The 144,179-nt window shown below is 42.5% G+C and overlaps 3 protein-coding genes and 1 long non-coding RNA gene across 13 annotated transcripts in view; 3 read left to right on the top strand and 1 right to left on the bottom strand.

Moving 5' to 3' along the window:
• Cacna1c (calcium voltage-gated channel subunit alpha1 C) overlaps nt 1–29,015 on the top strand; it is a 541,159-nt gene extending 512,144 nt beyond the window's left edge. For all 8 annotated transcript variants that reach the window (XM_036181728.1, XM_036181732.1, XM_036181730.1 and 5 more), the window contains 11 exons: nt 266–362; nt 2,369–2,471; nt 9,212–9,313; nt 10,418–10,545; nt 10,987–11,121; nt 12,604–12,950; nt 15,519–15,644; nt 18,332–18,435; nt 19,120–19,223; nt 21,500–21,832; nt 23,848–29,015. In XM_036181728.1, the coding sequence (XP_036037621.1) occupies nt 266–362; nt 2,369–2,471; nt 9,212–9,313; nt 10,418–10,545; nt 10,987–11,121; nt 12,604–12,950; nt 15,519–15,644; nt 18,332–18,435; nt 19,120–19,223; nt 21,500–21,832; nt 23,848–24,150 (1,882 nt within the window). In that variant the 3' untranslated portion in view covers nt 24,151–29,015. The remainder of the gene's footprint in view (nt 1–265; nt 363–2,368; nt 2,472–9,211; nt 9,314–10,417; nt 10,546–10,986; nt 11,122–12,603; nt 12,951–15,518; nt 15,645–18,331; nt 18,436–19,119; nt 19,224–21,499; nt 21,833–23,847) is intronic.
• Nucleotides 29,016–51,687: 22,672 nt separating this feature from the next.
• LOC118580890 lies at nt 51,688–57,885 on the bottom strand. Its single transcript, XR_004944570.1, has 3 exons — nt 57,397–57,885; nt 55,743–55,828; nt 51,688–51,829 (listed from the first exon to the last, which is right to left on the bottom strand). It is a non-coding gene; the product is annotated as an uncharacterized LOC118580890 (long non-coding RNA).
• Nucleotides 57,886–58,007: 122 nt separating this feature from the next.
• Nucleotides 58,008–123,050, top strand: LOC118579785 (ankyrin repeat domain-containing protein 26-like). The gene is made up of 34 exons (XM_036181463.1): nt 58,008–58,455; nt 63,852–63,966; nt 64,124–64,297; nt 67,290–67,396; nt 68,470–68,531; nt 70,679–70,712; nt 72,588–72,660; nt 75,530–75,590; nt 75,684–75,835; nt 76,250–76,451; nt 76,708–76,769; nt 78,745–78,838; nt 81,076–81,174; nt 81,740–81,768; nt 81,890–81,962; nt 84,037–84,107; nt 85,821–85,975; nt 89,564–89,713; nt 92,649–92,679; nt 92,942–93,083; nt 95,121–95,334; nt 100,701–100,884; nt 101,717–101,854; nt 102,938–103,894; nt 106,429–106,581; nt 109,757–109,827; nt 110,414–110,507; nt 113,679–113,791; nt 114,797–114,926; nt 116,215–116,505; nt 117,114–117,328; nt 118,581–118,809; nt 119,485–119,530; nt 121,296–123,050. The coding sequence occupies exons 1-34, from the start codon at nt 58,211–58,213 to the stop codon at nt 121,427–121,429; spliced, it is 5,100 nt and encodes a 1,699-aa protein (XP_036037356.1). The 5' UTR covers nt 58,008–58,210; the 3' UTR covers nt 121,430–123,050.
• Nucleotides 123,051–131,633: 8,583 nt separating this feature from the next.
• Nucleotides 131,634–144,179, top strand: part of LOC118580652 (zinc finger protein 25-like) — a 22,291-nt gene continuing 9,745 nt past the window's right edge. Inside the window, exons 1-3 of one of the 3 annotated variants that reach the window (XM_036182550.1) lie at nt 131,818–132,373; nt 133,019–133,447; nt 133,538–133,639. In XM_036182550.1, the coding sequence (XP_036038443.1) occupies nt 133,625–133,639 (15 nt within the window). In that variant the 5' untranslated portion in view covers nt 131,818–132,373; nt 133,019–133,447; nt 133,538–133,624. Of the gene's footprint in view, nt 131,798–131,817; nt 132,374–133,018; nt 133,448–133,537; nt 133,640–144,179 lie in introns of those variants that run through there. The other 2 variants (XM_036182548.1, XM_036182549.1) reach the window with 2 other exon arrangements.

The following is a 144,179-nucleotide window of genomic DNA, read 5'->3' as shown; positions in this document are numbered from 1 at the left end:
GTCAACTGAGCAACAAATGCATACTGGGATTTAATTGCACTTCCGGAATCCCATCTACCTGGAGCACAACACTAACAAACTTCTTCTGTGATGAAAACTGTAACATGTGTCCTGGGTTTGCAGTGATATCATGTATCTGTGCACTGCTCAGGGCTTTGGGCAACCCTGTGGGGAATGCCCCTACATCTGGCCCCACCCCAATACATGAGTCCTGGACTTCTGATCGCCTTTCCTTCTCTCCTTCCTTCTCTCCTTCCTTCTCTAGGGGTCGGATCAAACATTTGGATGTGGTGACCCTCCTCCGTCGAATTCAGCCCCCCTTGGGTTTTGGGAAATTGTGTCCTCACCGTGTGGCCTGCAAAGTAAGAAATGACCTGGGTTCCTTGGGAGGAAAGGACAAATATGGAATGCTAGATAGCTGTTTGTCTTTATGATTATTAAGGGAATAAAGACATTTTAGGTATTTAAAGAAACAAATGTGAGCCAGATTCTATTTTAAGGGCCCTTCCATATCTAAAGTCCCAAGTCTATAAAAGAACAACATCACAGTGAATGTCTTCTGTCCCAGTGAGGGGAACAGACATCCTATCTGAATAAAAGATTTATTCAGCCCCCCTCAGGCTGCACAGCCCAGATATCAGTGACCCTCCTCACCTAGGGTGATGGGTTAGAACTTTGACCTGAAGTCTAGAACTGTTAGAGAGCCCACAAGTGATGTTTCATCAACTAAATACAAACTATTAAACTACAAAATACCCAGACAAGGATCTGCCATTTTTATCAAATTCCTAAGTGAATCTATGATCCAAAACAGGCTAGGACAAACACATTGGGCTCTGATAAACACAGCCTCTGCCTGACCTCGAGAGTAGGGACCCTTAAAACCTGCTCTAGATCCTGCCATGTGGCCCAGTAACTGCTGAGAAGTACCCCCTCATTCAGTCACCATCCCACCCCCATCCTCCCCATGTGTGCTTCCAGAAAGAATCCTGATGAGCTCAGAAAGAGCTGGACAAAGCTATGGCAGAGAGCCGGGCCATACAGAGGAAGAAACATGAACAGCCAATGATTGAACTCCTCAGATAATCTATGCATGGACAACAGAGTTTAGGAAGCCTGTAACTTTTATTTATGCTCTGTGGTAGTCAGATCCCCCTCATCAGTACCCTCACTTTATTCCAAAAAGAACTTCAGGAGATTTCCAGTGATCCTGGAAACATGAGAAATGGGAACCTCCTGTCATTCTGCTTTCTGGTACGGTGACAAATACCTGAGTTGCTCAGCCTGTGAACAAGTTGCTTTTGGCTCACAGTTTTGGGGGCTTCAGTCTGTAATCTCTCAGACCTGTGCTTTGGGTCTGCGGCAGCTTTGGAATGTCGCAGTTGTGGAAGGGGTCCGCTCACCTCAGGGCCTCTTTACCTCAGAAGCAGAGAGGGGGAAAGAGAGGCAAAGATCTCAATACCCTCCTCAAGGGCATGGTTTCCTGTAGCCTCTTCCTACTAAGCCCCGCCCCACCTCCTGAAGGGTCCACCACTTCCCACGAGTGCTGAGGCTGGAAACTGAGCCTTTATGGCATGGCCTTGGGGTGACACTTCAGATTCAAGCTGTAAGAAGTAGCAATCAAATGTAAGAGCAAACAGCCCAGTGGGAACTGGAGTGTACAGGTCATAACCTCTACATGGGCCTGTTAGGGCCAAGAGCCAGGACTGAAGCTTTCTAACTTGGTGTCTACAAGATTCAAAATGATGCATTCACTCAGGAGAAGTACAACCCTTGGCAAAATACGCCCAGGAAGACACCATTAGTCTGAGGGGTGACATCACTGACAGTGGGCATCATAGCGCTCTTTCTTCTGATGGCCTGTGTGTGCTGCTGGCTCGCCAAGGGAGGATAAGACCAAGGAAGCATGTTTTGGGGGTGGAGCGCAACAAAACCCTGTTTGGGAGAGTGAATTTGGGATCAGGACTAAAGTAGAGATAAATGTGTCTATGTGCAGAGAAAGGATACTCTGTCCCCATGCAGCTGCCTCGTAGTGCTGCTCTTTGGAGTTAGATAATTCTGTCGGTAGGTGAGAAGCTGTTCTTGCTGCTCTTAGAGAGCGTAACTGTGTCTGTAGTCCCAGCACAGGGCAGGAAAGAGCCCTTGTGAAAGCAAGGGTCTAAGGAAGGTGGAGACCCAGGAGCACTTACCACAAAGCCTAGTTGCTCCCTGGAAAAGCTTTGAAAACACTGTGGTGACCACATTGGCAAACCCTCCCATTCCCAACAGCACCCATCCAGGTTTCTAGGACCCTTCCTGCCACAGTGGTTGTGCAGAGCCTCTAAGAACCGCCTGTCCTTGTCACTGATTTAGTCTCCTTTTCCTGCAGCGCCTGGTGTCCATGAACATGCCTCTGAACAGCGATGGGACGGTCATGTTCAATGCTACCCTGTTTGCCCTAGTCAGAACGGCCCTGAGGATCAAAACAGAAGGTAATGGCTCTAGACCACTGGTGGGAGGTGCCGAGGAAGGTCCAGCATCCCCACCGGAAAGATGTTTCTGCCTACCCAGCATCAGTGCAGAATAACATGGACAGCCTGCATCACACTTACATTTTCATTGGTTCTTAAATGCGCCCCCCTTGCCATAGCTTATTTATTTTGAACTTTTCTTTTCCATCAAACCCTAGAAATTGCCCTGGTAGCCTCCTGAGCACTGAATGTTTAATGCAAAACACAGAAGAGGTGGTTGTTACACAGAGCAGGACAAACCCCATACCGATGGACTTGTATTAGCAACAGGCATGTCTCCCAAATATTCAGTTTTCTTTTGAAGTTAAAAGGACCTGTGTTGGGAAGGTGACAGTGACAAGCAGTAATTGCGGTAAAGAGAGGTCATTGCCTGCAGTTACTAAGGGTTACGATCCCATGTGTGCTACACTGCTCAGGCTGTACCCCCTCAGTCTGCTCACAATAGAGGGGCCAAGAGCTGCCCTGTGGGTTAGAAGCGGTCCTGGTGAAGGCATCTGTTGTCATGTCACTGAGAAGTACTTTGAACTGCTCTGGGAAAGGCTTCGTGAACACACCCCAGAAGATGCTGCAGCTCTCCAAGACCCACCTGAAGTGCCTCTTAAGAGTGTGGTCAGAGAACAGGCCTCAGAACCATAAGCTGCTGGAAAGGCTAACTCTGGGCACATGCTGAATCTGTGACTCCACATGTCAGGGTTGGGAACCTACATTTAGAGATAGCTGCATAGACTTCTCATGTATGAACTAAAGTTTGACACCATGAGTATGACCTGAGAGTCCCAGGCTTCCAGCCAGTGTCCTTGGTGCGGTAGAAGGGCACTGGGCATCAAACACGACAGGGCACAGCATGTGTGTAACTACTTGCTTCATTTTCCACATTGTGAAATAATGAGAGTCGGTAGCATCTGGCATTTACTTCACAGAGTCTCCCAGAGAGGTGCCTTCTTTAGTTGAGTTCTTCCAGAGAGTAACAGACATGAGAGAACCAAGAACCTATCCTGCAAGAGACAGGGCAGGATTTGCAAAATAAAAAATGGATCAAATTCTCCCAGTAAACTAAAAAGAAAGGAAAGGGAAAAAATGCCATTAGTAGTTAGTGCAAAACTCAAATCTATAAATAGGCCTGATGAGAGAGAATTCTATACACACTTAATGAATATGTGTACATAGCAGACAGAACTGGAGGAATGTCTGCTGACAATATTATTAATATTGAATATCACTGTGTAATGGAGCCTTCTTTCAACTCTGGCCTTTCCAAATTTTCTATAGTAAATATTATTTCCTTTCTCTTCCAAGGAAAGGGCTTCTTTTTCCAAGGAGAAGAGACAGAATGACTACTAGAAGGGATGTGTTGTGATACGTAAAGCTTACTATAAATTAATAATGCAGGTCTTGGCTCCAGGAAGGACTAAAAAGCACTTGTGCATGGAAGCCAAAGTTTAGCGGGGCTGAAGATGCACTGCGCAGGCAAACCAGATCTCAGTGAAATAATGCCAGCACCTGAGGGGCTGCCAGACACTCCATCACAGAGTACCGCTGTTAGCAAATGGGAATTCCTGGGGAGAGAAGCCAGCCAGTGGACATACAGTTAATTAAGAATTAAAGATAAACTCTTAAATATGAAGGCTCTTGGGAATAGTCACCACGGGCATTTAATTCTCCAGTATTCAAGGCTAAGCTTTCATCCAAAACAGGCCTTCTATGAACTTGTTACATAAGACCAGAGTCAACACCACACTCAGACAAGAAATGGGGGAAAACACCAGCATTTATCGCAATAAGACAGATCAGTCTTTACTGGCCCTTCAGGCTGTTGTAAAAAGTGGAGGTAACTAGGAAAAAAAATTAACATGTACCTTGAGAACCAGAAACCTCATCTCAAGCAAAGTACCAAGCTGAATAAGATTTTCTATTAGAACACTAAAGGAAAAAGATATTAAATTTAAATTAGGGCTTGGAGTATAGCTCGGTGGCAGAAAAGGTTCCTATCATGCACAAGGTCCAAGATTCAGACCCCAGCACTGAAAACAGAATAATACAAATAAAATATATACAATAAGAAAGAATTATTGGTGAAATTCCACAGTTACATTGGGTTGTTATTGGAATAAATGAAGGCCTAAAAATGTGTAGGATCCTTTGGAATATACATTTGTTCTGTAGGTCTGACTAAATGATCACAAATTTGGTTCCTCTCACAATTTAAGAGAGGAACCATCCAAAGTAAGATGTTAGCAGGCTGGTTCTTTCTGGAGGCCTTGGGGGAGAATGGGTTCCACGTCTCTCTCTGGCTTTGGGTGGTCTCAAGTACCTCGCTCCATCAGTCAGTCTCTACCACTCTTCACAGTATGACCTAGTCTGTGTGCCTCTGGTCTTTTCTTCTTGCCTTGATGTCACCAATCACATTGGATAGGTGGTCTATCCTAACACATCATGACTTTACTAGTTACCTCTGTGAAGACCCTGTTTCTAAATATCTTAGTTAGGGTTTCTACTGCTGTAAAGATACACCATGACCACAGCAACTCTTAAAAAGGAAAACATTTAATTGGAGTGGCTTACAGATCAGAGGTTCAGTCCATTATCATCATGGTGGGACATGACAGCATGCAGGCAGACATGGTTCTGGAGAAGGAGCTGAGAATTCTACATCTTGATCCAAAGGTAACAAGAAATGGGCCAAGTATCACACTGAGCAAAGTTGGAGCAAAGGAGACCTCAACATCCACCCCCACAGTGACATACATCCTCCAACAAGGCCACACCTACTAATAGTCCCACTCCCTATGAACTTATGGGGGCCAATAACATTCAAACTACCACATTCCACTCCCTGGCCCCCATAAGCTTGTAACCATATCATAATGCAAAATACATTTAGTCCAACTTCAAAAGTCTCCATAGTATAATCATAGTCTCAACAATGTTTTAAAGTTCAAAGTCTCTTCTGAGAGTCATGCATTCTCTTAACTATAATCCCCTATAAAAATAAAAAAAAAAATAGATCACATTACTTCCAACATAATGACACAGGATATACATTACCATTCCAAAACATAGGGAAGAGAGCATAGTGAGGAAATACTGGACCAAAACAAGACCAAAAACCAGCTGGGAAAACTCCAAACTTTGCATCTCTATGTCAGATGTCAAAGTGCTCTTCAGATCTCCAATTTCTTTCAGTTTTGTTGACTGCAACACACTTCTTTCTCTTGGGCTGGTACCACTCCCTGTTAGCAGCTTTCCTCAGCAGGTATCCCACAACTCTGGCATCTCTAATATTTGGGGTCTCCAGGGAAATCTTCCATCTTCACACAGTGGCCTCTCTAGGCCTCCATTTAGGGACACCCCTGGTCTCAGTGGCTTTTTTTAGTTGCTCCTTGACTCTAAAGCCAGAACTGTGTGGCTGAAGCTGCCAAGTTCTGCTGCTTATGTGGGCTGGAACATGGTCCCCTTGTTCAATTACATCTTCATCAGCTTTCTGTTTTCCATGGTTTCCTTCACTGCCTAAACTTGGCTATTCTGGAACTTGGTCTGTAGACCAGGCTGGCCTCAAACTTAGAGATCCACCAGCCTCTGCCTTCTGAGTACTGGCATTAAAGGCGTATACCACCACACCTGGATCTAAGCTTTTCTTTAATTTCTTTTTGTGAATTGGAAACTTAGCTGGGTGGAATCTTGCCCTGAGGTCACCACTCCCTTTATTCCATTACTTAATCTGTTTGTCTTCTTGAACTTAAGACTTGGTTCCATTCTACTTCCTGGTGCTCTTTTTCTTTTCAAATTGTACATTTTATATTTTTACTTTCTCAGCTTGTTCCTTTTCATTATAAATCTTCATTAGAGTTAACACTAATAACCACATTACTGAATCTATACTAAGCTGTTTTGAGATTTCCTCTGCCAGGGGAATTAATCCAAAACTCTTTAATTTAGCTGCAGGCAGACATTTTGGACAAGGGCAAAAAACCACCACATTCTTCACCAAAATATCACAAGAACAATCTTTAGCCAACATACTAAAATTCTTCTCCTCTAAAACCTCTTGAGCCAGGCCCCACAGTTAATCAAACTTTATTCAGCACCACTGTCTTCCATGCTCCCACTAGGATGACCCACTAAGTAGTACTTCAAGCATTCAGCTGCTTTTCTAGTCCACAATCCCAATGTCTGTATTCCCTTAAACAAAAGCATGGTCAGGCCTATCACAACAATACCCCACTCCCAGTACCAACTTCTGTCTTAGCTAGGGTTTCTATTGCTGTGAGAGACACCATGACTACAGCAACTCTTACAAAGAAAACATTTAATTGAGGTGATGGCTTAAAGTTCCAGAAGTTCAGTCCACTAATATCATGGTGCGACATGGTGGCCTGAAGGTAGATGTGGTGCTGGAGAAGAAGCTGAGAATTCTACATCTTGATCTGTGGGCAACAGGAAGTGAACTGAGTGTCACACTGAGTGAAGCTTGAGCAAAGGAGACCTCAAAGCCCGCCCCACAGTGACACACTTCCTCCAACAAGGCCACACCTCCTAATAGTGTCACTCCCTATGAGATTATGAGGGCCAGTTACACTCAAACTACCACACTCAGTAAATTCACCTTCTGAGTTTTCAAGTAGACATGAGACTGTGGGTACTTCTTTCAACACAATATAAAAGATAAGTTCATTTGCACAGGATTCTTTCACTGCATGTGTCAGAAACCACTAAGTCCAGAATGGTGGTACATACCTGTAATCCCAGCATTTGAAAGCCCATGGCAGGAAGATTATGTGTTTGAGGCAAATTAGGGATACATAATAAGCTCTTGTTTCAGAAAACAAACAAAAAAGAAGCTATGAACAACCTCCAGTGAAGGGAACTGAAAGCATGTTGGACTGCCCACAAGTCCAACAAAGCCCAGGACTGGCTTTAGCTTCAGTTTAAATTTGATGCTCAACATGTTCAGGAGCCATCACTCACTCCTCATGAGTGCCTCTGCTTGCTCCCATGAACCAATCCAGAGCTGGGTTTGAACTCAGGCAGTCTGACCCTGTAGCTCATGCTGTTCGCCGTCACTTTCCATATGATAAATGTTACTTCCAGCCATATCCTCTTCCCAGTGCTATGAAGCAAACCCCATAAACTTCATAGCTTCAAAGAGCACCCAGTTAGTAGCTCACAGTTCTATCAGAAGTCCAGCTATGGAGAAGTGGGGCAATCTGCTTAGGAACTTCCAAGGTCAAACTCAGTACACTAATTAAGCCAGGGGAAGATGCCACCCCCAGGCACATTTGGACTGTGACTGAAATTCTTCTCCCACTACTGTTGGTATGTGGTCCCTCCTTCCCTGCTAGCTCCCAGTCAGCTGGGGATGACTCTTAGCCGCCAGAGACTGCTACCTTTGCTCAGTACACAGTATTCATTCATCTGGGCCTGTCAGGGCCCATGTGTCCTACTTACTCTTCTGCTCCCAGCCAGAGAAGATACTAGACTTCTTTTAAAATAATCTTTTTAGTGCATACACAGTGAACAAAGTAGAGTTATATATACATATGAATTCTGGACTTTAATTGGGCCGCTGTGGTTAGGTCATAGGCATCATTTCCCTTTGGTCAGGTTGTAGGTGCTGTGACATAATCCATGAGAGGAATACCATGTATCATATTCTCACTCCATGGGATTTCACAGTGCATGCACACTGGTAGTGAAGGGCAGGTATCCTTGGGAGGACCCTAGAACCCTACCTAGCACATCCCCTCTTGCAATTGCTTTTTAGCTTTGCTTCCCCACTAGTGTGAGACTATTGTCTCAGGCAGCATGTATCTAATGAAGTCCAAACTACCAGAGCAGAAGCCTTCAGGTTTCTGCCTCCACTGTTAGATTTTTCCACTTCCTTCCCTGGGGGACTCAGCAGAGATCCTTTGGACACATATGTGCCCCCTGTGTTGTGTATGTGTGCAGGAGGACTGTATCATCCTTCCCACAAAACCTCTCCATTTCCTGCAGCTGCACAAGGAGGTTGTCACAGTTACTATTACCGTGAAGAGACACCATGATCACAGCAACTCTTATAAAGAAAACATCTCATTGAGGGTGGCTTGCTTACAGTTTCAGAGGTTCAGTCCATTATGATCATGATGGGGAGCATGATGGTGTGCAGGCGGACAGACATGGTGCTGGAGCAGAGAGTACTACATTTGCAGGCAACAGTTAGTCCACTGACTGTCACACTGAGTGAAGCTTGAGAAAAAGACCTCAAAGCCTACCCGCACAGTGACACGCTTCCTCCAACAAGGCCACACCTCCTAATAGTGTCACTCCCTTTGGGGGCCATTTTCTTTCAAACAGCCACAGAGATCATTGTGAAATGTCAGCCTCAGGATCAGCTTGGATGCTGCCCAGCAGGGCAGACAGTGTCGGGGCTGAGACATGAGTGTCTGCAGGCACCATCAGGCTCTTTAGCACTAACCAAAATGGAACGTGGCTTTTGTTCAGGGGGACTTTCAGCTAGCTTGCAATGGAGCCAGAAAGGAAGGAGAATGACAATAGACAGGGCAAGAGAGGACAGTCACAAGGAAAGAAAGTAAAAAGAGAGGGAAGGGGGAGTGGAGTGAACTAGGAACTATGAAGACTGAGGAGCAGAACAGCAGGGAAGCAGAATGTGATGACTCAGGGTGACTTGTAGGAAGTCTTCAGTCTGCATTGTTTTCTATCAGGGAACCTAGAACAAGCCAATGAGGAGCTGCGGGCCATCATCAAGAAAATCTGGAAGAGGACCAGCATGAAGCTGTTGGACCAGGTGGTGCCCCCTGCAGGTGGTGAGTGTTCCCTGCATTCCCAGACCAGGGCTACTGGCCCAGCCAGTAGGATTTCTCTGCCTTCCTGTCCTCCAGCTGTGCTATCATTGGCAGTGCAGACACAGCCTTTGAGACTACCATACTTGAGTCCACCGTGCTTCTGGATCCTTCTTTCCCTGGACCCTTCTGTGGGCTCAGGGGACCTACTTGGCTATCATGTTCCACACAAGCTTGGATGCGAGCTGTCCAGTTGGAAACTTGCTGTAACCCCACATTCACACGTGGGAACAGGCAAGCCTTTCCATGCTTAAGGGTTTGCCAGAACTTTCGTGGGAGCGCTACAATATATGGGTATAGATTTACCCATAAGCCCCCAGGCTGACTGCTCTAGATTTGCTCTAGAGCTCTCAAGGAAAGTTGCCTGAAGTTTATCACATCTTTTTAAAAGCTCATCTTTTCCCTAGAGCTAAGCAGGGCTCATAGGGGCTCAGAGACTGAAGTGACCATCAGGGAGCCTGTATGGGTCTGAGTTAGTTCCTCTACATATATGTTATGGTTGTGTGGCTTGTTTTCTTGTTGGGCTCCTAACTGTGGGGTTAGGGGCTGTCTCTGACTCTTTTGCCTGCTCTTGGGACCTTTATCCTCCTTCTGGCTTGCCTCATCCAGCCTTAATATGAGGGGATGTATCTAGTCTTATTGTAACATGTATGCCGTGTTCAGCTGATATCCCTGGGAGGCCTGCCCTTTTCTGAAGGGAATGGAGGAGGAGTGGGTCTGGGAGAAAGAGGAGGTGAGGAATAAGGACTGGGAGGAATGGAGGGAGAGGAAACTGAGGTTGAGATGTAATATATGGGCAAAGAATAAATTTTGAAAAAAAAAAAGGATAAGAACATGCTTGCTTATTCTGGAAAAGAACTCAAGAAACTGGTGATGTGATGAGCTGTCACATTTCTGATATTCCTGATAAGCAGACAGGAATATGGTGAGTTTTTAACTGTGTGCCTTTTTACATGTTTTCTTTTGTACTAAAAAATTAAAGCTAATATGTTAAAGAAGTTTTAGGTGCTGAAAAAAATCAAGGAGTTCTGGTGGAATCACTCATCCTGTCCTCTCTGTGTGCCATAGATGATGAGGTCACAGTAGGCAAGTTCTATGCCACCTTCCTGATCCAAGAGTACTTCCGAAAATTCAAGAAGCGGAAAGAGCAGGGGCTGGTGGGCAAGCCTTCGCAGAGGAATGCACTGTCCCTGCAGGTGAGGGGCTGGAGAGAGGTACCCACACACAAAGGTCCCGGTCACCTCCCCCTGACCCTAACCAGGGTCCAAGTCTTGCTACCTGCCTAGGGGCCAGGGCTCACCCCAAGAAAGCTCATAAGCACTCCGAATCTTCCTGAAGGTAGCTATGAGAGGGCAGGGCTCTTCCTCTCCTGCATTCTTGCCCTCATACTTCGCTCAGCCATCCTGCCAGCTTCCCCAGCCCCCAGTCCTCTTACAACATCTGCTTGTGAGACAGCAGATTCTTGGTGGTCCTGTAATATGCTTTCATGTCTCCTAGGGTGGTTGGGGTGGGGGATTTTCCAAAGAAGCCCATCTCCTGGAAGAGCAGCAGAGAGACAGGGGTTTGTGGGGGGAGCAACTGGGTCCTGGCTGACTAAACATCAGTAGAAAGTCTTCATGCATCCCTCTGGGTTCCAGGCTGGCTTAAGAACGTTGCATGACATTGGGCCTGAGATCCGACGAGCCATCTCTGGGGATCTTACCGCTGAGGAAGAGTTAGACAAGGCTATGAAGGAAGCAGTATCTGCTGCCTCTGAAGATGACATCTTCAGGGTAAGTGCCATGACTAGTGTCTTCACAAAGTTCAGTTTGGAACGATGCTGCTGCTGCTGCGCTAAATTGGTGTTTGCCTGATCTCTCTGAGGGGTGCCATATTCCTCCTAATCAGCTGTCTCCTGATTCCCTACCTCCTTTCCAAGCCAACTCCATGCCATGCCATCCTCCAAGGACACAGCAGCTCAAAATACAGCCAGCTCTCAGAGAACAGGGGGAGCCTGTTTCTGTAAAGAAATTTTGCTAAAGAAGTTTCTCATCAGAAGGTGTGGAGTAGAACTCCTGGGCCACTTCTAGTCTGAAAACTGTTTTATTCACAAGTATTTGAATATCTGGCATATCTAAGTAAAAATACAAACTTCTGGCTTTTGTTGGAGAAAAAAATCAGGTTAAGTGGCCAAATTAGGTGTGGGTTCTTATGTGGTAGCTGGACAAGCAGTGGTTGCCTCATTAAGGTGGAACATGTGATATCTAAGTCACAGTGATACCCTCTAGGCCTCCTCCTCTTCTTTTCCTGGAGTAATATTAAGGCAGTGGGAAAAATCACACACTGCTGTGCCATACGCCTGCAGTCTCCCATCTGGAGCCCTCACTTCTGCTTCTGGCCAATCCCAGTCTCCAGGTCTGGCTCCCAGGCTGTAACACACAGAGAGAGCCAAGCCTAGCCCACCCTGCCATGACCAGCCTTGTATCCCATCCTTACTGCCATCATTGAGATATCCATCAGTGAATGGCCTCAGAGATACAGAACCATGGTAACACCACCCTTACAAGACCTAGACGTCAAGGCCTGTCACCAGGACCCAAGGACCTTCAGATATCAAATTAGACAAGCCTTGCAAACCACTATTCCCCCTGCCCCAACCACTACTCCCCCATCCCTCGCTCCAGGAAAAAGAAGGAATAGTGGAGAGAAATACTTGTTCCTGACTTTGAATCTCAAAGAACCCCTACAGGAAAGGAAGCCATGATATAATCGATATAGTAGACGCTTCGCTCTTAGTTTCAATTTGACCCATACAGCTTGTCGTTCCACGAGCCGCTTATATGTCCACTAAGACAATCTGGTTCACATCTTCCATTCCTTCTTCCCACCCCTCGGCACTCACAGCAAGCTCCACCAAGCTAAGCAGCTGGTTTCTGTGAAGGGCTGCCATCTTGGACTGTCCTTGAAACCCAGCCTCAGTCTTTGATGCTCTTTTGTGAACAAACGTCCAGGGAGGCGTCTAGAGCAGCAACCTCCTGCCTGCCCAGGCCCATGAGGGATGCCTGTCCTGGTGCTACATGTAGGGGAATTGTGGAACTTTGAGCATCTAAGTCCCTCCCTCTCCCATGTGCCCAGAGTGCGTGCCTCTCTGGAGGGCAAGATGGCTTCCCACGGCCTATACTTCTTAACCGCTGCCATGCAAGGAGTGGGGAGGGGTGTAGAGAAGGAGGAGGGAAGAGAAGCCTTCTCCACCTACCCCTCTGTCTTATCCACAGAGGGCTGGAGGCCTGTTTGGCAACCATGTCAGCTACTACCAAAGTGACAGCAACTTCCCTCAGACCTTCACTACCCAGCGGCCCCTGCACATCAACAAGACAGGAAACAACCAAGGTGACACCGAGTCGCCATCCCACGAGAAGCTGGTGGACTCCACTTTCACTCCCAGCAGCTACTCATCCACGGGCTCCAATGCCAACATTAACAATGCCAACAACACTGCCCTTGGCCGCTTCCCCCATCCCACTGGCTACTCCAGCACAGTCAGCACTGTGGAGGGCCACGGGCCTCCCTTGTCCCCTGCTGTCCGGGTACAGGAGGCAGCATGGAAGCTCAGCTCTAAGAGGTAAGCAGGAGGGTAGGCCTGAGCATGAGGGTTTGCGCACCCTAGCCAGTGGACACCGGGAAAGACAGACTTAGACCCTGCAGCCTTCTGAGCAGCCTCCAGTCTCCAGTGGAGGCTGCTGCCCTGAACTGGAGGTTGGAGCCAGCCTGCCACCCACATCTGCTCCTGTTGACACATGACAATGACAGTGAGGACGGTGCTCTGTTTCCTAGGTGTCTCCCAAGATGCCTTACCAATGACAGTCCTTATCCCTCTCATCCCTCCTCGGGGTGTTGACCTGTGACCCTCCAAGATGTGTGACTTGGGCCTGTACCACACAACCCAGCCCCTGCCCTTTCCCAAATCCCTAAGCCTGGCTTTTCACCTCATTGAGATTGGCCAGTGTGTCCACCTCTGTAGCAGTAGTGCAGAATAGGTCCTGGGGTCTTGACCATGTCTCCCACCCCGGCTCACCATTCCCCACCTTGCCTGTGCTGTAGGACACACTACTATGAGATACAGTATGGTGGGTGCTATAACTGCTCTAGGCCTTAAGGAAGCATGCCCTGGGCTTTTGCAGGCCCCCTCTTTATCTGTGTCATAGCTGTAGGCTCCTGAGGAGAGGACTTCCTCTGTGTCTTGTTCATCACTTTTAACTGGTTGCCCTTCCAGTCCACAGGTTCTTAGTGCGACAGTCCTTTTTCTTGCCCTCTGACCTAGAATACAAGCAAGAATTTCAGGCATCTCTTCTGAATCCCAAGTGTCCTGATTCACGGAGCAACATACCTGCTCACTGGTTTTCACACAGTCCCATTTCCAGGTGGCTATATGCAAGTCTCCATGGCACGTGCATTTGAAGCATGTTACCATGGCATCCATCCTGCCTACTGTATACTCCGGGACTCCAGCTGCTTTAACCACCCCACAGCAGTGCTGGCTGAGCCCTAGGACCCAGGGAGTGAGTGCTGGCTCCACCTAGGAGGTTATTAAGATGAAGCGGTTGTCCCATGCCTGTTCTGGTGGCCCTACCCTTTTCTGTAACACTACACTTGTCCCCCACCTTTGAGAACTCAGCCCTAGGACTAGCTCTGGTACCTGCTATGCCTTGTGAAAACCTCTGCCTGTCTTTTGTAACTTTCATTTTATTTGGGGTTTTTCTTTGACAGTTTCATATACATGTGGAATATATTTTCATCACATTCACCCCCATCGCCTCTCTTATCTCCTTCTACTCCACGGTCTCCTTCCTACTTCTTTGCCTTTCTTTTTTATGTGGCCCACTGAGTTTAGTTAGGGTTGCTTAGATAAGGACAGGTGGAAGGTGGCACACTGAAGGTGAGCCCCCATTCTCCTCCCCTCAGCCAACAGCTCCTCATGGAGGGGTGGAACCTCCTGAGCCCTGCCCCCTCCATGATGGCGTGTTGATAGGCCCAGTCTTGGGAGAAGGCAGCAAACAGTGGAATCCTCCAGCTCTCCCCAGACGTTCCTTGAGCCTCGGAAGGAGTGACACAGAAGACTTGTTTAGGACTGAGCTCTCAACAATAAATTAGCCTCAGCACTTGGACCACATATGAGTCTCTGCTGCTCACAGCTAAAAGAAGCATCTCTGACCGAGGCTGAGTGGAGCACTGATCTATGGGTACAAACTTGAATACTTAGAAGGCATTTTGACAGCATGTCCATGTAGTAAACAACAGTAGGAGGTCCCTGTAGGCCTAGGGCTCTGGCACGCTGGGTCCATGAGAACAGAACTGCAGGAAAGTGAACACACACAGGAAGTGGAAGAACACTTGACCAGAGCTTGAGAAGAAATGACTGAATGGGCAGGAGGCCCTGTCCCAGAAGGGACAGCATTCTACTCAAAGGCACATCCAGGTATGGCGGGTTCTTTGGCTCAGGAAGTAGCCAGGCTCAGCACAGACTTGGGCTTATTCTGCCTGCTGAGAACAAGCCAATGTGAAGTTTCTTCCCCGTGCCTTCACTCAGGGTCAGAACAAAGGCATATAGAATATGATTCCAGGGACTTGTCAGCTGTCCACCACAGCCTGTGGTGCCCTGTATTGATTGTACAGTCCAGGACAATGCTTCAAAACCAAGTCTTCCCCACTTGTCTTTGTGTGGGGTACATGTGCTCATGTGTGCGTGTGTTTACAGTCCAGAGCCTGAGGTCAGATGTCTTCCTCAATTACTCTCTGCTGAGACAGGATCTCATTGAACTTGGAGCTTACCCATTCATCTAGTTGTGTGGGCGCTAGGGACTGCACTCAGGTAATGGTGCTGGTGTGGCGATCACTTTACCAATGAAGCCTCTGGGTCAGGCAGGGAATGTGTTAGTCTAGTGTTACAGAGGAGAAACCTGAGGCATGGGGTGAGCTCAAGGTCTTGGACCAGAGTAAGTGACTTGGGGGCAGATTCAGACCTCCTTGAATCTCCCACGCAGAGAGATCCCTGACACAGCCTGTGGCATCTCTGGCTTCCTCACGAGCCGTGGGACTGTGTCTCTGCCTGTGCCCCGTGTCGTCTCCCTTGCTGGGGAAGAGGCAGGAGGGCTGGAGGAAACTGATGCCTTTCTCCTCTCTGGATGTGCAGGTGCCACTCCCGAGAGAGCCAGGGGGCCTCGGTGAGTCAAGAGATGTTTCCTGGTGAGACCTGCAGTGTGAGGATGAGCGAAGACACTGAGTACTGCAGTGAGCCCAGCCTGCTCTCCACAGAGATGTAAGCCCGGGCCACCCTGAGTGTAGGAAAGGGTGGGGACTCGGGAGCGGTACTGAGACCCCTCCTCTGGGCCAGGAATGGCGTATCAGTAACACCTGCCCAGGATTCCCTCTGCAGCTTGGGTTGCCCCATGACCAAACACTTCCGGGAAACCTTTAAATATCGATTCTTAAATGATGTGATCAATAATAGGTGCATTTCTTAGTGTGAGTCAGCAGACATATATGATGTTTAAATAAACTTGTTATGGAGCAGCTTCTTTTAAGTATGCCCTGAAGAGGCACAATTGGCACGATCCACTGTGTGTCTGTAATGTCCAGCTGGTAAGAAGAACCAGTATTCTTTTCCGTTCTTTCTTTCTTTCTTTCTTTCTTTCTTTCTTGTTCTTTTGAGACAAAGTCTTTCTTGTAGCCCTGGCTGTCTTGGAATTCACTCTGTAGACCAGGCTGGCCTCAGACTCACAGAGATCTGCCTGCCTCTGTCTCCCAAGTGCTGGGATTAAAGGCGTGCGCCACCACTGCCCGGCTAAGACCAGTGCTTTTAAAAGTTGGGTCAACATATATTTTATGAACAACTAGAAAGAAGGACCTCGAAGGTGCCAAACACGAAGTAATGTAAAAAGATGGGAACGTTCACTACATACTGTCCACACCTGTTGAACTAACACAGTGCACCTGATACATACAAGTCAGCAAACTTTACTGTTTAAGGAAATGGACATTAACTACCCAGACTTAGTCACTACATGTTATCTACATATGCCAAATGGTCACGCCATGCTTCATAAATACGCAGTTAAGTTAATAATAATTGATACTAATAGATAAAACAGAAGAACAGCAGAAGACAACAGGAAGTTATTGCAAAAGTAAACATTGTTTATGAAGTGTGTGCTTAAGTATGTGCCTCTCTAGGCTCCTGGTAAAATGTCTATGACTACTGCAGACACCCTTCACTTCCTTGAAAGTGCTTTGGTATGCCCCAGCCTCTCGGGCCCTTCAAGTTAACAGAGGCCCAAAGATTCTTATTGAATATTTGCCTAACTCCGAAGAAGCCGGAGTTGAATCCAGGAGATTTTACTAACTAGTTAGGAAGCTAAGAGATCCCGGACCAGGGAGAAAGCGTGGACCTTTCTAACCAACTGCCCACAAAGTGGTACCAGTGCCGAGGGGACAGACGTGCAGACCAAGTCCAGCAGCAGCATAGCTGGAGTTGTGAGTTGTGTACCGGGCCAAGCAGAAGTCAGGTCTGCAGGAGTGGAGAGAACCGAGGAAAAGGAAAATGTCCTGGGGAGGGCTTAGCTAATGAGGGATGGAAGCAGGCTTGGCAGCATACGAGTCTGAGAGTCTCATGTCCCAAACTCCCCTGCACATACATACATTCTTGTTTGCAGGGGTGGAGTCAGAGGCAAGAGGCTGCACAGTGTCAGCCTTCCAGCATAGCTCAGTGGTAGGTTGCTTTCTTGGCATACTCATGGTCCTGTGTTCCATCCTCAGCGCTGCAAGAAAACAAAAATGTAAACTTAATGAAAGGGTATTAGTGGTAGCAGTCCGTGATCTGATCCACACCACTGAGGGCTGGAATACAACTGTGCTTCTCAGACTGAAGACTGATCGATGGAGGGTCATGAAGTTACTTTAGTGGGTAATAGCCAGCAGCCATTGGAAAAAATAAAACCGACTATGGCAGTATAGAAATAATGAGAGAATGGAGCATACAAAGAGTGGCGTGTCTCATGTGGCTAGGTCTGTCTATGATACTGGGGATATGTATAAAAATTTGTCGTTGTGAGGCACCATCAAAAAGTCTGGAAGTCATCAACTAGAGGTCCTTAGGCAGTTGTTCTCAACCTGTGGGTCACAACCCCTTTGGGATTCGCCTAAGACCATTGGAAAACACAGATCTTTATATTAGGATTTGTAAAAGTAGCAAAATTACAGTTTTGAAATGGCAATGAAAATAATGTTATGGTTGGGGATCATCACAACATGAGGAACTGTATTAAAGGGTCTCAGCCATAGGAAGGTTGGGAACCACTGCCCACATTGCTGCTACTGCCCTGCTGTCTGCTGACTGGATGATTGCAGGATCACTACAGGCAGTGGCTTATGTGCTTTTGATAGTGAAAGATAGTCACACGGGGAAGAATTGGAAGGGTAGAGGATCTTAGGGTAGCATTGAGAACGGCCCTAGTGAACAGCATAGACCTACTATGTAAGGACAGGCAGGCACCTAAGGTACTTACTTCTAAGAGAATGTTATGGGCCTAGAATTCTTCTTCCAACTTTCTGTATACCCAAGAGAGCCTCCACTGGCTGAAATCAGAAATGCAAGGCTCGGAGATAGGATAGAAGCCCAATGTTCGAGTACTTGGCTAACATGCACGAGGCCTTGAATTCCAATCCTCAGCCCAGCAGAAAAAAACAAACAAAAAAAAATCAACTACAAGCCTCCTGCACTGGATATATATCAAGATCCGGGCCCCCTAACAAGCAGGCCTATGAAACAAGTCTGATGCCTGAGAGCAGGCACAGGTTTCTTAGCACACTCTGCTACCTGCTCCCCACACCTATAGTACAGATGCACAGATGAGCATTGCCTTCACTAAGGAAAGCGGAAACTGCTTTCTGAGGATAGCAGCTGTCCTGATGGGTGGCGCCTCATGTGCTAAGGGTTCTCTGTTCCAGACTCTCCTACCAGGATGATGAAAACCGACAGTTGACATCTCCAGAGGAGAAGAGGGAGATCCAGCAGTCTCCAAAGAGGAGTTTCCTTCGCTCTGCCTCGCTAGGTAAATTCATACCTTGTTCTGCAGATATAGACGTTAATCACCTCTAAGATGGCAAACCAAGCGACAACTGAGAAACTGTTTGGGCCTTGCTTAGGCAGCCTCTAGAGAGGGGCTGGTAGGCATGCAAAGTGACAAGATGGCTCTCCAAAGACAGAGTTTGTTGGGACGGGACTTAGACATTGGCTACTCAGATGCCTCGGAGATAAGCTGAGGCATAAAAAGGGCTGGGGACCGATAGCACTGACCCTCGTGCCTCACCCGAGAACAAGCCTTCTTTCAGTCCCCGGCCAGTCGCTGTAATAAAACACATGAGATGACCAGCTTCAAAACAAGACAGATGAATTTGAGCTCACAGGTTTGGAAGCTTGGTTCATGACTTTTGGGCCTATGGCAAGGTGGTGCATCATAGTGGAAATGTGCCCTTTGCCTCCTGGCCAGGAATGTTAAGGAGGGAAAGAGCCCAGTGTCCCATGATCTCTTTCAAAGACACATCACCAAAGGGGAAAACTTCCCACAAGGCTCCACCTTTTAAACATTCAGCCAGCCTTTCGCCTGTACCAAACTGGGGACTAAGCCTTTCTACATAGCCCTTGGTAGACACTGTGGATCTCAGCTGTGGCAGAGGTGTCACAGGCTGGTGCCATCACCTGTACCCTTATTCTGGTTCTTCTGCTGCTTTTGCAGGTCGAAGGGCCTCCTTCCACCTGGAATGTCTGAAGAGACAGAAGGATCAAGGGGGAGACATCTCTCAGAAGACAGCCGTGCCCTGGCATCTGGTTCATCACCAGGTATTGACACCTGTGGACAGGCCACAAGCCACACCTCCCAAGGATGTTGGCAAATCCCTTCTGTCTCCCTTTCTGAGACCTCAGTGCATAAGCCCCCCAGGGAGGGCCATCCACTTCTCTGAAGACGCCACAGTCTGTGGCACTGCAAGGCAGGTCCCCGTGACACCCTGGTGAGGATTCCTTTCCTGATTCTAACTGGAAGCTTCAGGGCTCTCGGGCTTTCTCCTTACAGTGTGCAGATATCCCTCCCCACGCACTGCTTTATGCTGCATGCTCTAAAGCAGATCCAGCCAGGCCTAGGGCGTGATGGGACCTGGGAGCTGAACTTCACAGCTATCTGTCTGTCCACTGCAGTGCAGAAATGATAGCAGCACCTGCCAACAGCCTGATGAAGAGCAGGGAATGCTGGGCATGATGGTCATGATTTTAATCACAGCACTCGAGAGACTAAGGAAGAGGATGGAGCGTTTAAGACTAGGCTGAACAGGAAAAAAAAAAAAAAAGGAGGGAATGATGGTCTCCAAGGAGAAAAGGCCTGGAAGACTAATTAGATAAAATCTATCCTAGCCAGGCGGTGGTGGCGCACGCCTGTAATCCCAGCACTCAGGAGGCAGAGGCAGGTGGATCTCTGTGAGTTCGAGGCCAGCCTGGTTTACAAAGCTAGTCCAGGACAGTTTCCAAAGCTACAGAGAGAAACCCTGTCTCGAAAAACAAAAAAAACAAAAAACAAAAAAAAAAAAATCAATCCTAGCATAGCGCAGCTAAGAAAGTGAAAACATCAGCATCACACTCACTCTTGGTAACTTAGAACAAGTAGAAACTTCAGGCTACAGCCGATACATTGCCTGCAGCAAATGGGGATCTAAACCTGAGCTCCCCAGTTTACCTTTGTAATTACAAACTCCCTTTGGGGCCTGTGCTTTCTCTCTCTCTCTCTCTCTGTCTGTCTCTCTGTCTGTCTCTCTCTCTGTCTCTCTCTCTCTCTTTCTCTCTCTCTGTGTGTGTATGTGTGTGTGTGTGTGTGTGTGTGTGTGTATGTGTGTGTGTGTGTGTTTGCATATTTGTATACATGTATATCTGTGTTAGTACATGTATGCATATGTTTATGTATGTGGGCACATGAGTACAAATGTGTTTTTAAAAATTGATACAACGCCGGGCGGTGGTGGCACACGCCTGTAATCCCAGCACTTGGGAGGCAGAGGCAGGTGGATCTCTGTGAGTTTGAGGCCAGGCTGGTCTACAGAGCTAGTCCAGGACAGACTCAAAAGCTACAGAGAAACCCTGTCTCAAAAAACCTAAAAAAATAAAAACTGATACAACTTCAGCACAAAAGCCAAAGCACAGTCTAAATAGGGATTGTTGTCATGGACTTTCCAACATAATGAAAATAGCTTCTTGCTTCCCTTAGATTTCCAGGTACCCAATATCTGGGGGGCTCTTGTGAGCTGGGGAGACAAAAAGCAGCATGTAGGGACACTGTGTGTTCTGTTTAAAAGGGTTTCTCCAAATGGTTTCGTCCATCTGTCCTCATGCCCAGAGGTGGGAAATGAGGTTTCTCTTTGTATCATTATGCCGCCTCCAACCTGCTCTCTGTCTCCCGGAGATGACCCCTCCCACCACAGTGTCAACAAACATATCATACTTGAGCAGTGGACAATGCTCAGAGTCACAGTGACATTGGGAACGCAGGGTCATCCTAAGTATTTTCTGGAGCATTTGGGGGTAGAGAAAGCAGACCTGGAAATTGTTAATCATGATACAGAAGCCAAAACACTCTGCTTGAGATTGACAGGGCATAATCAGTGGGTCTATTTCATTGTAAAAGTTAAAATAATGACTACTGATTTTGTCTAGATCTTTATGATAGACACTATACCTCAAAAGCCTTATTTCACTTAACGTCACACTGGTCTATAGGTCGGTGCACAGAGAGGGCACTGGCGAATCCTGGCTCTGTGGAGGACACGTCATCATTGTCCTCTCTGTTCTAATGGGAAGACCAGAATGACTGAATCCAGATAACCCAGAAGGCAGAGCCAGTCCCAACAGTGGATGATTCAGAGTGTGCTCAATTGTAAGATCCTGGAACTAGAAGGAAATGCTCGTTAAAATATTTCCGGATATTATTGAATCTTACACCAGGTCTCAGTGAGGTAGACAGGATTTGGGCTTTGAGAATTCTAGGCAGAACTCACTGTTAAATATTAATTTCAAAGTTACTCAGAAGGCAGAGGGCTGAACCCTCCTGGTAACTCCTTTTCTTATGTCCACAGGCATTGGCAGTGGCAGGTTTGAGCCCCCTCCTGCAGAGAAGCCATTCTCCTACCACAGTCCCCAAGCCATGCCCCACAGCCCCTGTCACTCCAGGCAGCCGGGGCAGGCCCCTACAGCCCATCCCCACCCTACGGCTGGAGGGGGCTGAGTCCAGCGAGAAACTCAACAGCAGCTTCCCGTCCATCCACTGCAGCTCCTGGTCTGAGACCACTGCCTGTAGTGGGGGCAGCAGCATGGCCCGGAGAGCCCGGCCTGTCTCCCTCACGGTGCCCAGCCAGGCTGGAGCTCCAGGGAGACAGTTCCATGGCAGCGCCAGCAGCCTGGTGGAAGCGGTATGTGAATTCAAACTCCTGGGGAGGGAGAGGCCCCAGAAAACAGGAGACTTTTGTACAGAGAAGGAAGCCTGGCTCCTTCCCAAGGAGACTGGGTGTCAAGGGTTTAAACTAGAGAAATGCTGAAGGAAGACCTGGCCTGCAGACTATCCAAGATGATAACCGTTGGCTATGATGAACAGGGAGAAAGCCGTTAGTAAAGTGTGGGCCAGTGAACCCCAAGGAAAGTTCTGCTGCATCCCAGAGTTCACATGTGCTGGGGCTTGTTCCTACAAAGCGGGCCAGGGTTCGCTGTGCTCAATTCTGACTGCTCAGAAGAACAGCTCCCCAGAGCTTTGCAGGCTTGCCAAGGGAAACTGGCATTTCCAATCTTCCAGTGATTCTAACACGCGAGTGTCCAAGTTTAAGAGGGCACTTTTTCTCCTCGGCTTCTGTTCCTCCTTTAGAGAGATTTTAGAGTCGCTAGTCCTCTGCCCCCGAGGAGCGTGTGTTCCAACCCTAGTGTTAGAGTCGGCGCTGAAACCAGAAGCTTCACTCCAATATCGGGTCACACAGAAACAGTTTATTTTATACGTGCGCACGGGTCAATCAGTCAAGCTTAGGACTGAAGACCCCGAAGCTCAAGCTCGCAGGCTTGTTATAGGGCAGTTTCACATGGGTTGGGGAGTGGGGTCGCTCAGAGTTCAGCCATCCGGCTTGTTTTTCCAAGAGCTGTGAGCTAGCTTTACAACGTGGAAGCCTTCTATACGAGCTAAGCAGGAATATTTTTCCACTAAGCAGAAATACATTTCTCTACTGGGATAGAGCCTAAAATGGAGCCTTTACACTAGCACCACATTTTAGGGGCCTTTGACAAGCTGAAGCAAACCCCGAAGACTGTGGCGAGGTCCTTAGAAACCATCTCCCAGGAGAACTGGTAGAGAGAAGGCCTTGCCAACAGTAAGAGGACGGGAAAGGAGCCAGCCGCCATCACTGGACATGCCTAGCAGAGGTGGCATCTGTCCTGTGGTCTGACGGACCGGAGAGTAGAGTTCAGTTAAGTAACTGGTCATTTCCAACTCTGAAACACCAATTCTTCACTCAAGCCTGGTTGTCCTTTACTCATCTCAAAAATCTCTGAGAATCTTACTAGGTGCAGAGACTATAGGCGTAGTGAGACATCTGGGGAAATGGATTTCAGCTCTCATGAGCTCCCACTGTGGTGGCGAGGACAAACAGATTAAAAAGTAAGCATAATGTGGCTGGAATAGGCAGGGTATCGGCATAAAAGTCAGGCAAGGTAAGGAGAGAATGATTCTCAGGCAGACGAGGAGGAACGGATGCGTGGGAGAAAAAGAGACCGCCCTGACTCGGCCACATTCTCCTACCCCTTGGCTCAGAGACTTAGGAAACTTCCTTCTGACTAGTCACTAAAGCAACTAGGAGAAAGGGTGGACCCGTGATGGTCCCCTAGGGCTCTCTCAAACAAAAGCAGAGCACCTGTCCGCTACAAGGAGCCCTGGGGCTGCAAACAGCTGGCCAGGGGTGGGAGACAATGCTTAAACAAATGAAAGCAAAGGCTTCCCAGAAAGAGCAACAGAAAAGATGTCTTGGTGGCCAGAGAGGAGAAAACGAAAAGATCTGCCCGTGAAAAGGCAGAGCAGAGTCCACAGCCCCTCTGCAAGTTTCTTCTCATTTGGTGATATGATGGTGTTTGAATCCTCCAACCAAAGCGCTCACCTCTGGTCTGCGCATGCCCTTTGGTCCATACTCCATCTCTGCTTTCCTGTGAGTGTCCCTTGTAGCACACAACTACAGACACGTGAATATGCATACACACCCCACACACGCTCACACTTATGTACACACTCACACACACGCGCGCACACACACACACATCTTTACACACATACCCACATGCAAATGTTATGTGCACACAGATGCTCTGCTTCGCAGCAGCCTGTGACATCATCCTTGGGGAGCTTGGAACTCCGGTGACCTCGCCCCTCTGTCTTCTTTTTGCCCCTCCTTTTCAGGTCTTAATTTCAGAAGGACTGGGACAGTTTGCTCAAGATCCCAAGTTCATCGAGGTCACCACCCAGGAGCTGGCTGACGCCTGTGACATGACAATAGAGGAGATGGAGAATGCAGCAGACAACATCCTCAGTGGGGGCGCCCAGCAGAGCCCCAACGGCACCCTCTTACCTTTCGTGAACTGCAGGGACCCGGGGCAGGACAGGGCTGTGGTCGCAGAGGACGAGAGCTGCGCATACGCCCTGGGGCGAGGCCGGAGCGAGGAGGCGCTCCCGGACAGCAGGGCCTACGTCAGCAACCTGTAGTCCACAGGGCTGGCGAGACGCGGGTGTTTTTTATTCGTTTCAATGTTCCTAATGGGTTCGTTTCAGAAGTGCCTCACTGTTCTCGTGACCTGGAGGTAACCGGAACAGCGTCTTCATTCACTGCTGTCGGGACAAGCCTCAGAGCTGGGCGGTCTGTGGAGTCGGCTTTTCAGGGGAGAAGGCCAAGGCCGTGGTGCAGGGCTCCAGCGCCTTCCCGGGGGCAGCACCGCCCAAAGGACCCCACCCCACCCCTAAGCAAAAGGGTGTTTTCCCCTTGCTTGTATAAACAGTCATTTGCACACGTTCTGTCTGAGCCTGGCCGTCTCTATGGAGTAGGGACCCAGGGATCTATGGCGGGAGTAGGCCAGCGCCCCGGGTAGGGGCCGGGAGGTGACTGCAAGGTTCCCAGCAGTGTGGGTCTGGTCCCTTTCGGGACCCTTCCTCTGCAGGAGCCGAGGTGCAGGTGGCAGGAGCCAGTGCAGACCACACCACCTGCCCTCAGCTAGCCAGGCCAGGGGGCGCAGGCTGCTGCCTAGTAATCTTGGTTCCATGGTTTGATGGTTCTTGTTAGCATGTTTCGGTTTTCTGGGTTTTCGTTTCTTTATTATTGTTTATTTGTTGTGCTTCCCCACGGGGAAGGGAGGAAGAAGAGCATCTACAGTTGCGCAGCCTCACTCACTGTTTCCACATTTGGGTTATTTAAGTCGGATTTGGTTTTATTATATTCTTTAAATGGTGCGGTTTTCTCCCCCACCCCTCTTTTTCTACCCATGAAGCGAGGGCTCAATATCACCACAGGAAGGTTTACCTGCTCTGTGGATGCCCAGTAACTTGTTAAAATTTCCTTAAGTAACAGCACCTTTTCCCCTTTTCTTTCTGGTTCCGTTGAGCTTCACAATCTGCAGGTAGCAGGCTGTTTAGATAAGGGTTGCGCGCATGGGCGGTTAGGATGGGCTCCTTTCTTAGCTGGGCGTGTGGCTAGGTTCAAGAGAGAGGATGTATGAGAGCATCTGTGTGTCACACGTGTGTCCATAGTGGGTCGTCTGTGCGTGTTGTGCACCCACATGGTGCGTGCGCACCCCCTCCACCCTACCCCCACCCCCGCACAAAAGTCCGTAGATCCCGGTTCCGGTTTGACTGCAGGGAGTTCTGAATCTGGGGCGATTAGAAAGCAAAAAACAAATCACTGTCTCCGCTTCTGCTTCTGAAACGAGAATCGGTAACGGCATTTCCTGTCCCACGAGATATGCAAAAGCAATGCAATAATATCCATTTTAAAATACGATTGTGAGTTGTGTCAGCATTAAAATTCTATTTTAAAAAACACAAAATTTAAGGGAAAAAACTCAAGAAGACATTTTGCTTCGATATATTCTGTGTAATGTTTTATTGCATTGATAATGTTTCTGTTGAAGAAACTGTTATACTTGAATTCAGGTCAGTTTCAGTATTTTTCAAATATTTTTTTAAAACTGAATTGCAATTGTGCCAAGCAAATATAATGACTTAAGTTTGTTTTAAAATTCACTTCTTGTATATTTTGCTGCATGTAAAGTAAATCATTTTGTATTTGGAGTGTGACAAGCTTTACCTTCGAACTCTTAAGTGCTTTTTCTACATGTGGTTGGGGAGGAGATGGTTTTCTTTCATTTGCAAAGTGAACAAAGGTATCCCCTGAGTCAGTCCTCTGCTCTCTAAGGGCAGGTCTGGGAGGTACCATTTTGCATATCTTGTATTTTGTTCCCATTTCCCTTGATCTTTCCAAAACCGGGTGGTAAGACAGTCCATGCCACATCTTGCTTTGCGAGATCAGGACATATTTCATCCAGGTCTTCACTTGCTGCCTTCTGCCATTCTCTGTGGATACTTACTTGTCCAAGATGCCCCCATGGAGAGGTGGCTGGCTTTCCCAAGCACTCCGAAGTGAGAGGATGGGGTGATAGTCAGCCTGGGGCGGCGGTAGGCCAGATTCATCTTTGATTTACCCAAATACAGATTGTCATAGCTGTGGCTAGAGAACGGTGATTGGATGGAACTGTGGTCCTTCTAGAAACCACTTGTCCACTCCTTCTTCCAAAGCAGGAAGGCAGAGAAGCAGGGGATCTTGACGAGGGCGGGGCATCAGGATTCAATAGGGATGAAAGGAGCAGATTGTGTGGGCCTTTCATTGAGGCTCATCTGTGTCTGCCTTCAGCAACTCTCACAGTTAGTACCAGGTCCTTTGATTGTATCGGAACAAGAACGGTTGAAAAAGAAGGGGTCTGGGGAAAGTAAGACCCAACCCTTCACCCAGAACTTACCCACGTACAGAATAGCTTCCGGTCCCAGTGGCCTTCCAGCCTATTTTGGAGACTATGTGAGAATCTTCTAGAAATTCCAGCAAGGATCTTTCATGAAAATGCAGAGAGAGGTCCCCAGTGTCCACAGGTTAACCAGAGTCTAAAAACAGCGTTTCTCCTTGGACTTCCACGTGCCGATAACCCAGCATCCTTTGCAGTACCCATCAGGGCTTCTAGATGAGAGGATTAGATGGCATCCTTTGTCTTGTTTCTGCAAAGTTCTGCAACTGTGTTGATGTGACTATAGTGACTATAGAGAGGGGAGCCCTTCTGACGGGCTCTCTGGTTCTTGCATACATCTGACCCCTAGGGAAATGTGGTGTTTCCATTGCTCCTACACACAGACATGCATACTCAGTTTCCCTGTGCTGCCTTGTTTTCCTTTGGAAGCTTTGGTCTGCATTGCCAGATTCTACTGACCAGTGACATAAGCTATGGACCAAGCTCCTGCAGCCCCTGCCAGGACTCTGCCCAGTGTGGTGCCCCAATCCCCACTTCACCAGTCATACCCACAGGCTGCCTTCTCCTTTATGGCCAAGAAGACCAGAGCAGTCTTTCACTCATACGCTGCACCCTGAAAGAATGGCGTCATCAGGGACAATGGGCCCCTTGCCCTTTGTTGCTAGGAGGAACAGAGGTTCAGTGGACAAGGGGTTTTTCATGCTTGGCTTCATGACTACCTGAGTATGATTGACACACACTGCCTCTCTCCAGGTCAGAGGGGATCAGTGAGTAAGAAAGCCAGTGAACATCTACACCAGACTGTCTACTCTCCACCCAGCAGGGAATTTTCCCAATGACTGTTTTGAACATAACTACCAGACCCTCTGCAATCCTGACAGTCCCTGAATGGCAGGCAAATTAGTCCACGGCTAGGGACCAAAGGGCCATGAAGGAGTGTAGGCCATGTGTTTTCATCTGTCCTATGATTAGCTCTGTCTCTTTTATTTCTGATCTTTTTATGTGTGAAGCTATATTACAGACAAAATCCAGTTAGTTCCTTTCTGCCTGGTCCTAGAAGGCTCTTCATATCTTCAGGTTAAGAGAGAGACTTTCCTAGACCTTGTTTGATTTGTAAATGTCTTCCCTGTTAGTTGTGGCTCCCATCTTTCTTAACCTGGCTGGGAATCCAAGGCCCAACTCTGTTGTTTACCTTCCTCTGGTGCCCTGGTTCCAAATTCTGGGTACTGTGAAACGAAGGTCTGTGTTCCTTTCTCATAGCTCTCAACCATCTGGAGCTCAAGACACCCTAAGTGAACACAGTAGGCAACCCTTCCTTTGCCAAAACCAGCACATTTCTGCAAACACTCTGGAAGTCAGGAGAAGCAAAGTGGCTGTTGTACCGAGGCCAGGAGACACACTCCAACGCTCCTAAAGACAGGCCAAGAGAGCAAGGATCCAGACCAAACATGGAGTCAAAATGGTACTCAGGGTTTTTAGCCTTCTCATAGCACATTTCAAATGTCGCCAAGGGGATGGATGGCCCCTCCATCCTAGGATCTTGAGTAACTGAAATGCCCTCATTTAGGAGCTAGAAACAATTGAGCAAGGACCTGAGGAAGGATTGTCTGGCTTTCAGAAGAGCTACTCAAAGCCCAGGAAAGCCAAAACCTGCTGTAAATGTCCTGGCTGATTCTGTTCCTCAACAAAGCCCTGACTTTGAACTAGAGGGATGTAGGGGTGAGGAAAGGGCTCATCCTGACCCCATCTGTGTCATTTCGTCATATGGAAAGCAGCTTCTGTCTTGTCCAGCCTTCGGAAAGGCTGGTGGCTCCGTAATCTGCTTTGGAAGTTGTGAAACATAAATACCTACCCTAGGTGTTTTTCCAGCTAAATCAACCTAGCTAGCGCGATATGGTTCTTACATGACCCTGTGAGGTCCCTTCACTGCATCTGGCCAAAGATTTTGCCGATGGGAAAGTCGTTGGGGGAGGTTGGGTCTCACTCACCAGAGTCCATGTTCTAGAACAGCTGCTATGGGGAGAGGCGTCCTGGAAGGGTGTGAGGGGAAAAGCACGTACCTACGTACCTACAATGGATGTCAGTAACAGGCACCTTCCCCTCCTTTACCATTTCACTCCTCCTCATCTTCCTCTTCCTCCTCTCCTCCTCCTCTACAAGCCCAGTGAAGGGACCTTGTTAGGGAAGCAGTTGAATACCACACACACACACACACACACACACACACACACCCTAAGGCACAAGTGCTGAGGTGATGGCTACTTAGTGATTTTTCCACAGAAAAGGACGACTGTGGTAGGCATGTTCAACCTGTTCAATCTGTGGCTATGTGTCCCAGAACAGCTATGACCTTGGCCCAGCACATTTGTAGATGATGTCCTATTATAGGGAAAAACACTGGACATCTTAAAGAGGAAGAAACTAGAACAGTTTCCAAAGGTAGAAATGATGACAGTTTTATTCATCTACAGTGAGGAACTGCTACCATCCTTAAACTCTCCCTTTTCCTCCAACATCTTAAGAGGTTTGTTCCATATAGAATGTGATTAAAAAAAAAAAAAAAAACCTGGCCTTCCTGCTAACCTATCTCCGAAAGGGAGTTGGAGAATGTAGCTGGTCAAGCATTGCAAATCAATTCAATACTGAGAGTAAAGTCTGAATTAAGATTTTCCTGCTACATTTCTCTTAGGTCTCTGCTAGCAATAAGGAAGGCAAGTCCAGGAAAGTGCAATGAAAATGTGAAATGTCACATTACCAGAGCCAAACTGTCTCAGATGTTCACTGCTTTAGAGGTGTACCCCCTCATCCCCATGGGAAATTCTGTGCACCCCAATTTTCCAGAATCTTAAGTAATTTGATGTATAAAGGTTACAGAACGGGTGACATGCCACTTACTCCAGCATAAATGAGTCAATCAGTGCATATTATTTTAAAACTTCCCTCATGGACCACTCAACAGGGTCACTGGGGAGGCTGAGGATACAGGAAATCAGAGGGCTATTTCTGTTTTCTTTTCCTTTCTAGGGGAGCAATGTGAAGGTACTGGGGGCTGAGCCAAGGGCCTTCCTTGTGCATGCTGGGCAAACACTTTAGCTTTTCTTTTGAGACAGTCTCTGCCTCCTAAGACTTCCCAGCATGGAGAACTACAGCAGAATTGAAAGCAGGGGAGAACCCTTGGGAATTGAGGACAGGTGATGTGTAAGCACGCAATCCCTGCAGAAGGCCCCTTAGAAGGCATCACAGTGACCCACAAGCTATGGACACTTTTCTGTTCGCCATACAGCACACATCCACACCTGCATCCCATCCCCCGGACTTTAAATGCACCTCTCAGCCTTCCTACCAGACCATGCAGCCATCTGTCTGCCCTGCTCAGACACATGCTATTTGCTCACTGCCCTGAACAAAGCCTGGATAACAGGGAAACATCTGGGTTTACACACCTCTGCAATGAGAGCAGTTAAGAACAAGCTGTGGGGATAGAAGTCATTGAGAAATAGGGTGGCAGATCTCCAGGAGTGAATGCCGCAATGTCTGCCTCTCTCATAATACTGCAATTCTACTTTAATCTGCCAGTGTTGCTAAGGAAAACTTCCCTCCATGTAAAGGGTCCACATAAAGCCGCTCCTACCCCCAACTCTCCATGTGTCTACTCAGTCCACTTTTATGTCCCCGAGAAAGCCTGTGTCATGTGCCATGCCTGTTCCCAGAGAGGCATGGAAAGATGAGCAGGCTTCTGTGTCACTCATATACACCTGCATATCCTACACCTGCCCCTCCAGGCTCCACGACACCACAGTCTGACTGTTGTAAATATTGTTGTACAGTTTGTAATCATCAAACAATACTGCTGTCAATGGCCCTGCCTGCTGCGCCTTCTCTCCGTCGAGTAAGGCCAGGGAATCTAGAAGGGAAAACCTTCAAGGAGAGCTTCAGGGTCCATCTCTGTGTGAGACGCTACTGTATATTCCTGTAAGATTGCATTTTTATCTAAGGAATGATGTTATTTAAAAAACAAACAAAAACGCAAAAAAGAATTGCAAATAAATTTCTTAACAATGTCGATCTTGGTTTAATCAGTATCTCCCCTGTTCCACACTTCTGCTTTTCCCCTGTTCCTACGGGTCACAGAAATAGATTTAACCCTCACTTGCATTGGATCCTTCAAAGCAGGGGAAGAGAGGGGGTGTGACTCCAGCATATCCCTAACTTTGTGACCACAGTGCATCTCACATAGATGTTCTTCCATCTATGAAAGGGTCAACAAAAATGATCAAAGGGAATAAGGAGGCAGAAGAGAAAGGAAATGGTTACCTCAGAAAATCGAAGTACCGTCCCCTAAATAATTGAGTTCAGATAAAGGTGGGGGGGGGGATATACTAGGGAAGAGGAGAGAAAGCAGGATGTGCAGTGCGTTGCAACCATCAAATGCAATGTTCTGTGGTTACCATGACTATGTAAACTGGCTCACACAAAGCTTCCAGAATAATCCCCAGGAAAAACAGAATTGTTGCAGGGATTCCAGGAGGCAGGGGAAGCAGCGAGGAAACCTGTCTCCTGCCTAGAGAAGGACTGCTCTGCTGGACTCTGGCTTCTTGTAACTCCTGTGGAGCTTGGAGTCTGTTGATACCTTGGAATCCCAGTAGAGGAATGCCTGAACAGCCACCTTAACTCTGGCAAGTTCAGCTTTTAGCCCAGCAGCAGCCACATGCCCTACCCAGCGTGGCGCAGCATCTGAACCTTCCTCCAGAGCATCTGACATGGAGCGTATGGGGACCACAGCAGATGGAAAAGCAAATCGTCCTGAACATCAAAGACCTGTACTCAGTGGAGATTGCTGCTTCTAATCACGGAAGTGCAAGCACAGACGCAGGAAGTCATTATTGTACCCCCATCACTGAAAGCTGTTTCCCCATCCATCTGAAGTGACTTCCTAGATTTAAAGGGCCAGTAGTAACCTCTTCCATCCCTCTTTCCCCCTTGTCTCCTTTTGGAAACTAGACATTAAAGCTAATACAGCCAAAAGCAAATATTTAGATGAAGAACATTAGAAAGTTATTGACCATATCCAGGAAAAGCTTGGCCTCAGGAAATATGCGAGAAAGCCTAAGCTCATACATTGTACTCATCAAAACTGATCCTGGATATGGAGCTTACCCTTCTTCCTTATAGGCTCATAATCCCAGCACTCAAGGAAGCTGGGCAGTAGAGTGACCATGAGTTTGAGGCTAGCCTGGTCTACATCATGAGTTCCACCCCAGCCTGTGCTACAGAGAGACCTTGCCTAAAAACAAAAACAAAAGCAAACCACAGGAGGAAAGAAAGCCACCAAGCAAACCAGGCCCCACAAAGAAAGAGCAACCATAAGAAATGTGGAGGAGGGGACATCTGACTTCCAGAGTTACCACATTTTTAGATTCAACTGTTCATTTTGCAACAAGAAATCACAAAGCATACAAAGAAATGGCATTTATGACTCATTAAAAAGAAAAAATCAATAGACCATCTCTGAGTAAGATCTGGAAAAACTACTGAACAAAGGTTACTCTCTTTTATAATGACATTTGTCTGGGGAGGCAGGGTATACAGTGCCATGGTATACATGTGGAGGTTAGAGGGCAATTTTCAGGAACCAGTTCCCTCCTTCCAGGGCTCCAACTTTCTTGATGATCTCCAAACTAAAGAAAAATGTAGAGGAAGTCAAGGAAATGGTATACAAATAGGATGGCAAGTTTGTAATCCTAGTGGAGGAACTGGGAGAGACAAGAGGGCTCCAGGGCTTGCTGACCAGCTAGCCTAACTCAGCTCCAGGGGTCAGTGAGACACACACACACACACACACACACGCACGCACGCACGCACGCACGCACGCACGTGCACACAAACACACAGAGGGTGCTATATGACATAGCAAATGAACAGCAAATTAACAGTAGTTTGTCCTAAAGAATAATTATTTTTAAATGAAATGAATTAAAATTTCCAATTCAAAGACAGAGATTGGCAGAACAGTTTGGGTTTTTGCTTTGTTTCAGAAACAAGCCAACTTTATACTGTCTCACTGAAGTATCTTCAAAAGCTTAGTCTTAAGGCTCTGGTCTTGAGAGAAATCACATGATTCTTCCAATAGATACAGAGAAGGTTTTGACAAAGCTTATCATGCAGACATGATAAAGGGCTTGGAAAAATTAAGAATAGGTAGAACATACCATAGTTCAAGAAGTGAAAGATCAATCAAGAAGGGGAAAGATATAAAAGGGATAAAATTAGGAAGGAAGGAGTTGAATTATCCTTATTCACAAATGACATGATTCTGTACTTAAAAGACCCTACAAGCTCCACCAGAAATCTTTTAGCTTTAATAAATAGTTTCAGGAAATTTGGAGAATACAAAACTCAGTAGCATTCACATATGCTAAAAACAAATTGAAAAACATTCCAACCCCCAGGCCTGGTGGTACACAGCTTTGATCTCATCACTCGAGGCAGAAGCCAGCATGATCTACAAAGTGAGTTCCAGGACAGGGCTACTCAGAGACAGCCCCTCCCCAAACACACACACACACACACACACACACACACACACACACACACACACACACCATTCCACTCACAATAGCCCCCTGCAAAATAAAGCACCAAGGAGTAATCCTTGTGGCTGACAGGTAAATCCATTTAAAATGAAAACCTGAAGACACTAAAAGGAGAAACTGAAGAAGATACCAGATATTGAAAAGAAACTGCTTGTACTCCCCAACTGGCAGACTTTATACCCTGAAATGGCTATATTACCAAAAGCAATCTGTAGATTCAGTCAAGTTGCCAATTACAATGACATTCTTCATAGAACTTGGAAAAACAATCCAAAATTTCATATGAAAACACAAAATACCACAAACAGTCAAAGCAATCCTTAGAAGAAAGAACACAATTTGGTGTGGTGGTGGTGGTACACAGCTTTAATCCCAGCACTCAGAAGGCAGAGGCAGGCAGATCTCTGTGAGTTTGAGGCCAGCCCAGTCTACAGAGATCCAGGACAGGACCCCATAGAGAGACTCTGTCTCAAAAATAAATAAATAAATAAATAAATAAATAAATAAATAAATAAATAAATAAGCCATTCAAGAAATGGTGCTGCAAAACTGGTATCCATTTGCAGAAAAATGAAGTTGGTTCCCTTCACAAAAATAATTTAAAATCTGAAACTACTAAAGAAAAACAGACAATACACTCCAAAAATAGATATAAGCAGGAACTTTCTAAACAAGATTCTGCATAGGAAATAGCACCAAGACCTGACAATTGGAATCACGTGAAATAAAAAGTTTCTATATAGCAAAGGGAACTATTAGCAGACTGAATAGACAGTCCATGAGTGAGAGAAAATCTTTTTCAGACAGAGGGTTAATATGCAGAATATACAAAGAATTTCAAAAATTAAACACCCCCCCCCAAAAAACCGCCAAAGCTGCTGATGAATAAATATATTAGTGAAATGAACAGACAGTTCTCTAATGCAGAAACACAAACAGCGAATAAGATTTTGCTTCAAAAAAAAATATTTTGGCTGGTGTTTTATTTTGTTCTCTTTTTTTTTTTGGCTGTGAGACCAGATCTATATAGCCCCGGCTGGCATGGAACTTACCACAGTCAGTCTGCCTCTGCCTCTTGTACCAACTGCTGGGAGTAAAGGTGTAAGTCACCACACCTGCTGCACATAAATTTTTTATGTGCATTGGTGTTGTGCCCTGGGTATTGGGTCCCCTGGAACTGGAGTTACAGACAGTTGAGAGCTGCTGTATGGGTGCTGGGGATTGAACCTGGGTCCTCTGAAAGAACAGCCATCACTCCAGCCCCACAGATAGATATTTTTAAAGTGTACAACATCCTTAGCCATCCAGGAAATGCAAATTAAACTATTTTGGAATTCCATCCCCAAACCTAACAGGAAAAAAAATGCTGATTTGGAGGTAGGGAAAGATGACCACTTAATCTCTGCTGGTGGCAGTGTAAACTCATACAGCCACTGTGGAGGTGTGGTTCTCCTTCTTCCTTGGGATTGTTGGCCACTGGTCCAGGAGGGTGGAGGCAGCAGACGTGGGGAACAGGGTTTGGATGGCTGTGGATACAACTGAGAGAGCCTTCCAGGAGAAGGCTTAGTGAGACAACTCAATTTCATTCCGGAGTTTAGGAAGTATACAGAATTTGGAAGCCTGGGGACAAACCCTAATTTGCATTAAGTGGCATGCTCCTATCATACGGCTTCTATCATTAGTGGAAGCATGGCCCTGTCAAAATGGCGAGAGCATTAACTTAATTATCATGTGGGCATCAGGGGAAGAGTGTGTGCAGCGAACTATGTCAGGGGTCATATAAGTCAGACATCCCAGCCTAGAGATATCCTCCGAATAAGGGCAGTTAGAGAGCAGGAAGCCTTGCTGGGGAGGGAGTCCTTCATGTTTCCAAGCTTGGAGAGAGCTGCCAGGCCACAGACTGCAACATCTGACCAACAAGGCCTCCCAACACACAAGTTTCTCAAAAAATTAAAAACAGACTTCCATCTGATCCAGCTATATCTCTCCTGGACATGTACTGAAATGAGTCTGTCCTACTATACAGATACTTGCACGTTCCTGTTTATTGTTACACTATTCACAATAAAAAAGGAAATGAAATCAGCCTAAATGCCCATCTACAGAGGAGTAGATAATGAAAATGTGCTACATATACACACAATAGAATTTTATTCAACTGAAAAGAAAAATAAAATTATAAAAATTTCAATGAAATGGATGGATCTGGAAAGGCTTTTTTTTTTTCAATTTTCTTTATTAAGAAATTTTCTACTCACTCCACATACCACCCACAGATCCACCCTCCTCCCACCCCCCAGCCCTCTCTCCCAAGCCACCTCAAATGTGGGATTTCCTCACATCCCCAAAAACAAGGTCTCCCATGGGGAGTCAGCAGAGCACGGCACACTGAGCCTAGGCAGGTCCAAGCCCCTTCCCACTGCACCAAGGCTGTGCAAGGTGTCACACCACAGGCACCGGGTTCCCTAAAGCCTGCTCATAGACCAGGAACAGATCCCAATCCCCCTGCCTGGGTGCTCCCCAAACGGTTCAAGCCAAACAACCGTCTTCCGTATCTAGAGGGCCTAGTCCAGTCCCATGGGGGCTCCACAGCCACCAGTCCACAGTTCATGGGCTGGATCTGGAAAGTCTTATATTAACTATTCAAAAAGACAACAACAACAACAACAACAACACCCCCCCCGCAACGTGTTCTGTCTGTGCAGGTCCTAGCCCAGTCCTAATGCTTCAGCCCTTTAATAAAGTTCTTCATGTTGTGGTGAATCCCCCAACCATAAAATTATTTTCATTGCTACTTCATAACTGTAAATCGCTGCTGTTATGAATTGTAATGTAATAGCTGTGTTTTCGGATGGTTTTAGGTGACCCCTGGGAAAGGGTCATCCAACCCCAGGTTGAGAACCACTGTCCTAGCCTGTAAGGTCTGTTATACATGTGTAAGGAGGAGGGTGAGTGCAGGTATAGGTATGAATCTAGTAAGGAGGGGATGCAGGAGAAAAGAGGGGTCTTGCAGAGTGTGCAACAGGAAATACGTGAGCGGAAAGCAGAAAGGAGGCCGCTGGGGCTGTGTGGTGAGGGAAGAGAAGAGGGATGGGGAGACTATGGGATGGGAGAATCGGCAGAAACAAATGAAGCCTACAGTTGTGTATACTGATTTTAACATTTTCAGCTGGGCATGGTGGTGCACACCTTTAATCCCAGCACTTAGAAGGCAAAAGCACACAGATCTCTGTGAGTTCGAGGCCAGCCTGGTCTACATAGTAAGTAGTTCCTGGACAACCAGAGTTACATAGTGAGACCCTGTCTCAAAAAAAGAAAAAAAAAAAAAAAAGATAAGATGATAAATGAAACCAAACTGTTTCTCTGAGGACATCAGTGAAATTTAAAAACTTTAAACTACACCAACTATAAAGAGTTATGGGGAGGAATGGAGGGGAATCTGACCAAAATGCATTTTGTGAATATATGAAATTCTCAAAGAATTATTGAAAATACTATATTATTAAGACAAACTACCATGATATAATAAAAAGCCTTGCACAAAAAGCCCATAGTGAGCATCACACACTCAATGGCGAAAGATGAATGCTTTCCTCTGAGATCAGGAGCAAGGCAAGGATGCCCACTTCTGCCATGTCTATTCAAAACAGTACTGTGAGTTCTGGGCAAAAAAAAAAAAAAAAAAAGCACCAAGTAGCAAAGTATGACGTAAAATCATCTCTTTTCACTCACGGGATATGTAGGAACACTTAAAGATTCCATACACAAAGAAAGCTAGACTAATAAATGAGTTTAGCAAAATAGCAGAAAACAAAACACACAAAACTCAGTTGTATTTCTTTGTTTCCTTGGTGTTGGGAATAGAAATTCACAGCTTTCTACATACCAGGCAAATTCTGGACCACAGAACTACATCCCTGCGCTAGGTACATTTCTACACACTAACAATGAACAATATGGAAATGAAATTATGGAAGCAGTTCCATCAATGATAGTATCAAAAAGAATGAAATACTTAGGAATTAATTTAACCCGGGGGGTTAAAAAATAAACTTATACAAGAGAAACTACAAAGTATTTCCAAATGAAAAGGCATAATAAGAAGAAACACATTTCATATTCATAGATGAGATGTCAAAACTACTCAAAGCAGTCATAAAATTTCATACAGTTCCTATCAAACTCTCAATCATGCTTTCTGCCAAAATAGAAAATCCACTCTAAAATTCATAGGAAACTACAGAGGAATCCAAATATTCAACACAATCCTGAAAAATAAGGGCAAAGCTGGAGCCTTATGCTCTCTTACTTCAAAACCTAGAAAACATTAAGGTTGTAGAATACTAGGTTAAACACAGACATAAGGATGGTACTGGCTGGTTTTGTGTCAACCTGACACAAGCTGGAGTCATCAGAGGAAGGAGCCTCAGTTGAGGAAATGTCTCCACGAGATCCAGCTGTAAGGCATTTTCTCAATGAGTGATCAATGGGGGAGGCCCCATCTCATTGGGGTGGAGCCATCCCTGGGCTGCTGGTCCTGGATTCTATAAGAAAGCAAGCTGAGCAAGTGATGGGAAGCAAGCCAATAAGCAGCACCTCTCCAAGGCCGCTGTATCAATCAGTTCCTGTGTAGGGACCTGGCCCCCCAATTTGGGTAGCTGTTGCCTTGCTTGCTGACCCTAACCAGATGTCCTCCCTATGCTGATTCCCTGCGGGTTTCCTTCTTACGGAATGCTCACAGGAGGTCCTTTGTTCATGTATCCTGCATGTAGTGTAACCAGCTTAGATGCAAGAATGTTGAACACTCGGTAGTGAACTTCTGCCCTCCGGGGTTCCTCCATTGTACTGTAAGCCTGTATTTAAGGTTTCCTCCCTCTTTCAAAAAGCATTGGCATCCTGCTGGCACAAATGACCCGCTGTCTCTTGTCTCTGTTTTACCCGGATCCACAGCCCCTCGCTCGGACCTTGCTCAGACATGGAGTGATAGCTACCACTACACTCCTGCCTCCATGCTCTAGCCTGCTTGAATTCCTGCCCTGACTTCCTTCAGTGATGAACAGCAACGCTGAAGTGTAAGCCAAATAAACCCTTTGTGGTGGATAGCCGTTGTGTCAATGACCTTGAAACACCACCCCTAGAGATGCTGCAAGTAACTGCTCCATCTGCCTATGACCTTGAAGTACATGCCCCTGGGGCGTGGCCTCATGGACCCTTAAGACCTGAGGTGCATATAGGCAGCTCTCTTCTCTTGCTGGTGGTTTTGGAGACTGGACTGAGTTAGGTGGCCAGAACAGTGTTCCAGTACCTGCAACTTTTCTGTTATATACATTGAATTTTTCCCCTAATAAATTCCTTTACCCATTAAACAGACTCTGTGGATTTCTCATTGTAATAGGTTACATAATGCTTAATTAACCTTGAATTTTCTCAGTGCTGATGAGAAAGGGACAATAGCTGTGGAGAGACATTGAACAACAAAAAAACTCCTGAACTAAACCAACTGGTTTACTTCAAAGATGTGTTGACCTCGGAATGGAAACCAGGATATGTCCTACATTGGGGAAGGGGTTTTGCTTTTGTTTCTGCAGAAGAAAAGCTATGGATACCAACAAAATTAATAAAAATTTGATTTGAACAGGAGAAACCCCCTGATGAGGAGAAGTGATAGCTCATCCACCAATGTGACAACCCTACAAGGTGTAAGAAAAACTCAACAAAGGTTGGGGCAGGGTTCTGTTTTTTATCTTTCCAGGATAATAGAAATACTCATCTTCAAGAAATCATAAGGCCTTGGACATCTACTATAGTCAGAAGGTTTCTCTGGTTCTGCCCAGCCCTGTGGTTCCACAGCTGCTTATAAGATAATCACTCAGAGGCTTAATATTATTTATGAACTGCATGGTATATGGCAGGCCTCTTGCTAGCTAACTCTTATATCTTAAATTAACCCATTTCTATTAATCTATGTTTTGCCACATGTTCCAGGGCTTACTGGTCTGCTAGTATGTTGTTCCTTGGGCAGCAGGCTGGCATCTCTCCTCAGACTTGGCCTTTCTCTTTCCTGTCTCTCTCCTTGGATTTCTTACCTGCTTCTAAGCTACCTTGCCATAGGCCAAAGCAGCTTATTTATTAACCAATGGGAACAATGTATTTTCACAGCATACAGAAAGACATCTCCCAGCAGTCACCTAGATGTCTACAACAGAAAAAAAGGACCTATTGGTACCAATATACTCTATGGTGTAATATCTCGTTGCCTAACACCAATATCTCTTTAACTCTAGATTAGTTATGGTCCTGATTCAATTATAAATCAATCTGTCTTTGGAGTTGGAATATGGCTATCTCCTTCTCTAAACTCAAGCATATTGCTAAAAGAAAAAATAGAAGATTCTATCTCATATTGGATATGAGACAAAAGAAAACCAATAACCTAGGAACCATTGTTGTCAAGATTCTATTTCTTTCTACACTATTCCTTGCTTTCTGGGAATCCTTTCTGGATTCATCATAAATACAAACTTCCCATTTTGATACTAATAATGTTCAAGTTTTCTACAATGAAAAAGAATCCTTTTCAATAGCAATCTCTGAAGTTTCCAGAAGGAAGATAGGGCCCCACAACAACAACTCTAACCAATCCAGAATGATGCCATTATACCTAAAAATATTACTCAATGATCAGCTTTGGACTGAAAATTCTCCAGGACAGTTTCAAGATGAGATGGTCCATCATACCACACTTCTAGTTGGAATCTCAGACAACCTTACCCATTACTCTGAGACTGGCTGCAGACTCTATGGCTAGCCCTATTGAGATTTAACTATCTGAGCTTTCTTACACGACCCCACAGAGATACCATCACCCCCTAAACAGTAGGAAGCAGTTCTAAAAAAAATGACACCCCCCCAAAGGTTTCATTTTTCTCAGTATTATGGATAGATGGTTATAGGGTTGGGGATGGAACAATAAAATTTAGACTCAATATTCTCTTTAAGGAAAAAAGGGGGGAATGGATAGGTATAATATATTAAGGTAGATTATTGTATATACTAGTAAACTAATTTAGTAAAATATCAGCCTTAGATATGGATTCTTGTATATTGATACAAATGTAAACCATTTTTATATTCCCATTTAAGATCATTTGTATCTTACCTTTACAAATACAAAACTGTATTTTTTTGTATTGTACACATGTTCCCACTCCTGTTTGAAATATTTTGTGCATTGATATAAATGTAAAATTATATTTGTCATACTATATGTATGTTCTATTTCTGTTTACAATATTTTGTATATTGATATATATTAAGGATATTGTTGTCATATTGCATATTGCAGTATACATTTCTAACTCTGATTAAGATAGTTTTGTATATTGTCACAAGTTCAAGGTCATTGTCCTACGACTGTCCATCTGTTTATAGACTGTTTCTATAATGTGAAGCCTTAGTCTTGGAGTTATTTAGGATGGTAAGAATTACAGGTTAATAGCCGTCTATACTTGTCATCTTTATAGTCACATTAGCTAGGTTTTCTAGATATGCAGAAATATGTCAGGTGGATAGGTAATCTTCAAACACTTCATAGACCTAGAGAATATGGCATTTAAATGTATTATTAACTTAGATTGCTATTGACATGAGACATGATTGCTCCTGGTTGCACTGATTTACTCCCAAGAAAATCTTCTAAGACATTCCATTTGGAAGTTTGTCTTTTACTTGGCACAAAATAGCCTACTGGGCAAAGAACTACCCTTGCCTCAACTTCTGACATTATGCACACTGACTTTTCTGGACTAGCAAGACACAAGAAAAAGTGACTACTGAACCTTGCCAAGACAAGGTAAGATGGTCTTTCAAAATTCCTGCTTCTGAAAATGGTCTGTCAGATATTCTAGGCCTGTAGCCAAATTGGGTACCCCAACAATGCTGAGAAACTATAGGTGGCTGTCCAGGATGCCAGCTGTGTCTGTCTATTCTCACCAGAATTTTGGAAATTGTTTGCTTGCATTTTCCATTTTCTCAGGCATTATTATTTTTCTTCTTGAGTCTTTGATGGAGTTTAAGACTAGATAGTTACAGTTACAATGGTCTCATATCTTAGCTAGAATATATTAAGATTAATAATTCAGATTCCTCAGGATAGTAGCTTTTGGAATGATCTCTGTAACACACCATTTACCTATGTTCTGGACATCTCTGGATTTTAGAATGTATCTCTTGTTTGATGTTGTTCTTGCTGGTTATAATTCTATTTTTGTTTAGGTTATTACTTTTCCCCCTCTCCTGAACAATACTTGATAATCGTTCCTATTGTATCTAGTTTTGTATTAGGTTAGAACCTTCTTATTTAGACAAAAGGGGGAGATGTACTGGATACCCCTAGCGATGCAGCAGGTAACTGTTCCACCTGCCTATGACCTTGAAGTACATGCCCCTGAGGCGTGGCCTCATGGATCCTTAAGACCTGAGATGCTCGTAGGCAGCTCTCTTCTCTCACGGGTGGTTTGGAGTCAGAACTGAGTCAGGTGGCTGGAACAGCATTCCAGAACCTGTGACTATTTTGTTATATACAGTGAGTTTTTCCCCTAATAAATTCCTTTACCCATTAAACAGGCTCCATGGATTTCTTGTTATAACCCTTTCCTTCCCAACTTGCTTTTTAGTCATGGTGTTTCATCACAGCAACAGAAATTCTAACTAAGACATAGACCAATGGGGTGGTATAGAGATCCCAGAAATAATCCCTTATACAGATGTTAAGTCATCTTTGAGGAAGACTGAAGACCGTTCATTGTATGAAAGGTCATTGTTTTCAACCGATAGATCTTAGAAAATCAGATGTCCATGTGGAAAAGAATGAAGTTATATCCTTATCTAATACAACATACAAAAATGAATCAAGAGCATAAATGTAAGAGCTAAAATTATAAAATATTTTAGAATTAAATATAAGGAAATGTAATTACGGCAGTGGATTAGGCAATGATTCTTTCTGATATGACACCAAATGAACAGATAAAAAAATAAAAGATAGCCTAATCATTGGACTCCAAGAAAGCTTAAAACAAAGGTGCCTTGCCAGGTGTGGGGGTTCCTGTCTGTGATTCCAGCGTTCAGAAGACTGGGGGAGCAGGATTCCAGGACTAAAGCTAGAGGGATACATGTGAGATCTTGCCTAAAAAAATTTAAAAGGAAGCCTAGCGAGTGGAAGGAAATATTTGTAAGTCATATATTTGGCAAGTAATTAATAAGCTGAGCAGTGTTGGTGCTCGCCTGTAATCCCAGCATTTGGGAGGCAGAGGCAGACAGATTTCTGAGTTTGAGGTCAATCTGGGCTATAGAAAGTTCCAGGACAGCCAAGGCTACACAGGAGAAACCCTGTCTCAAAAACAACAACAACAACAACAACAAGATATGTGATTAATATTCAGAATGTGGAGGGAGCTAATATTCACCAACCCAAAATCAAATAACTGACAGCAGTGTTAAAAATTGGCAAACAACTTGTGTAAATTTTTTCCCCCAAATTTGTGTGTGTTTCCAATACGCACAAAAGAAAATAATCCAAATTTACTAATCATTTTTGAAAAGACAACCTAAAGTCACCTATTAGGATGGCTAGAAGGCGGCAGTGGAGGAGGAACAGAAGGAGGCGTGTTGACTGGGACAGAGAGGAGCTGTGGCGCATGCGCACTGTTGAAGGGTTGTGAACCGGTGCAACCGCAGTGGAAAAATGATAGTTTCTCAAGCCGTTACACACAAAAACTCCATGTGACCAACTGATTCTATTTCTAGACACATCCAAATAATTGAAAGTAGATTCTCAGTTGTTCCTAACAGCTAAAACAAGGAAGAAACCCAAGTGCCCGACAACAGAGGAATGGAAGCATAAAATCCAGTGCCTGTGTAAAGCATCCCATCGTATGGCCTTAGAAAGAAAGGGCATTCTGACACGGGCTGCAGAACTGAAGAACCTCGAGGATCTGAGGCTAAGTGAAGCAAGCTGTCATTAGACACACCTTACGGTTCCACTTACATGCCATACTTCGTCAGAGGCAGACGATGATGGTTGCCAGGAGCTGAGGGGAAGGCCAGGGGAGGATTTCTGTTGACAGGTATGAAGGTTTGGTTTTGTGAGCTGTGGATTTCTGGACAAGACCATGGTGATGGTTGTAAAGACTATGAGTGTATTAAAAACTATTGAACTATCTGACTAAAAATTGTTGAAGTTGTTGATGTGATGCTGTGACTATTTAACCACAGTCTAATAAATATGTGTGAAATAATTTGAATATAATTATAACTATGGGAGAAACTATCCATTCTTCCTATTGACCATGGAGACCATTTTGGGAATTTTTACAGGTATCAGCCAATGGCCTTCTCTCCAACAGAACCTTCTCAACCTTCCCCACTGCCCAGACCAATCTCAGTAATAAACACTTTCAGGGGCAAAAAAAAAAAAAGGAGCAGGGATTTGACTTTGTCTAAATTTGTGGCTTGCCTCTGCAACAGGCACAATAGAGGTAAGCTCAACAGGCCCCAACCTATAGGATCACCACATGTAGGTGGAGAACCATCAGCTGTAAGTAGTTGCAAGTTGCCAGTAAGCATTCAAATTACTAAAGTTTTAGGTGTATTTTTTATTCAGATAAAATAGATGAAATTACTCAGTTGTGTTTTGTGTGTGCCCTCCTGAGTGGGTTAAGAAGGAGAAGTAAAACTCGTGGCAGAAGTTAAGTATAACCTGTGGAAGTGAGTCACTGAAGTGAAGGTCACCCACCTTGCATGCAGGGCCACTCTTCTCTATAATGGGTGTTAGACATGTATAGACAGCCACCTGCTCCTATATGACCTCTACTTCTGCCCAGGTCTCCCCATATACACCAGTGGTTACTGATCTGACTGATAAGAGTATTCATTACTGGCTGGGCAGTGGTGGCACATGCCTGTAATCCCAGCACTCGGGAGGCAGAGGCAGGCGAATCTCTGTGAGTTCGAGGCCAGCCTGGTCTCCAAAGTGAGTTCTAGGAAAGGTGCAAAGCTACACAGAGAAACCCTGTCTCGAAAAACAAAACAAAAAAAAAAAAAAAGAAGTATTCACTACAAATTAGGCCACATTTACTAGTGGGCAGGATTGCCATGTAGCAAACAGTCAGTGTATGTATATGGCATAAGAAATTCTTTCATACCATTTCTCTCCTCCATTTAGGAAGATGAAAGAAACATTCTCTCCACATATGTATTCCTATCCTGCATTTCTTCCTATTATTATCATATGGATTCCATATCATTGCCCTATGGGGACTGAGCTCAGCAGTGTCTCCATGCCTTCCTCCTCGCAGGCACACGTGCTCAAGAACTGATGCTGTAAAGAGTGGCAAGGTTAGCTGGGTGGTGGTGACACACACCTTTAATCCCAGCACTTGGGAGGCAGAGGCAGGCAGATCTCTGTGAGTTCCAGGCCAGCCTGGTATATAGAGTGAGTTCTAGGATAGCCAGGGCTACCGAGAGAAACCCTATCTAGAAAAACCAAAATAAATAAATATTTTTAAAAATGGCAAGTAGAAGACCATTAACCATCCAGCCTTTATAAAATCCTATGTTGTATATTATTGGGATATATCTCATAATAAAATTATATTTATATTTATAGTTGGCCATAATCGCATGTATATGGTTTCCCATGGAATCCCACAGGAAGGCAAGGAAGGCAAGACTTGACTTTTTAAGAAGCTTCAGTATATCAGTATCCTGCATAGTCCCATCAGCTATGCTGACTGCTTCAATGATATTCACTGACACACGCTGTAACATGATGCTGGAGTCAGAACACGTTGTTAACATAGTCGTGTGTGATTACCTGTGTGGCATGGTTCTGGGTACTCAACACAGCATCTCCTCCTAGAGCTGACCATACAATTGCAGCACATGTGTCTTCTTCATTTAACATAAAGTAGTGTTCTCAAAACCTGGCTCCTGAAGCACCTAGCAAAACAACCTGGGATTCCAAACTGATGTGTGACAGATGTTTCCTGAGGAGACAAAACACACACATCTACTCATTCCAGATGGGTGCTCATGGATACCATCAAAGTCCTCCTTGGTGAACCAATGACTTTATTGGAGTCCTTACATGAACATGGGTTAGGAGCTTACATACAGGAGCAAATGTGAGTCTAAGACAACTGCATCACCAAAGCCCATCTAGCATGGGTGACACCTCACAAAAGCTAGGAACCTGGATCCCACTGCACAGCCTGCAGGCTACTCAAAGGGGTTGGAAAGTTCCGGGTACCTCCGCTGCTCGGTGCCTCTTCCAGGCAACAGGCTGGTCTTTGTTCTAGGCAGTTCAGCTGGTCTCTGCTTCTTTCAGGCTGCTTGGTTGATCTCAGGCTGGGCTTTCTGAGAACCTTCACTGCTTGGCTTAGCTGAGGCTTCTTTGCAGCTTGGCTCGTGTGAGAGTGACTCTGAGCAGTCTTTTCTGTCTGTGTGCACTTGGGGAGGGAAGGGCTAGCGAAGTTTGCCAGTTTCCGGAACTTTTGAGTTGTTTGCTTCCTGTTTTATTGAGCTTCCCTGTGAGATGGAACGATCAGTCTACTAGTAAACAGCTGCACAACAGGGACCGGGTGAGGTGGTAGATGCCTGAAATTCTAGCATTCAGGAGACACAATTGCCCCATAAGTTTAATAACAACCTGGGCTACCAAGTGAGACCCTATTAACAAAACAACAACAAACCCATACCACTCCTGCTTCCTCTATACCTGCGTACCCACGTCTGCTGACTTTACTTCTTAGTAGATGATTCCCACAAACATGTGTTTTAGACAAGTTGCTAGGCAGTTCTTCTATAGAAAATGTTGGGAAACATTAGCATTGGACTTTGATTCCTGATAAAATGCAAAGGTCAATAGGACAGAAAACAACGTTTCTGTCACTCCATCGAATAATAGAGGATCTGAGGGTATAATAAAAAAAAATTTGAGGGAAAAATCAGTGGATAGCGAGACAAAAGTTGTCAACACCTGGGAGAGAGATTGATAAAGGAAGACAAGTGTGGCAAAGGGTGCAGGGGATTGGGGAGTGGCTGGGGAAGATGGCCACAGGCATCATGGGGCAAGCCTAGACAGTGTTTCACCTATCTAGAAATTTTCATTCGGCTATGGAATCAGGGAAATAAGCCATCAAACATAGGTGATTTGGCCTCTACTCTCAAAGAAATCAGAGATGGATGGTGTGACCTTCTGCATGTGGCTGCTGTTAGGGTTTAAGCAGCAGAAGATACGTTGGTGGATTCGAGCCAAGGAATCCCACACAGTCATGTCAAGGCATATTTCACATGAGAGGTTTGTTGGGGAGGAGGATATGCAGAGGCGCTGCCTCTGAGCGAGGGTGGATGGGGAAAGAGGCTGGAAAGAGAAGGCACGGGCTTTTTATAAGGGATAGCACTCGCACAAAGGGAGAACTCGTGGCTATGAGGGAAATAAGTCAAATTTTGCAGCTGATGATGATGTGGTCTACCGTGCATAGGTTACTGGAAGTGGGCTTAGGGGTGGGGTTTTCCAGCAGCTGCAATCTTGAGCATCTTACTGGGAACATGAAGGACCTCCTTGAAGGGCTTCATGGTCTTCAGGATGGTACAGTTGTCAATGTGACTCCTACCTTGTCCTCCAGGGCACCTACTGTAAGGGTTTTTCTGGTTCAAGGGCATCTTGGCAGTCAGGAGCCAAGGAATACCACAAAGTCACACCATGCAACAAACCTCACACGAAAGAGATATATTGGGAAGAGAGAGAGTGGCATCTGCCTCTGCTGAACAGAGACAGCAAAGGGTTGGGTGGAGGGAAGGGCTTGTATAGGTCTTTTAGAGCCTGTACAGTGAGCTAATGGCAAAGTACAGCACAGCAGGAAGTGTTGTTTGGCTGTTAATGCTGAATAATGGGGGGGGGTATTTCCAAATCTCAGGAGCTCTGAGTCATGCCAGGGGCAGGGTGTTTTTTCCTTGGCTCTAGTCTTGGGCTTGGGCTCAGGTCAGGGGCAAGGTGTTCTTCCCTGGCCCCCTTTCCCTACATCTATGCCAAAGGAGTGTCATCCCCGCTACAGGAATTACACTAATGTGTAGGGACTTGACAATATGAAGTAGAAGGAAATAGTTGCAGATATTAGGGGTTCAGAAAAGATTCCAATACATTCCTGTACTTCAGCATTATTCAAACATGACTATGACATGCTAGGACATGGTGTCACTTGCAGGCATTCTACCTAGTACTCTTGAAGTGTCAAGAAGGTTTTCAAGAAAAAGAGGTCATACTATGTGCAGAGTGCATGCTCCACCTGGGGTGGCCATATAATGTGTTATCTTAAGGTTGAACTTCTTCCTTCTTTTCTTTCTTCCTTTCTTTTGAAACAAGTTCTGAAAATGTGTCCCTGTGATGCAAGCCTTTAATCCCAGCATGCAGGAGGCAGAGGCAGGTGGATCTCTGTAAGTTTGAGGCCAGCCTGGTCTACAGAGTGAGTTACAGAATAGGCTCCAAAGCTACACAGAGAAACCCTGTCTTGAAAAAGAGTACCTAGGCCCTTGGTGGCCCCAGATCAACTGAAACTTTTGAATAGAATGACCTGAATGAAAAACCACAGAATGAAGCCTGGGGAAGATGGAGTGAGTGTAGCTTAACTAGCATTTGGCAGTTAGGAACCTCCCTTGACTCTACTTTGGTCCCATGAAGTCGTGTATTCACATGACTTACAGACTGGCCTTTTAAAATAAGTCAGATGTCATCATACCCTTCCCTTCTCTGTCCCTTCACACTTGGATCACAGTTGAGTTTGGGCCACCAATGTGTAATGCCTTGTGTGAGTTGATGCTGTCTATTTCTCTGTCTTTCAGACCTCACTTGCCATGTTCCCTGCCCCACCCACTTCCAGCTACACACCAAATGTATTCATTCAAGCTATTTATCGGTTAATGTTTTCTCTTAGCTCCCAGCATGCCATTTTACCTTGCTTCACAATGCAGAGCTCGACCTCCTAATTACTTCTTCTCTGTCAGCCAGCTTGTTGTCTGTTAGTAGCAGTACTGTCAATAGAAGTCAATAAAAGGACACTGTAGGGCTGTTTCAGAATATTGTGACTTCCTTTCCAACTTGGGTGGGCCTTGGTGTCATGATCTGAATCAGCAGAAGTAAGCGTCCGGAATGACAAGGTGTCAAGTGAGAGGATGAGAGATAAGAAATAAAGAAGACAAAAATCAATAGCTTGGACCAGGAGATCTCTCATAAGCTGATGACTTATGCCAAGCAAGTTATTAAGAAGTACAGCCTCATGTATACTGTTTTCAGGAGGAAAATGGCCAAGGTCAGCAAAGAGCTAAGTCAAACAATGTTGGCAAAGAGGACACAGGATACCTAGCCACAGCTACCTAAGAGTCGATAACCACAGCCCAAGGGGAAGAGTCGGGTCTCCTAAAACCACAGCCTTGACTTCTATGAAGAATCACTGGCTCCAATCCTACACTAAACCTGCTAAGTCCATTCCTGGACAAGGACACAGAACCGAGCTTCCCTTTGTCCTTTCATCAAGGCCTGTAGGAAAGCCTTGGGTTGCTCTGGGTCACCACAGTGTCAGGCTCTCAGTCATGCCCAACTCAGTTGCTCCAATGGATCAGTTCCAGCCCATAGTGTCTGCAGCATCCCCCTCCACCTAGCGCTGGGCCACGCTCCCAGGCAGGAGTCTTTCCCCCTGGCAGACTGTGTGAAGGGTCCTTCACAACTCCAGATTCCATCTGAAGCCATTCTGCCCCAGAGACAATAGCTGAATTTTGCATTCACTACTTCTGATTTGATAGTTAAGACCTTCTCATGTCATACTTCTTTACATTAAAAAAAAAATTCCTGTTCAAATTTCTAGCATGTTTTTGTTGTTGTTGTTGTTTCCAGATTAGTCCTGGATACACAGTTGGCAGTAGACGTGGTCTCTGGAGATGGGCTCTCATCAGTTGGATTTAGTAGTGCTCAGTCCTGTGTTCAGGCTTGAGGGCATTGCTACGGTTGTTGCCAGTGGAACTACATGTTGGCATTACATACATTCCACTCCAAATGGTTAAATCACCACCTGTACCTGGTTTTGATAAAGTGCTAACTGAAGCAATTTCCTGGGGGAGCCAAAGGACTGCTTGGTTGCCATGGTAACAGTGCTGCAACAAGCCTGCAGCATGTAATTGAATGTGCTGAGTGCAGTGTAGCACTTCAAGAAATCAAAAGAAACACTCAGTTTACAGTATGATAATCAGAGGGTTCCATGGCAGCCCTAATAGAATTTCACTTCTGGTAACCACAAGGCCACTGTTGTTGAAAATCAAACACAAAATCAACTATGCAATCGGCTGGATGAGGTAGCAGTTGGCTTCATGACCTTTACAAGTTTTTCATGCAGAAGCAAGACAGGGTCTTGATTGGGAAACAAATGAGACCCTGATGCCTGGGATTGGGAAACCTGGACTTCCTTTCCTGGAAAGTGCTCTGATAATGTCTGGGTCAGAAGCCTAAGGAAAGAGGCACCCATAATTACTTTCTCTTGCCCTAACTAACCCGCAGCTTGAATCAAACCTCAGTGTACTTCAAAACTTCAGATGCACAGTCTGGCCAGGAGGGCACATTTTAATCAGTACAATTATTGCAAGGCTTTTTAAAATATGTATTGGCAGAAACATAAGGAATGTGGGTATGATTCTTAAGGAGTGAGACCCAGGAAAGTAGGAAATCACACTATATCACAGCAAGCTCATTTATATGGAGTGCTAACTAGAGATTCTACGTCTAAAATATGTAGCTGGGTGTGCCTGCCTGACTCTTGTATTCAATAGCCTTTTTTTATTCAGTGGGGATAAGATGCCAGGGTTTCCAAGGCATGTGGAGAAAGGAATCCAGATGTTTAGAAAGAAAGGGACATGGAGTCCAGGCCACATTACCAGGAAGGCCTAGCAGGCTCTCTCTTCACTAAGGTATTGAAAGGCACATAGATAAAGGAACATCCACAGCTGTTAGGAGTCTGTGGCTGTTTTCTTAGTATCGACACTTGGGAAAATACAAAGGAGGTGGGGGAAGAAGAGTCTGGCAGATTAAAACTGAACTCTGATGCAGACTCAGCCAACTGCTGGGGTTAAGGCATTATAAATAACCAGTTTCCTCACTGAGCATGCAATGTTTTTCTTTTTCTTATCAGAAATAGATGCTGATGACTGCTGATTAAAAATTACTGGAGCAAGTGTGAGAGCCAAAGTTACATTTTAAGTTGTAATTACTATGCCTAAGAAATCCATGAAATAGCTGGGTGGTGGTAGCACACAATTTAATCCCAGCACTTGGGAGGCAGAGCCAGGCAGATCTCTGTAAGTTCGAGGCTAGCATGGGCTACCAAGTGAACTCCAGGAAAAGGTGCAAAGCTACACAGGGAAACCCTGTCTCAAAAAACCAAAAAAGAAAAAAGAAATCTATGAAACAACAATGCCTCTGATCCGCAAGCCCCTTGACCAAGGACAGATACTTCCTGAAACGCTGGAGGCCATTGTTGGTGGGAGATAACAAGCCACATGTTTTCACTCCCCTAGACAAGTTTGTTTGACCTATCTGCACCAGATGTGCTTGATCACATGTGGGCGGGAGGTTTGTAGGGCGGGAGGTTTGTAGGCCGGGAATATGTCAGGATGTATACTTGCCCCGGATTGGACATGATGGGAAATGCAGTGAATTATGGTTTTCCTTCTTAAGTCCTTGCCATACTTGATTCTGGGTCATTTCCCAGGAACCTGGGTGATGTGGGATGTCCCTCTGCGTGCTGTGAATATGTGTTGCTCTCATTGGTTGATAAATAAAGCCGCATGGCAAGGAACAGTAGAGCCAGGTGGGAAATCCAAGCAGAAATACAGGAGAAAAAGGGTGGAGTCAGGAGATGTCATCCAGCCCCCAAGGAGCAACATGACAGCAGACTGGTAATGCCATGACCATATGCTAATAATTAGATTACTAGAAATGGGTTAATTTAAATGTAAGAGCTAACTAGTAATAGCCTGAGCCATTGGGCAAACATTTATAAGTAATATAAGCCTCTGGATAATTATTTGAGAACAGCTATGGGACCAGGCAGGACAGAAAACATCCTCTGTTTATATCTGGGTATGGACCCAGCCAGAGCCCATCCACCTGGCCAGTATGTAATTAAAGCGTGCTTCAAATTTGGCTTTAAACTGTGGTAGTGGTCCTATTCTCAATCAGTGGGATTAACACAAGAATTTTATGATATGATGGTAACTCCCAACTATCTGTGACTCCACTTGCAGAGGAATATATATATGTGTGTGTGTGTGTGTGTGTGTGTGTGTGTGTGTGTGTGTGTGTATCATTAATGCACATAAACAAATAGAGAAATTTATGATATGCATGTCCATAACTAATTTTAAAGTCTTCTATATTATTCATTCTTAAAAATTGGATAGAAACAGTTTGACTACTACTTGAAGGAAATTCTTTCTAAACTTGCCATCATGGTCTATTCCCTCTTTCATAAATAAAACTTCTTACCTTATTTTCAGAGCTTTGATATGTAAAATTTGATAAAGAGAAACTTGTGGTTTTTAAAGAAAAGAAGATACATCTTCAGTTTTTCAACTCCAGAAATCCCTCATGAGAGCACACAGATCAGGGATAAAGATGTGTCTTTCATTTCCTTGAGTTCTGGGAGCCATGCAGTACTGGAAGTAGCAAGAGACTCCGAGCTTCTGAAAAATGGGCACATTTTTCTGAAGATGCAACCCCAGTAAATTTAGTGAGTCATCCCTCCCCCAAATAACCAACTGTGCAGGACAACACCAAACCTTAAATTCTAATACTTCTTGTCAAAGCAGAAGAGAAGCAGTGGAATGCTACTCCACTACAGGACTATAACAGATCACAGTATTCAAGAAGTAAGCAAAAAGTTATGAAACACCCCAGTCTTAAAAATATCATTGAGGGGGCTGGAGAGATGGCACAGTGGTTAAGAACATTGGTTGCTTTTCCAGAGGCCAGGGTTTGATTCCCAGCACCCACATGGTACCTCACACCTACATGTAACTCCAATACCAGGGGAATTCAACATCCTCTTTTGGCTTCCACAGACACCAAGCACACATGTGGTGCAGACATACATGTAGGCAAAACATCCATACACATGCAGTTAACACTGATAAAATTAACAGAAACCATTAACACTGAAAAATTACATCTGTGAGAAAAATATGAAAAACTGATTGAAAATAAAATGAAATAAATTGCTATGAATATTAATAAAGGGAAAGGTATCAAGTGAAATTATAATATTTACAAGAAGAAACAAAAAATAACTACAAATAGGGAAGGGATTTAATGAAAACGATTCTAAGAGAATGTGGCAATTGACTTAAGGTCTAAGAGAAAGGACTGTATTTCAATGAAATTTAATGCAAATTAAAATAACTCATGTCAAATTCGAGTAGACAAAATGTATTTAAAACATAGCTACAGGGCATGCTTTCATGCTGATACTCTAGTTAGCTTTCTGTTTCTGTGACGATTTGATTTTAACTGCATCCTGGTTCTTCCTTCTCAGAATAAGGAAGTATGTAACCTTCTTTTTTTTTTTCTTTAAGTGTTGGCATTTTTAAAGATTGTGGGACTTTTAAAAGTTGGAGTGTGTCTTATATTGTAACGTTAACATTAGATCTCAGCGACAATAAATGAAAAGGGATTAGATTCACGTGATGTGTTCATATCAAAGTTGACAAAGGAGTGGATGTCACAGTTTTGCCAATTTGACACAAACCTAGAAATAAAAGGGTAGAGGAAATCTCAATTGAAGGATTACCTCCATCAGACTGGTCTTTGGACATGTCTATGGGGACATTTTCTTGCTTGTTGGTTGATGTGGGAGGGTGCAGCCCAATGCAAATGGCGTCACCCCTGGGCAGATGGTCCTGGGTTGTATAAGAAAGCAGGCTGAGCAAGCCATGAGGGTTAAGCCAGTAAGCAGCACTCCTCCATGGTTTCTGCTTCAGCTCCTGCCTCTAGGTTCCTGCCTTGAGTTCCACCTGTGGCTTCCCTAGATAATGGACTCCAACCTGAAAGCTGAATAAACTCTTTCCTCCCAAGTTGCAATTGGTCATAGTGTTTCATGATAGCAAGAGAAACTCTAAGACACAAGTGTAACAAATACCATATCTAAAAAAAATAGACATTACTTTTTATTGTTTTTTGAGACAGGGTTTCTCGGTGCAGTTTCGGTGCCTGTCCTGGAGACCAGGCTAGCCTCAAACTCACAGAGATCCGCCAGCCTCTGCCTCCCAAGTGCTGGGATTAAAGGCATGAGCCCCCACCACCTGACTTAGACATCACTTTTAAATGGCAAAACACAAATAATATTTCATTTAAAATCAGGAAACAAAAGCTTGACAATTATCCTAATTAAGGTACAAAATTAAGTAAATATAAATAATTTTAATTTATTTAAGTAGTATTTAAGTTTATTAAGTAAGGACATTAATAGCATATACAGTTGAAGAATTTGTAAAACTACTAATTTTTTTTTTTGTTTGTTTTTGAGGCAGGGTTTCTCTGTGTAGCTCTGGCTGTCCTGGAATTTGATCTGTAGACCAGGCTGACCTCAAACTCACAAATCCTCCTGCTTCTGCCTCCCGAGTGCTGGGATTAAAGGCATGTGCCACCACGACCTGGCAAAACTACTACTCTTAATTATGCAATTTTTCACTTAGAAAACTCAAGACTACTATAGAAATTATCATAAAATTCTTAATTTACAATGTGATATAGGTAAAAGATAAAATTAATAGTTTTATTCATGTTAGTAAAATTTCTCAGAAAAGGCAATCAAGGGCTGGTGAGATGACTCAGTGGGTGAAGGCACTTGCTGCTAAGCCTCATGATCTGAGTTCACAAAATAAAGAAATAAATTTGATAAAATTGGGCAGCTTCTTTAACAATGGTAAAAACAACACCTAGAAGAAATAAAAGTATAAAAACACAAATTGGGTTGTGGATTTAGCTCAGTGGTAGAGCGCTTGCTTGGCAAGCACAAGGCCCTGGGTTCGATCCTCAACTCAAAAGAAAAAAAAAAAAACCACAAATCAAGGTCTCAACAAAGAGAAATTGCTCCTGGAGAATAAGACTTGGTGGCTTGAAAAAATATATATTTTGGGGACTGTGGATGTTGCTGAGTTGGTAGAGTGCTTGTCCTGGGTTCCACCTCCAACATAACATAAGCTGGACATTATAATTCGTGCCCATAATCCTAGCACTGGGAAGGCACAGGCAGGAGGATCACAAGTTCAAGGTCTTTCTCAGTTGCATAGCTAATTAAATGGCCAACCTGGAGTAGGAGACTCTACCTAACAACAACAAGAACAAAAGTGATAATTGTACTTCAATACAAATTTAATAACTAGAAAACTAGTCTATTATTTTAAATCACTTTTGAGAATTTCATATTGTACTGTATTACATCATTTTTGCCTCTTCCCTCCTCCCTCCAATTCCTCCCATGTCCCCCTCACTGTTCCAAATTCATGACCTTGTCTACTTTAATTATTAATTATTGTTACATACACACATGCATGTATATGCATATATATGTCCTGCTGAGTTCATTTGGTGCTGCTTGTATTTAGAGCTAACCCCTTGAGATTAGATAAGCTATCAGGGTTTGTTCCTGAAAGAGACTGATTCTTCCTGTCTCAGCAGCCATTAATTTTAATTGCCTATAGCTGTTCATCTAGGAGTGGGGCCTTGTGGGATTTAACCTATCCCATTGGCTTATCAATTAGTGGTGTCACTATGCAGTTCTTGTCTAGACTACCTGTAGTAGGAATCTTAATTGGTCTTAATAAAAACCCTGAGTCAGATATCAGGGTGAAAGCTGAAAGATCAGAGAAGCAGAGCAGCCAGCCACTAGAGAGACTTCTTACCTCTACTGAATCCTCACCCTGAAAGGTACCTGAGCTCCTGTCTCCTCCCTACTTATATTCCTCTCTCTGCCCAGCCATATCACTTCCTGTCTCCACCTCCCTAGTGCTGGGATCAAAGGTGTGTGCCACCACTGCCTGGCCTCTGTGGTTAACTAGTGGCTTAGCTCTGCACTCTGATCTTCAGGCAAGTCCTATTTGTTAGATCACAAACAAAATGTCACCACAACTACCTTGATGAGATTTTAGGGGTGAAGCTTCCCTCTCATATACAGAGGACATTAGCAGCAGGTGTGCTGGTCCCCTTGTTCTAACAATCATTCCAGCCCCTCTTCCAAGCTGTTCTCTGAGACTTAATTGTAGGGATTTTGTTGTCGATGTATCAGTTGGGGGTTGGGTACCCCATGGTCTTCTATTACCACTTTCCTTAACTAGTATTATTTCTAACTTAAACTTAATTTCATATTTGAAATTTATTTTTGTTTTGTGTGTATGAATGTTTTGTTCTCATGTATGTCTGTGCAGTGCCCATGGAAGACAGAAGAGGGCACAAGGTCCCTGGAAATGGTATTACAGACCATTGCTAGCCATCATCATGTGGGTTCTGAGAAATGAATGTGAGTCCTCTGGAAGAGCAGACAGTGCTCTTATTTGCTGAGCCATATCTCTACCCCCCTCTACCTGAATTCTAAATACTTACCCTTATACTCATAGATGAGTGTAGCTCTCACTTCTCAGAGAAAGCTTCTTTGTGCAGCACATGGAGGATATTACAGAGATCCACAACTGGTCATAAAACAGAGAACAAGTAGCAGACAGTAAAAGATTCAGAGCAAAGCCCAGAGAAGTAAAATAGAGTAATAGAAGGCAGGAGCAGTGGTTTACACCCATACCACCAACATTCCAGAGCAAAGGCAGGAGAATCGCTGTAGGTTCAAGGACAGTTCAGGCTAGAGTGAGACTCTCCTTCCCCCACACCCCCATACACACACCCACACACACACACACACACACACACACACACACACTACTGCAAAAGACAAGTAGTAATAGAACTTTGTTGTGTGATATTTTGATTGCATTCTGGCAAATGAAGCTTTCTTGGAGTCAGAGGGTGGAGCTAGCCACTAGCTGACTATAGAGATTTAGAGGACTGTAGACAGAGAGGAGACAGGAAGGGGTAAGACAGGGTTGAGACCACCTCACCCCTTTTGGATGGAGGAACAGGAGAGGTAGAAACAATGGAAGTTCTTCCCAGTTCTCTGGTCTTTCAGGTTCTTACCCCAACATTTGACTTGTGATTTTTTATTGATAAAGATTAGATTAATGCTTCAGAACTTATTTCAATTTTTATTACAAAAAATAAATCCACAATAGTCAAATCATTATGAACAGAGTACAGCATGTAAAATAGATCCATACCATGTAGTAAAATTCCTAGAAAGAGGCAGTGACCACAAGACTGACTGATCAGAACTACAGCAGTGGAGTTTTGAATGTTGCAAATCTGGAGCCAAATTATGTTGAGACATCTTATTCTCCTGAGCATGTGACCTAACCTCTTTGTTACCATTAGGCAGACTCTTTGGGATGTTCAAAGTTCAGACTCCTAGTTTCCATCAATCAAAAGGGTTAAGAAATCCACCAAAAGGCACCTGAAGAGTATAACAAAGTCACTATCACCTCCAATATTGCTAAAAATCCTACCAATCTGATGTACCCACCAATGTATTTGAAAAGTATATAGATTTGTTGTTCTGTTTCTATACAACTTCTTAAAATTGGAACATGGAATGGAATTTGGGACAACCTGAACCTGTGTTCCTGGGACATGGGTGGCCATATTTGGCTCTAGAATAAATGGTATTTTATTCCCTTTGTCTTAGTTAATGTTTCTACTGCTGGGATGAAACATCATGACCAAAAAATAAGTTGGGGAGAAAAAGGTTTATTTGGCTTATGCTTCCATATGGCTGTTCATCACCGAAGAAGTCAGCACAGGAAGTCAAACAGGCCAGGAACCTAGAGGCCGGAACTGATGCAGAGTCCACGGAGGTGTGCTGCTTGCTTACTGGCTTGCTCAGCCTGCTTTCTTATAGAAGGTAGGACCACCAGTGCAGGGAAGGCACCACCCACCCTGGGCTGAGCCCTCCTCCATCAATCACTAATTACGAAAATGCCGTGTATTACGGAAGCATTTTCTCCACTGAGGTTCTCTCCCTTACAATAGTGTCAAGTTGTCCTAGAATAGCCAGCACACCCTCCGAGGTGAACTGTGTTTCTGACAAAATGATTAAGAATTTCAACCGTCAAAGCAGATACTTTGTCTGGGAAAACTATTCACTACAAATTACCTTTTCCAAGTCCAAAACCAAAACTTAAGGTCACATTGCTTCATTCAGGCCCCAGATGCAGACATTTTTACCTTCCATCAACTTGTATAACTCATACACTGTCTTCAGGCAATGAAACACAACCATTTATTCACGAATTCCCAAACCACTCAACGGGTTGGTTTGACAGAAATCTCTTCCCTTCATCTTCCACGCCACAACCCCATCCACGCTGCCTCTAGTTTGGCCTAGGTCGAGTTAAAGGAGTCGCCTGCCTAGAGGCCAATAAGTTTGCTCCCCGAGGATTATAACTGCCATCGAAATCCAAGGCCAAAGCTAAGCAGGGAAGCAGGCTCCCAGCTGCTCTAGAAGGCTCTGGGCTCGTCTGCAGGCACCGGAAAAGCTGGAGGTCCTGGAATGCTGGGTGATCGCCCTGAAGCCGCAGCTGTCCCGCGCCCTACACTAGCTGAAGGTGACTTGCACCGCCAGGGAGGAGACCTCTAGCCAAAGCCCAGGGTTACTGATGCGGATTGGCAGCTACTTGACCTCCGGGAACAGCAGAGAGGGCGGAGCCTAGCCCTGCGCATGCGTGCTGGGCACCATTTCCTGCCGGGCCTGTGTGCGCACGCGCCGGGGACTAGAAGACGCGGGTTGCTAGTTTGCAGCTTTGCTTGGTGATTATTGTGCTTTAAAACCCTGCCGAGCCATGCAGCGACTTTGCTGTTGGAACTCCGTGAAACTAGGCAGGCTTTTCAGTAGGCGATAGGGCTGCGTTGTGGAGGCAGCCGACGCCACGCCGGGGAGAAGGTGCCTGTGAGGGCCGGACCCTCTTGCCATGAAGAAGATTTTTGGCTTCAGGAGCAAGGGCCCATCGCCTTTAGGCCCCTCTGCCCGCCCGCGGAACAACTGCGTGGGCTTTGGGCGTGAGAGTGCAGGCGGCTCCCACATGCCCAAGTACCACATTCACGACAAGGATATGGGCAAGATCCACAAGGCTGCCAGCGTGGGTGATGTAGCCAAAGTACAGCACATCCTTATCCTTGGGAAAAGTGGCGTGAACGATAGAGATAAGAAGGACAGGTAATAAGTAGGGCCCGCGAGCTAGCCGGGCGGGACGTGGCCGGTCGGGGAGCACGCACCTTGTCTGGCTTCGGGGCTGGAAAGCAGGGCTTTCTCCAAGGAAACTTGACTTCCCACCTTGCACCTGGATGCCTAAGCCTTGGTGGGGTCTAGAGCGCGCACTTGTATGAGTAGCAAAGACAGCAACAGGAAAACACTCCAGCTGGAGTAAGCTCCACTTACAGTCCCCTTTATTAGCTATGTAAAGCGAGTTAACTAAACAATTAAAAAAATTTTTTTTGCACACATTTAAAAACGTTTTACATTGTAAAAATACATAATGGGAGAAATATTTCTGTTCAAGGTTAAAAATTCTTCCAGTAACATCCAATAATATATTAACGTACACCTGTGTAAATGTGTTTTCTGCTGTATTTTGAAGTAGGAAAATAGTTCTATGTTCTTGAGTAGAAGATTGATAATTCCCAGAATGTGAACAAAGTATCCTTATCACTTTTACATAAACCGAGTAAGAATATCACGTTTTAACAATTCTGAGTTTCTCGTGCTGCTTTTGATTTTGTGATGACACTGGGAAAAACCTTTCTAAAGTATAAAAACATGAGTTTTCACAACCAGTCATTTACCAGCAGCCAAGAGACCCATCAGTGAGCAGAGCAGAAATGAAAACCCAGAAGTACCCAATCAAATATATGTAAGAATTTAGATATTGATTCTGGTAACACCCCTGTCAATAGGAAACTTGGCCTTCAGGAATGAAATGCTTTTTAACTTGTCTGGAGAAAACTAGCTACAGGTTTATGTCACTAAACTAAATTCCTGATAGATTTTAATTTAGTCATTAAAAAATGAGAAAAGGCCGGGCAATGGTGGCCCTCGCCTTTAATCCCGGCACTCAGGAAGCAGAGGCAGGCTTGGCCTATAGAGTGAGTTCAAAGAAAGGCTCAGAGCTACCCAGAGAGTCCCTGTCTTGAACCCCTTCCCCCCAATGAGAAAAGGATCAAAACAAATAAGACTAAGAATGACTACACAAGCACTGTCATGTATGTGTGTGTATGTGTTGGGGACTGAATGCAGGTCATGGTGTATGCTCAGGATACATTCTACCATTGAGCTTTTTAAAAGCCTAAAATGAACCATTCTCAGGACCTGGCTAAGCAAAAGCGAGGATAAAGCAACTCTATACTTGCACAGTATTCACAATACATATATATATGAATATCACATAAAAACCATCTTCATTTTACAGAGAATTTTTTAAGTTAATGCAGAAAACCTTGAATCTAAACTATTATTATTATTATATTTAGTTACTTGTGTATTGCTGGGGATCAAACACATAGCCTTGGAAATGCCAGGCAAGTTCTCTGGGATTGAACTGGATCCCTAGCCCCTGAACTCTTAATTTGCATAAAGTTTTTCTTTATTTGTAGATTCATAAGTAATCTATGGACAGTAGAACAATATTTCGTGTCTGTTGTAAGAGCAGGAAATAAGTTGAAAGAGAAATGAAAGGGCACTTTTCAGGGCCTCCCTCAGGATGGTGAACAGTGTGACTTCCGATGCTGAAGCGTACATTGCTTAAGACTTTTCAAACAGACAAGTTGGTAGTAAGTCTACCACACGTTAAATATGTTTCTGTCTCTAAATATATTTAGGAAATAATGAGGCAATTTCTCTTTCTTGGCACTGCTTAAAATAGCAGTGTATTAAGAAGAAGCTAGAAAATGTATTTTATAAATAAATTGCAGTCCATCCATAGGATGGAATACAGGACCACTGAAGGTAGTGTAGATGCAGATATGGATTAACATGGAAAGATGGTATATCAAGTAAGGAGAGGTTATACACATATGTGGTTATGATTATACATATACACAAAGTATGATCTATCTTAGCCATAATATATTTAAAATGTGATAAAAATAAAGAATAAAGTTACTGATTTTTTTTTAGATTATAGTATAATTACATCATTTCCCCCTCCCTTTCCTCTGACCAAATGCTCCCATATAGCCCTACTTGCTCTACTTCAAACTCATGACCTTCTTTTTCATTAATTGTTACATGCACATTTGTATATGTACATACATATGTACTTCTGAATATAACCTGCTCAGTCTGTGTAATGTTACTCTCATGTATGTTTTCAGGGCTGACCATTTGATATTGGATAACCAGTCCATGTACTCCTCCTTGGGAAGACCCCTTCTCCCGCTCTTTGCTTTCCGTGGTTGCCTGTAGTTCTTTGTGTAGAGTTGAAACCTCACAGGCATTTCCCATCCACTTTGACATGTCCATTGGTGTTGTCCTTGTTCAGTTCACATTTGGCCAGTCATGTCGGTGAGATTGAGTATAACTTATGACATTTCTAGGAGACACACTCTCACAGTAATCTCCCTGTCCTCAATTCTTAAATCTTTTTACCTGTCTTCTGCAATGATCCTGAGCCTTGGGTGAAACAGTTGTTTTGTAGATGTATCCACTGGGGCTGGACTCCACAGCTCTGCAGCTTGGCTGGTTGTGGTTTTCTGTAATGGTCTGTTGCAAAGAGAAGTCTCCTTCATGGGAGGTGAGGACTATACTTACCTGTGGGTGTAAGGACAGATAGTTAGGATGTAGTTAGGGGCTGTGCTGGTTTAGTAAAGTGGTGGTTGTAGGGTCTTCTCCAAGATCCATGACTTCACTAGTCCTGGGTAGTTTTCTAGATTTCCAGGCATGCTTTCCTTCTTGTTGAATGGGCCTTAAATCCAATTAGGGTACTGTTGGTTACCATGAAGGTATGCGTGCCACTACTGAACTGTTCCATGCTTGTTGTTGTGGTCCACAGGCACCATAACTGGGTAGGACTGTTGGTTGCTTCCCTCCTTTGGAAGCTTGTATGACTCCTTCTGGGACCATAAAAGGTAGTCCTCAGGGAGGAGATATTCAGGTCAGTTCCAGCTCAGGAGCCTCTGTGCCCTATGACTGAAGTGCATGGTGTTTTCAGCAATGGGAACTTAACATTCTGCCTCTGTGGGCAACCAAACATTACTAATTTTTTGTTGTTGTTGTTGTTTACACTACTATTTTTTTTTATGTTGATTTGTATCCTGATCTTTTTTTTTTCTGTGTGTGTGGGTTGGGAGTGGGAAGCTTCTACTTTCTTGGTATGTCTGCTTCTATCCTTTAGTTTGTGTGGCTTTATCAGTGAGATGTGTTTCCTTTAGAACACAGTTGCTTTTTAGTCCAACCAATAAGACTCTATGTAGTGTTATTGTGGGGTTTGCTGGTTTCTGTGGTCTCCTCCACCCCACCCCACTGGTTCAACTATGGTTGGTTCTTTTGTATTCATGGTGTAGAGGTTTGATGGTGTACTGTTAGTCCTCTGCCAGCCCCTAATTCTCATTTGTTTATCTGCTCCTGTCATGAACCATGTGTTATGGTTGTCCTTCCTCCTTGTGTGTAAAATCCGTCCTGCTGGCATGATGGTTCTGAATTCCTTTAGTTTGTGCTTGTCTTAGAAGCTCCTTATTCCTGCCTTGGATTTTAAAAGACTAACCTTGCTGGATATAGTAATCCTTGTTGGCAGTTGTTTGCTTTACTGGCTTAGGCTATGTGGTGCCACATTTTCCTGGCTGTTAGGGTTTCTGCTGAGAAGTCTTGATGTTATTCTTTGGAGATTGGTTTGGTGTGAGGGTGTCAAATCCCCTAGAACAGGAGTTACAGACAGTTGTGAGCTGCCATGTGGGTGTTGGGAACCCTCTGGAAGACCAACCAATCCTCATAACCGCTGAGCCATCTCTCCAGCCCCTTGCCTTTTGACTCTATTGTGAGCCTAAATTGAGACTCTAAATGTTTCATATACTTGGATGTCCTTAAATTTGGGAAAATTTCAGCCATACTTTCATTGACCTTTGTTTTTTGTTTTACATTTTTAGTTTGTATCTTTAGCACCTTAAATTAAATTGTATTTGATTTCTTAATTATGGCATAGTTAATGAAAGTTGTGATCATGGTTTTTCTTTTTCTTTTATTGGTAAGTACCAGTAAAGTGGTGTCCTTGACCTCGGGTCAGTCTCTGACATTCTTCTGTGTGTTGTCGTCTGTTGGTATTTTCCACTGTGGATTTTATTTAATTTGTTTCAATATCTTTGCATGATTTATTATCCATATTGTTGTTTTTTTCACCTCCTGTTTTGAATTATTTCATTTATCTGCTCGTTTGAACATTCTTAAACCATTCATCGTTTTACAAGCTGGACTTTTGAGTTCTTTACCTGGCATTCAGCCGCTCGAGCTTCTTAGTTTGTAGAGGAATCATTGTCTTGTCTCTTCATAGTGCCTGTGTTTTTAAGTTACACGTCTGTTGTGATACATGCCTCCTCTGGTTTGAGTTGGGAGTCTTGCTGAGCAGCTTTCTCTTGAGGGCTCAGTCCCAACCAAGTACTGCTCAGTAAGGCTACAAGCAGCCATCGCCACCAGTCACCAAAATAGCGCAACCCTATTTTAGCTGGTGTTGTATTGAGCTGAAGCCGGGTCTGGTCAGTTGTCTGTTTTAGTACGCTGTGCACAGAAGGCAGGGTCACCGGCTTCTGTGTCCCTCACAGCCCTTGCTGACTGCTGCCTTCGTGTGTCAGTGTGGCCATGTGGAAACCTCTCCCACTTCATGCCCATCTCCAAGTCTGCTACCCAGACCCTGTGGCTTCATGTCCTCAGGCTCCCTGAGGTTGTAATTGCTTCTTGTTTTCAGATAACTAGAGTAGCCCAGTCTCAAATAATCAGCCCACACTCAGGATGGAACCTGGCTGTATCACTTGAAGAAATGGGAAGCAACAAAATACATTTTTTCCTTCAGTGCTGGCCTGTCACCTTGGAGTAGTCACTGTCTTTCCTCTCTCCCCATTCCCAGACTGTCATTCTGTGTGTGTGTGTGTGTGTGTGTGTGTGTGTGTGTGGTCTCCATGCATGCATGCATGCCATGCTGTGCACGTGGAGGTCAGATGACAAGTTTCAAGATTTTAACATGAGATTTGGGGAGTGTACTCAGGTCGTGAAGCTCTTGTGGAAAATGCCTTTGTCCATTTCATGGATGAGAAAATGAGGCAGAGAAAGGCCAAGTGATGGCTTATGAGTAGCAGACCTTAAATTTAGAGTGTTGATATCCAAGTCAAGCTAAATCCAGAGGCTATACTTCTTTGCAAATTGGCTGCTCTGGGCTAGGAACTAATGGCTTATTTGGCTTGAGTCTCAGGGCTTCATTGCAGCACCACACACACCATCCAGTAGGTTGTCCATGAATGTTCTGCTGCCAGAAGAAAGAGGAGACATTACATACTGTTTGGTGTTTACATTACAGGAAATACGTTTTTGGATGATGTTCTGTGATTTGCTAAAGAACACTCTCGTTCTCACAGAACTGCTCTCCATCTTGCCTGTGCTTATGGCCATCCAGAAGTGGTGACTGTCCTAGTGGAGAGAAAATGTGACATCGATGCCCGCGACGGCGAGAACAGCACAGCTCTCATTAAGGTACATAGTGACCAGTGGTTCAGACTGAGATGGATTTGCCTTAACTGCTTAGGCGAAAAGAAATCTCTTTCATTGAAATGTAGTAATAATGAATTCTAAACTGTGCTTCCTTTGAACTCCTAAACTGATTATCTGTTTCTTGATGCACTAACGACAGGCCGTGCAGTGCCAGGAAGAAGAATGTGCGGCTATACTGCTGGAGCATGGTGCTGATCCAAACGTGGCGGACAGCAGTGGTAACACTGCCTTGCACTATGCTGTCCACAGTGAGAACACCTCCCTAACAGCCAAGCTGCTGGCCCACAGTGCAAACATAGAAGCCAAAAACAAGGTATAATACCGACTTTATTTCCTAACAACCACAGTACATTCACCAGTGACATATTGCAATGGTTGTTCTTGTCACCATGATCGGATTGAGAGAACACACTTGTGTGTATTTTTGTGAGGGTATTTTCAGAAATGATTAGATCATGAGGACTCTGGATCTAATCAGTGTTTTAACCCATTGGTGGAATCTAAGGTTGAATGTAATTGCCCCTTAAAGGTACGTTCATTGTGATAAAAAGAATCCGTACGTCAGTATCAGAAACTCATGGGTTAAACCATTGCCTTATTTTCTTTTTATTACATTTATTTATTTGTGGCTGTAGGATGCGTGTGTGTGTGTGTGTGTGTGTGTGTGTGTGTGTGTGTGTCACAGCAGACATGTGGAGATCAGAGGACAACTTTAGGGAATTGCTTCTCTCCTTCCGCCGAATGGGTCTCTGGGTTGAACTTGGGTTGACAGGCTTGGCAGTGAGAACCATTACCTGCTGACCCATCTCCCTCACCCACCCCCCTGCACCCATTCACCCAATTGCATTTTTAAAAGGATTCCTTTTTACCCTTTTAGAAAAATTAGATGTGTTAGGGGCTCTAGAGATGGCGCAGTGGTTAAGTGCACTCGTTGCCTTACCTAGGACCCGAGTTCTGTTCCCAGCACCCACACAGTGGCTCACAATCATCTGTAACTCCTATTCCAGGGACCCAACACCTCTTACTCCTTGTGTTTAACTGCTCTTGCATCTAGGTTATTCTTCTTCTCCTGAGACTGTGCAGTGCATCATTAGGTTGTTTGTTTGAGAGCACTCACTCAAAGCTGTAACGCTCCTCTTGGGGCCTCCTTCAGTGTGTCCCAGAGGTTCTGGTGAGGTGTCTGTCCTTTTTCATCTGATTCTCGGAACTTAAAATCCCCCTGCCCCAATTTCTCCAATCACCAGATATTTGTGTAGTTTCCTTGCCTTTGATTGCTACTTCTACTTCCCTATGATCATACAAGGAATTGTTTTGGTTCTTTTTTACTGTTAGACTTGATTTGTGGTCTAGACTGTGGCATGTTTTAGAGAAATTTGCGTAGGCTTCTTCGAAGAATGTGGATTCCATATCTGTTGAGGGACATACTCTGTAGAATAGTTAAGTGCATTTGAGCTGTGGTGTACTTGAACTCGGGAGTTTCCTTCTTGACCTTTGGTTTGAGTGAACTATCTGAAGATTAGAGCAGGGTGCTGAAGTCACCCACTGTTACTGTATTAAGAGCTGACCTTTCATGATCATTGTAATTTGTTAGTTTTTCTGTTTTCAGACGCTGTCTGTCCTCTCATTTGTCATCTCTTAACCTTACGGTGGGTCTGCTGCTCTGCCGCTTTGGACACCACAGCTCTCCTGCTCATCTGTTCCTCTGGTGGAACTCGGGAGCCCATTTTCTTTTCCCACTGTGGGATCAGGTCGAGAGGCGTGTACGGCAAGTGCTTTACCCACTGAGCCATCTTGCCGGCCTCCTGTAAGGATCTTTTGTAGTGGTGGCCTGACTGTTGAGAATTGCCTCAGTGTGTGCTTGTCGTGAGGTGTTCTTATTTCTCAGTCAGTTATAAATGATAGCCCTGCTGGGTAGAGCAGTCTAGTTAGCAATGCCTTACTGTCAGGGCTTGAAATAACTGTTCCCTGTGTGCACACAGCTCTCCTGGCTTAAGATTACCGATGACCATCTGACGTGTTTGCCTTTTGAGTCCATTGGTGTTTTTCCCACACCACTTTTCCTATTGTTTGTGCTCTTTGTGTTTTGACGTCTTCACTGTTCTCTGCCATGGGGCGGGTCTTCTCTGTCATGTCATTGGTGCCTCTTGGTTGGGGAGCCTTCTTTTTTTACACTTATGCTTTTTGTTGCTATTATAATTTCATTGGACAGGTTTCCCTTGCCGTTAGGTTGTCTCAGGACCTTTGTCTACCCCACTAGTTTGTAAGCATTACGTTTGTATTGGTGATTTATATTTTGTCTAAGAGTAAAAGCAAAAACCAAAAACCTGGGTTTCAGTTAAAATATACTAGAGTGAAAACAAATGAAAAACAATAGATGTGAACAGGTATCCAGGATCTTCAAAAGCAAGAACTCTCCCTCCTGTGCTTCCCAACAGAAACAGCATTCCTTCATTTTATAAGAGAAAACCCACAGACCCACTCTCACCCACAGTCATTTCCCAGACCCAACTGTTTCTTTTTGTTTGTTTGTTTTGTTTTTGTTTTTTTGAGACAGGGTTTCTCTGTGTAGCGCCTTTCCTGGAACTCGCTTGGTAGACCAGGCTGGCCTCAAACTCACAGAAATCCACCTGCCTCTGCCTCCCGAGTGCTGGGATTACAGGCGTGTGCCACCACCGCCTGTGTATTAATAAGCAATGAATGTCCATCTGTGTCTATGGCTTTCATTCAGTGCCATTTCCTTAGTGACTCACGTGGAGCAGGCATGTCTGACAGTGGATTCTGGGATCCTGGCATAATACATAGCTGAGAAGCAACAAGTTTACAGTCCAGAGCAGTGGTTCTCAGCCTTCCTAATGCTGCGACCCTTAATACAGTTCCTCACGTTGTGGTGACTCCCAACATAAAATCATTTTCATTGCTACTTCATCACTGTAATTTTGATCCTGTTGCAAATTATTATGTAAATATCTGATTTGCAGCTCCAAAGAGTTACAGCCCACAGGTTGAGAACCACTGGCCTGACAGGAACTTCCACATAATAAAGATTGGATAAAGTTGGAGATTTCCTTTACTACTAATAGATATGTCCCACACTGTTGTACAGTTTATTAAATGGTACTTTTGCTCATTAATTCAATGTGGTGCTTAAATTTTGTAGTTATTTTGGAATTACTGAAACAGAAGATGGAATGACTTGTCTTCCAGAGATGCGCGATTGGCTGGATTGCACTCATGTAATTCCTAAGTACAGTTCAGTTGAGAAGTCAGCAAGTTGTGAATTATAGATTGCTTTTAATGTCTTATAGGATGACCTCACACCTCTGTTACTTGCTGTAAAGGAAAATAAACAACATATTGTGGAATTTTTAGTAAAGAAGAAAGCAAGTATTCATGCAGTTGATCAGCTTGGAAGGTATAGTAATTTGTTCTTTCAAGAAACAGTTGGGACGGGTGGTGGTGGCACACGCCTGTAATCCCAGCACTCGGGAGGCAGAGGCAGGTGGATCTCTGTGAGTTCGAGGCCAGCCTGGGCTACCAAGTGAGTTCCAGGAAAGGCGCTACACAGAGAAACCCTGTCTCGAAAAACCAAAACCAAAACAAACAAACAAACAAAAAGAAACAGTTGGGTCTGGGAAATGACTGTGGGTGAGAGTGCTTGCTGTGTGTGTGACTCCGTAACACTCATGTAAACCAGGCATGGCCGTGCATGCTTATAACCCAAATGATGGACGCTCATATAAACCACGCGTGGCTGTGCGCGCTTATACCCCAAATGATGGGGAGTGGAGAGAAACTTACCAACCAAGGTGGACTGGGGAATTTCAGAAATGACCAATCGTTTCCTTTAATGAAAGTGAAGTCATTGGTAGAAATAATGAGAAAAGGGAGTTTTAGATTCACATAGTACTAAGCTTAACTTCCGGCTTCCTTGTATGAAAAGGGGGTTGATCTGTCCCTTGGGTTGTACCAGGGCTGAGGAGATGGCTCGGTGGGGAAGAGTGCTTGCCGCACACGCAGACCGTAGTTAGAACCTCCAGCCCTGGGTAAATAGCCAGGCGAGGCTGTGGGTGTCTGAAATCCTAACATCGAGGGGGCAGAGATAGGCAGGTCCAGGGGCTTCCTGGCCAGCCTGCCTCGCCTGAAAGGTTTTGGCTAAGCAGCCAGAAGCACTTCTGGTTTGGTGAAAGAGCCTGTTTTAAAGGAGTAGGGTGGAGGGTGGTAAACCAGAAGCTCACCTTTGGGGCCAGGCAGGCTGGCCAGCAAGCTCCCGGACCTGCCTTATCTTTTCAGTGTTTTCCTCTCCTCAGAAGCACACTCAAAAGCTTGGAGAGCTTCTACATTTGAATGATGTGGAATATGATTCTGATATTAGCTCTGGTTTTGTTTGTAATACTGTTATGAATTTAATTAATATATTTAGTAATTGTTTTGCTTATCAGGATTAAAATGGTAATTTTTGTCATTTTTTTTTTTTTTGTAATATAGCAACAGACAGTTACTTGAATATGATGGAAAGAGACTAAAATATTCTGAAAATAGCAATCCAGGTAAGTTTCCTCCTGAAGAATCACTCTTTGTGGGACTTCCCTGAATAAACATGGAAAGTTAAGAAAGTTTTGATCACAGAAGAGCAATATAAAACAAAATTCACTGTATAAGTGGCATTTGTACCTTTTTCTTTATTCTCAGTCTAGAATTGAGGATTATTTAAGAAATTAGTTGGGCTGGAGAGATGGCTCAGAGGTTAAGAGTACTGACTGCTCTTCCAGAGGTCCTGAGTTCAATTCCCAGCATCCACATGGTGGCTCACAACCATCTGTAATGAGATCTGGCACCCTCTTCTGTATACATAATAAATAAATAAGTCTTAAAAAAAAGAAATTAGTTAAAGGAAATTTACAGACTAAAACAGTATTCCATAAAACATAATAATTTAATTTAAGCCCCTGAATTCCATTAGGAAAGTGATTTTCAGTTATTTTAACGTGGCTGTTTCGTCCATCCACACTACAGCAAGTTGCACTTAGCATAAGAACGGATTACACTTATTAAGAGAATGTCATTTTGGTTGTTGGAGTCACTAATAAAGTCTTGCAACTAAAAGTAGGTACAATCTTTATCTATTTCTTCCCTATGTATAGAATTAAAATTGTTCTCTGTGTTTTCAGAGACTTCAGTTTAGGAGAGAATACCAGTATTGCCCTTTGATCTTTTCATAGTAGGCTTACTAAATATTGTCCCCAACAATAAATATCTTCTTTTTTTCCCTTTTGTTACTGTGTGTGTATGTGTATGTGCACGTACTGAGAATGGAACCTGGGACCTTACATGCTTGTTGCATGCTAGTAACTTTAGTGTTGGGGGAAGTTTTAGGTTCACAGCAAAATTCACAGGAGGGAACAGAATCTCCCATATACCCTGTGACTCCCAAACGTCCATCCTCTTACATGTGTAGCAAGTGCACGTGCTAAGACCGTTCACTGCATTGACACAGTGTTGTTACTCCAGCGTGTCTGAGACCGTTCACTGTACTGACACAGCGTTGTTACTCCAGCGTGTCTGAGACCGTTCACTGCACTGACACAGCGTTGTTACTCCAGCGTGTCTGAGACCGTTCACTGCACTGACACAGCGTTGTTACTCCAGCGTGTCTAGCTTGCATGTGCTTCACTTGCAGTCCTGTACAGCCCACGGCTTTAGGCCAGCATATGACTTGTCATTCCCACTCTGGTTTCCAAATCAGAATAATTCCATTGTCCTAAATATTCCCTGGACTCCACCTATTTCTTTCTCCTGGACCCCCACCCCCTGGCAGCCACTGCTCTTTTTACTGTCTTCAGAATTTTACCTTTTCCTGCATAGTCCTGTAGTTGGAGTAATACAGTGAGTGCATTTCCCAGTGTTTGAAACATTAAGTTCACTACCAAGGTAACTGAATGTAGTCATTTAAAGTATCCTTGCTTCTACCACACTGCCAGGCCCGGTTTGTTTTGTTCTGTTTTGTAGAGCATGTTCTCTACTGCTGAACAAAGCCCCAGACTTGGCATAAGTAGCATCATGGGAAATGCCAAGACACCGAGTAGTTTGTTTAATTCATATTTTGCATGAAAGTAGAAAGATTTTTTTTTTTCTTTTACCAGGGAAAGCCAACAGTTGTCACATTCTGAAAACTTGAGTTAATAGTCTTATTTTTATACATTAAAAAAAAAAAAAAAAATCAGCTACGTCCTGGAAATTGCACAGTATTCCGAGATTGTGCTTATTTGTGGCAGGGTTTTTATCCTCAACTGCAGCATTGACTGAAAACCTGGGAAAGCCATGTTGTATCATAACAAAATAATTGTACTTCCGTAATTGTTCCCAGTGCTATTGGTCCAGAAAAATCCTGCCTATGATCTGGATCCTGCCAACTGTGCCATCTCCTGTCACTGTGATACTGTTCAGTTAGGACTGTGGTCACAGTACTGTCTGTTTGCCTTTAGGGTCAGATTTTCATACATTCTGTCCTTTCTTGGAGTTGATAAACACAAAGAAGGTGGGACAAGCATCCTTAATGGATTAATTACCTATCAGTAGTATTATTAGCATTCATTCTAGGATAGCCTCTAGGTGTAGTACCAAAGAGAAGCATAAATAATAATAACACATTGTTCTAGTGTTAATTTTAAATGTACTTCATATTTTTGTTTAACAGTGGATAACGGTTCTGAAGATGAATCTTTAACCAGGTGGGTAAGAATATATAACATTGTTAAAATTAAATGTTAACTGATTAGAGAGTGCAGGGGATAGAAACCGAGATTTAAGTGTTCCACTGTGAGCTGGATATTGTGTGGTATGATTAACGTTTATTTCTCGTGGTGGCCACGGGGCTTTGCAAAGCATCTGCTCTTGTTAACCCATCTCCCCCTCTGCTCTCCTTACAACTTACTAAGCTGCAGTCACTCAGAAAGATTAATTAGCCCATGGTTAATTGGCACCTTATCTCTGATTTGACTTTCTATTTTAACAAAGGTTTATTTATTCATGCTAAGTTTTTTTGAATTATTATTTTATGTTTATGAGTGTTTTGCCTGCATGTAAGTCTGTGCCCATGTGTGTTCCTGGTACCATGGAGACCAGAGGAGGCGGTCAGATTCCCTGGAACTGGAGTTACAGGTGCCTGTGAGCTGCCCGTGTGGGTGCTGGGAACCGAACTTGGGTCCTTTGGAGGAGCATCCAGTGCTCTTAATTGCTGAGCCGTCTCTTCAGCCCCCAAACCCAGTCTGCCACCCCCTGCCTAGATTGATGAGGGTCTGTGCATCACTAGATAAGGTTTAGGACAGGACAATTTAGGAAGTCAAACGCAGTTATGCTAACTTTGATCGAAGTCTTCCTTAGAAGTAGTTATACTTCTAGAGTTTGCCCTGCTCTGCATAGTGAGTGTTTTTAACTGCTGCATCATCTCCCAGTTCACTTCTCGTTTCTCTAACCGGTTTTTAACTTGTTTTTAATTTTCATAACTGATTTTTCTCAACTAAAATAAATTTTTCTTTCCTATTTTCTTTTTGTCAGGTAAGTATTCCTGACACTCTTTAGACAAAGTAAAAACCACTAGAATTTCAGAATTTTAAGGAAACTTAGAAAGTTTCTGCTGAAAATTGTTAAACATAGTTTGAGCTCCTGGGCAGTCCTTTGGCAGACAGGAATGTGGTTCCACATCTGAAGTCACCCCACTTCACAGGAGGAAGTATAGAGCCCCTCGCGTACCAGCAGACTGGAGGTGCGCGTGTCTGTCCCGTGTCAGGTGTCCCCTATCTGCGCCTCTTCCCAGCTCATGTCCTTAGGGTAGGCCACAGCCTGGTCAGTCACAAGCTTCCAGGTGGGTGGCAGGGGATGGAGACATCACTCACAGGAAGATACAGTTGCTTCCTATCATCATTTGAGCCCACCCTTATCTCAGGATTTGTGCCTTCACGAGGTGAGGGTTTAAAGGCTGAAAATTGCCATTGAGCCCTGCAGAAGAGGGACCTGGGAGTGGAAACCCAGGAATGAAGGTGTGGAGCTGTTCATAAGGAAGTAAAAGGTACAGGGTCCGAGTACCTATGATGGCTTTCAAGTGATTGGTAGTTTATGTGAACTTAAGTAAGACATGACGTATTTAGAAAATAATTAGATTTTTATAGTTTTTAACATTTTAATATCTAGAAAATGTATTTCCAACAACATTAGCTTGTACTTAAGTATACTTAAAATAATTTTCAAGCCCTTTAAATATTTCATAGGATTCCCTATACTGCTTTATGGTACCTGGGAGTTATAGGGTCCTAGGTCTTGCTACATAACCCTCCCCAGCCTTCAGCACTTCGTGTAAACAGACTGGCCTTCAACTTGTGGCAGTCTGACCCACTTTGTGATTGTAGGCATGTGCCATCAGTCCTGGCTTGAAGGGTCTTAATTAAGTCTTTCCAGACTGAGTACAAGGCTGCCATCTTGGACAGGGTCGTCAGATTCTCTTCAGTTTTGCAGACCAAAGTGATAGTCAGATATCCACAAGGTAACTAGTTGTTCCTAGATGTCTTTTAAGAACTCGGCTTAGGGTGTTTGTTGGCTATTGTTCTAAGGTCTTCTCATACACCTGATCCTGCTGATTCCTGGCCTACATCAGATGAAGATGACTACAATTTTGATAGCAAGGTAAAATGTAGTTTCATGAAAATAATGGTTTTGTTTTGTTGGTGTTTGCTCTTAGATTTAGTGGTGGTCTATCACTGTTTTATGTGGAGTATTAATTAGAGAAAACTACTTTGTAGAACAGTGACTAATCAAATGTGTTTATTTTGCTGATTATCAAAGACTGATTGTTCCTTGGGGAGGTAGAGGCTAGAAAAATAAATGAACCAGAAAATCCACAGTGACAGGAAAATTCCATCAAGAAAAACTTCTTACGATACAGAAAATATGAGATTGAATCAAAAATTACTTCAATAAATATACCTTATTAACACTTGTAAATTATATGGATATGACTTTTATAATATACCCAAATTAATATCTGATGGGCCCAGTAAGTATAGTAAATCATAGACTCTTCATGGTGCCTTTATGTTCAAAGTTGTAAGCGCACAGCATACAGTTTCTGTCTCTCTTTTTTTCTTAGTATGATATAGTTTTTGTTTTGTTTTTTGTTTGTTTGTTTTTCAGGACAGGATTTCTCTGTATAACCCTAGCTGTCCTGGAACTCACTCTGTAGACCAGGCTGGCCTGGAACTTACAGAGATCTACCTTCCTCTGCCTCCCAAGTGCTAGGATTAAAGGCAGGCACCAACACTGCCTAGCTGTATGATATAGTTTTTAGGTGAGCTTTTTCTGTTATTTCTATTCAGTCTGCATATAAATTATCATAGTACCAGAAATTGTAAAAATGCTCCAACTTAAGTCTGTTTATTAAGTCTATATTAAGAGGGTTTTCCCACATCATTTCCTCCAGTTTTAACTATATATTTGAAGAGTAGGTGTTCTGCCCTAAAGGAAGTCTTTTGAATTTCTAGAACTGTGGCTTACCTTTCTATTCCCTTTTACTGTAAACTCAGGTGCATTGTGTTGAGGAAATGTCACATATAAAAACATGAAGTCTATTGAATTTCTAAAAGCATGCTTACCTTTTTATTTCTTTTTGAGATTTAGATGTAAACTCATGTGAGCTACATTGAGAAAATGTCATGTAAAAAAGCAAAACAAAACAAAAACACCAAAAGCAGATTAGAAGAGTATCATGAAAAGGAAGAAGGTACCAGTATATGTCTACTGTCCTGAAACTGGATTTTCAGTTATCAGTGAGATGCTTAAAATATCTTAAGCTTATTTTGAGCCCTCCCATATTGGATTAAGTAATATATTTTTGAAGCTATATTTTACCTATAGAATTTTGATTAACAAATCTTTCTCTAAGAAAGACATTAATGGAACATTAGTTTTACAATGTTTCCTTCGTCTAGTAATGATGTTTCATCTCTCAGGTGATGGTAGAGAACCATGATTAACTAATAAAGCATTATTTTATAGTACAGAATTAAACTTGTCATTATAGTAATACCTACAAATTATAAAAACAAATCATTACTATGGATGTATTGTGAATCAAGCTCTCATACTTTTGGACAAATCTGAGGCTTCAATGTTGTGCTGGATAGTTTCATGTCAACTTGATACAAACCAGAATTATCTGAAAGGAGAAAACCTCAATTGAGAAAAATGCCTCTATAAGATTGGGGTCTAAGGCATTCTCTCAATTAGTGATTGATGGAGGATGGCCCAGGCCATTGTAGGTGGTGCCGTCCCTGGGCTGTTGGTCCTGGGTTCTATAAGAAAGCAGGCTGAGCAAGTCATGGGGAGCAAGCCAGTAAGCAGCACCCCTCCATGGCCTCTGCATCAGCTCCTGCCTCCAGGTTCCTGTCCTGTCTGAGTTCCTTTCCTGACTCCTCTGATGATGAACAGCGCAGTGGAAGTGTGAGACAAATGAACTAACTCCTCCCTGACTTGCTTTGGTCCTGGTGTTTCGTCACAGCAGTAGTAACCCTGACCAGGACAGGTTTTCTCCTTTCTTCTTCTTCACTTAAACTCATTCAGTGTTCTCCTCCCTCCTTCACTCTTTCTGCCCCCCTTGCCTCTTGAATGTCCACACTTCTCCCCAGGGTACATGTCCCACGTCTTCAGAGCCTTGTGCCGGTGTTTATCTCTTTATTGTTGGCATATCGAGTCACATCCTTCTCTTGAGTTGCTGTGTGGCTTTGCCAGTCTTTGCCATACAGTAAAAAAAAAAAAATTATTCTTTTTTCCCTTCTCTTCTAGAAAGATACATATATATATAATAATTGCCTTTTTGCTTTTTGGCACACAAGGTAGAATAACTGACACTGTTTTCCCACAGCTGCAGAAAAATAAGCTCTCACAGTTTCTCCTCTAAAAGTAATTCATGCAAATGTAAGACAGGTGGTGCATTCAAAGTATTTTAAATTTCTTTTTCTCCTTTTTTCTTTTCTTTTCTTTCTTTCTTTTTTCTTTTCTTTTTTTTTTCTTTTTTTTTTTTTGGTTTTTCAAGACACAGTATCTGTGTAGCTTTGGTTCCTTTTCTGGAACTCACTTTGTAACCCAGGCTGGCCTTGAACTCACAGCGATCCACCTGGCTATGCCTTCCTAGTGCTGGGATTAAAGGCATGCACCACCACTGCCTGGCTCATTATTTTAAATTTCTTAAATGTTAATGTTATCAGAAGTACTCTAAATTGTGAATAAATTTTTGTTGTAGGTTATTTTCATTTAAGTAATACACTAAAGGATATCACAAAATTGTGTAATAATTAGGTAGAAGGAAAGTAAAATTTTGATATTTGTATCCCATGATCTTTATGTAGTAGAGATTTGTGGTTAGTAAATAGCAGGATTAATATTTGAATCTATCTGAAGAATTCAGAAACATTCTTTGTGTTAGATCAGATAAGAGTGAATATTATGATTGTTTTATTTTTATTATATATTATTTTTGAAATTATTTTTGTTTTTCTAGAATGTCCCCAAAATTAATTTAACAGAGCTGTGGACAGCTGCTCAGCAGTCCAGGAAAAACCGTAAGTCATTTGTAGGCCTGTTCTTCTGCTGTCCATTGATCTCAAAGCAGATGTTCTCATGTGGTCTTTTTGTTTTGTTTTGTTCTGTAATAGAAACAGAATGTGGCTTTGAGAACCTAGGAAGTAGAATCCTGTCTGACAGTAGTCATTCCAATAGTGAAGATGAAGATGGAGCTGAAATCGGTCCTGGACCATCAGCCAGAGTCCAGACCTTTTTTCCATCCTGCCAGTCACCTGACCCAATGGTTTGTAAATTCTTTTATCTTTAAAGCTCAGGAATCGCTTTTGATTAGATGGGGTTTTGGGAGAGAGGGGTCCTTTCTCTTATCATGTAAATATTGAATCATGTTCTTTTTTTTTTTTTAAAGATTTATTTATATGAGTATTTTGCTGCATGTATGTATACTTGTAGCCCGGAAGCATCTGATGCCCGGGAACTGGGCTTACATATGGTTCTGAGCTCCCATGTGGGTGCTGAAAATTACAGTTGTGTCCTCTGAAACACAGCAGGTACTCTTAACTGCTGAGCCATCTTTCCAGCCCCATACACTGATCTTAAAGCATTCCTCAGGTCTGCCTTCTAGGTCCTCTGTACTCCGTTTGGTACGTCGCAGACGTAAATTGCACTGAAATGCTGAAGTTGGATGTTTTCCCCATAGGAAGGACCAACTAAGCCCCCAATTGGAAGAGAAGAAAACGGTGCTGATGTTGTTGAACGGATTTCACAAGAAAACGGTGCTGATGATGTTGAAAGGGCTTCACAAGAAAACGGTGCTGATGATGTTGAAAGGGCTTCACAAGAGCAAGCAAACCGTGACAATTTAACCTGTGGCGACGGTTGGCACAAAAGTAATAAAAGTGGTGAGTTAGTGAATACTTGAAATAATTTCCATGCTTTGATACTGTTATAAAAAGCTGAATTCTAGATCCAGAAATACTATCTGTTTCTTATTTTTCTCTTGCCCTTTTTTTCTGGTACTAGTTTTTCCTGATAACTAGTGAAATTCCTTTTTGTTATATTATCTTTACTGTAATTTTGTGAATGTAGATAAACAGCATGTGTTTAAAATTCAGTGATAAACTTTCTCATTAATGCATGTGTAACCACATTTTACAGAAATGATGTCTGCCTTAGGATTAGGAGAAGACGAAGATGAAGAATCTCCTTGGGATTCTGAGGTACTGACAAATACCATAAATGGAGGTGCTTACTTTTTATTTTCTACTTACATAGGCCTGTGAGGGACTGTTTCCTCACATTTTCAGCCTGTAGATAAAAGTTCTCTACCAAGTGCTGCTAAGTTGTGTGATTCATTTAATGAGGTAGAAATCAGAAGGAACCACTTTGGATTAAGCAAAAGGTAAAAAATCATTTCAACCTGTGACCTGGAAGATTCTGTGATAGATATGGGTATGTGCAGGTCCTGAAACGGGATCTATAGTTTTTCCCTCGGAAACCTGAGAAGATAACAAGTGAGACTTGAGTGTTGTTCTGTCTGGATTGTAAAGTATAAATCTGTGAGGGAACGTCAAGAGAAAGAAGAGTGAATGTAACTTCATGGGGTTACAGCAATCTTGTTGAAATTTGTCTTCATTTAATTTCTTCCTGAATAGATTTAAATGATTTTCAGAAGTGAAGTACATTGACTACCTGTGTAGGATCCATGTTTGAAGTAACATAAATATCAGTAATGATGACCAGTTTTAATGACACCACCATAGAAAGAGTTGGGGACAGCTTAGAAGTGTAGTGACTGTGCATACTGGACCCACCACAGCCAGAAGCCATGTTCATACTTAGTTCTGGCATTTAATATTCATAGAATTTGAATAGCCTATCTGAACATCAGTGACTTGGGTATGCCATAAGAGATGCACAAGTGTGGTGAGGAGATAAAAACATTCTGTAGGTATAACATGACTACAGATATGTGGCGGCAGGATGCTCTTCCGAATGAAGTGAGCATTGGGGACCAGTTTCCCACTTGGGGGCAGTAGAGAAGCAGTGTCAAGAAAAGAAGGGGAAGGTAGACGTGGCGAACACATTTCCGTTTGGAAATGGTAAGTCTCAAGAAACCATTGATTGAAAAAATCCTAGAAGAGTGTAGTGATTCAGTATATAAGGTCTTTCTCATGAGATCTTAAATGCTTTGCCCCTGAGTAAATTTCTTGACGGATTTACCATTACGTCTGAGGCAGTGAGATGCTGAATATTACAAATGAGGGTTGAAGGTTAGAGTGGTCAGAGAACAGAAGACCAAACAGCGTGTTGTGAGTCGGTCTAACTGCTGTATCCAAAGAAAACAGGAGGGAGTTGGGGTTTCGGATGAAGTGGAGGTGGTGTTAGCGTGCTTTCTGAGAATGACCCCATGTCAACTCACTCCCACCTAGAGGGTGAAAGCAGCGGACAGCCCCATGAGAGTCAAGAACGTTCCAGTGAATTCCATTTGTTCATTTTGATCTAGATATCCAGAGATGATTGAGAAGCACGAAGTTGAATATTCATCCATATATGTATAAAATATACTATATACAACATAATTCCCTAGCACATTTTAAACACTGAAGTACATTTACGTCCTTTCTTATCAAAGCTTACTGCATATTTTAGGATTTCTTTTTTGGTTGGGAAGGGGTCACATTCTACATTTGATTTGTGTGTGTGTGTGTGTGTGTGTGTGTGTGTGTGTGTTTAAATATAAAAACAGAAAAGGTTTCTTACTATATTTACCAGGTTTCTTACTTTGACTTTAAATTTCTGTCATTGGACATATTTTAAATGTTTCATGCTGTATTTAAGTAGGTGAACTTACAAGAATTTCTTAAGATGTCTGTTTTCTTAATTGTCCTCTTACATTGCATGGAGAAATAATGTTACATGTTCCTAGCTTAGCAGCTTGCTGAAACATGAGAATAAGTTCATCTTTTAAGGAATGTGTTCTTCTGATCTTCCCTGCTCGCTGTCATAGTTGGTAACCAGATGCAGAGCTGAGATAGGTTTGATGGAGAGCCCATATAGCTTCCTTTATTGATGTGTTTCTTTTCAGTGCATGCTTGTCCTATTTTTCTAACAGTGTTTAAACAGGAAATCGAAATATCTTAGAAGACGATTAAGAAATCCGTATGTAACTCATTTTGATGTCTGTTTCAACAGAGTATCTCTGCCAGTGTTTCACTGAAGGGTGTAGGTGTTTTATCTGGGACTGTGGATCAGACAGGAGAGACTAGGGTGCATAGACACATAGAAGGTAAGAACGGTTTTATGTTTAAAAAGTCACTTGACAGATATCTATTTAGAATAAAATGTATTGTCAGCTGAGTTTGTAGGAGTAAGCAGTGGTAAGTTGTGTATGAATTCCCAAGGTTCAGCAGCAGAGTGAATGAAGCGTTATTAGCAGCTGCACTGCACTGCTTGTTCATGGGAAGCTGTTCAGAAGCTTGAGGGAAGGGCATTAAAGATAAAGACAGCAGGGAGCGCAGGGGACAGGTGATGGCAAGAAGTGGGTGCATATTGTGATGGGTCAGGAAGTTAGAGATGTGGGAGATGTGAAGGAAGCTTCATTCCCAAGTGCGGGAGGAGCAGAGTCGGCTCCACTCCTGCTTTCTGGCTATTGAGAAGACCTGGGGTCAGAGTGCCTGACTGTGCAGAGCTATTGCTGTTTCCTATAGAAAAACCTGGGTGTCACCTGCTCTGCTTGTCACCTGACCAAAGGACTGGCATGAAGCAGCTGAGGGGGGATTTGGGTTTACATCTTACCAAGGGGTACAGTCTTTCATCAGGGTGGCATGGTTGGAGAGTGCAGATAGCGGGTCACATAGTGTCTGAGGTTCAGGAGTAGAGACTGGGCAGGATGCGGGAGGCTAGGCATTAAAACCTCAGGGCCCACTCGTGACCCTCTCTCTCTGCCTCTAGCAAAGCTCCACCTCCTAAAGCTTTTACAACCTTTAGGAATAGCGCCACCAGCTGGGGACCAAGTGCAACACAGGAGCTTGTGGGGACCTTCTCACGCTCTAGCCACGAGTACTTGTATAATTTGTTGTCCTCTGAAATGTCGCTACAGAAAAATTTTCTGAGCACCAAAACAATAGAAAGAATAAAATAGTGAGATTGGTTTTGAAGAGCTCCTGACAAAAGTCCACGAGAAGGTTGAACTCTGTCCACTCTGGGGAATGATAGGAACTTGAGGTTCATTTCCCGAACTACATGGTGAGTTCCAGAACAGGGCTACACAGTGAGACCCTCTTGAAAAAAACAAAACCAAAACCTATCCAAGCAAAGTAACAAAACACGGGGAATACTTTTCATGATATCGAGTAACAAGTTTCTGAATAGAGCTTCAATAGCACAGGAAAGAGTCCCAAATACCAACAGAGGGACTGCATGAAGCCAAGTCTCTGCACAGCAGAAGAATCTTAACAGAGCAAGCAGATAGCCCATAGAATGGGGGACTAATTCTTAATAGAAATTTTCCTACTGTTATGTTGATCCCTGTCCAGCATCTGAAGGCTTTATCCAGTGGGAAAACATCTAGATTTCCCATTTGGATCAAATTGAATCTCTGAGCCCTAAATGACTCAGTCAGTAAATGTAGGCCAGTTTTCTATAAATGTTACTAAGAGTAGATCAGTCTTTTAAGAATAGCATATTGTTAATATCAGCATACTGAATTTTGGCCTTAGGAATATTTTATGTGCACTGGTGTTTTGCCTGCATGTATATGTGTGCAAGGGTGTTGGATCCCTGGAACTGGAGGAAGGAGCAGAATCTAGGTTCTTTTGGAGTTGATGAAGACGGCATGTTAGGGAACTGTCTCTATAGACCAGGCTGGCCTTGAACTACAGAGCCCTGCTTGCTTCTGCCTCCTGAATGCTGGGATTAAAGGTGTGTGCCGCCACCACCTGGCTATATGTGGTGATATATTGTATACCCCAATAAACTTACCTGGGGATCAGCAGACAAAGCCAGCCACTAAATTAGACATAGAGGCCAGACAGTGGAGGCACACATCTTTAATCCTTATCCTTAATCCTGTCACCTGTGAGGCAGAGATCCGTATGGATCTTTGTGAGTTCAAGGCCATACTGGAAACAGCTAGGCGTGGTGGTACACGCCTTTAATCTCAGCACTGGGAAGGAAGGAAGATAGCTGGGCACAGAAAGGGATATAAAGCATGGGTAAACAGGGAACACTCGCTCTTGAGGCTGAGGATTTCTCAACGGTAAGAACATGGCTGGCTTGTTCTGTTTCTCTGATCTTTCAGCTTTCACCCCAATATCTAGCTCCGGGTTTTTACTATTAATAAGACATTTTAAGATTCATGTTACAGATATATGGTTCATTTCTTAATTGTTATTTTAAATAACTATTAAAACCATTTTGAAATAAAGGTTTATTAATATCCATGATTCCAGTATCTGACAACTCGATTTTACTTCTTCCTTTTGATAATCATTTAATATTAAAAACATGTACATTATTTCTCAGATGTGACTTACATACCTTCTTGCATGAGTGGATCAAGAACCTCTAAGGTGGCTAAACTAGAGGAGTCAAGAAATGTAGGCGTCCCAGTAGGCCACAAGGGTATGGAGACCTGGTGCTCTCATTAACTGTTATTCTACAAGTGTGTATCCAGCCTGGTCATTAAAAATCCTCTCTGGTGAGAAGTGAATTGTCCATTCACCTGGACTCTTAATCCTTCTTTGTACTTCCTAAATTATAGGACAAATTGAAGGCTGTGATAAATGCTCATAGTATAATGTGATAAACCATTCTGGTGTGCTGCATTAAAGACATGCTTTTACCATCATCTCTGAAATTCACCTTCACAGTCATAACTTGTTCCTCTAACTAACGGTCACGTTTCTATCTGTTCATCAGCATGTTTACATTGGCAAATACATGCTTCTATTTTAGTTGTAGTCCTTGGAAACACCTCACTTTGAGTCCTAACTGCATGTTTTGTCAAACTTACCCTCTTATTCTTTATCAAACATATTTCTGATATGTTGTTGGTCTGAGCAGAGGAGGGTAGCAGAGCTGATCATTTTCAAATGTAGCATGAGGATTCGGTTCCATAGTAACTGCATAAATAGATGGTTGGTTTTCCATATTTTTAATTACATATAATTTGCCTTTTTCTTTTTAGAGGCCCTCAGGAAATATCCAGTCATGGAGGTATAGTAAAATTTTCATCATGAATTTTAACTACATATTATAAAATAGACATTAGTTAAATGTATATTTAACAATTTAATAAATTATTTTTAACAATTTAACTGTTTCCAAACCCATCCAGCCTACCATCAAAAAAACAGATACTCTTCTCAACAAAACAGTAGGAATGAAGGATGTACAGATATTCAAATCAGGTAAATTATGTAATGCTCTAGGGGAAGGTACATTAAATATTGGATTTGCTCAGTCTTCTGATTCCTAAACATTGTTTATTCCCAGTTTTGGTGAAAGACTGGAAATAAATAATGGGACAGTATTATTGGTGTCCATCAGTGGAGAGGAAACAGGAACAGTTGCACACTGTCACCCTTGGAGGCCAGAGGAGTTCTCATAATTGCTTAGACTTCAACTCAGTCAGATTCTGAGTTTGTGACTTTGACACACAAAATCAGCATTTCAGCACCAGCCAGGATGAAGCAGGCTGGAGGTTTTTACTAAAAGTAGAGAGAAAGACGTTCAGGAATGGGTATACCTGTCTCATTGAGCCATAATGTGTTAAAAGACCTTTTTAACGCAGTTCCTAAGCAGAGGAGATAAAAGAGAGACAGACACTCGAGGAGAGATGACGTTCACAAATGTGGGTGTGGGCTTCTCAGAGGACCATGGTGTCTGATTGTTAGCCATATGGTGGCCCTCACGATAAACCAGGGGTGTGCAAGGGGGTTCTTTAGTGTAAATGGGTTTCTGGTGAGACCCCTAGAAAACTGTAGGTTTACTGCTGAGAAAAGGGAAGTCTATTGCAGTGGTCCTCAACCTTCCTAATGCTTTCATACAGTTCCTCATGCTGTGGTGACCCTCAACCATAAAATTATTTTGGTGCTACTTTTAAGAATCTTAATGTAGGACTGGAGAGATGGCTCAGAGGTTAAGAGCACAGGCTGCTCTTCCAGAGGTCCTGAGTTCAATTCCCAGCAACCATATGGTGGCTCACAACCATCTGTAATGAGATCTGGTGCCCTCTTCTGGCCTGCAGGTACACATACAGATAGAACACTATACATAATAAATAAATACATCTTTTAAAAAAAAGAATCTTAATGTAAATATCTGATAATGCAAGATATCTAGTACATGGCCTCCAAACCAAATGGTTACAACCGGCAGGTTGTGAACCACTGCTCTAAAGCAGGTAATAATTGCACTTGACTCTGCTTCTCAGCTGATGAGGGACAGAACCAGATGCTGCGGTGGTGGCTCCTTTCTTTTCTCATGTCCCCATAATTGTCACGATCTAGTTTTTAAGTGTACTTACAAGGATAAAAAGGATTTTTAAATGCAAGCTTCAACTCAGATGTCCTTACTGTAATGTTTCAGAGACTTGTTTACAGTTCAGAATCCTGATGCTTTCTAGGGATTCATAAAGGTTAATCATGAGATTGCAAGGTTTTGTAGCCTCCCCAACTTTGAAAATGCTTGTTGGAGAGTTGGACAGTGCTGCATACTTGTGGGCCTAGCCACTTAGGAAGCCGTCGGTGGTGAGGTTCCCTTGAACTCCGGAGGTTGGGGCTCCCTCCACAGCCCAGCAAGTTCCCGTCTTCTGGATAATTATGCTTACTAGTATGCTGATGCTCACGGAGAATAAAGCTTTGTTTACTAGCATCAAAAATGTTTGCACTTTGATTTTACCTTAGTGGTAGTATACTGATACTGATGATCTTTAGTCAGTCAGATGTTTGGATTAACAAAGTGTGGAACTGGCTTGTTAGAAGCAGCAGTGCCCAGGGTTAGTTGAGAGAAAGAACGATACTCAGAGCTTTGCAGAGTGGACTCGAGTCCTGAAATAAAAGAAGTCCACCAGAATAGTGGTGGAAACATTTCACATGCAGTAGTGTTCAGCGACAGAGGTGTAAGATGTAACTAACAGTAAGTAATTCCAGAGCCAAAGTCACTATTAGGAGATGGAATTGTGTGCGCTGTGAGTTTATGTTTCTCTGCTATTTTTAGTGCCCCTCCCCAGGATGGATTATGTTGAATGAATTTGTGCATGAATCCTTAGGATTTTTATATGTAATGAATTTAGTTCTAGATAGTGTCTCTGAATGATTTGTCGAAGTTTTAGATATTTGAAAGTATTTCCTAAGGTCGTAAATATTTAGCTTTGTAGTTAATGATTAAACTTAACCTAACCTCTTAGATGAAAAAACCAAATTATTATTTTTCTATGTTTATAAAGCTAACTTTGTTCTAACTGCCTGCGTTTGTCTGCAGAGGCAGACATAGAAGTCGTATCAAGAGAAGAGCAGAAATGTCTCAGCAGCAGTGAAGACAGCCAGCGGAAGGTACGTGAAAGCTTGATCCCAGTTTGACGTGCTGGTCACTCCAGTGATACAGCATGTTGGATGAGTGTCATTCAGACTGGCCTTTAGGACCAGTATATTATAGTTTAATATTTAATTTTTAAAAAGGTTTTTATTATTATGTGTATGTGTGGGGCCAAGTGCATGTGCATGCAGGTGCCTGCAGAGGGCAGAAGAGGGTACAGGATCCCTCAGAGCTGGAGTTTCATGCAGATACTAGCTCAGTAGTGTCCTGAGAACCAAACTCAGGTCTTCTGTAAGAGAATGTGCTCTTAACCACTGAATCATCTCTCCAGCCTCTAATACTTCATTTTGAAAACATTTAAACTAGTTCTAGAATTTAAAATAGGACTAGGGAGACTCCTCCTTGGGTAAGAATGCTTCCTGTATAAGAATCTATAGACCTGAGTTCAAATCCCAATAGTCATGTAAAAACAGCCTAACGTGGACATGTGTGTCGGTAACCCCAGCACTGGAGCAGAGACAGCTGATTCTGGGGGCTCAGTAGCCAGATAAAGACCTTTAGCTTCAGAAAGACGTGTGTCAGGGAATAAGGCCGAGTGTTTGAGAAGATACCAGCGTTCTCCTCTGGCCTCTGGCCCCACACACACGTACACATTCATGTACATGCATCATTCACTCGCCCTCAGTCCACTCAAAATAACTTTCTCTGAGCCAGCACATGAAATAAGCTCAGTTGCCTGTTTGGAGTGAGGCCTGTGGTGGGGGGTAAATGCAGTGATTTTCCGACTTTATTTATTTCCCTGTCAGAAACAGGAAGCTGCTCTCCATGGTTCCAGCCACGGTGTTTAAGGAGTAGAGACCGTAGTAGAACTGGACCTGTGAGATGAATACACCGCCAGAGTTGATAGTTGGCATTGATGTTGCTCTTCTTTCTAATTGGTATTTATTAACTTTGGCACATAACAGTGTGCCTCCGCTCCACTCAGTGATCTTTAGAAGAGGGGCCAGGGTATCTTTAATGTATGATGAGGTAATCCTTGTAATACTAAAACAAAACCCTAACTTGTTTTCAGTAAGTGTAGCACATGATCAAGTATAGTACAGACAAACAACAGATGCATTCAGCCTACTGGTTCATAATATCCTATTTTAGAATGAGATGAATTAGTTTTTACTCCTTAATTATAGTCTAGTGATTTAGAAATATCTGAAACATTTTTACTGGTGAAAATTTAAATTTTTTCTAATTTTTCTTTGTGTATACTTTTAGTATTTAAAAACAAACTTTAAAAAAAAAAAACTGCAGCCTTAAAGAAATACTCCTGAAATAAAATTCTGCATATCATTCCTCTTTCTCAGTATACAAAACTCAGGTCTCGAGTGTCAAAGCTAAGTCATGGTTAAATTGTCAAGTGGTAAAAACCAGTGAAAACTAAGGATTTTTAAAAAGAAGGGTTCCTTTTCCATTGTATAATGGCTTTTATTTTCTTAAGGTTTATTTTTATTTTATGTGTGGGTATGTCTGGCCTGCATGTATACATGTGCACTACGTGCATGTTTGGTGCAGGCAGAGGTCAGAAGAGTACATTGGATTTCCTGGAGCAAGAGTTACAGATGGTTGTGAGCTGCCATGTGAGTGCTGGGAACCAATCAGTGCTCTTAGCCATGGAGCCGTTTCTTCAGCAACCCCACAAAAAACAAGTTACCCACACTGTCAACTCTTCATTAAAGGTTGAAGAAAAAAGAAAGTACAAAAGTAACGAAGTAAAAATATCAGGAAGTCCATACAGTGGTGCTGCTGACACAGTTGATAATGGAGTAAGTCAACAGAGTGGAAACACTGAGAGCCAGCAGTTTCCCTTGAAGGGGAATGAGGAACATGATGGGTAAGACTATGGCAATATTTAACCGTGTATGTATAGTTGTTACTGTCCTAAGAACCAACTCCAATTTGGGCTGCTATTCATTATTAAATAAATGTTATGCCTATATTAGACATATTCAACCTTACATGATTGTCAGAAAAACATAAAAGAATGTATTTTTCCAATTATACTAATTCATATTTTGTTAAAAAAATAACTAGGATTGGCAAAAGTAAAGGCATTCCCATGCACTGTTAACAAGGGAAGATAGTAAATACTTTGTGCAGTTAGCTTAGTGCATGTATCATAATTTGACATGCACTCTTTCTGTGGCCTACAGCTTCATTCCTAGGGTCGGGTCCTCTGGACTAGGAGAACATGGCGTACAAACCCACATGAATACATATGTTAAGGATATTTGTATATTGTGTTACACATGATAAGTAACTGACATAATGTATGTTAAGGATATGTTATATGTTTCACATATTTACCTAAATATCTTATATGTATGCATATTTTGAGAATATGTATTTTAATATCACCATATCTTGAAGTTGGAGGTAATCTATTGCTTCTCAATAAGGAAAGTATTAAGCTGTCATTTTAAAATTATAATGTAAAATGAACAACCACATTTATAAATTATGTTACCTCCATAGTGTACTGATGATTTCACAGTTGAAATATATTTATTGCATTTAGTCTGATGACTTAGTTTAAGAAATCTTTGATATAATACATATTGCATTTTCAGTTTCGTTCGGTTTGGAGAATTTTGAAACTTCCTGTTGCTGTCTTGCTTGACCCAGTTATCCTTCAGTGGTGTGTTGTTTGGTACCCATGAGTTGGTGGTCTTCCTGTTTTTATTGTCACTGATTCCTAGCTTTATTCCACTGTGGTCTTGAGAGACTGGAGGATATTATTTCAGTGTTTGTATATTGATGGAGATTTGTTTTATGCCCTAATATGTGATAAGGTTTGGCGAAAATTTTCTGGGCTATTGAGAAGAATGTGTCCTTCCTGTTTGCATGGAGTGTTCTGGGTGTCTGTTAGGTCCATTTGATTGATGAAGTCACGTAACTCCAATGTTTCTTTGTTTAGTTTTGTGCAGATAAGCTGTCGGGGAGAGTGGGGTGTGGAAGTCCCTCACAGTGACTGTGTTTTACATCCAGCAGAATGTCTGGGCACAGCTGGTTGGTGCACATAGGTTCAGAATTGTACTACCCTCTTAGTGGACTGTTCCTTAATGAGTATGGAGTATGGAGTGACCCTCTCTAACTCTGCTGACTAGTTGGTTTGAAGTCCATCTTGTCAGACATTAAAATAACTATTCTGCTTGTTTCTTAGTTCCATTTACTTGGAATACCTTTTTCTATCCTTGTTCCTTAAGACAGTGTCTGTCATTGATAGTGGGCATCTTGAAGTCAGTAAAAAGATGGGTCTTTTTACCAGGGGCTTGAGACTATTAAATTAAGAGTGACTACTGGAAGATGTCGTGTTAGTCAGTGTTCTCTAAAGGAGCAGAACTGAGAGAATGAACGCATGTGTTACGGGAGTTTATTAGACTAGCTAACAGGCCGTGGTCTGGCCAGTGCAGCAATGTCTGTCTCATGAGGAAAAGGTTGGGACTCTGGTGTTGTGTTGTTCTGTCCCCGAGACTGGATGTCTCTGCAGTCTTAGTTTGGCACTGGAATCCAGGAGGGTTCCTGGAGAGCTGCTGGTCAGTCTATGTTGGACTCCTGAGGAGGTTGGATTTAATTCTGACTGCCGCAACAGGACAGACAGACTGGCCAGTGAGAGTGGACAAGCAGGCAAAAATCAGTTTCCTTCATCCATGCCTGTTCTTGTAGGCTGCCACAGAAAGTGGGGTTCAGCGAGAGGATGGGTCTTCTTGCTCCAGATAATGGCTTTAAGAAAATTCCTCACAGGAGTGCCTGGCAGCTCGGGTCCCAGTTAATTCCAGAAGTGGTCAAGTTGACGGCCAAGATTAGCAGTCACAGTTGTGTATTAAGTCTTGTCATATTGTTGGTTTGGTGCTGTTTTCTTGGCCTTGTTTTGATGAACTGTCCTGGCATTCTTTACTGTGATCCCTTAGTGTCTTTGTCTTTCGCTTCAGGAAGAATTACTCCTCTCGTCTCCTCTGTAGAGCTGGTTCAGTGGTCAGACAGTTCTTCCTTTTCATCATGCAAAGGTTTTATTTTTTGCTGGACATAGTTGTCTGGTTGGTAGTTTGGTCTTCCAGAACTTAGAATATATCTTTTTAGTCCCTTCTGGATTTAGAAGTGTTCTATCAGTGATCAGGTTGCTCTGATGGGCCAACCTTGTATGTGACTTGACCTTTCGCACAGCTTTTTTTGTTGTGTGTGTAATGTTTGACTGTAGTGTGTCATGGGGAGTTTCTTTTCTAATCCCGTCTGTTTCAGGTTCCGTAGGTTTCCTGTATTGGGATGGACATCTCTGTCTCTAGATTTGGGGAGTTTTCTTTTACACTTCACTGTGGTATGATTTTCTTTCTTCGGGATATTTTGAAGGTTAGTCTTTTCATTGTCCCGAAGTGTACTCATGTTCTATTCTTTTTTTTTCCCCTCACTGACTTTTACTGAGTGATCCAGTTCCCTGACTGTCTTCCACAGGACCCTTCGGTCGGAGTCTTTCCGCTGAGGATTTTGCCTGACTTCCTCAGTCTGGCTTTTCTCCAGCAATTCTGTCTCCTTATTGATTCCATTTTCATATCTTTGATTACCCTCTGTGTTTCCTGCAGGTCTTCGCTTTTGTTTTCTTGGGGTACATTCATCTCTCTGAGTTGTTTCAGCACAGTTATATCATTCTTATGAACTTTTAGTCTACGTGATCTTCTGGGTTGTTCTCCTTAGTGTTCATTTCTGTGGAACTCGTAATTTGGGGGCCCATGTCTGGGATTTTGTTGGTTTCTGTCCTGGAACTTACACACCTGAGGTCATTTGTATCTTTCCTTCCTTCTGTTCACCTCACCTTTCTTCCTTCAGTGTGAGCACGTGCCAGGTTCAGGAGAGAACTAAGTTGTAAGAGAGCTGAGACTTGGTTTGTTTCGTGTAACTCGTGTTGATGGTTTGCAGGTTTGAGAGTAGGCTACCGTTTCCATGAACAGACTTTTCCAACATCACCCTTGCTGGTTTTCTTCGGTTGCCTTCTAGTATGTCTCAGCAAGTGTGGTTGCTCTCTCTTGAGTAAACTCTGGGCAGTGAGCAGTTGGAGGAGGAGATCTTGGGGAGCTGGGGTTGTAGTCAGGTGGCCTATGGAGTTGGGAGGGGCAAGGCCTATTTGGGAACACTCACGGGTGGACACAGGCTTAATTCAACCTCTTCTGAAAAGCTTTCCTTGTACTCAGACAAAACATCTCATCCATCAACTCTGATACATCACATGTGCCATTGTTGTATGTCTATGCATTTGCTGAGCATATGTTTAGCTAGTGTTTTTGTTTTGTTTTGTTTTGTTTTTAGTATATGAAGGTGGAAAAGAGTCAGAATTTCACCAAAATTACTTTTCTTTAATTTCTGTCAGTAGAATTATTTTTAAAACACCGGCTGTTTTAGTGGATAGTTTTAGAGGTCCCGTCTTCCTTAGGAAGGAAGTGAAGGAAAAAAAGCATGAAAAGTGGGTGTCCAGAGAATCTGTCGTGATGCCGATGACTGAGAAAGCTGGCTTACCACCTGGTGGTTCCCCACAAATGCAGCATTGTTCCAGCCTCGGTGACACGGACCACAGTGAGATCAGGTAAAATATGAGCTCCTTATTCCCTGTGAAGGAATGTTATCCGTGACTGCTTACTTGTAGAAATAAAACAAAGAACTAACCTGTATCAGTGTTGCTGAAAGGGGAAGACAGGGCAAGTGACTTCAGTAAATGCAGTTTCAATAAAGGGTCACCGTGGAAGTCTGACTGCAGTACAGAAGTGTCGACAACTCCTCAGGTTTTTATGCTGGGAATGATAATGGAAAAGTGGGCAATAACTGGAGAAAAGTGTGCGATTTTCAGAATCTTCTTTAAAAGAGGTGTTTAGAATATGTTGGCACGATGTCAGGATCCAGTGGAGAAGTTTGTGCTTACTCGGTGTGTTTTGGTGAGTGTGTCTGAGGTATTAAACTTGACATTTCCCTGAAGATTTACTAATTGTCCTCAGAATTTTTAAGATTCATTTTTCAGCACATACCTTTAATCCCAGGACTCAGGAGGCAGAGGCAGGTGGATCTCTGTGAGGCCAGCCTGAGGGAGTCCCAGGACAGTCAAGGCTACACAGAGAAACCCCATCTCAAGAAAAAATTATTTAAAAAAGTTTTATATGTGTGGGTATTTGCCTTCATGTGTATCTGTGTACCATGGGCATGCAGTGTCCACAGAGATCAGAAGATGGTGCTGGGTCCCGGAACTGGAGTTACAGACGTTGTGAGCAGCCATGCTGGTGCTGGGAATCGAACCTGAGTCCTCTGCAAGAGCAACAAGTGCTCTTAGCCACTGAGATCTCTCACTGTTACTCTAAATAGCTTGAGAAATGGAACATACTAATGTGAATTAAACATGAAAACGATGTCCTAAAAGTTAAACTATCATATGCATATTAAATTCAGTAAAAGTAAAGTATGAAAACAATTCCTTTAGCAAATGTCATTATGTGTATCATGTGCTCAGTATTTCCTGAATGTAATGCTGAACAGTTGAATAGATTAGTGATGCCTGATTCTTCAGAATAGATTTGTTCATACAAAGCAATTTCCCAAATTTATTGAGGGATATGTCTTTATTTAGAAAATATTTGATTCATACATAAGATTCAGGAATTATTAATGATTACAACTAAAAGTAGAATAATAATGCAGACTCATTACTGCTGTATCACTGAAACACTTGAAGATAGGTAGGATTGGTTTTCACACTGTGTAGTATGCTCCTGGGTTGTGCTGGGTCTGCCGCTGATCAACTGTGTGTTCTAGGACACTTGGGCTGTCTTTTCTTTCCTCACTTCTTTGTAAAATGCCTGTCTTGCAGAATTGTGGACTACAGTGAGGTGAGCACATATATTCATGTGCATATATTAATATAGTAATGTGTAGTAATTGTAGGTCCAGAAAAAGCCAAGACCTGTCACCATTTTGAAAAGAATGTTTCCAGTCCATACTTGGTAGTTTATGCTTTCAACACTTGTAAAGCTGAGGCAAGAAGTCCACCATGAGTTCAACGCCAGCCTGGACTACATACTGAATTCCAGACTTACCTAGACTACAGAGTTAGATCTCATCTTAAAAACAAAACAGAACAAAAAAGATTTCCTTATGTAAGGACTTCAAAAGCACTTCCCAGATAGGTTGTAGTGCCCACAAAACTTTGGTTTTTTTGCAAATGACAGTAACAACAACAAATAGGAGCCAGTAAGACAGCTTAGAAGATGAAAGCATTTGCTATCAAGCCTGAGGACCTGAATTTGATATCCCAGAACACACATGGCCAAAGGAGAGAACCAGCTTATACATGCTATTCTCTGACCTCTTCACTTGCACTGTAACACACATGTATACACACATGCGTGGACACATACACATACACTAAAAAGAAATGTAAAAACTTTTCTTGGGTGATGGTGGCTCATGCCTTTAATTCCAGCACTCTGTGAGTTCAAGGCCAGCCTGGTCTACTGAGCGAAATCCAGGCATCAAAACTACACAGAGAAGCCCTGTCTCAGGGGGAAAACAACAACAACAACAACAACAACAAAAAAAAAAAAATCAAACAACAAAAAAAAACTTTCCTTAATGGTATATTGCTGTAGGATGTCTTTCTGTATGCTGTGAATATGTGTTGCTCTGATTGGTTGATAAATAAAGCTCTTTGGACAATGGTGAGGCAGAATAAGGTTAGGAGGTACATTCCAACTGGAAAGAGAGAGAGGAAGAAGAAAGGCCGAGGGAGGGGAGATGCCAACCCCCGCCAACCCCCACCAAAGGAACAACATGCCAGCAGACTGGTAAGCCACAGGACGTGGCAAAACATAGATTAATAGAAATGGGTTAATTTAAGATATAAGAGCTAACTAACAAGAAGCCTGCCATAGACCAAACAGTTTGTAAATAATAATAAACCTCAGAGTGATTATTTTATAAGTGGCTGTGGGACCCCGGGGTGTTGGGGGGGGGGGGGCGGAATCGGAGAAGCCTTCCGACTACAGTATTTCTTTCTATCAAATAAAGCAAGTAGCGTGTTTTTCCTTTTTCTTTGAACTTCAGAACTGTGATCTAAGTTTAATTCTTTCTGTCCTGGGGATGTGGCTCAGTTGGCAGAGTGCTTGCCTAGAATACACAAAACCCTATATTTGATTGCTGGCAGTCCACTGTGGGCATTGGTGGCACACTCAAATCCCCAGCACTGGTGGCCTAGGGAGGAGACTCAAGGTCATCCTCAGTTAAATTAAATATATATATATATTTATATGTTTTAATTCCTTCTTTTGATATTACTAATTATTTTATCTTTTCTCTGTGTTTATAATCAAATCCTCTTATAGAAACATTTTATTTTAAATAGCCTGTAAATGTTATTAGTAAGAGAAATAAATTTCAAATGTAGAGGTTTTGTGTAAAAGTCAATAATCTTAGATATTCTTTGTACTTCATATAATATTAGTCTTAAAGGATTTTTATTGGTTTGTTTTTTATTTTAGGCCCACAAAGAAAACATCTAATAAAAATAAGGTAAGGTAAAAATAATAAAAACTGGTATTTTGTTTTAAAATATGTTATAAAAGTAATGATGTATAAGTTAAAAGATAAGAAAGATAAAGTGAACAAATAGAGGACCTTGTTATGGAAAGACATTTACTCTCAACAAGAAAGAAGTAGTAGCCGTTAAAAGCGTCCTTCTCTCAATGGTCAGCTCTTTTAAGAAATGTCTGTTTCTGCTTATATAAAATATTATTTCAAGTATAATGTAAATATTAGAGTGTTTATTTTATAGGCCAGAAAGCAAGTAGCTGCTGTGGATGATCTTGATGCCTGGAGTGAGTCATCTGAAACAGTCTCTGAGGACTGTGAGCTCCAGTGCCCCAATTATGAGAGCGTTTTGTGTGAAATTGAGCATCTGAGGACAGAGTGTAGAGGTATGATCACTGTAGAAATGGACAGCTTTCCTATGTATGGTAATGTGTGTACACTTGCTTAGCACGGGCCCTAGAACACCAATGTGCTGTCCATGTCAGAAGTATACTTTACGTTATAATAGTATGTGAGCTGTTTATTAGTCATTCTCACTGGACTTTCCTTCGTGGGACTGACACATCCAGTCTTTTTATTGATCTTGCTTTTCTTCTGTGCCTTATTGTCACTAGGTGAGGTTACCAGGTGTGCCAGCTAGTTATATGTCCATTGGACACAAGCTAGAGTCATCAGAGAGGAGGGAGCCTCAATTGAAAAAATAAGATTCACCTCTATAAGATTCACCTCTATGACATTGTCTTAGTTAGTGACTGATGGCGGAGGGTCCAAAGCCACCCTGGGCTGGTGGTCCTGTGCTGAGCAAGTCACGAGGAGCAAGCCAGTAAGCAGCACCCCTCCATGGACTCTGTATCAGTCCTTTCCTCCAGGTTTCTACTCTATTTGTGTTCCTGTCCTGACGCCTTTAATGAAGAACAGTGATGTGGAAGCATAAGCCAAATAAACCCTTTTCTCCCCAGGTTGCTTTGGTCATAGTGTTTCATCATAGCAATAGTAACCCTGGGACACCTGGTCTCTATCTAAATACTGTAAAGTGAGAGAACTGTTTCCTCTGCTACCCACTTCCTGCAAACGCGGTCTCTTTTTAAACTGTGATTGTGTAGTTGCAGAGATTCGGTTCTGGTCATGCTAACCCTTTGCTATGAGGTTAAAGTTCTCAATCCTTTAGTTTTCTCCTGACTTTTCTGTGTCCCACTTGTTGTCTTAGAACTTTGCTCTTATAGTATTTTATTTTACAGCTTCAGCAAGGCATAGTGATATATAAACATTATTTGGTTAGTTTCAACATATGTATTAAACATATTTAACTACCATAATCAATATACTTAACAAACCCATCCCAAAAGCCTCCCTATTTCTCCCATGCTCCTTATTAAGAAGCTCAGCTGGTTCCCCAGCATGTCCCTGTTCTGTTTTCCAGTCCACAGGACAAGAGAGAATCAGTGGCTCTGTCTTCACAAGCACTGCTTGTCAGTATTTTAAATCTTAGCTATTCTTATAGGTGTATGCTATGTATCTCATTACGGTCTTAATGTGCCTTGCACCACTGATAAATATGGAACGTTTTGCATGTATTTCTTTTCCTTTGCTATGATGAACTCCTTTCTGATCTGTATCCATCATCTGGTAAATTGTGTTTGTCCAGCCTGACTAGGCAGAATAGATATTCTTCTTGGTCCGGTGGGAGCACCAGGTGAGATCTCATCTAATCTTTTCAGACGTTTTATCCTTATTCTGTAGTTTCTTTCTATACGTCCATTTTTCAGTGCTTGACTAGGTACTCCAGGGGCCTCTACAGACCTGCAGGCTCTTTCTCCAAGTTGCCCTCTCCTCTCTGGTCTGTTGTGATCTCAAGCTGTCTTGGTTTATCAGACTCTGAACTTAATCACCTCAACTCAGCAAGTCTAGGGAGCTCTACTTGCGTTCCTTTTCCTGTGAGAGAGACCTGGGACATTCGTGGAGTTCATTTACTCTGTCTGTTAGGGTCATTGTCTTGAGAATTATTTGAGCGGTTTTAGCTGTGTTCATTTGGGTTGATTTAAGTGGGAACATGGCTCCATAGCTGTTACCTCATGTTGGGTAAAAGCAGACTGAAAGAGAGGCTCACTAAATGCTTTGTGTTTTCTGTTTGAAATCTAACATGGACTGTTGGACTGAGTTTAGCTCAATTTGCTTAACATGAAGACCTCCAGGTCTACCCAGTTTCATTCAAAAACCCAGGTGTGTAATTCCATATTTTCTTTTAAGCTGAAAAGAGCAACGGTCTCCCGTACATTATTTGCAGAGCTTAGTGTAATGTGTTTCACATTGTAAGTGCTTCCTGTATATTTCTTCAGTGCATAAGTGAATAAATATAAAAATGCAGTCCTTTTTTTTTAATGTGCTCACTCATTTTACTTGTCTCTTATTTTCCCCCAATTCAGATATTGTTAGTCTCTTGAAAATCCGGGATGCGGTTTATTCATATCAAAGATTAATAGAATTTAAGAAAAGCCACTGTGAACTACTTACAGGAAAACTTAAAAGAATGGAAAATCAACTTAAGGAATTACAGAAGGAAGTATCAGAAACAAAAGAAGTGAAGTCACGGTTAGAGCATGAAAAGGTGGAGTGGGAACAAGAGCTCTCCAATTTGAGGTATGCTGTCTTGGTTTTATTTATTTATCAGTTTTTATGTCCTCTGACATTCACTTACACACAAGTGTGCTCATGCATGTGTGTGGAAGTCGTGAGCTGACTCGAGAGTCAGTCTCCTTCTGCCACGTGGGTCCCTGAGATCCAGCTCAAGTGTCGGGCTTCGCAGGCTCCTGTCCCCACCAAGCCATGCCCAGCTGTGATAGCCCAGCTTTAAAGGACCGTTTTTCACTGTTCAGGATACAGAGATGTACTTGAACTCTGGCCTGTGTTGACGTGTCATGGAGTTGGCAAGACAGAAAATTTCCTAGTCTTCTCAAATGTGAAATTCTTGCAAATAATATAGTGAACTTAACTATGAATCTTTCTGGGAATTAAATAAATATTCTACTGTAGATTTCTAAATCATAGTTTTAGTGGCTGTATAAAAGCAACCATAAAGAAAAAGACCTCAGTATTTATTGATCAAATAACCTTTTTATTTTTCTTGGTGGTGGTTTTTTGTTTTGTTTTGGTTGGTTTTCCCCGAGACAGGGTTTCTCTGTGTTGCCCTCTCTGTCCTGGAACTCGCTCTGTAGCCCAGGCTGTTCTCAAACTCACAGAGATCCGCCTGCCTCTGCCTCCTGAGTGCTGGGATTAAAGGTGTGCACCACTGCCCAGCTGATCAAATAACTTTAAAATTTTGTTTTATATTAGAAGACTGATGTAAGTTGTTTTCTGTGTAATTGTTTACTTTTTAAAAATCTTGAGTATATAATGTGAACACTTGAGCTCATCACACAACCTCATGATTCCTATGTAATATTTACATAGAATTTACAGAAGGAGGGAGGGAGGGAGGGAGAGTGATGTGTCGTTAGATGTCAGGAAGATTGTGTTTAATCTGTTAAATTAATTCTGGCAGTCCATGACCATGGGAGGTCTATCTGCTTTCTAGCATCTCCTTTAGTGTCGTGAAGTTTTCACTGTGGATGTCTTTCACCTTTTGACTACGTTTAATCCTAAGTTGTATCATGCTGTTTTATTTTGTTTTGAAGCTATTGTGAATGAGATTTCCCAAATTTCTTTGTCAGGAAGCCCATTACTGGCATATAGACAGACTGCTAGTTTTTATATGTTGATTGTTATATATAGCTACTTTGCTGACAGTGTGTATCAGGAATAAGGAATGGTTTTTTCCCTCAGCTACCCCAAACCCTGCTGCCTTCCCAGGAACACCAAATGCTCTGCCTTTCAGAGCCCGCCCTCCCTCTCCCATAGCTGCCCCATAACTCTCCCTGGAATCCCCCCAGGACCCTGCTACCCAAACTCCTAGTGAGGGCCTTCCCTCCTCTCCAGGCCACTCTAAGCCCCGCCCCACCCTCCCAGGTCTCCCCACTGCCACACAGGTGCCCGCATTAGCTTATTATCCTCTTCCCTCAGCCACCCCAGACACAGCCTTCCCAGAACCCCTCTACATATGTTTCAAGAAAGGGCCTTCCTTTATGTTCTCGGGGTACCCCAGCCCCACTGCCTCCCCAGGACCCATTACCATTAAAGATACTCCTTTTATTATACCTTGGCCACCTCAAACTCCTGTCTTCTTCCAGGACTCTCTCCAGATATGCTGCAAGTAAGGGCCACCTTCCTCACTCCACACACACACACACACACACACACACACACACACACACTCACACACACTCACACACACACACATACACACACACACACACACACACACACACACACACACACACGGTTGGTACCTGTGCCTGACTCTGACTCTACTTTGTAAGGCCTGCTCTCCTCTCTGGGCATGCCAGCCCCACCTCCCCGGACTCCAGTCACCCACACTGCAGACAGAGTCCTAATCTACTTTGCAGCCTTCATCCTCTCCATACTTTGGGACTAGAAACCCACCGTTCTTCGGCCCCTGCCACAGGACTTTACCTCTTGCTCGGGAGGTTGATCCCCAGCCTTCCATCCTGGGCATTCCACCTCCATCATCTGAAGATCTACATATACTCCCTGCTTGCTCTGCAGAGAGATTGCCCACTGTGCCCTCTGGCACTCAGAACTGGCCATCCCAGGATCCCTTTGCGGCTCTTGCTTGCAGATAGAGTCCCCACTTCTCCTGCTCTTTAGCACCCCATCTCTGCCATCTGAGTCCTTGCTTTCTCCAGATGTAAAGCCTTCACTCCCATCCTTGTCTGGTGTTCTAATCTTACCATCCAAAGACCTGCCAGAGCATCTGTTCACACCACAGAAGATGTTTCCCCCATTGTCTTGCTTAAGGTCCCTCATAACTCACTTAAGCCTGTCATATCCTGACATGTGTTAATCATCACCCTCACCCCGAGATGAGAGGCCACAGCTCTGCCTATTGGAATCAAACCACCACATATTAGAACCCTCCCAGCTCCCCCAATCCAAGGCCACATCTTTGCTACACCAGCCATCATAACTCTGCTGTCTCACTCAGCACCTCCCTGAAACACCCTCCTGCTGGACAAGAGCCCACAACCATATGGGCCTCTAAGCCCCAGTTCTTACAATCTGCTACAGAATGCCCACTCACTCCCCAGGTCAGAGGACACATGTTCGTGTTTTCTACTCTGTCTGATTCAGGTGCCAGGTCTAGATGCATGTTGAGGTTCCTGGACCATTTGGAATTGAGTTTTGTGTAGGGTGAGAGAAGGATCTAGGTTTTTTTGCATGTAGGTATCCAGTTTGACCAGCAACATTTGTTGATGATGCTGTTATTTCTGCATTGTGTCTTTGTGACATCTTTGTAAACAGTCAGGTAGTTGTAGGAGTGTGGGCTTGTATCTGGTCCTCACTTCTACTCCAGTGTCACTGTGTGTGTCTACTATGGCTCCGTAGAGTGCCTTGAAAGCGAGAACAGTGCAAGTGTTGAGGGTTGTTTGGCTATCCAGGGTCTTCCGTGTTTCTGTGTGGATGATAAGATTTTTTTTTTTCATTTTCTGTGAATTGCATTGGAGTTTGGAGAGGTTGCATTGAATCTTTAGATTGCCGTTGGTAGAATGGTCCTTTTCCGACATTGGTCCTGATTCAGGTTCAGGGGCGTCGGTCTTTCCATTGTCTGCTGCTTGTTGAATTTCTCTCTTCAGGGTCTTCAGTTGCTCATTGTACAGATCTTTCACTTCTGTTGTGAGGTTTAGTCTGTTTGTTTAGGCTGTTGTGAGTGGGGTTGTTTCCCTGACTTCTTTCTTGGTATGTATGTTTGTCATTGTATGAGAAGGGGACTGGTGTTTTGTCTATTGGTTTTGTATCTTGCTACTCTGATGAGCATCTTTATAAGCTGGAGGAGTTTCCTGGTGCAGTCTTTAGAGTCTTTCATGTCGAGAATATTATCTGTCAATTCTTCCTTGGCCATTCGTGTCCCATTTCCCTTCTTCAGTTAGTTGTTCTGACTTCCAGCACTACAGTGAATCCATATGGAGAGAGGGGCTATCTTTGTCTTCTTCCTGATTTCAGTGGAAAAGCTTCACTTTTCTCTCTGTTTGCATGTTAGTTGTGGGCTTGATGTATATTGCCTTTCTGTATTGAGATATAGCCTCTGTATTCCTAGATTCTCCAGGACTTTTATCATGAAAGGAGTTTAGAGCCTTTTCAGAGACCTGTTCTATAGGTCATGAGATGAGATTACACTGAGGTTGAACCATCCCTAAATCTCTGGGATGAAGCCAGCTTAAATCATTTTGATTTGCATACCTTAGTAAGAAGTTTTGCATCTGTGTTCATCAGGTATATCGATGAATACGTTTCCCTTTTTGTTTCTTTATCTGATTTAGGTATCAACCTAGCGCTAGCTTCATAAGGAGAATTTGGAAGGAAATCTCTTCCTGTTATGGAATCGGTTGAGGAGCATCAGTTTTAGTTCTTTAAAATTCTGGGGGAGTTTTGCAGTGGATTCATCTGGACCTGGATTTTATTGCTGTTTGGTCTCATTGCTTGTGGTAGATCTTTTTATGTTTTAAAATCTCTTTTTGGATTAATTTGAGTATGTCATATACATTATGAAATTCATCCATTTATTTTAGCTTTCCCAATTGGTGGTTAAAGATTTTGAAAACATATCCTTACAGCCCTCTGAATTTCATTTTTGTCTGTTGTAAAATATCCATTTTTATCTCTAGTTTCATTAATTTTGGTCTTCTTTTGGTTAACTTGGCTAAAGCTTTCTCAATCTTGTTACACATTTCAGAGACCCACCTTTTTGTTTCATTGGTTCTTTGTATTAGGATTTTGTTTCTATTTCATTAATTTCTGCCCTGATCTTGACTATTTCTCTCTATCTGGTGTTCTGGGATGCTTTTGTCTTTATTTTTCCAGGCTGCTAAGGCACATCATTATGTATTATTTGTCCTCCGTTGTTTTATTGTTTGCTATAGAATCACTTAGAGCCATAAGCTTCCCTCTCAGGACCACCTTCACTGTGTCCTGTAGATGTTCATGTGCTGTGGTTTTGTTTCATTTAATTCTAGGGAAGTTTTAATTACTTAAAGGGATTTTTAATTTGTTTTATCTTAATACAAAAAAAAAGAAAGAAAGAAAGAAAAGAAAAGAAAAAAGAAAAGGATTCCTCAAAAGTGTTCCAGAAAAACCATTCCTCCAAGTTTGCTTCACGGTCAGTTTCCTCGGCCTGCATTGGCTGTGATGATAGTGTCAGTATGTGCTGTGTGCCACATCAGAAGGTGCTTCCTAAGCTGTAAGAACTTAGGGAGGCCTGAGATGCTTTATAAAGATAAAATTCTATTTCTGGTACATGGTATGAATTTAAAATGGTATAACCCTAAACAATTAACTAACTTTAAATAGTCTATTTTGATTAGAGAGTAATTCCAACTGTATAAAAAAGATATGTTCTGGTTTTTAAATTTTACTTAATTTTATTTCATGTGTGTTGGAGTTTTGTCCACATGTATGCAGACATACATGTGTGCAGTGCCTGCTGAGGCTAGAGACGGGTATCAGGTCCCCTGGAACTGTTGCTATAGATGGTTGGAGACACCATGTGGATGCTGGGAACTGAGCCTGGTCTTCTGGAAGAGCAGCCAGTGCTCTGACTACTGAGCCATCTTTCTATCCCTACAGAAGACAGTTTTCAACTTGTAATTTTACTGAATAAATTCAGAATTCCTTTTCAATAATATTTACCAGACTTCTAGAAATTCAACAAAGTTTTTATTCATCCTTGTTATCATCAAGAACATATGGGCTTTAGAAGAGACTGAAATGAGAAATTAAACTCATGAGTCATAAAAAGGAACAATTCTTTAACAACCGTCTTGAGGTCCAGGTCACAGAGTGAACTTCATTTCGTATAATCAGGTTGATTTTAAAATAAACACATTTAATTTCAGATTTTCACTTAAACAAGAGGAAGAGAAGCGGAGAAGCGCGGATCAGCTTTCTGAGAAGACGATGGAGCAGCTTAGGAGAAAAGATGAGCAGTATCAGAATGAGCTTGAAGGGAAGCAGCAGCTTGAAGTTTCTCTCAGAACATTGGATATGGAGTTGAAGACAGTGAAAAGTCATTTGAACCAAGTAAGTTAATCTTCTATAAAAATTTCTTTTGGGGGGGATTTTTTTATTTGTTTGGTTTTGGGAGATGGCATGAGGGGGTTAGTTTTTTTGAGACAGGATTTCTCTGCATAACCTTGGCTGTCTGTGTAGACCAGGCTGTCCTCTGCCTCCCAAGTGCTGGGATTAAAGGCATTTCTGGCTGATAAAAATTTCTTATTCCTACCTTTATTTGTTGTACTTTAACTCACTTAATTATATCTACACACACATCACATATATGTCTCTATGTACCACTTAATGAAAATTTCTGTTGGTTTCATTATTGTGCAAATGTCATGAGCATGTCAGACCTCAGCCTCATCACCAGTTCCTGTAATTGTGTGGGGTACCAGGAATATGCAGTTCATTGTTGACCGATGTGCCTCATGCTATGAGTCAATTTTAACATAGAGAGCTGGCATTATTTATTATGACTCTTGGAAACTGATAGGTACTACAGACATCTTTTCTGAGTGAGGTAATAGAAGGTAAGTTAAGTTTACTCTGGAAAATAAGTGCTAGTCTAGCCCTCTTAACATACAGACTTTGAAACTGTGTTAAAACTAGTTAAATGTTTGTGACAAGCTAGTTTACAATACTCTTTCTGCATGTAAGAGCTGTTTTTGCTTTGTAAGCAATTTAACTATAATATGCGTACAAATTTGAGTGTTTTGTGTGGGATAGAGTTCCTCATGTTTTCATAGGATGCTTCCAGTTTGTTTTTAATGTTCTACTCTTAAATAAGCTTTTAGATATCCTGTCCACCGCAGTCACAATAGTATGAGACTGAAAACTTCATGAAATGTATCTCTAGATTTCAGAGGAACGAAATGAAATTCAGAGACGGCTTTCCCAAGAACAGAATGCCAGAGCGTTACAGGATGGGATTCTTGCAAATCACCTTTGTAAACAAAAGGAGATAGAGATGGCGCAGAAGAAAATGACTTCTGAGGTATTTTCTTCAGTTTTCTAAATATGTGTGCATTTATATGTTTATGTACTTTATGCACCGTGGAAAGTATAGAGGATTTTAAACCATGTGTGTGGATACACAATGCACATGTTTTGGGAGTAGAAGGCAGAAGCTTTCTTCCTCTGTCTGACGTACAGGAGTAAGTGCTTTGGCGAAGAAGCACTGGCAGCAGGGTGGGGGACCTGGGTTTCTGCAGCTTGTTGCATTTTTAATCTCCTTTTCAGAGTGGTGACTAGTTCAGTTGTGTCCAAGCATACTTATTTGTATGGTGCTTATTTAAGCATTTATTAATAAATGTAGATCCTACGACAGACTAACAAAAGTGTTAGAAAAACTTTCTGAAAAAGGGGAATTAAAAGAACTTTGGGAAATTTCTTCTGTTCAAATGAAAGAACTAAGGCTCTTACTTTGGACTGGTTTGTATATATTAGATATTAAAGTGTAAACCTAATTTGTGTGTGTGTGTGTGTGTGTGTGTGTGTGTGTGTGTAATGTGACTATGTTTCATGTCTGTTTGGAAGTACACATATGTGCATGCATGTAGAGGTCAGAGGTTGATGTTAGTGTCTTTTTTATCACTCTACATTTCACGCATTGATGCAGGGACTCTCTCTGGACCTACGTGACTACATCTAGCCAGCTTACCCCCAGGATCTCCCATCTCTGCTTCTCGTGTGCTGGGGCTGCAGGCAGACTACACATGCCCCGGCATTGACATGGGTGCTAGGAGCCATATTCTGGTCCACTCATTGACATTAAGCCGTCCCCTAATGTGAAGTGTGAACCAGTTTACTAATCTTTGTGCCTGAAGCCTGTTGTGATCCAGAGAAAGGCTGTCTCGGTGCTGAGTTTCTAAAAAGTGTCATTTCCCTCTTCATTTCATAAAGTCATTGTCTTCAATTACATTTATGGACTTTTGGCAATTTGTACTTCTATAAGCTCAGAAATTAGATTTTTTTTTAGTTGCATATATGTATTTCAGTTCTTAGATTGAAGAATTTCATATGCTGTTCTTAAATTCCATAAGAAATTGTGCTAGCTAAATGTTTTTTCCTTACTTAGGTTTCTGTTAGTCATAAAAAAGAAAAAGACCTATTGCATAAAAACCAAACGTTGCAGGATGAAATTGCCATGTTAAGACTGGAGCTGGATACAGTCAAAACCCACAGCCAGGAAAAGGAGAAGAAGTACCTGGAGGATATTAAGACTGCACATGAACAGAGTGATAAGCTTCAAAGGATGATAAAGCTGAATGAAGAAACATTTACAAAAACGATATTCCAGTATAATGCACAGATTAATAGTCTTACAACTGAGAACACAATGCTGAGTTCTAAGCTGGAGAACGAAAAACAAAATAAAGAAAGACTGGAAACAGAGGTCGAATCATTCCGATCTAGACTGGCTTCTGCTGTGCATGACCATGCTGAAATTCAGACATCAAAAAGAGACCTAGAAATTGCTTTCCAGAAAGCAAGAGATGAGTGGGTTCGTTTGCAAGACAAGATGAATTTGGATATGTGTAACCTAAGAGATAACAATGAGATTCTCTCCCAACAGCTTTCAAAAACTGAAAGGAAATTGAATAACCTAGAAATTGAGTTTCACCACACAAAAGATGCACTTAGAGAAAAGACTTTGTCTCTGAAATGCGTACAAAGAGACCTCAACCAGACACAGTGCCAGATGAAGGAAGTTGAGCATATGTATCAGGATGAGCAAGGGAAGGTGAATAAATACATGGGGAAGCAAGAGTCCATAGAGGAGAGGCTGTCTCAGCTCCAGAGTGAGAACATGCTGCTCCGGCAGCAGTTAGATGATGCTTCCAACAAAGCTGATTGCAAAGACAGGACAATAGTGAATATCCAGGACCAGTTTCATGATATGCTAAGCAGACTCCAAGCTGAGAGTCAGAAGCACAGGCTGATGCTGGAAGACAGAAACAAGGAGTTAGTGAGTGAGTGCAGTCACTTAAAAGAGAGAATGTGTCAGTATGAAAACGAGAAAGCAGAAAGAGAAGTGAGTATCAAAAGTAGATTTTAAACTTTTGTTTCTATCTTCTGTTTGTGGGTGCATGCCTGCGTGTATGTCTGTGCACCATGTGTATGCCAAGTGCTTACAGAGGCCAGGGAAGGGCATCGGATCCCCTGGAATGGAAGTTATAGATGGTTGTGGGCTGCCATGTGGGTGCTACGAATTCCAAGTTCTCTGGAAGAGCTCTTAAATGCTGAGCCATCTCTCCAAACCCAAGAAAGATAAATATTTTTAAAACATCCCACAGGGAAGTTCAAAATACTGTTCATTAGTACTAAGTGTTGAATCTAGCCGAATATAAAAATCTATTGATTGTATTTGTTATTAACCTTAAAAACATAACCTGTGTCAGCAAGTGCGACTTAGATCTTATTTCCCAAACAAAGATGATCTTCATTTGATGTGGTAAGTGTGCTGGTTACTCAGAATTGACTGTTAACACGTTATGTACAGGCTTTGAAATCACACTCTACCTAACACCACCATGATTATGTTTAAATTTTTGAAACAATCATAATTACATACATAGCACTGAATTTTAAATCTAAAAAGAAGGGACAATTCCTTTATTTTTTTTAATTAGACCTGACAGATGTGTTACTTTGAGTAAACACCTTTAGAATTGCAGGAGATTAAGTTACAAATTTTGCTGGCTATATACTGATACTAATAATACAGTTTTATGCTGCTGAAATAATAATTGGGAGGGTGTGAGCTTTTAAATTGTGATTTTTTTTTTTTTTTTTTTGGTGCTGGGAACTAAACCTTAGGCCTTGAGCATGCTAAGCATACACTGTACTACTGACCTACACACCCCAGCCCTGAAATAACTTCAGTGTTTTTGTGTTGGCAAGTTTTAGGAACATGATGAAGCAGTAAGTGGAAACTTTCATGACTAAATGAGTAGTTGACAGTTATGATTCCATAAACCAGCAGTTGGTTGTTCATTCTGGTTTTCAACAGGGAACTGAAATATAGATACTGTATTTTGTTGTGTTTTTTCCACTTCAGTAGCTTTGTATATATTCTTGTTGATATAGTTTTGTCCTATGTTACTTGTATTTAAATCAGATAATACTTGTCCCAAATTATATATTCTTCTGACCATAACTCTAAAAGCATCTGCTTTCTATTGAAGCCTAAGTTGGGACAAATGTGTGAACTCTAACAAAGGTAAAATTTGTTAGTACTTCATATCAGCATTTGTAGTTTTTTCACATTTTAATAAACAGCATGATCCTGTTTCCATTTCAGGGCTCAATCATGATTGTAAAGGATGCAGCTTTGTTCAGTGAAGAAATAATCATAGTTACCTGTAGTTTTTTAATTTGTCATTGAATCTGCATTTCCAAACTAATAAAAACCAAGAGTGTAAAGATTCATGTGTAGCAGAGTTTCAGTGAGCAAGAGAGAGTTGTAGGTGCTGGCGTCAGCTTACCTGGGGCCTTGCCTTTGTTCTGAAGTAGGGATCTGTCGGAAGGATTTGAAAAGGGGATTGACTTATGAAAAAGCTGGAGACCTTGAGTCTCTGTGTGCCTGCACTGTAAACTGTAAACCCAACCATCAGTAGGCAGAAGCAGGATGCTTCAAATCTGAGACCATTCTGAGCTACACAGACTTACAGTCTCACCTAGCAAGGCAGGATGTGGCAACAGGCACAGACTTGTATGTAGGGATGGATACCTGTTTGGTCCTGGGTCACCCTGTGATATGGGCCTTAGTGGCTGTGGGTGTCACACACACATCCCAACTTAGCATCAGCCCAAATAGCCAAGGATCTAGCTTCATAAACACTACCCCACACTCATGGCTACTGTTGAGCTATGAATCAGCAACAGTGTATAGCTATATAGGCCTCAGTCCATTGGTGGCCTCAGATGCTACAGGGGAGTGGGGTAATCCATCCACATTGGCTCTGCCCAAAGCTGGACAAAATCCTGTAGTCTTGACCAGAGGCCAATAACTGGAGACCAGGCACGGGAACATAAGGGTCTCGTGATCTTACTTACAATAGAGAATCTTAAAAGGCGGATGTCCTAAAAGCCCCAGTGTACAATAGTGGATCCCAGAGACTGGAGTGAGAAGAAGAGGAAGAGTGATGGAAGGCAGTCTGCCAGTGGGAGCCCAGTTACAGTTCCGAGCAGGAAACGTGGAGCTACTGCACATACACTATATATTTCAAACAGCTAGAAGAAAGGATTTCACGATAAAGAAATGATCAATTGTGTCTAACTTGATTTAAGCGTTAATGTGTACATGTATCAAAATATCATATGGTACCTTGCTAATATGCACAATTTTATGTTTTCACATTTCAATTAAAAGGTGAAAATTCAAAATATGAGTAAATTAAAATTAAATATGTAAAAAAGTTCCACAATGTAGAATTCATCTCCACCAGCCTTACTGACACACACACACTACTATATGCAGTAAGGTTTTTCAGAGCATATGGAAGAGCTAAGTGGCACTAATATATGTTATATGATTTATAAAATCAGTAACAATTATCTTCCCAGGTGCTTGTGAGGCAGCTTCAACAGGAACTGGCTGATACCCTGAAAAAGCAGTCCATGTCAGAGGCCTCACTAGAAGTTTCCTCACGTTACCGCAGTAATTTAGAAGATGAGACACGAGATTTAAAGAAGAAATTAGGTCAAATCAGAAGTCAAGTACGTATGAAGTTTAACTGCTTGTGTACAGCTTATTGAATAATATAGTTTTAGGATAATTTCAGTAAATAGCTTTTATATTTTTATTTTAATTTGTCATTACCTTTATGATGAACTTATTTCTTAAACTTCAATTTTATTCTGATATTTATTTTTTCTTTGACTTAAAAAATGCATTTATTTCTTGTGGGGGAACAGGCCAAGCATGCTGCCTCATTCCAGTGGAGGTCAGAGGCCATCGTGTGTGTGTGTGTGTGTGTGTGTGTGTGTGTGTGTGTGTGTGTGTGTGGTTGGGGGTAGTATCTGCCTCCTTTTACTACATGGCCTCGGGAAATCAGCTTAGATCATCAGGGTGGCTTGGCCGCTGGCTGGTGCCTTCAAACCCCCAGAGCCGTCTCACTGGCCCCATTTTTTTCTTATAAGTTTTAGGCCTTTTTTAAAAATACTTATCCCTGGGAAAATTGAGAACTATGTATCTTTTGTCAGAGAAATTTCTATTGCAGTTGAGGCAGAGTAGGTTAAACCAGAGATGGTGTTTATGGAAAATTCCATAAAATCAGCTTCCTTCTGATTTTCACTTTTGTGAATGGATACGGAGTCTTTGATAAGTTAGTTAATGGATTTCAAGATAATTTTGTACAGAAAGGCTATAGATGTTGCTTAAAATGCAGATGTTAGCCAGGTGTGGTAGCACACCTATAATCTAAGCTACTTGGGAGACCAAGACAAGAATTTGAGGCTAGCCTGAAAAACTTTAAAAAGGGCTGAGGAGTATGCTCAGGGGTTAAGTGTTTGCCTCGAACGTGGGAGTCCTTATGTTCAATCCCTTGCTCCAGAAACAAAAAGCAAATGTTTACGGGTAATTTAAAACCGGTCTCCAAAGCCAGGCATTTCTTTTATTTAGAAATATAACCACATGGAAATATTCAGAACATACAGTATTCATATCCAAAACAGAATGAAAAATAGTACCTAGATTCTGCCATCTGTTTTTTATGTATTTGTTTGTTTTAGAATCTCTCTATAGCTCCAGCTGGTCTAGAAGTAACTGCGTAGAACAGGCTCTCTTCCAGTTTACAGCCAGCCATCCCCCTGCCTCCTCTTCTCCAGTGCTGAGATTATAAGCAGGCCCCAGTACCCCGCAGGATTTTATTTTTAACAGAACACAGTTGAGCTATAATGAACATATAACACGTAGCTCACTACTTAAAGCAAAAAATCAGCATCTCTTAGGGTAGTCACAGATGTTCATAGTCGTCACAGTCAATTAGAATATTTTCATCATCTTGAATTAACCATGAGCTTCTTCTTGTCACCCTAGCCCTCCATAGCAACCATAGAAGAGGTCCTTTATGTAAACTGTAGTGGCCCATTCCTTATGTAACTGAAATAGGGCAGGAATGGGGAAAGGGAGGCCCACACTGCAGCCCTAGTCATTCCTGCAACTTCCAGAAATTTCACTAGCCACAAGTAACTTTGTCCATGTGGAATGCTTTTTTGATTTTTAAGACAGGGTTTCTCAACGTAGTCCTGGCTGTCCTGGAACTCATTCTTTAGACCAGGCTGGCCTGGAACTCACAAGAGATTCGCCTGCCTCTGTCTCCCAAGTGCTGGGATTAAAGGCATGTACCACCAAGTCCAGCTGGGTAGAATACTTTTTAGCTCCTTTTTATTCCATACTACTCAGCTGGCAAGGATCGTATAGTACAGTGCAAACAGTGTTGGCAATCAGAGGCTGAAAATATGGGGCTCTATTGATAAATTGAGGTTCCTAAATTAATTCACTCCTCCAAAGTATGTTGGGTTGCTTTATTACTCTAGTGGTACATAAAGGTTTGTAGTATGGAATACCAGAAAAGCTGTAGACAGAGCTTTGCAGTTGGCCTACTTCTATAGACTTATAGACCCCCAACTCTGGCTGTACAATGGAAAAAGACAAATGTAGTTTGTTGTTTTTTCTCGTAGTGAGAAAAAAACGTTCCATAGCACCCACCTAAAGTCTTACTCACGGCCATGTACAGTTCAAGTACTTTATTTATATTAATTCCTTGGTTAATCTTTTCATTAGTCCATTAATATGAATAGGATTATTCCCACTTCAAAGTTGAAGAAACTAAGACATAGAAAGTTCATTTGCTCAGAATCTATACCTCTAGTAGCTGGAAAAAGCTCTGGACCCAAGCATTCTGTTGTTTTTATCAAAATCTCAATCATTCAATTTTACCAGTAAAGACTTGGGAGCCAGATGCTGGAGTGAAAGCTCAGAGAGGCAGAGAAAGCGTCCAGGTGACCTTCCTTCCTCTGCCAAAAGTCCCCAGAAAGAACCCATTTCTCTTCTGATATCTCAGACAACAACAAAAACCTCAAACTCAATGTCCCTCCCTTATACTCCTGTGCATCTCTTGCTCCCTGTCCTGAGTCCCTCTTACTCTATTATAGTTTTTTCCTAAAAATCCTGTCTCCACTTCCTGTTGCTTGCTCGGCCTCTTGACTTATGGTTGACTTTATTCAACCCTGTATACAGTATTCAAGCAGAAAACTCCTGGGTTAAAGGTATGTGCTACGGCTGAACCACACCACAACTAGAAAAAGGTTTTTCCAGGAAATAACATAATCTTGGGGCTCACAGTGTGATCAAATGTCCTGCAACAATGTTTTGGCTTCTGTGTGGATATACCTCCACTGAAACTATTTCATAAGACAGCCAGCTGTCATTAAAACACCATGTTCATCATAACTGGCAGAACTGTGGCAATTTATAAATATATAGACACATATGCATAAGAACTTTTAAAATGGCAGTTGACAAAAAATTGGGTGGAATACAGAAATGCAAGTGCTTACTGTTAGAAATTCCGTCTTTTCTTGGTTTTACCTGTGTTGTCCGTTTGCATCTGTTAGAGTACAGTTGAAGACTTGCTGGTTGAGCCAGGCAGGCAACAGTAGATTATGATTTACAAATGGACTGCCAGTCACAGAGCAGATGTCGGTAAACATTTCTGTAGAAGGCCAGGTAATATTTTAGTTTTTGAGAGTGTAAGATCCCTGTTGCAGCAGCTCAGTTAAATTTGCCCTCACTGCAGAGAAGTGCACTTGAACACTGCAAGTCAGGGAATGAGGTGTGCAGACTTAGGGTAGCTTTACTGGTAAAGGTTTGTTTTATTCTTTATTCCAGTTGCAAGAAGCACAGGATCAACACAGAGAGGCTGTGCAGCATGCTGAGAAGATGCAAGACCACCTACAAAAGTACAGTTTAAACAGCATGACCCCAGTGTTTATAAAGCAAATAAGCAGTACAGTATGACAGCTCTGTGACCCCGTGTTTATAATGCGAATAAGCAGTACAGTGTGACAGCTCTGTGACCTCGTGTTCATAAAGCAAATAAGCAATACAGTGTGGCAGCTAGGTGACCCGGTGTTTATAAAGCAAATAAGCAATACAGTGTGGCAGCTCTGTGACCCCGTGTTTATAAAGCAGATAGGCAATACAGTGTGGCAGCTAGGTGACCCAGTGTTTATAAAGCAGATAGGCAATACAGTGTGGCAGCTCTGTCAGTCCTGATAGTAGTCTCTCTGAAGCCAGGGCAGAATCTTACCTAAGTTTCTTGAAGCGCATACCTTTGAATAGGGATGTGGTTAGGAATGCAGCCTGTGCATGAAGATCCAGCTTTGACTCCTGACCCACAAAATGCAGCTAGAGAAATTATAGTTACCCAGTCATCTGTGTTTCAGACCTTTAACAATTTATGTAGTGACTCAGTTGATTTTCAGAAACTATATGATAGTTTTTAAATTGCTTTGTAAATATAATTATTTTAAAATATAATTTTAGGCTTGAACTTGAAAACTCCAAGTTTAAGATTACAATAAGAAAACAATCAGAGGAAATTGAGCAACTTCAGGAAAACCTATCAAGGGTGAATTTGGTGAGTGGTCCTCTTCCTGGATTCCTTGATGCTGAGAGGGAGGGTCTGCCCTGCAGTTGTACTATGGGACACAGTGGGCAGTCCTCTGTAGTAACCCTGAACATGGTGGGCACAGTGGGCAGTCCTCTGTAGTAACCCTGAACATGGTGGGCACAGTGGGCAGTCCTCTGTAGTAACCTTGAACATGGTGGGCAGTGTGCAAAGTCTTGGTGTTGTGTTCTCTTCACACTGTCCTCACAACACAAGTCGTTTGTCAATGATTTCAGTACTAACATCTGAATAAAAGGACTGTGATAGTCTATTGCGTTATACATATCACATCTTGTTTACACATCCATCCATTGGTGGACTTGGGAATTACCTTTGCCTTTTGGTTATGAGATGTAATGTTACTATGGGCATTGAACAATATTGTCCCACTAGTACTTTACAGTAATTTTAAATTCTAAGATTTTTTTTTGTTTTGTTTTGTTTTGTTTTGTTTTGTTTTGTTTTTCAAGACAGGGTTTCTCTGTGTAGCGTTGCACCTTTCCTGGGTCTCACTTGGTAAAACAGGCTGGCCTCGAACTCACAAAGATCCGTCTGGCTCTGCCTCCCAAGTGCTGGGATTAAAGGCATGTGCCACCACCGCCTAGCTTTTTTTTTTTTTTTTTTTTTTTTTAAGTTTTATTTATTTATTTGAGCTGAGGATCAAACCCAGGGCCTTGTGCTTGCTAGGCAAGCGCTCTACCACTGAGCTAAACCCCCAACCCCAAATTCTAAGAAATTTAAGTTATTTGATCTAGACTTCTGAATTTTTTTAGTAATCAAAGACTTTCACTAAGATTTGGAGAATGAATCGCTTATAATTTGTATTCATCAAGAATGGATAAAAAAAAAAAAGAATGGATACCAAATCATAATATAAGTGTTTTCCCCCTCTGAACTGTTTTCCACTTTGAATTAAAACAAAACAGAAACAGAGTTAATGCTAGAAAAGAGCACAAGATAGATGCATTGGACACCAAATAGAGTTGTTCTCACTCCTGACTTCAGCCACCAAAGCCACACTGCATGGTCCATTCCAAAGCCACACTGCGTGGTCCATTCCAAAGCCACACTGTGTGGTCCATTCCAAAGCCACACTGTGTGGTCCATTCCAAAGGCACACCCACCCGATTGTCTAGAATATCTATGTTGATTATTTTTTGTGGCCAAAGAAACATTAAAGAGTAGTTTCTATCTAGATTTCATATAAACTGTACAATTTTATTTCCTAATTTGATATTTCCTAACATGATAACATGTTGATGAGGAACCTTCTGTAAATGAGACTGTTGAAAGTTGTCTTGCTATATAGGAGTCTTAAAGGAATGTGTTAAGAAGACAATTTTTAAAAAAATGAATACAAATTTTAAAAAAAGAATACAAATTTAAATTTACATTTTTGTGGTTTTGTTGGTTTTTGTTTTTTTCTTGTCTTTCTTTCTATCTCTTTCTTTTTTTGAGACAGGGCCTGACTATGTAGCTCTGGCTGTCCTGGAACTCACTATGTAGACCAGGCTGGTCTTGAACTCAGAGATCTGCCTGCCTCTGCCTCTCAAGTGCTAAGACTAAAGGTGAGCACCACTATGCCTAACTTATGTTTCATTATTATTATTATTATTATTATTATTATTATTATTATTATTATTTTGGTGGAGGGAGAGACATGTAATCTCAGCATTTGAGAGACTGAAGGTGGAGGATTGCCAAAAGTTTAAGGCCAGCCTGGGCTAACAGTTGATTTCTCTGAAAAACTTTAAAACAAAGCAAAACAACATCACACAAACAAAACCTAAGCACTGACATGATGGGTCAGGCAGATAAAAAGCTCTTGCCACCAAGTCTGACTTAGGTTTGCTCCCTGGAACCTGTATGATAAAAGGAAAGAACTAACTCCTGAGAGCTGTCCACACACACACACACACTCATACCAAATAAGTAAGTGAAAACAGAAATTGCTGAGAGACAGCTTTTAGCCAATTCAGTCGGTAGCCTCTAACTTCTCTAGATATTCATAGTACGTTTCTGTGGGAAAGTTTTAATTTGAAATAATTGGCGGTTTAAATTCCAGAGAGGACACCGATGGTTTGAGCTGTTTCAAGCGTCTGTCCTTGTTTTCTCTGTGACTTCTGTCGCCAGATGCCTGGCAACACAGCCGACCTGAAAGAGTGGCCTTGCTCTTTCAGGGAGCCCAGGCTGTGGTCACGTGGCTCCATGTTTCTGGGCCCGTTGTGAGCAGAGCCTGGAGACAGCAGGAGGAAGTGAAAGCAGAGGAGAGCAGGTCACGGCGAGACAGAGCCCCCAGAGACACTCCTCTCCTGATGCACTTCTTCCACCCGGGCCTCACCTCCTCCCTTTTTATACCCACCTGATAGTGGCATCAGATTTTGAATTAATTAAGACAGAACCCTAATCATCTAATTGTCCCTGTCAGATCATCACAGAGACACCCAGATTCACTAATCCCTTACTAGGTTCTTTATCCAGTTGACAGTCAAAATTAACCAATGTAGTCCACATTGGCTGGCATCAGGTTTATAGATCTATATAAACACAATATGCATGAACTCCTGCAAATTACTATACTTTTCTAAAGAATTGGGCTTTTGATTTTAAAATCATTTTCTTGGGGCCAGTGGGACGGCTCATCAGAAAAAGGCACTTGTCCAGGATCTCTGGAGCCTACATGGTGGGGGAGACACACACACACGCGCGCGCGCGCACACACACACACACACACACACACACCACCCCCAACAGACACAAAATAAATGATTTTTTTTTTTTTTCCCGGAGCTGAGGACTGAACCCAGGGCCTTGTGCTTGCTAGGAAAGTGCTCTACCACTGAGCTAAATCCCCAACCCCAAGGAACATTTGCCTAGTGGCTAGGCCTCTTACCCACTTGAAATTGGAAAGACTCTGGGGTCTATTTTTTTGTTTGTTTGTTTGTTTGTTTGTTTGTTTTTTGAGACAGGGTTTCTCTGTGTAGCTTTGCGCCTTTCCTGGAACTCACTCTATAGACCAGACTGGCCTCAAACTCACAGAGATCCACCTGGCTCTGCCTCTGAGTGCTGGGACTAAAGGCGTGCGCCACCACCATCCGGCAATAATTTTTAATAATTATTTTCTTTAAAAATTATTTTCAGTCTGAAGAAGATAAAGAAAAACTGAAGAAACTTGCTGAGTTGAAAGACTCTCTGGAAAATGCTCTGGACCAGGAACAGAAGAAAAACTGTGCGTTAGGAAAAGAGCTGACAGAGTAAGGCTTTACTGTCTCAGCCTCGGCCCGTCTTCGCTGATGTAGCCGTGACCTCACTGCAGCCCCAGTACAAATTCATTTCCTGATCACAGCTTCCCTCCCTCTGCCCCTCCCAGCTCCTCCCCACTTTCCCTTCCCATCTCGAGCCACTCCCTTTTGGTTTTGTTAGAGAAGAACAGACTCTAAGAAATAACAATAAAACATAATAATCAAATACAAGACAAAGACCATCACATCGAGATTGACAAGAACCCAAAAGAAGACATAAGAATCAGAGACCCACTCTTTCCCCGACTCAGGATTCCCATAAACATATTCCGCTGAAATCTGTGGTATTTCCTCAGAGGACCTGGTGCAGACCCATGCAGGCCCTGTGCTTACTGCTTTATTCCCACGTCAGCAGTTAGAGTGGAGTATTTTCCAGTGTTTGCAGCACCCAACATGACTGCTTTTCTGCTTATTGCTGAGATTTTGAGTTTTCTCTTTGATTCTAATCAATGCTTTTTTCTTATTTAACTGTCTGTTAAATTTGATGGATTGTGTGGAAAGATGGAGGTGCTAGAGAGAGAACCCAGGGCCTTGCATACACTATACACTAGAGTATCATCTCTGAGTGACACACATGTGCAGCCCTGTGCTCTGCATGTAGTTTTACGTCTTTTGGATTTTGTTGCTATTCCTACCAAAGACTTCTAGATTTCTCCTCCTCTCTAAGACTTTATATGCTGTTTTTCTCTTTCATTTCTTTTGAAGTTCTATTTTTTCCCCTCCACTCAAATTGTACATGCTTACAATTAGTCCTATCTCCCATACATAGCATAAGTTTTTCTTTATATTGTGTACCTAAGATTTTAATTTCATTAGAATGCTTAGATTTTAGGTATACAAATGAGAGAGTATCACAATTTATAAATTTATCTCTTTCATGTGATAGAATTTAGTATCTTTTTAAATAACTATTGAATGTACTCTTTATGGCTTCACTTATTCTGTGCACTTTTGCAGATTTAAGGAACTCTTAAAAATGACCAAAAAAGAATTAAATGAACATGAAAACAGAGAACTTAATATCCATCAAGATATAAAAAACAGTCAATTTGAAATGGATATCCCAGTTAATAAGCTAATAAAAAAGGTAATTTTTAATCAGTTTTGGGGCCCAAAATAACTTATTTTTAAGAACTATAACTCTCTGGATGCTTTGAAGTTTTTTAATTGTTTCATTTTATAGACTTGATGTCAATGAAGATTGTGTTAATTTCTATTAAAAAGTCATACTATTGGGTTGGAGATTTAGCTCAGTGGTAGAGCCCTTGCCTGGCAAGCACAAGGCCCTGGGTTTGATCCTCAGCTGAAAAAAAAAAAAAAAAAAGTCATACTGTTGGTCTTACCTCTTGAACCCAGGCTACAATCCATCATTATATGATCCTAAATCATGAGTCTGGTTTAGGTAAGGCTTATTGGGTCAGATCATTTCTCTACCATTTGGCATCATCTGGATGACTTGAAGCTGGGACCAGTATAAGGGACTTCATTCTCGTGGCTGCCCACTGAAGCTGACCTTTGGAGGTTTAGGAGGGATAGTCAGCTCTACCACCTACGAGGGATTCCATAAATAATCAGTTCTGTTGCAATCCTAATTACTGTTTAATATTGCTGAATTGTTGTTCACAAAAAGGGTTGCCCATGTTGATAACTTTATCCTGCAAGATGTCACTGCTCCTCACCAAGAGTCACTTAAGGCCCAGGTGCCTGAGTAACTCAGTATATCCCTAAAATTTCTCTCAAAATTGTGGAACATGAAGATGGGGGAAATGGTTACAGATTTTTTTTTTGGTTTGGGTTTTTGAGATATGTTTTCTCTACATAGCCCTGATTGTCCTAAGTTGTCCTTGAACTCACAGAGATCGCCGGCCTCTGCCTCCCAGTGAGTGCCGGAGTAAAGGAGTGTGCCACCATGTAATTTTCCAAAATGACTTAGAGTCATTTTGAGAAGGAAAGATAGGAGACAGTCACATAAAAACAAATCTAACATGTGTGCTCTGGTGTGTAACAAAATAATGATCATAAATAATATGTTTTATGACTGCTACTACTTCTGACTTTATATTCTGAGTAATTAGCAGCCTCATTATGAGCTGGGCGTGGTGATACATGCCTTTAATCCCAGCACTTGGGAGGCAGAGGCAGGCAGATCTCTGAGTTCAAGGCCAGCCTGGTCTAGAGAGTGAGTTCCAGGACAGCCAAAGCTACACAGAGAAGCCCTGTCTCAAAAGACCAAAAAGAAAGGAGAAACCTCATTCTAAGAATCATTGCAGGTTATATTTAATTACAACGAAACTCAGGTAAAATTTGTGAATGGTCTTATACTGCTCTGTTCTCAGCCTTCTTCATTACCAAACTGTAGCATTTTATTCCTGCAGATTGAGGATCTTACATCAAAACTGGAAACTATATCTTCAAAATGTCTACATCTGGATAAGAAAAATCAGTGTCTTCAGCAGGAATTGCTACTGATGAAAACTGTGCAGAAGAAGTGTGTGAAACTAGAGAAGAATAAGAAGAAACTGGAAGAAGAAGTGGTCAGCCTCCGAAGTCACGTGGCAAAGACCCTGGTGGAGCAGAGTGAGCTGCAGCAGTACAAGCAGGCAGTGGAGGAGCGAGCGAGGCTAGACCTGGTGGAAAAGTTAAAACAGGTCAACCTCTTCCTGCAGGTTAGCTTCTGTTTCTGTGAGGCACGCGGTTCACTGCAGATGTGCGCTGGCTGCGTGCAGTGTGTGTTTGCTCGGCTTTGTTTCCCAGAGTTTTAGAGAGGACATGTCGTCTTCCTGCGTTCCAGTGTTCTCCGTTATTATAACTCACTCCATTGATCTTTCATTAGAGAGTCATTTGTCTTTCAAAGCGAGTTTGCATAAAATAAGATTGCTAGAAGGAAAACAAATTGATGCATAAAGTGTACCAAACTCTTGAGTTATTCTTGAGTCGTCTAGTTCAAGCTTTGAACTTTGGAGCTGATTCTACTGTTCTTTGAATTATCAGATTACTTGTGTGCTAACATACAAGTCATTCAGAACTGGGTACACTGCAGTGGGAAAGCACTCAGCATGCACCAGGCCCTGGATTTGACTCCCAGAACTAAATAAAAAACAGAAGATGAAGAAGATTCAGTTTTTTGTAATTCGCATCTAGTAGTTGATAAGTGTTTGAATCTCAGTATCAGTATCTGTTTTCATACATTTAACTTAAAAAAAAAAAAAAAACCCAAGTAACTAATGATTGGGTTGTAATTTCTCCTGAAGAGCAGTCTTTGTATTTGCTGTAGGCACAGGCAGCCTCTCAGGAAAACCTGGAGCAGCTGAGAGAGAACAGTAACGCTTCAGTGAGGAGTCAGCTGGAGCTCCGGATTAAAGACCTGGAATCCCAGCTCTCCAGAAAGAAGACTCAGGAAGACTTTGATAAAATAGAACTAGAAAAATATAAGCAACTCTACCAAGAAGAATTCCGAATTAGAAAATCACTGTCAAGCAAACTGAACAAGTAAGGCACGGACAACAGTGAGTCTCAGAAAATATGACCCAGATGTATCTCTACAGCAGCATTTTCAGTGAGACCGGGAGGCTGGGAAGGCTAACTAGACAGTACAGGTTTGGAAATAATATTGTAAGTCACCCTCCAAATGTGGCTCTGGGATAGTTTATATATATATTATTTTTTGTCATTTTTCCTTTGTTTATATGATCTGTTAGGCTTTCAGATAGATATTTTTTGAGGTTTTATAGTTAAGACATTTATATTGTTACACAATTGCTCATCCACACTCCTTTAAAGAGGACTGTTAACAGGCTTGCTTGTGTTTTGTTTGGGAAACAAGACAACTTAGTCCCAAGGATCAGGTACAGCCGATGTTCCTCCTCTGGGCACTTTCAGCATTTGGTATTTTAGTTTTCTTTAGTATTTAGTCGTCCTTAGTATTTCTGTTAGAGGTTCCTATAAACAAACTATAATCGACAGGATTCCTAATCTGTGTAAAGTTTACATGTGATACCGGGAAGTGTTAGTGTAGGACAGAAGCCTCAGCCCAGCACCTATTCCTGGTTTTGCTCTGGGTAGGTCCTTGGTGTCAGATGTTTAATTTATCCTGAAAAATGGGAGCAAATGCCTAAAACTTCCCTTGGGAAGTTTCCACTTAGATCTCTTCAGGGAGTGAAACGTTTTAATTATCCAGTGATGTGTCTGTTGTAGTGAGGCAGTCCGTCAGTCCTCTCCCAGTTAGCACTTAACAGTGTTTCTGGTGACACCCTCAGGAAGCCCGGAAGCCGGAAGCCACGCCCTTCCAGGAGGCTACAATGTTGCTGGTTAAGCAGCACATCTCAACAACCATGTCTCTCCCTCCTGCTTCGCTGGAATTACTTGTTAGTTAAGAGTCCCTCTTGCCAGGCCGTGGTGGTGCAGGCCTTTAATCCCAGCACTCGGGAGGCAGAGCCAGGTGGATCTCTGAGTTCGAGGCTAGCCTGGTCTACAGAGTGAGATCCAGGACAGGCACCAAAGCTACACAGAGAAACCCTGTCTCAAAACAAAACAAAACAAAAAGTCTCTCTAAACATACCTCACTTTTTAGAATCGTTTTAGCCTGTCATACTCAGTAGTTAGTTCTGACAGGCTTTCCATGCTGAGTCACTGTGGAGGTGCAAATTCTATGTATTCACTTGGCAGCTTTTTAAACAGCCCTTACTCAGGACTCACTTGGGACCTTGAGACACTACGTATTTGTCTTTTGTGGTCTTCACAGGACTAACGAGAGGCTGGAGGAGACCAGCACTAAACTGCTCCTGGAGGAACAGCAGAATAGATCGTTGCTAAGCTCTCTTAGTACACGGCCTATTGTAGAGTGTCCTTGCCTTAGAGGCCTTCATAATAGTTTGGTATTCAATCGGACTCTTATTCCAAGAGAAAACATAGTGATTCCTACCTCAAGCCTACAGCCATCGAATAAAAGAATGGAAATCTACCTGACCGAGGTTAGTGTATAGCTTTTTTCCTTTGGGTTCAAGTTTCTGATAAAATTCTTACTTTTAATTTAATACACAATACTGAGATGTTTTGTTGGCCTGTGCATGCTAATGTCATAGTAATTAATGCTAAAGGAGAAAAATTATTAAAGTTCCCAGAGTTCTCATTTCAACAGGTACTCACTGTTACTTGGTTCAGGGAACGTAACTAAGCCAGGACATTTCTTTAAAAGTTATGCTTAAGCCGGGTGTAGTGGCTCATGCCTTTAATCCCAGTACTAGGGAGGCAGAGGCAGGCGGATCTCTGTGAGTTCGAGGCAGCCTGGTCTACAGAGTGAGTTCCAGGACAGCCAGAGCTATATAAAGAAACTCTGTCTCAAAAAAACAAAAATAAAATTGTGCTTAAGTTAGGTTTTGGAAATTAAATATGCTTGTGACTACAGGTATAGTTTGACATGTTACCACACACCTAATGACAATTTTCCTGCAGTATCCTAAGTTTCCATTCACATGCCAAGAGAATGGGTGACATCCAAATTCCTGTATGTGGATATTTATGATGAAAAGGAATCTGATGCAGATACTACTTATTAATTAAATAAATGTGTAACATTGAATAAGATTAATTTCTAAGTTAAAAATGTTCCACTTTCTTAAACATTACAAATATTCAACTCATTTCAGATGCATCAGGAGTTGGAAAAAAGTATAAATAGAAAACTTAATGAAGGTATGTACCAAAATTTATTAAGTTTAGACTGACTAGTTTCTGAAATAAATTATCAATATTAAGTGACATGATTTTTCTTGTTTATTGAATAGATTTTAATTAGTCATTGTCTTATACAAAATTAAAGGTGTGAAGGCATTTCTTCCATGGTTGAATGCAGCAAATGTTTATTCCTTCCACGTTTGAGAATTTCCTGTATAAGTCACTGCATCATTCCTCCTTTGCCTGCTCTAACTCCACCCATGTCGTGTGTCATTCCCCCCCTTCTCAGATTCCCGGCCTCCTCTTCTAATGCAGGCAGCCTGTGGGCCCAGTTAGTGCTGCCTTATTTACCTGTCTTTAGGACTAACCTCCTAGAATGAGGTCTCATCCTTGGAAAAGACTGGTTCTCCCTGTCTGAGCAGCCAGTGACTGTCTGCAGCTCTTCGTCTCAGGGCAGGGCTGTCCTAGGTTTCTGTTGCCGTGAAAAGACTGACCAAAAGCAACTTGGGAAGGAAAGCCTGTTTTCATCTCACACTTGCATCACTGAGGCAAGTCAGGACCTGGGGGTCAGGAACTGAAGCAAAGCCACGGAGGAAGGCTGCTACTGACCATCCTTCTTTCTTATACAACACTTGCCCAAGGGTGGCATCGCCCACAGTGAGTGGGGCCCTTCCGTGTCCGCCATTAGTCAAGAAAATGCCCCATCAGATTTGCCTGCAGGCAACGTGATAGGGGCATTTTCTCAACTGAAGTTCCTTCTTCCCAGATAATTTGTGTCAGTTGGACCAGAAAAAAAAAAAAAAAAAGATCAGGGGCTTTGTGTGGGTTTTTTCCCTCCATCCTGGTAGCAGGCCAACTGATAGAGTCTTTGCAGATATTGTGGAGTAGCCGTATTGTTGGTAGTTTATGGATGCAGCATCCTCATCCTGTCCAGAAATCACAATGTCACAGCAGGTGTCAGGACCTCAGACCTTACTGCCTTCTCTTCCACGATATCCCCCGAGCGCCGGTGTAGGAGTTGTGATAGAGATGTTCCATGTGGGAATAAGGCGTCACACAGCCCTTATTCTCTACAGTTTGACCAGTTGTGGGTCTGTGTAAAGCCTCCATGTGCTGCAAAGAGAGGCTTCTGGTGACAGATGAGAGCTACACACATCTGTGGTCATAAGGAGTTGGAAGTCTACAGGGCACTTGGAATCTGTAGTCCTTTAATAACATGGTAGTAGTGGGTTCTCCTCTAAGGCCTGTGACCTGTCTAGCCACAGGTTCTTGGCTAGGTTCACAGTACCAGGCATGCATTGCCTCCAGTTGAGTGGCTTTAGTAGTAGTAGACACTGTTGGTTGCCCCCCAGATACAAGTGCCACTACTGCACTGTTAGGCTGTCTTGCCCGTGCAGCTGTTGTGGTTCTCGGGCTTGACAGCTGTCTCCTTTGTCAGGGATGCTGACAGCTGTCTCCTTTGTCAGGGATGCTGACAGCTGTCTCCTTTGGCAGCTTACATAGTACTTTCTGACACTAGGAGAAGCCCACAGGTAGGAAGTTGAACTTGCAGTGAGCAAGTTCAATTTAGTTATGATTTATGTATGTATAGTTACACACACACATTACCAGTTCAGTTTCAACTCTTCAACTGACATTTGCTTAGTTAACTGTGAAGTCTTTGATATGTACACATACACACACACACACACATATATGTGTGTGTGTGTGTGTGTGTGTGTGTGTGTGTGTGTGTGTATATATATATATATATGTGTGTATATATATAATCCTTTCTTTCCAGCTGCAGCTGAACTTGAATCTGAGTTCTGCAGAGTTTTTCCCCTTGAATCTGCTACTAAATCAGGTCAAGATCTACTCTCAGAAGAAACGCAAGAATATATAGACAATTTAAAGAAAAAATACAGGATCTGCTGAATTGTAAGAAAGAAGAAAGGAAAGAAGGAAAGAAAGAAAAGGCATGATAATAGAAGAGGGACTGTTTGGGAGGAGGACCAAAGGAACAGAGCGCCAGAGACGATAAAGGGACATGCACTGTGTGTGTCTTAAATGTTGCAGTGAACTGGGGGGGGGGGGGGGGCACAGCCCTTGGGAAGCAGAGGCAAGTAGATCTCCCCAGTTCAAGGACAGCTAGGGCTACATGTCTCATGCAGAAAAACAAGGTTATAATGAAACCTCCTATTTTGTACAAATAATATATTAATATATATGGTCTAAAATATATTTATTAGACTTTATATATTTTAATTGTTTCCTAGTAAATGTATGAGTTGAAAACAGAAGTGAAGAAAACTTTTTTGTCGGCAGAGCTCAGATGTGAAGGAATGGGTAGGAGGAAGAGTGGGATTGAGATGCATGATGTGAAAACAACAGAGAATCGATAAAATGTTTATAGAAAGAAAGAAAGAAAGAAAGAAAGAAAGAAAGAAAGAAAACTTTTTTGTCATATGTATTAGAAAATTAATATGTTTACCTGGGGGTTTTTGGTGTTTTTAAGCACATTTTGTAAGTATTATTAAACCAGTGTTACCAAGTTTTACATACAAAAACACCCCAAAGCCTGTTTCTCATGAGTACTTTGGTAGGATGAAATATCATCTTTGTATTTATACTTTTCTGTTTTTATCACTGTCTATGGGCCAGAAGATTTATCCAGACATCACTTCAGTATGCTGCTGCAGCCATTGTTAATGTTTTAACATATTACAGCCACAGTATCACCATCAAACCTAATCTTAATTTTAAGCACTGATTTGTAGTTGTTGATCCTACAGGAAAGCAGTTACCTAAGACTTTGCACATGTTCTGTTTATTCATTTTCTTGTTCATATTTGATGGTGTTTTTTTTTTTTTTTAAGTCTTAAAATTAGACAAAAGTTCAAAGATTGCCCTCCCCCACTCTGAACCATCTCAGAGAGCCTTGCTGCCATGTGCCACCGTCCTGGACTGTTTTTGTATTTTTTGTAATTAACGACACCCTGAGTAACTGGTGTCACCTTTGTATTCATAAGGCTACCACTAACACCCTGGATTTCATCCTCAGGTCCTTTTCCAGTTTGATTCCTGCCTACAGTGTCCTTTAACAAAAACTGGTCCCATTCAGACTCAGGGATTCCAGTTAGTTACATTCCTTAGACTCCTTCAGTCGGGAACATTACTCAGTCTTTCCTTGATTTTCATGACCTTAAATCTTCAGGGTAGAATTCATGTAGAGTGCCCTTGAATTGAATTTTCTGCTGTATTATGATTAAATCCTGCAGTTTCTGACAAGAGTATTACAAGATGTGATTTTTCTCATTTTATCCTATTATGTGATCTCTAATTTAGATTTTTCTCTACTATTATGATTTCAATATTGATCACTAGAGCAATTGTCTGCTGTTTTTCCCCTATATGTTTACTTCTGTAATAAATGTTTTGTGAGGAAGTAATTTGTGACTGTAAATGCCTGTTTCTCATCAAACTTACAATATGTTTATTTACTAGTATCCATGTGGATTAATGGTTCTTCACTTTACTTAATGAGTTATAAGTTGTTGATAACATTTTTAATTATTTTTATATTTCAATAAATTAAATTTTTGAGAATTTCATACATGAGTGCTATATCTACATCATTTCTGCTTTCCCTCTCTCCCTCCAACTCCCCCCATGTCCTTCCCAAGTTCCTCTTAGATTCATGGCCTCTTTGTTATTTTTATAGACATATACACATGTATAAGTGCACCACACACACAACCTATTGAGTCCATTTAGTATTATTCCTTTGTACATATGTATAGGAGCTTGTAAATGCCCTATTTCAGTGATTGGAGCACTATAGAATTTTTTTAAGAATAATACAAAGAAATCTCAGTTATGACTATTCATTCCCCAAATGTAAACATTTGTTTTTATCCATCCCCTTCTCTTCCTCTTTCAAAATAAATGCAAATAAGGGGGTATAAAAGAGCATTTTTCCATTGTGAATTGTAGACATGACACATTTATTCCTGAATACATGTCCTAGAACTATCTGCGTACCAGGCTAGCCTTAAACTCACAGAAATCTGCCTGTCTTTGCCTCCAGAGTGCTGGGATTAAAGGTGTGTGTCACCACTGCTCGGCTGAGAAATATTTTTTAAGTGTTCAACACCCTTAGCCATCTGGGAAATGCAAATTAAAAGCTTTAAAATTCCATCTTACAGTCAGAATGGCTAAAACAACAACAAAAAAAAAAGATGATAAATGCAGGTATGTACATGGGGAAAGGAACCACATATTCTCACTGTTGCTGGGAGTGCAAATTGCTATAACCACCACGGAGAGATCAGTAGATAGAACATGACCCAGCTATACCGCTCTTAGACATGCACCCAAAGGCCTGTGTATCTTACTACAGAGATACTCACTCATCCTTGTTCATTGCTGCTCTATTAAAAATAGCCAGGACAAGGGTTTGATTCTCAGCACCTACATCAGGCAACTTACAACTGCCTGTAAATCTAGCTACAAGGGATCCAACATCCTCTTCTGGCTTCCATGGATATTGCATTAATGTGGTACACAGGCACACAAATTCTTTTTTGTTGTTTTGTTTTTGTTTGTGGTGGGGTTTTTTTTTGTTTTTTTTATTTTTGTTTTTTTTCTTTTGAGACATAGTTTCTCCGAGTAGCCCTGGCTGCTTTAGAACTCTCTCTGAAGACCAGGCTTGTTGTTTGAGGTTTTTGCTCTTTTCTTGGGGGTCTCACCACCCAGCTTCCCAAATAAATCACACACAAAGGCTTGTACTCAATTATGAATGCCCCTCCTTAGCTTGGCTTAGTTTCTTGTCAGTTTTCCTTAATTTATCCCATCTACCTTTTGTCTCTGGGCTTTTCCAGTTCTCTTACTCTTGTAAATTTTATTCTTACTCTGTGGCTTGCTGTGTATCTGGGTGGCTGGCCCCTAGAGTCCTCCTTCTTCTCTGGCTCCTGTCTCTTAGATATTTCCTCCCAGTTTTTTTTTTCATCTGTATATATATATATATATATATATATATATATATATATATATATATATATATATATATTCTCTCTACCTGCCAGCCTTACCTATCCTTTCTCCTGCCCTATTATTGGCCAGTTCTTTATTAGACCATCAGGTGTTTTACACAGGCACAGTAACTCAGCTTCACAGAGTTAAACAAATACAACATGAACAAAAATAACACACCCTCGAACATTCTACTATATTTCCCCATTTGTCTAAATAAAAATAAAGGTTTTAATTTTAACATAGTATAACTACATACAACAAAAGCAGTTATCAAGCAAGAATTATTTACAATATTAATCCATTTGTAGTTAGCATATTTAAAGAAAATAATGCATTATCTATCCTATCTTAGTGAATCTAAAATTTTATATCTAACATTTTTATCATAATTAAGAAAAATTGTAACTATAACTATTTAGTCTTTAATTTCATCGAAGACCCAGAAGGATATAATATTGTCTAACAACAGAGACATATGGCTGCCTGGAAAATCACCCAAAATTTTTCTGCAACATTGAGGCATCCATCTTTAGCCTCTACGCCTAGAGTATCTGGCAGACTTTTCTATGAAGCGGGAATTTTGAACTGTCCTGCCTTGTGGCAGTGTTTATCAGTTACTTTCCTCTGTGTCCTGTAGAATATTTGGCAGACTCTTCTGTGAAGCAGGAATTTTGTAGACCATCCTGCCTTGTTTTGGCAAAGTTCAACAGTCATTTTTCTCTGTGTCCTTCATGTCCAGTCTGCATAGCATGTTGTCGGTAGTCAAAGGCAAGAACAGTTTCTTTGCCTAGTGGCTAACCTTGCCATAATGAAAGCAAATTTCATAAGGAGTTTCTTCAATGCCTATCATCTCTGAAGGAAGTTAGTGTTGCCAGGAGCAGACATGTCTCATTGTCATGAAAAGCCCTAAGTTAATAAATAAATTGCATCGGTACAATACCTTAACCAAGAGTAGAAACATATATATATAATATGTGGTAACAAAAATAACTTTAAATTTGCATCGATATACAAAAACCCTTTAGACAAGAGTAGAAACATATAGATATATATACAGTGTAACAAAAATAATTTTAAGTTTGTATTAATATTCTATATTCCCCTAAATGATAACAAGCATCCATAACCCATCAAATAACCCAAAACCACCAACACACCCACCACTCTTGGGTATGTGGGTGTAGATTTTTTATTTTTATTTTTTATTTTTTGTTGTTGTTGTCTGTGGATGAAGTATCTTTAGGGTCCCAGAGAGAAAATTTTGAGATAACGAGTTCTGGGAAGACCAACATTAACCTTTGCTGATAGATATCATCTGTCAAGTTTCAGGAGGTCTCGCCTGATCAAACCTGACCCAACCTGACCCATACTAACCCTACAGGAATCCATAGCCTCTTATCTCCTGTGGAAACAAAACTTCAAAGTATTTTTTATTTCCATTTTAACAAATATATTTTCTGACTTTTTAAAAGTTAAGGCATTTTTAAAGTATATAAGTTGATTTATTTTAATTTCAGGTCTCTTTGTAGCTATCCTTCGCTTTCTAACAATCAAAAAATTCAAAATCAACACATTAGCATACAGGATTTGTGTATTTCTCATCCTACATGGCATTTTTTAAATATTGCTTTCATTTTTCTCTTTAAAGATTTTATTATTTTTAAACTATTTTTTCTATGACTATACCCCTCCCTTTTTTTGTTAAGCATATTGTAATCTGCTTAGAGGTTTTTCGTCTGGATCTCCTTTATTGTGTATCTCCTGTCTTTTTTAACCATGAGAGTAAACCTTAGATTGATAAGGTACACCTGGATTCTCCACTCTCACAGCTCCCAGCTGGCTCCTCCCACTTCTTGGGTTGTGAAAGCCAAGAGGAAGCTTGCTGCCAGTGGGAGGTTTGTCTGACCAGGAACTGCATTTAGCCTTCCTAGAGCTCTAGAATGCCAATGCTTACACTGTGGCAGGCATTTTTACTTAGTTTGTTATTCCTAGTTCGTATACTAGCTGCTCAAGAGCTCACTGACCAGCAGAAACTGTCTGGCTGAACCTTAAAGGAGCCATATCCCACCCTCACCCCCACTTTTTTTCTTTAAAACTCAGTTTTCTTAAGACCTGCATGGCATTAAGGGCCCCACATTGGGTGCCATTAAATTGTTGAGGGTTTTTGCTCTTTTTTTGGGGGGGGGGACCTGCCACCCAGCTCCCTAAAAAAAAAAAAATCACACATGGAGGCTTATTCTTAATTATGAATGCCTGGCCTTAGCTTGGCTTAGTTTCTTGTCAGCTTTCTTTAACTTAACTTAGCCCATCTACCTTTTGCCTCGTGCTTTTCTGGTTCTCTTACTTCTATAACTCTTAATCTTACTCCAGGGCTTGCTGTGTATCTGGGTGGCTAACCTCTAGTCCTCCTTCTCTGGCTCCTAGCTCTTAGATCTTTCCTCCTTTCAAAAAGTGGCAGGACACTAACACTGAATTCAAATAGCCTCTGTCTTAGGGTTTCTACTGCTGAAGAGACGCCATGACCATTGCAACTCTTATCAAGGAAAACATTTAATTGGGGCTATCTTACAGTTTTAGAGGTTTAGTCCATTATCAATATGTCGGGAAGCATGGTGGCATGCAGGCAGACATGGTGCTAGAGAACGAGCTAAGAGCTCTATATCTGGATCCTCAGGCAGCAGAAGGAGACTGTGTGCCACACTGGGCATAGCTTGATCATATCAAACCTCAAAGTCTGCCCCACGTGTAGCATGAATCTTAACAGGTCTTATTAATAAAATCAAACCTGGGGTCAGGTATTGGGGTGAATGCTGGAAGATCGGAGAGACAGAACAGGTCACAGCTAACCTCACCTGGCCAACTTCTCAGCTGATCCTGTTTCCTCAGACTGGAAGCCTCTGTGTCCTCATACCCGAATGGATCTCAGCTGAACTGCTGCTAAAAAGCCTAAAAGCTTAACCAGCTCTAGTTCCTGGTCCTCACACCTTATATACCATTCTGCCTCCTGCCATGACTTCCTGGGATTAAAGGCGTGTGTCACCATGCCTGGCTATTTCCAGTGTGACATTGAACTCACAGAGATCCAGATGGATCTCTGCCTCTGGAATTAAAGGTGTGTGTGTGCCACTGCCTAACCTCTATGTTTAATATTATGGCTGTTTTGTTCTCTGACCCCCAGATAAGTTTATTGGGGTGCACAATATATCAACCACACCCACAGTAACACACTTCCTCAAACAAAGACACACCTCCTAATAGTGCCACTCCCTATGGGCCAAGCATTCAAACACATGCATCTATGGAGGCCATTCCTGTTCAGACCATTACACATACAGAAACAACAAACATGCTGAAAAAGAAATCAGGAAACCTCATAACTGCCATAACAAACAAACAAACACTTGAACTAAACCTAGCCGCTAATAAAGACGTTAAGGTACTGAGGAAAGAAACTGAAGAAGATGCTAGAAGATAAAAAGGCTCCCCACATTCCATAGTCCCCTCCTGTGGTGATATTTTATTTGTGCTCTAATAAATAAAGCTTTCCTGGCGATCAGAGGAAGAAGCTAGCTACTGTATTAGACATAGAAGTCAGGCAATGGTGGCACACTCCTTCAATACTATCACTCAGGAGGCAGGGATCTGTCTGGATCTGAATTTCTCCATAATTCATTTTAATAGGTCTTTCTAAACCATTTATCTTGGCACTCAAAATGACCAGTCTTTTTAATGCTGAAATAAAAATGATCATTAAGAGGAAAAGACTATTTTAAAAAGACCAATTTTTCAAGTTTTAAAATTTTTCAGTCAACATGGGTGGCCATATTTGGCTCCAGAATAAATGGTATTTTATTCCCTTTGTCTTAGTTAATGTTTCTATTGATGTTCATACTGTCTGAACTCTAACACTTGGGAACCATAAGCCAAAATAAACTGTTTCTTTTATAAGTTGCCTTGGTTACAATGTTTTACCCCAGCAACCAAAAAATAACTAATACAAATGTCAAAATAGTACATTGACAACAAGATAGGCTCTTCAAAGAATGGTTCTGGTAATACTGGATAGCCACAGATTTAGGATAGGCTCCAGGCAGTCAGTGTTTGCTTGTTAAAATGTGGAAATCTTTGTTTTCACTTTTAGCTCTCTTACTTTACACTGGGTATATGTGTAACTGTCCTGCCAGAAATGAAGCTGCTCTAAAGAGACCCTTGTGCCCCTCCCTTAGGCCATCAGACGATCCACAGACTAAGCCCTAATGAGTTGGAATTTTTCCAGGGAAAGGAAAAGGCTGGGACCTTGATGCCAACCAGGAGAAAAACATCACACCGTACTCAAAACATGACCCACTGGGAGCCCTGGCCAGGAGCAGAGATGATGTGGGTTCAACACGCAGGACCACACTTGGAACACGACCACTTAGCTTTGCATACCTCATCTACTCTATCTAAACCTAACCTCATGTCGGTATTCTGGAGGAGGACTGTGGGAAGGCTGGACACTGGCCCTCTTTGTGCCTCTTCCCAACGTGGCCACACTGAGTGAAGCTCCTTTCTTTGCGTTGTCACTGTTACTCATAGAGACAAGAACTAATTAGAACCTCAGTGATGGTGGAGAGCTTGGAATGTTTGTGGCAAGTCCAGCACCAAGTCATTGTGGACCATCTTCAGTGAGAGCACACGCGAGCACATGCATGCACACGCCTGGGCGCGCACGCACACACACACACACACACACACACACACACACACACACACCAACAAACGGGTTCACTACGCAGCCCTGGCAGGCCTGGAACTTGCTACATAGAACTTGCTGTGCCTGCCTCTTGAGTCCTGGCATTGAAGGCAGGTACTACCTTGCCCCTGCAACTTCAGCCCTCTTAATAGCCATTTTATTATCCTCTTCTGTATGTAAGCTACATCTTTTGAAGTTTACAGACAACTAGTCCCCGCCAACCAAAAGGCTATGAGTGTCATCAAGATAGTACCCAAGGCTTATAGCAAAGGTTTTCCCATTTGGTTTTAATCTATTAATGTTTTCACTACTGTATTTAAGTGTCCTGACGTAGACTTCTGTTACTATAAAGGCTTTGAGACATGACTAGGAGATGGATCAAAGGTAAAGAGCACTGGGTTGTTGGGGAATTTTATTTTAAGGTGTGTTACGGTTTGTTTATGTTGTATTTGTTTAACTCTGTGAAGCTGTGTTACTGTGTCTGTCTAAACACCTGATGGTTTAATAAAGAGCTGAACGGCCAATAGCAAGGCAGGAGAAAAGATAGGCAGGGCTGGCAGGCAGAGAGAATATATAGAAGGAGAAATCTGGGAGAAAGGAGAAGGAATGAGAAAGGAAGGAAGAGGGGCTAGCCACACAGCCACACAGCCACACAGTCAGACAGTCAGACACGGAGTAAGAAGGAGAAGGAGAAAAAAAAAAGTGTACAGAAATAATGATCCAGCAAAAGATTGATGGGGATAATCAAAGTTAAGAAAAGCTGGCTAGAAACAAGGTAAGCTAAGCCCGGGCATTCATAAATAATAATAAGCCTTTGTGTGTGTTTTATTTGGGAGCTGGGTGGCAGGCCCCCCAAAAGAGCAAACACAGACAGCCACATTTTGGTGCCCAATGTGGGGCTAAAGTAAAAGACAATCCAACAACATGGGGTGCTCTTCCAGAGAACCAGGGTTCAGTTCTCAGCACCACACTATTGCTCACAACTGATCATAATTCCAGTTCATGGTAGGAGAAGCCCCCTTCTGGCCTCATCATGCATGGCACAAATGGTACACAAACATTCATGCAGGCAAAACACCAAATATATAAAATAAAACAGCTCCATGAAGCTGCTTCCATGTTGGAACATGAAGCTTGGGGTAGCCTAAATCTCTCTTCCAGGACCACGATCACTGAATTTGGTTCCAAAGTCAACTGTTTCTTATCCCCTTTGAGGTGAGACCTGTGTTTCTGTGTCAACAATACCCTGAATCTTACAGGCTGTTTGTTCCCATGGTACCATTGTCTCTTTGTTTTTCGAGACAGGGTTTCTCTGTGTAGTGCTGGCTATCCTGGAACTTGCTCTGGAAACCAGGCTGGCCTCAAACTGGGAGATCCGCCTTTCTGCGCTTGGATTAAAGGCCCACTGCTGCCTGGCAGTATTACTGTTTCTTTAGTTGGCCCTTTGAGGACCCATGGGTGAGCTTCTTAGGGCTGCCAGGGCCCAGCCTTTGATCCTAAAAACTCTGGCACCATACATACATATAATGTATACATTTTATGTGTATTATTGAACTTCCTTATGAAAGATTTAATATTTCCGTATTTCTGAACTCGGTACATTGCAAACTGAAGTTATCGACAGGGACATACACAAGTTGTTTGACATATTCAGTATATCACTCTTAGTGAGATGGTGATAATGATATCTGTACTAGTAGGATAAGGCTTTACAATTCTTTGGGAATTAACATGTATGACACTTTACTTGGTGTCTGCTCTTTTTATTTATATATACTACACACACACACACACACACACACACATAAATTTTGTTGTTGTTGTTGTTGTTTCTCACGCTTCGTGTTATCATTTACATAGTTTTGAAAGCTAGCAACCCTAGGACAAAACTGTGAGATCTTTGGGTGTACAATCGCACTTGGTCCCAAGTACTTAAGCTACCCCCTTAATACACACTACCCAAGCTCAGTCAGCTTCTGCCTTCCCGCCTAGGGTGCCCATTGCTAGCTCAAGCATCCCCTTAAAGACCAGGCCTGCGGGGAAGCAGTGCAGCACCCATCAGTGAGGCGAAACTTCATATCGATATCAAAAATGGAGTCGTCGCGGAGGCTTCTGGAAAGCGTAGTTCGCGGCGGAGGGCTGTTGGGCGCATGTCACCCGCGGAAGTTTTGTCCTTCGCCTGGGGGGAATGGAGGGGGGGGGGACGATGCGGGGGAACAGGGGGAGGGTAACCGCGCACCGCAGCGTCCCCAGGCCTGGGGGACCTTAGAGAGCGACGGGCGCGGCGGGCGAGCGCGGGACCCCGCGGGGCGGCGGCGGGAGGGGAGGGGCGCGGGGCGGGCCGCGGAGGGGAGGGAAGGGGAGGAGAGGGCAGCGGCGTGGAGGCTGGTCCGAGCCGCCGCCCGAGTGACGTGGCGCCCACTGGCCGCTCCCTCGTCAGCCCGCCACGTCGGCGTCCGCCCGCTTCGCAGCCACCCCCCGAGCGAGCGTCTGCAGCGGAGGCCGCGGGACTCCCTGACACCGCTGTCACCGAGGTGAGGCTCGCTCGCCCTGGGCGCACGGAGCAGGACAGTCTGCAGAGTCGCAGCAGCGCGGCGTGCTTCCCGATCACCCGCGCTGGGTCCTTTCATCTCGGCCCTGCAGTCGCGTTCCCAGGGGCTGTTTGGTCTACCCAGTGCCTGCGGGTGGCCCTAATCCGCTATTGTTCTACTCGGTGGTTGCCGCCGGTCCCTGGCAGTCCTGTCTGCGTCTGCTTTCTGCGCAGCAGCTGAGAACGTAGCGACAAAGAAGCAAACGTGATCATACCTGGAGTCTTCTATTTCTAAAAATTCTGGAGCCTCCCCTGGATCCCTTAGTGTGAACGATTAATTAAGGCTCTCCATACAATCCCTCGACGAGCCTTTGTTAGACTGTTGAGCAGTTATCTGGAGGAACAGTATTACTTTGTTACCTTTCAATATTAAATTTCGCCGAGAAGCTGAATGTCGTAATCATCCTCAAAGGGAATAGAAAAGAGACAGATTGGGTAGTGGGAGTCGTGCTCAGTCTGGTCATGTAGCTCCAGACTAGTTTGGAGCTGTTGAGCCTGGTGTTGAATGCTGGGTTTACAGGTGTGTGCCACCACGTCCAGCAGAGACAGATTTGTTTCTTTAAAAGATGAAAACCGTAGTTCATATATGTTCTCTGTTGTGAAGGCGATTTCCTAATGCTGATGATTGGCTCATTTGTATCTGGCCTTATTGCCTTTTACCCTACACTTACATAGTAGGCATTTTGTAAGCACCCCCTGGCTGGATTTGAACATTTGCTTTCTTTAACTGTATACACGATATGCCTGTTTAGGGAATATGGTACTAAAACTTTAAAGGGGCGGGGGGGGGGGGGCTCACTATGTATTACAAGCTGGCCTAGCTCTAACTGTGTAGCTTAAGCTGGCCTTGATCTCGCTGCCCTCCTGCCTCAGCCTTTCCATGCGGCGGGGGAGGGGGAGAGAATGTGGGTTGGGAGCGTTAAAGGTGTGCATCACCACATCTCGCTTCAAATCGCTATTTTGGGGATAGACTTGTTGCAAAACTAGACTTGGGAATCATGCCAAAGTTCACGAAGACTTAATTAAATTTTAGCCCAGATTTAGCCTGTTTTGAGAGGATAGTCAATTACAGGGATCTCGATTTATTGTGTTGCTGTCAAGACTTAACTAAAGGCTTCGTGAAGGGTTATTTATTCACTGTTATCTAATTCCGTTCATTTGAAAGATTGGAACTAAGTCCCTGTGTTAGCAGCAGGCTGTGCAACAGAACCAAAGTCAAAATGCATCATATGTAAGTGAAAATGTATCATATATAAGGTTCTTGAAATAGTGTTTTGTTTTCTTTTTGCTTTGAGACAGTGTAATTTAGGGAGAAGATATGTGTCATGTTTGAAAGCTTTGAAATGACTTTCTAACTTTTGGGGAGTTGTAGTATTGACAGAAAAAATGTTATCTCCAATATAAACACATAAGGTTCTCAGTTTGTATATGTTATACCCCTTTGAAACTAATCTGTTATTCAGTGTTCACTGACTTTTGTGTTAGTCGGTAAGCAGACACATGCTTTTCAAACAGACAGTTGAAATGTTTAGATTTAGTAAAAGAAAAAATGTCTTGGGCTCATTGAGATTATGTTAGAACTATCAATAGATAGGTGAGTATTACTTCATCGTAATCCTGATTGGATCAAAAGGACAGCTTCTCCGTAGATAGTACTAAAATGTTGTATGCAAATTTCTCACAGGAGACCTGGAGCTGAGGTGACGGTTTCTTATGACTTCACTCTCCCAACTTTAAAGGGTCGAAACCCTTTCTAAAAACACAACAGAAAATGAACAAGTTCAAGGTGAGTAACTTAATTTGTTAAACTGTGTGTGCACACATATGTTCAGTGAGTTTTCTCGAAAGAGCATCTCTGGGGTTGAAGAAATGACTCATTTGACTCAGTGGTTAAGAGCACTTGTTGCTCTTGCAGAGGACCCAGGTTTGATTCCCAGCACCCACGTGCTGTCTCACATCCATCTGTAACTCCAGTCCCAGAGGATTCAGTACCGTCTTCTGACCTCCACGGGTACCAGACATTTACATGGTGCACATACATACATACATACCTGCAGGCAAACCACTCATACACATAAGATAATAAATCTAAAAAAGGAGAGTCTCTGTATTAAATTAGAAAGTATGACTGGTTTAAAAACACCTTCAGGGTTAAATAACACAGTTGCTCTTAAAGTATGGTCTGCAGAGTCCCCACTGCCCTCAGACCCTTTCACGGGATTCAGTAATGTCAAAGGTCATAGTATGAATGAGCAGATTGCGTTTGCGCTGATGGCGTGAAAGCTGGGGTAGACGGAGGACTGCCCTACATGACTTTAAACAGTGAGGGGGTGGTGGAGAGCAGCTGAGAGAGGAGCAAGCCAGTTGGGCAGCAGAAGTTGTGAGTTGTGTTGACACATGAAATGCACTGCTGTACATTTTTGGTACATATTATTGTACTATGTATACATATTAAATTAAATGTCTCGTGAAGGGAGTGAAGTTCTTTTTATTTCCTTGCTGAAACTTCATCTCAGATACCCTTCATAAAACATTTGTCATAGTAAGTCAGCGTTTTGCTCTGAACTAAGAACAATTCTTTATGTATCATGTATACAGTGTTCTGTCTGCATGTTTGCCTTCATTCTAGAAGAGGGCAGCAGATCGCATTACAGATGGCTGTGAGCCACCATGTATGTGGTTGCTGGGAATTGAACTCAGGACCTCTTGAAGAGCAGTCAATGCTCTTAACCTCTGAGCCATCTCTTCAGCCCTTCTAAGAATAATTCTTTCAAGCACTGGTTCTCAACTTCCTAACTCTGTGACCCTTTAATACAGTTCCTCATGTTATAGTGACCCCAAACCATAAAATTATTTCCGTTGCTACATTATAGCAGTAATTTTGCTACTGTTATGAATCATAATGTAAATATCTGTATTTTCTAGTGGTCTTAGGTGACCCCATGAAAGGCTTGTTTGACACCTCCCCAAGGGGGTCACAACCCACAGGTTGAGAACTACTGCTTTAAAGCTATAAGGTGACTGATTCATATTTAACTTTCAACATGGCGTGAAAGTGAAGAGCTTGCAAATAATAATAATAATAATAATGACAGTGACCCCAAATTTATTGTCATTGGATTTTTGCAAAGAGCTAAGTAAAAGACTTCTGGTTTCCTGAAGGATGTCTTCAAAGGAACGTCTAAAACTTTTTGATGATTAAGAGATCATGAAAACACACTTGTAAAAGTGGTTCACCTTTCCTGATTCCTTGTCATACTTTACATTCACATTCATCCTTTTTGTTGTTGTTTTGTTTTGTTTTTATTTATTTTTTTAAGAGACTTTCTCTTCATTTTACATACCAACCACAGATGCCCGTCCTCCCTCCTCCCACCCTGCAGCCTTCCCTCCCAACCCACCTCCCATTCCCACCTCCTCCAAGTCAAGGACTCCCATGGGAAGTCAGCAGAGCCTGGTACATTCAGTTGAGGCAGGTCCAGGCCCCTCCTCCCTGCACCAAGGCTGCACAAAGTGTCTCAGCATAGGCACTGGGATCTAAAAAACCGGCTCGTGCACTAGGGACGGTTTCTGATCCCACTGGCTGGGGGCCCCCTAAACAGTTCAAGCTAAACAACTGTCTCGCCTATCCAGATGGCCTAGTCCAGTACCATGGGGGCTCCTCAGCTATTGGTCCACAGTTCATGTGTTTCCACTAGTTTGGCTATTTGTCTTTGTACTTTTTCCAATCATGGCCTTGATGTCCCTTACTCATAGAATCCCTCCTCTCTCTCGTCAGTTGGACTCCTGGAGCTCTGCCTGGGGCTTGGCCATGGATCTCTGCATCTGCTTCCATCAGTCACGGGATGAGAGTTCTATGATGACAGTTAGGATATTCAGCCCTCCGATCACCAGAGTAGGACAGTTCAGGCACCCTCTTGACCATTGCCAGTAGTCTATGGTGGGGTCATCCTTGTGGATTCCTGGGAACTTCCCTAGCACTCTGCTTCTCCCTATTCCCATGATGTCTTTATTTATCATGGTATCTCTTTTCTTGCTCTCCCAATTTATCCCTGTTCCAGCTCGAACATCCGATCCCCTATGTTCTCATCCTCCATTCCTTGCCCTCCATTACCCTCCCACCCCCAGTTTATTCATGTCGATTTCATCTATTTCTCCTTCACTAGGCAATCCATGCGTCCTTCCTAGGGTCTTCCTTACTAGCTAGCCTCCCTAGACTGTGGGTTGCAATCTGGTTATCCTTTGCTTTACATCTAGTACTCACTTATGAGTGAGTACATACCATGTTTGTCCTTCTGAGTCTGGGTTATCTCACTCAGGATGATATTTTCTAGTTCCATCCATTTGCCTGCAAATTTCATGCTGTCATTGTTTTTCTCTGCTGAGTAGTACTCCATTGTGTATATGTACCACATTTTCTTTATCCATTCTTCAGTTGAGGAGCATCTAGGTTGTTTCCAAGTTCTGGTTATTACAAATAGTGCTGCTATCCTTAATGCTACTCTAGAAATTATTAATTATGTTAGCCCATGACTGTTAAGTGCACATCTTTGTAATGTATTGTGTGATGGAATGGGATGTTCACATAATATCCTTTTGCAGAGCCTAAACGGTGGCCATTGGTGCCCTAAGACAAGCACTTGTGTGATTTTATGCAAATATCTTGGAATATCTTTAATATTTGAAAGAATTGGCAGAAAAACTGGTTATTCAGAATTAACAGATTCTCATTGTGTGGCTCTAGCTTGACTGGAACTCACAGAGATCCTCCTGCCTCTGCCCTGGAAGTACTAGGATTAAAGGTGTGGGCCACTCCAAGCCCAGAAACAAACTTTTTAAAAAAATTTTATGAAATGAGTCTGTCACTTCCAGGAAAAGAACTGTTAGTATTTTTGTTTCTTTTTTTTTTTTTTTTTTTTTTTTTTTAACTAATTTTAAAATTTGATTAATGTGAGAATTAGGATTTGGGAAAACATATGACCTTCATAATGAACTGAACATGACTACTTCCTGAGGAATTTTCTGACTAGGTCTCTGATGATTTAAACAAATATGGTTTTAAAAATAAATGTAAAATTCATCAATATTTGACTAGCATTTCTGATTTATGTTCAGCAGTGTAGTCAAGCAATTTGGAAGCAAAGAAGTGAAAAACAGATCATGTGTTTATTAAAGAATGCTGTTCTCAAATGTAATAACTAAGGAGACTCCTGAGTTTAATTAAGAGGGAACTAGTTGGAAGTCAAGAATGTCATTGCAAAACCACGGCACTCAAGTCAGAAGGGATGAGAGATGGTTTATTTTAGAGCAAAATATGACTGACTGTGGCTCAGGAACACAGACTCCGGTTATCTCAAACACCATGTCCCAAGTTGGTAACAATTTAATGTAGTTTTTGTAATAGCAGAAGAAAGTTATAAATCAAGGTACCTTGAAAATACATTAGTGAAAGCCTCAGGGAGGCAGGTTACAGTGAATCAGGGGTGGTGTAGGCCTCAAATACCACCTAATGACATTGTTAGTCTTCGTTTCGAGGAGGCTGGGGGTCTGTTTGTATGTTCCAAAAGGGAGTTTTAACAATGGAGATGTTAGGTCAAACACAAAGGTGGGAGATGAATGGATATTAGGAAGGCTGAAGATAGATCAAGGTAATTTAGCTTTGGATTAGTGATGTCCTAGGGCTCCATAACTACAAAAGGTGCAATCATTATTCAGTCAATAGAATCTTTAACACAGCTGCAGCCCTTTTTCTGGGCACTTTAGCTCATAGTTCTCCTTGTTGGTTAAGCATCACATTCTGTGCATGCAGAGGACAAATATTGTTTGATGCCGGTGTGGCAGAGAGACTCATTCCTAAGATCTGATACAGATAAGACTCAGTAGGTGGGGATGCAGTCTTCAGGAGAGAGAACAATCGCTGGATCAAATTGGCCACCATGAACTGGACCTGATTTTTCCCCCTCTCTGCTTCTCACATACTATTTGCTTGTGACATGTAATAGGAACATTAAACTTAAAATGATCAAGAACACAGTATGGCCTTGTTACATTACATGCCCTTTGGCTGTGCTCCTAGCAATCAGGCCATGCCACCTCTAGCTCCCTCTCTGGGACAGAGTTGACATATGAACTCACAGAAACTGTGACTGCACTACATAAGTTCAAACCAGAAGAAAAAATGTCACAGCACAGAGAAAGGAAATGGGCTCAAAGTCCCACCCCTAACCAATAAGCTATTTGCATTTGATACCTGCTGGGTACACTGTCCACACTCCAGGGCAGGCCCCATGACCTGGAGTAGTTGGCCAATACAAAACTGATTCCAAGCCAAGGATTTTGTATGATTTTTTTGTTTTGGTTTGGGGTTTTTTTGGGGGGGGGGGTTTGGGGGTTTTTTTGTTTTTGTTTTCTTTTTGTCATATTGGTTTTGTTTTTGCTTTGTTTTGATTTTCATGTATGAGAGAGCGAGCGAAAACATGAAGTTGGGTAGATAGGGAGATGAGAAGGATCAAGGAAAAGTTAGAAGAGGGAAAACAATGTGATCAAAATGTACTGTGTGAAAATTTTAATTAAAAAGCCAATTGCAATGATAAACATCTTAAATAATATTGGGAAACACTGCAAGCATTGTCTTAAGGTTTCATACAAGCAACTAATGGAAGCCGGGTTACAGAATGACTCCGTATTTCTAGTCACATCTCTGGCGTCCCTTTCCCCTCCCTTACATTAGTCCCCTGTCCCTATGCAGTGTCACTTTTATTTTATATACACATGTGTGACTTTGTGTATCTATATAATTTAGGACCCTCAAAATGAGCGAAAACATCCTATATCTGTCACTCTGAGAATGGCCTGACTCAGCTAATGTCATTATCTGCTGTGGCATCTATTTACCTGCAAAACACCATGACTTCTTTATGTCTTAGGGCAGAAATTCCTTTGTGTGTATACACCACATTTTCTTTTTCTTTTCTTTTTTTTTTTTTTTCTTTTCTGAGTTGAGGATCGAACCCAGGGCCTTGCGCTTGCTAGGCGAGCGCTCTACCACTGAGCTAAATCCCCAGCCCTACACCACATTTTCTTTATCCATTTTCTGTTGTTGGACACGGTGAATAGTGCTGCAGTAAACATTGATGTGCAAGTATCTTCATGATGTGTTGATTGAAGTCTTACTGTCTTATTTTATCATCAGAAAAGGAAAGGGGATTGCAGTGGGAATTGTTTTGTAATATTATCTACTCATTAGCAAACTATGGGTATTTAATATATTTTTTAATCTCGGCTAGCTATACTATAGGTCACCTTAAATGCCTATTTAATTGAGAAACAGACTCTTAGGATATATGTATCATGAATGTTGCTGCCATTTGGTGCCAATTGTTACTGTGTAATTTGGTTACGAAGAGTGAACCTGAGTCTCTGGATTTCCTTACGAGGGTGAATGGAATTAGAGTTACTTTGAGATAGAAGTCTGAGTGTGTCAGAGAGCTTGTCAGAGCCTTCAATTTGTTGTATCTTAACATTTCAAAAATATTTTTCAAAATTCCTTGAGAATTTGATGCAACATATTTTGATCAGGTTCACCTAGTCCCCAACTCCTCCCAGATCCACCTCACTTTCCTGCCCACCCAACTTTGTGTCCTCATTTAAAAAAAACCATTAAGTCCAATATACTTTGATATATGTCGACTTCCACTGGAGCCAGATTCCCTATAAGGAGTCACATTTAAAAAACAAAACAAAACAAAACAAAACAAAACAACAAAACATTCTTCAGTGTTGGCACACACCTTTAATCCCAGCACTCTGGAGGCAGAGGCAGAGGCAGGAGGATTTCTGTGAGTTCAAGCCCAGCCTGGTCTACAGAGTGAGTTCCAGGACATTCAGGGATACACAAAGAAACTGTCTCAAAACACCCCGTGCCAAAAGACCCTGTCCTTCCTCTCCCAGCAGCTAGTTGTCCTCAGCTAGGAGTGTGGCTTCATACTCCCCTCCCCTTCCCATTTTGGAATTTCATCTGTGGTGAGTTTGCACAGGTCTTGTGCATGCTGTCACAACCACTGTGAATTCATGTGTGTCCCAATGCGTGTGGAAAACAGCTCTATGAAAGCTGGCCAGTAGGGATGCGGCTTCTGGGTTGGTACCAGCTTGATTTATCTATGTCTTATGACTCAAGTATACGAGACCTTCAGCAGTAAGGTCTTAACATCAAGTTCTATGGGGAACTAGGAGTCATGGCAGTAGCCTGTCATATTTGGGTTGTCTGTGAGACCCCACTAACCAACAGCACAAAAAGCCTCGTACTAGGATTATTACTTGACAGCCTAATGTATCTGGGAGAGGTATTGGCCCTAATACAGAATGACTCCATTTAAACTCCTTTCATGTATGATTTATATGTATATATTTTAGGAAGCATCTGTAGTAGTTACATATTGCTTTTCAAAGGCATTTAGTGTATATTCTCTCTCTCTCTCCATATGCCCTCCTCTACCCTGCCCTCCTGTTCCCACCCAACTTAACTCTTCCTGTTCCATATTCCTTCTTCATCCTTCATACCACTTGGGTTCTATCCCCTTCTCGAACCACCACGTGGCCTCTTATTAGTTTCCTGTTTCCTGTTGGGATTTGATATCTAAGGAGTCAAAGCTAACCTGCACATTATGAGAAAACCTCACCTGGAATGATTATTTCCAGCTCTATTTATTTATCTTCAAATTTCTTTTTTTTTTGCAGCTGAATAATATTCCATTGTGTATATGTGCCACATTTTCATTTTCCTCTCTTCATGTGATGGACATCCAGGCTGTTTCCATTGCTGGCTATTGTGAGCACACAGCAGTGAGCACAAGTGAGCAAGTATCTCTGTAGTAAGACATAGACTCCTTTGGTTGTATGCCCATGAATGGCATAGCTGGAGCTATGGTAGATACATTTCTAGCTTTTTGATGCACCGCCACACTGATGTCCATAATGGATACATCAGTTTTTACTCCCACCAGCAGTGAATGAACCCCCCTTTCCACATATCCACGCGGTATTTATTGTCATTTGTTTCTCTGATCTTACCCATTCTGACTGGGACAAGATGAAATCTCAAAGTCATTTTAATTTGTATTTCCCTGATGGCTAAGGATGATGAACATTAAAAAAAAAAAAGTATTTCTTAGCCATTTGTATTTCATCTTTTGAGAATTCTTTTTCATTCTGTGCCTCATTTTTAATATCAAGTTTTTTTTTGTTTGTTTTCTTGGTATTCAGGGGTGTGTGTGTGTGTGTGTGTGTGTGTGTGTGTGTGTGTGTGTGTGTTCTTCTTCTTCTTCTTTGTATACACTAATCCCCTGTCAGATGCACAGCTGGTAAGGGCTTTTTCTCGCTCCCTGGGCTGCCTCTTTACTTGGATGGCACTGTCCTTTGCCTTAAGAAGTGTTTGAGTTTCTTGTGGCCCCATTTGTCATTTGTTAGTATGAATGCTTGTGCTATCAGAGCCCTGTGGAGAAAATATTTTCCTGTGCCTATAAGGTGAAGCGTATTCTATACACTCTCTTTAATAAGATTTAGGTCTTACATTGGGGTCCTTGGTGCATTTGGAGTTGAGTTTTATGCAGGGTGAGAAACAGCAATCTAGTTTCACTCTTCCCTATTAGACCAGCACCATTTGTTGAAGATGCTGTCTTTTCTCTAGTGTATATCTTTGGATTCTTTGTCAAAAATTAGGTGGTGCTAGGTATATGGACTTATATTTGGGTCCTCAGTTCTGTTCCACTGATCAGCATGTCTGTTTTTATGCCAGTGCCATGCTGTTTTAGTGACTATAAAACTCTGTAGTATAACTTAAAATCAGGAATGATGATACCTATAAAAGTTCTTTTACTGTTCAGGATTGCTTTGGCATCCTGGGATTTTGTTTGTTTCCAAGTGAAATTTGAGATTATTGTTTAATTTTTGTGAATAATTGTGTTGGAATTTTGATCGAGATTGCATCGAATCTGTCAATTACTTTTGTCAGGGTGGCCATTTTCACATGTTAATCCTGTCAATCCCTGAGTATGGGATGTCTTCCCATCTCCTGGTGTCTTCTTCAAGTCCTTTCTTCAGTGTGCCAGTGTTTTTATTATATAAGTCTTTACAACCTTATTGAAATTTATTCTGAGATATTTTTGCAAGGCTATTGGGAATGAAATTGTTTCCCTGATCTCTTTCTCAGTATGCTGGTCATTTGTATATAAGATTTTTGTGTCTTAATTTTATCTTCTGATACTTTGACGAATGCATTTATCAGCTGTGAACGTTTTTGGTGGTGTTTTAGGGCTTTTATGTATAGAATCGTATCATTTTGTTGTGTGATATGAGGGCACACGGGCAAATGTCTACTCGCCTTGGGTAGGGAACCAAAGACAGCTTAAGTAAGGAAGCTACCAAAGTTCCAGTTGGTGAACTGAGTTTATCGCTAGATTAATTTTCTGAGGAAGTGCCCGACAGCTTTCCGCAGTGGCAGTGTCCTTCTACAGCCCAGTTCACAATGCGTGGGGTCCAGGTCTCCGTACCCTTACCAACATTGTCATTCTCTTCTTTTCCGAATTAATGGTGACAGAAGTGCACACAGAGTAGTTTTGGGGTTGTGTAAGAATTTTTTTTTGTTTTTGTTTTGTAATTTTTTTTTTTTTTTTGAGCTGAGGATCGAACCCAGGGCCTTGTGCTTGCTAGGCAAGTGCTCTACCACTGAGCTAAATCCTCAACCCTTGTTTTGTATTTTTAAGACAGAGTCTTACTGTATAGCATAGACCAGGATCTACCTGCCTCTCTCTCCTGAGTGCTGAGATTAAAAGCATGCATCACCACACCCAACTTCTGAGTCAATTTTTTTGATAAAAGTAACTAAAACTCTTTGGAGACTTCATTGATTCCAATATTGAGGCAAGGGATACATGAAATAAGCTCAGATGATCCATCTTCCTAAGAAAGTATGGAAATGATGTAACCGAATAACTGGAGTAAATGGCTATGGGGGCAAACCTGAAACAGCTCCTCATTGGAAAAGCTGGAACAGTTTAAACACTGGAAATACCATAATGCAGGGCTGGAAAAATGGCTCAGTGGTTTAGAGTACCGGCTGCTCCTCCAGATGGACCCAGGTTCAATTCCTAGCACCTAACATGGCAGCTCACAACTGTCTGTAACTGAAGTGCCAGAGGATCCACCACCCCTACACAGACATATGTACAGGCAAAACACCAATGCACATGAAATAAAAAAAAATAAAAAATTTTAAAAATACTATAATGTTTGATTTTAATTAAAAGCATAAAATAAGTGCATAAGGCCCTTTTAATATAAGTTGTTGAATAAGCAAATGAGAAGAGCTCATTCTTCTTCATAAAACAGTCCAAATAATAGGTATGGATACTGTCCCCTCGAGAAGATGAAACATATCTTCTCCCCTCTTAAGAAGACCAGACTAGACTTTGGTTTGCTTTCAAGTAACAGTATATGATAAAGAAAAACAGCTACAAAGGAAAAACCTGGCGGACACTCTCAAAGGAGTAAAGCAAGCATCGCCAGTGCTACCATGTCTCTGCTGTGAGAATGTGATGGGGGTCATCTCCCAGCCCATGAAGCTGTGAGAATGTGATGAGAATGTGATGGGGGGTCATTTCCGAGCCCATGAAGCTGTGATGAAGGGGTCCATCTCCAAGCCCATGAAGCTGTGAGAATGTGATGAGAATGTGATGGGGGTCCATCTCCGAGCCCATGAAGCTGTGAAGATGAAGTCTAAGCTGTAATGGAGCCCCCAGGGTGTTGGAGATGCTAGGGCTGTGGGATGTCTGCTGAGAAAAACTCTAAATATATGTTGAAGCCAACTCAAGAGTTTATGTGTGCTTCAGGCAGCAGAGCTGAAAGGGCAGGACTACCCAAGCCTTGGGGGCGGGGGCATCGGAGTCCATCATGCATCCTAGGTCCTGGACATGGAGCTGAAGGATTCGGTGTTTTCCCTGCTAGGTTTCTGTCTTGCTTCCATCTCTTTCCTTGCTATACCTTCCTCCCTACATTCTGGAATAGGAATGTTTACCCTGTACCACTGTAAGTTGGAAGTATGGACTCGTTTTTGGTGTTGGAAGGTCTCACAAGATTAGCTTGAGTCTTGAGGGAGACTTTGAACTTTTGAATATTGTTGGGCCTGGATGTATTTTGCATTCTAAGATGATGAGGTGTGGATGGTTATGAGTTTTATATCATTTAAGGTGATACGTTTGAATGTCAAGTTCACAGGGGGTGAAATTGTGATGTTTAATAATATCAACTTGGTGGGATTTATAACTACCATG

The sequence above is a fragment of the Onychomys torridus genome, chromosome 3, assembly GCF_903995425.1.
Source record: "Onychomys torridus chromosome 3, mOncTor1.1, whole genome shotgun sequence".
Classification (NCBI taxonomy): domain Eukaryota; kingdom Metazoa; phylum Chordata; class Mammalia; order Rodentia; family Cricetidae; genus Onychomys; species Onychomys torridus.
This window is presented reverse-complemented; position numbering and strand designations above follow the sequence as displayed.

Coding starts and splice junctions, on each gene's coding strand:
- LOC118579785 (XM_036181463.1), top strand. CDS start 58,211: ATGAAGAAGATTTTTGGCTTCAGGAGCAAGGGCCCATCGCCTTTAGGC. Junction 78,839..81,075: donor GGTGCATAGACACATAGAAG/GTAAGAACGGTT, acceptor ATTATTTCTCAG/ATGTGACTTACATACCTTCT. Junction 114,927..116,214: donor TTAATAAGCTAATAAAAAAG/GTAATTTTTAAT, acceptor TTATTCCTGCAG/ATTGAGGATCTTACATCAAA.